We start from the raw sequence: 144179 nt of genomic DNA on the forward strand, positions 1-144179 counted from the left end.
CACCCAGCAGAAAAATCAGGACGATCAGAAATAGCATCGAAAAGGAAATTACACGGGAACGGAACAGCGATGTTATCATGCATGGTGAAGAGAACCGGACTTTCCTTGTACAAAAATAAAATGGAAGAGGAGGGGGAAATGGCACAATCACAGCAGGATCACAGCAGGATGGGTACGCTGTCATGCGAGTGCCACGCTGCAAAACCGGACACCAGGCATGTCGAGAGTGCATTGAAACACTGGTGTGATGGAGCTCAAAGAAACAAGAAGGCTGAGTGTTTTCTCCCACTACACTATATTTTCAAGGCTATTTTTTTCCCCAGAAATAAAAAAGGAAATGTATATTCTGATATTTTTCTTGAAATATGGGCATCAAGGTTAACCCCAATGTGTAAAAACAAGGTCGAGGGAGATGTGTTCAATGCTCTACACAGCATAAAAATAATTTTATTTCCAAAGAATGTAAGTTTCTGAGCCTGGGTTTGTTTGTTGTTTTTTAGTCAAGGAAAAATACTTCATAAATGTGTTTGTTGGTTTTGAAAACACACATTCTCTTTTAGGCCAATGGCTAATTGGAATTTGTGGCACACCCTTCCTGTCTAGGGATTGATAGGAAATAATTTTCTGCTGTCTTGAAATTGGCCAGAGTGAGATAGAGAGAGAGATTGAGGTTTAAAGTTTAGAGCAGACTTCTAGGTTGAATATGTGGTTTCTAAGATACTGGGGTGCTGGATTGATATTGGTGTCCCTGACTTCATGAGTGCTTCTCATCTGTTTGACCTATATAAATATATATCTATGATAGACAACACCATAAGATCATCAGAGACCCTTCTCTGGGTACCCCTGTCTTCTGAAATTAGCTGAGTGGCAACCAGTGAAAAGGCCTTCTTGACAGTGGCAATGGGGTGGGTGGGGTGAAGCCACTCTGGGTTTTAGGCAGAACCAGTCAGAACTCTAAAGGAACGATCCGAGGGGCTTTGCTGATTCACCACTCCACTGACATTGGAGTCACCAGCCTCCACTGGATAGTTGTGCCCCATGGAGCTCTCTTGTCACGGAAAATGGCCTGGTCCCCACACTCGTGACTTTTCGGCACTAGGCAATGTCCTTGTTATTTCCCTAGTCCTTTTAGGACATCAGCTGACATTTTACTCTGTCGGTTATGCCTATCAGTTCCTCTCCCCTCCCTCCTTGTGGTTTCAATGCTGCTGCTTTAATTATGTTGTTGTGTTATTGTATCAGTTGTTTAATAATAATAAATTTATTTCTTACCTGCCTCTCTGTTTGGATCGAGGCGGGGAACAACAATACGTATAAAATACACAAAACTGAAATAAAACCTTTTTATTCTCCCAGTTTTTTAACAGTCTATAAATTAATTTTAACTTTGCTGTTTTAAATTTGTATTTTAAATTTGTATTTTTGCATTGCTGCCGTTTTTATCTTGGTTGTGCTTTTATATTGTATTTTATATCATGGTTTTATACTATTGTTTTGTTTTGAATGGTTTTAAATTTGTAAACCGCCCAGAGAGCTTTGGCTATTGGGCGGTATAGAAATGCAATAAATAAATGAATAAATAAATAATAAAAACATAGTATACATTATTAAAACATCCTTTTATGCTTGTTTTCTAATTAACCATTCTAATAAAGTTTTTTTAAAAATTCAAAGTGCTTAATCTGTAGTAATCCTCACAACCACCCTGACTCTGACTCTTGGAGGGACGACAGCTTTAGCTGACGTTTTCTTGGCAGGCCTTATAGCGGGGTGGTTTGCTGTTGCCTTCCCCGGCCATTATTACCTTTCCCCCAGCTAACTGGGTACTCATTTTACCGACCTCGGGAGGATGGAAGGCTGAGCCAACCTGAGTCGGCTGCCTGAAACCAGCTTCCGCTGGGATCGAACTCAGGCTGTGGGGAGAGTTTCAGCTGCAGAAACTGCTGCTTTACCGCTCTGCACCACACGAGGCTGTAAAGTCAGACAGTATTTATTATCATCTCCGTATTACAGATGCCAGGGAAAGTGGGGGACTGATGCTAAAGCTCAGCTAGATGCAAGATATCCTTGATTGGGAACTCCCACATGGGGGAAAACAGCAGCTTTGGAAGGAGGTTGGTTTTAATTGAGAAAATGGTGCAGGCAAAAGTGAAGTCCTCACCACCCCCCACCCACTCTCAATCCTTCTCATGGCTGATATATTAACATCTCTTGCATCATGAGAAACCATACTATGCTCCTAGCTACTACATTACGTCAGCTCTCTCCAATGTTGACGCTATGATGGAATTACAAATGTAAGCTGCCACCTCATGGGTATATTCTTGACTTCTTGAAATATTTGACTGTGGACAAATAACAGTCGCTCCAGATGATGTTTAATCAGTTAGATAACCAGTATGCAAGTTCTTTTCTTCCAAATTGATTTGTTCAGGATTGAAACGTAAGTGTAGTTTTTAAAGTAGTTACTTTGTGAACCGCCCAGAGAGCTCCGGCTTTTCGGCAGTATAGAAATGTAATAAATAAATAAAATTATGTACCTTAAACTCTTCCGTTGTTCTAACCCTTTTCCTAGGGAACTGGACATGCATTAACCTAAAAATTGGAGGGTAGAATAAAATATTTCTAAACGCATTTTGACATGGCCATGTACAAAATAAAAATAGGTCATTTCTACTGGCATCCCTGTAAGCCTGGCTCGGTACAGATAACATCATCAGTTCATGAGCATGCCAGAGACCAGTCTGTAATCTGACATTTCAGGAGATGTAATGTTTTGAAAGGAATTTTTGAATTTGCCATCATGGCTTATTTATGTTCCCTTCCGCCCGCTTCTCCTCCCCCACCACCCAAATGAGGCCCATGTGTTTTCCTTTGAGCTCCATGGATATAATGTGAAACATCAGTAAATAAATCTTCTCACTTGGGGAATGCACAAGTACGACCCTTACAAACATGTAATGGTCATATGGAATTGCCCACCTACCCTAATTGAGATCAGGCAGACTTCTAGTATGGAATGTTTCTGCCAGCAACTTAAGATACATTTATTTCCCAAGACATTTCCTGGCTGCTAGCATTGCCAGGTACTCCTAGTTATTTTAGTGGTTATTTTAGAGTTTATTGTTTTATCACTGTTTTATTGTTTTATTGATTGGTTTTATGGTATTTTATTATGTTTTTATCTTGAGAACAGCTTTGGGATTATTATTATTATTATTTAATGAAAAGCAGTATGGAAATTTTCTGAGATAAATAAAATAATGAGTAGATTTTATATCTCCAAAGCTGCTCTTGCTGTGTGACAACTGTATGTTGAAATTCCAGAATTATGGAAAAGAACATAAGAGTAATGCTGGATCAGACCAAAGGACCCTCTAGTCCAGCATTCTGTTCACACAGTGCCCAGCCCATGACCAACTATTCTAGGGCACAGTTGTTTAGGGCATCGAGAAATTTAACCGCTTTGTTGTGACTGGAACATGCATTCATCCAATTGATGTGGGGGTAACTGAAGTCACCCATTATTACAATGATTCCTCTTTTGGATGCCTGATTTCATTTTCCGTTTCAAGATCACCCTGAGCATTCTGGACTGGGGGACAGTAGCATGTTCCTAGTATTAAATTACTTTTGGATCCTGGTATTATCACTCCTAACACTTCTGTGGAGGAGTCTGCTCCTTTTAGGTTGTCTGGATTGCTTGACACTATGCCCTCTTTGACATACAGAGCAACAACCTCCTTCAGTATGGCCTTCTCTGTCCTTCCAATAGAGTTTTCAATCTTGTTTGTTGTTTATTCGTTCAGTCGCTTCCGACTCTTCGTGACTTCATGGACCAGCCCACGCCAGAGCTTTCTGTCGGCTGTCGCCACCCCTAGCTCCCCCAAGATCAAGTCTGTCACCTCCAGAATATCATCCATCCATCTTGTCCTTGGTCGGCCCCTCTTCCTTTTGCCTTCCACTTTGTTGATCTTTAGAACATCGGATTCGTCGTTTACCACCAGCACCGTCAGCCGCTAGCCGTCCTTTCGGCTTTGAGCTAGCTGCGTCATCACATCTGGGGCTAGTTGAACTTATCCTCTGTTCCTCCCCAGTAGCAGTTTGACCATCTTCCGACCTGGGAGTCCTATCTTCCGAAGGTATACTGACATATCTCTGGTTGTACTGATCCATGTAGTTTTCACGGCAAATCTAGATATGACTATATCCCACTGGTTTTCTCCATTCCACCAGGTTTACATTATGCCCACTATATCTAGGATTTCCCATTTTGGTTCAGAGGCTTCTAGCATTAGCATAAAAATACCTATACATGGTGTCCCTCCCCAGATGTCTCTGGTGTGTACATCTTCTTCTATGGCACTTATGTCTCTTTGACTAGCTATCACGTTTCACCATATGATCATGGCCTGATTCCTCCCCAACTGGGCAATCAGAAACATTTTCATCTTCATCCCCTAGGGATGATTGGGGGCTTTGCTAGACCTACCGGGTGTTCCGTCGTTGAGGAGCGGTGAAAGCGGATTTTCCCGTTCAGCCGTGACGCCTCATGATCCACACCTTCCTTAGATTTGTGGCGGAAGTTTGCGCTGGTTGTGCTGCTGGCGCCTCGAGCACGGCTGCGCAGCCACACCGGCCTGATTTCCGTGGGGTTTTTTTTCGCTCGCCGCATGGTTTGCGCAAGTCCGAAAGACCACAAACAGCGTAGATCGCTTGCGCAGCTGTCAGCGATGCTGCCGCGGCACCGGCAGCAGCAGTGGCAGTGCCAGCTGAAGTGCTGCTGCTGCTGCTGGTGCTGCTGTGTACCAGCCCCCTCAGGCACCAGCGAGTGCCGGTGTTGAGGGTCAACATTGATGCGGTCACTTCCTGATGGGGGTCGTGGCAGGTGTAATATGATCCGAGGTCAGTCGTCTGCATGGGCACTCTGTGCCTACATCTCCCATCATGCCTCTGAAGTGTTGGTGGCGATGACCGTCTCTGTGCCCTCCCCCCCATCCCACGGACCCAACCCACATCTGGGCGTAGGCATGGCAGCAGCCCAGAAACAGCTGTGCCCTCTTCCAGCCGCGTACCCACACCAACAGGCACACAGCCCTTCATGCCTGGACCGTCCCCCTCAGTCCCCGCTAGCCTTTACATCTTCGGCGCAGCGTACAGCACCGCCATTATGTGGCCGCTGTGGCTGCCCACCCGAGGAGTCACCAACTTCCCATGACTGTGGGATGCCGGCCTTTCCGAAAAGTGACCCACGCAGAGGTTGAAGTAGAAAAAACAGGCGCACATCCCCCACCCATCCCCCACACACCCCCAGCAGCACACCAGCCACTTTTCCGTTCCTCCGTTCCTGCGCAAACTGCCACTGTGGGAATAATAATAAAAAAAGCCGCTCAGCTGCGCTGCCCCAGCTGGCGGACTGGGCGCAAATGGCGGAGGCGGCTTGACCGAAGCCGCTGGCCACTCCCCTTAGCACGCCTTTTCCTGACCAGTGCAGACCGCAGTGACCTCACATCCTCCCACACCTACTCCGAATTACCGCGGGCCGGCAGGAAAAGGCGCACTAGAACTCACTTTTTTAAAGTCGGGAGAAAGAGGCTTCACCGCAAGATAATGACGGATCCTCGTGAACGTCATCTGGAAGCCTCAACACGACTGCGGAAGGTAACACGCGCTACAGCCTCGTCTAGTAACGCCCTCAGTCTAAACTGGATGATTCTCAGCTCCTATTAGCTTTCTCCCAGGGTTCAGTTTAAAAGCTACTCTGCCACTTTTTTTATGTCAAGTGCCAGCAGTCGGTTTCCATTCTGGTTCAAGAGGAGCACCTCCCTCTTGTACAGGCCCAACTTGTCCCAAAATATTACCCAATGGCTAACAAATCTGAACCCCTCTTCACTGCATCACTATCATATCCACACATTGAGACTTTTCAGCTTTGCTTATCTAGCTGTCCCTGCACATGGAACAAGTAGCATGTCAAAGAAAGCTGCCTTTCAACCTCCTACCTAGCAGCCTAAATTTGGCTTTCAGGACCTCACAACTACATTTTTCCATGTCACTGGTACCAACATGGACCATGACCACACTGACTCCATCCCAGTACTATCTACAAAGTTATCTAGACAGCATGTGATGTCCTCAACATCCATACCAGGCAGGCAATTCACCATGTGGTCTACATGCCTATCAGAAGCTCAGCTACGTGTCTAATGGACAAATCTCCCACTACCACAAGCCCCCACACCCTGGCGGCACATCCTTGGCACTAGAGAATGTTTGTCTTCCTGAGACCTCCATTTTTCTTAACAGCAGAACAACTGTCACCCGGGGATTGGGACACCAACCTTTCTGCCTCTCTCAGATTCGCCTGGACATTAACGTTGGCTTCAAGGGAATGTCCTTATTCCCTGACAGCCAGGAGCTCATTTCACTGAGCACACATCCATGACTTCTGTTGTGCTAGAAGATATACAAGGACAGAAAGAGAGTGGACAGCAATCCTTTTCCTCATCTGACCCTCTGCAAACTTACCCTTTTGCTCTTGCATAGCCTTAGTGCAGCATTCCCAAACCTGGTGCCCTCTAGATATTTTGGACTACAACTCCCAGCTGTATTTGGTTGCTCTGCAAGTGCCTGCTGTGCACTGGCTTCTGAAGCAAGGTGTGTGTAGTAAATTGACTGCAACAGATTTTACTTTTTTAAGGAAGGTATTTAATAGTTATGAAGGAAGTTATGAAATGCTAGTCTTAAAGTTTTTTTTATAAGATGATGTATAGATGGTATATATGTATCCTTCAAAACTGGCAAAAATATATAAAGGTGCTTCAGGAAATTGTTGGAAATATGAAGAACTAGAAGGGATGTTTTTGTCATGTCTAACCCTACTGCCCCTGTTTTGGGAGAAGATGTTTCAGGTAATCAATCAAAATCAGATTCAGAACTAGAAGACGCAACGCCAGACACCAGCCAGCCTGTACCAGTGGGGGAGGAAGCTCTCACGGGTGATTCCCCAGCTGGGAGTCAGCCCTCTCCAGAACTTATCTCCTCAAGGCCAAATCCTACACACTCAGTGGAAAGTGAGGTTTCTTCTGGAGGTGAGCATTCCGACAAGCTAGCTCAGTAGTTCCCAAACTTTTTCAGGTCACCGCCCCCTTGGTTCCACAAACTCATGCCCAGTGCTCCCTACCCTACACTATAAAAATCATTATTCAGAATAGCGGTTTTCAACGATCCACTAAGGAAGATAATAACAATAAAATTCAAAACAGTAACAATTAATTAAATATTTTTTCAAAATCTAATTACATTTTTTTAGTTTATTCAATTAAACATAATTGATGAACTTGATCCAGTGATATCATCTTTTCAAATTCTGATAGTCATTTAGCAAGAATATTAGATATCACATTTAGTAACTAGGGCAGAGTACCTCACTATTCTGTAAATTCTTAATGTGATGAATGGGCTTGATGAAGGGATACCAGTTTCCCAATGTCTGGTTTAAAGTCACTTAACATGAGTCTTAAATCAACATGTTTAGTAATCTGGAGTCGATTTCTTTGCTTGGAGAGAAGTAGGCAGACCACACTAAAACCACATTCCACCAAATATGATGTTGGAAATGCAACCAGGAGTTTCTGAACCACTCTCCATAGTGCAGGATAGTGATCAGAAATTTCCTTCTGTAACCAAAACTCTTGGTATGGAAAAGATCACCTTGAGTGCCCCCCTGCTACCCTTTTGCCTCTTAGCGCCCCCCTATGCAATCCCACCGCCCCCAAGGGGGCGGTACCGCCCACTTTGGGAACCACTGAGCTAGCTGATGCTAGGGTCCACCAGAAGTTCAAACGCACAGCGCAGAAGGAAAGCGTGAGAAAGTTGGTTCTATTACGCCAGAACCTGCCTCTGCACCAGGCGCTCTGAAGTTACATGCTGAGAAACACGACAGTTTTATCATATGTGGTGCACTTGTAAAAAAAAAAAAGGAAAAAAACTTTTGGACACAAATTCATGCTTTAATTCAGAAGATTCTGAAAAACTAATGTACAACCGAAACCGGAATACTTCCTGTTGTGTCAGATGGATAATCAGATGAAAAAGAACTATGGGACGTTATTTTTATATATGATAATGGTGGCGAGATTATTAAATGCACAAAAATGGAAAGGATTAATAGTACCTATATTGGAGGACTGGTTATTGAAGATGGTGGAGTTGGCAGAGATGGAAAAACATACGTCAATAATTAGAGAAAAGTCAAGATCTATGTTTTTAGTGGAATAGAAACCGTTCATAGACTTTTTATAAGAACAAGAAAAAAATGAGTTATTCATCTGTGGATTCAATGATTGAGAAGAAAAAGCTAAGATAAAAGAAAGAAAGAAGGGAATGGGGATTTTTGTAATGGTAAATTAAGAAAAAATAGGGTTATACATGTGGGCTGTGGAGAAAATCGGAAGTCAATTTTACGTTTTAAGTGTTATGTGTTTTTTAACTTTGTATGTTTTTTTCCTTTTTTTCTTTTTCCTGCATTGTGTTTGTTTAAGTTGTTTTTGATATATATATATAGAGAGAGATATGATAATGATAATAATAATAATAATAATAATAATAATAATAATAATAATAATAATAAAATTTATTTATTTCTTACCTGCCTCTCCCTTTGGATCCTTATGAAGGATGGAAGGACAGTCATGAACCAGAATTTTATAACCATGAGAACTCTTGTCCAGCCCCTTGGAATGGAAAGGCTGAAAACTGAAGAACTCTGCTGAATATTGCAAGCTGCCTTATCCCAAGTGAGGCCTTTGGTCCATCTCAGTCAGTATTACCTATGCTGGCAGGCAGTGGCTCTCCAGGATGTCAAAACAGGAGCCTTTCCCAGGCATACCTGGAGATGCAAGGGGTGGAACCTGGAACCTTCTGCACACAATGCATGCACTCTACCATGAAGCTGCAGCACTTTCCAAACCAAAAACAAGCAGCTGGGCAAGCAGCCTGAATCAACATCCTTTTCCAAAAGGCAAAATAGTGACAAAATTCTACCAGAAAATTGGTAAGAAGGGATGGTTGGAGTATATTCTGTGTGCACTCCACTTCCAAGTGGTGAGAAGAGCAGGGGGTTGGACTCGATGGCCTTATAGGCCCCTTCCAACTCTACTATTCTATGCTTCTATGATTCTATTAAAATTCAGGAGTTCCAGCACTCACCCAGGGTTCAGTTTTCTTAGAAGATCACAGGAGGCTTGTGGCATTTCTGTGAAAGATGGTTTATTTATGTATATATGCAGGCTGAGCATAAGGTAAGGGGTTCATGGCATCAACACATCAGCAGATTCCTGTTCTCCATCAGATAGGCATTAGATAGGGTTTCGTGCAGAAAGTAAAGTCTGCTTTCAGTCTCTATTTCAGGCTCCGTTCCAGCACAAACTCATGAAACAACAGACTTGGCTAGCCCCCTCCACAAGCAGGACAGAAGGGTGAGTCATCTGCAATTCAAGTAACTCTCAGAGATATATCCAGGCAGGTCTGGCCATATCACATTCCTTACCCCTGAAGAGAGAGAGGCCTCCCATTCAAGAACAGCCTTCCCCAACCAGGTGCCCTCCAGATGTTTTGGACCTCAACTCTCATCAGTCCCAGCAAGCATGGTCAATGGTAAGGAATGCTGGGAGAATTAGTCCAAAACATCTGTAGAGTGCTAGTTTGGGGGATGCTGGTCTATAGCCATCTCTGAGGGCAGCCACCACTCAGCTAATCTCTAGAATCAGAACAATAGAAGAGCCATGGTAGATCAGACCAAGGGTCCATCTAGTCCAGCACTCTGTTCACACAGTGGCCAACCAGCTGTCAACCAGGGACACACAAGCAGGACATGGTGCAACAGCACCCTTCTACCCATGTTCCCCAGCAACTAGTCTATACAGGCTTACTGACTCTGATACTGGAGGTTGCACTTAGCCATTAGGACCCATAGCCATTGATAGCCTTCTCCTCCAGGAATTCATCCAAACCCCTCTTAGAGCCATCCAGATTGGTGGCTATCACCACATATTGTGGTAGTGAATTCCATAATTTAACTATGCACTGTGTGAAGAAGTACTTCATTTTATCTGTCCTGAATCTCTCACAAATTAGCTTCATGGGATGACCCCGGGTTCTAGTATTATGGGTGAAGAAGAAAAATGTCTCCCTATCCACATTCTCCATACCATGCGTAATTTTGTACACCTCTATCAGGTCTCCCCTTAGCCTCCTTTCCCCCCAAGCTGGACAATCCCTACTAATATGGAATCAGCCAGGCTAAACTTGCCCTACAGGTTAGATCTGGTCTAGCAGCCTGTATGTATGCACTTTCCTGTCCAGTCTCCACTGTTACCACTTTGGAAGGGACCTTGTGAGGGCATTTAGATCAATATTCCCAACTTATAAACAATATGATAGGGGACATGTTATACACATACAGTTACACTAAAGGAGCACTCTCTCATAAAATATTCTGGACTTAACCTTGTTGGGGCTGATGACCAGAGTTGTAGCATATGCATATTCTGAATGACATTCTGCATCTTTAACCCATTTGGGTGACAGATTAAGATGTATACATAAGTAATGAATTAAAACGATTAACATTGTATATTCATCTCACCTCAATTTCACTGCGAGTCCCACACTGATCTCCCCCCTTTAGGATTCACTTCACATATTTGTTTGGGGGCTTTGTCAAACATTGTCTTTTGATGTAAAAAAAATCTTAAAATTGTACATGTTCAGCATGCTGTGAAAAATCACAGTAAACAACAAACCTCTGGAAGCCTGTGATCCCTTATCACAGCAGGGCTACTCAAGTTATTTAGCAGGAAAAAAAATCTTAACAGCGTGTTCTGTCTCTAATGTTGCCCGAAATATAGACAATGCCATACAATTCTACAATTCAGACCCATAAAATGACACCTCCCCTCACGTTTAAGGAAGCAGATATGGGAACCTGATATTATACACCATATGCTGAGTTACAATCCCATGGCAAAATGTCTTCCAGGCCTCAAACTTGGAAAGGAAATGGATTATGGGACTAATCAAACCCAGAAAGACCTAGGTGAGTCTGTCCTGAATGGGTAGTAATGAGTTACTGCTATTTATTTCATCCGTGAATATATTTATTTTATTTTATTTATTTTATTTATTACATTTTTATACCGCCCAATAGCTGAAGCTCTCTGGGTGGTTCACAAAAATTAAAATATCATATATGTATACGAGTTGCTACAACAGTAGTTACATTCATACCTTGGCTAGTTTTTGTTGTTGTTTATTCATTCAGTCGCTTTCGACTCTTCGTGACTTCATGGACCAGCCCACACCAGAGCTTTCTGTGGGCTGTCGCCACCCCTAGCTCCTTCAAGGTCAAGTCTGTCACCTCCAGAATATCATCCATCCATCTGGCCCTTGGTCGGCCCCTCTTCCTTTTGCCTTCCACTTTCCCTAGCATCAGCCTCTTCTCCAGGGTATCCTGTCTTCTCATTATGTGGCCAAAGTACTTCAGTTTTGCCTTTAATACCATTCCCTCAAGTGAGCAGTCTGGCTTTATTTCCTGGAGTATGGACTGGTTTGATCTTCTTGCAGTCCGAGGCACTCTCAGAATTCTCCTCCAACACCACAGTTCAAAAGCATCTATCTTCCTTCGCTCAGCTTTCTTTATGGTCCAGCTCTCGCAGCCATAGGTTACTAGTATCTCTCGGTAAATGGTTGTCTGTAGTCACCAAAATGCACTGGGAAACAAAGCAAAATAATGGATTATACTAAAATCAGCAAAATAAAATAAAATAAATAAAAATGAAATAAATAAATAAATAAATAAATAAATAGGACTTCTGCTAAGAAAGTTATCCTATCCAGTGAGAAGATTATTACTGTGTACAATTATTTTCTAGGGCTGTATAAGAATATGAGATACCTATCTTAAAGAATTGATATTTCAATTAGATTAGTAATAAAAAGTTGAAGAAGTCATTGTGTTCAGCAATGACTGACAGAAAACTATTTCTTGGGGCTTCATCAGACGGGGGAAAATCACAGTTCCCTACTGTCGCTTCTCCGTCCCTGCTTCTGTCACACAATACTTCCTCCCTCTCACAGAGAAGAAAGAGGAAGTAAACAACCACCACGTGGGCCATTCAGTCGGCGTTTTTTATCACGCAGCTTCTCCAGCACACAGCAAGAGATTGTGGCAAGTTCCGATTCTAAAAATAAATCAGGCTTGCTGGGGTCTTTTTTTGTCACGGGAAGAATGCCAGAAAGAGCAGGAGAAGGCATTCTGAATAGGACCTGTGAAAATTCGTGAGTGCCCAGTAACGAGTGTGCTATAAAATGCTCATCTGATGATCTAGTTAGTGCTGCTTCTGGTGCTGCTTCTATCTATATGTCGGATGTCGACGTCATTTCCCCTTTATTTTCAGTCCCATGCCTTTCTACCTTTCTCTGCCAGGAACTTCAAAGAGTTCATTATTTATGTCTATCATTTTTTTATTCTTTTCAAGGGCACCCTCTTAATATTTGTATGCCCCCTTATAACGTTCAGGTTATGTTTTGTACTGCTCATTTATAACACACTCACGTATTTCTTTCCCAAGATGGACCTTAAATTGCATATGCTTTCCCTGCACACTCAGATTTGTGTTAGATTTACAGACCCAGCTAAAACTACCTCTATGAACATGATACAAGGAAGGCTGATTTCTCCATATAGCTTTAAGCCACCACTCAAATTGATTTGGTATCTCAGTCTTCATTATATTTTAAACTTTCATATAATCAGCTAACTGAATTTTAGCAGCAGTTATATAAAACCCTACACAGCACAATACTTCGGCCACGTTGTGAATGGCTGTGCCATCATCCATCAATGCCACTGCCTGCTAGTAGTAAAGTGATCCACCATCTTCTAGTGCATTACAGTGAACGTTTATATATATAACTATTATGCTCTGCAGGGCTTCAGTATTTTTCTCTTTAAGAGGTCTGTCATTTATATAAAGTAGAGTTGATTGTCAAGTGACTCCTCTGGTTGTCAGGAAGATGCCCAGCGAAAACCCAGCAAAACTCAGACTTCTGCATCTTGATGTTAATAGTGGAAAATTTAATAGCAACATTTATAAGGAAGAAGATTGCAATTCAGTTAAGGTTATGATTTAGTAAGGGGCTAGTCAGCATGGACCAGTTAAAGGAAGATCATATGTGACAAATGTCTTAAGGTGATTTCAGCACATTATTGAATGGATAAAGATGAAACCATCAATATAATCCATCCAGATTTCAAGAAAGCATTTGTTAAAATGACTACACCAGGAGATGGATTTACAAGGTCAGGCAGCAGAAGATAGGGGGCAACATCTGAAATGGAATACAAATTGGTTTAGGCACAAGAAGCAGATGGTGTCAGTAAGACGTAACAATTCATGGCGCAGAAAGGTAGGATATGCATGAATAAAAATACTGAGCGTTGCATGATTCATCTGTTGTGCTGGGAAGGTAGAAACAGACAGAGCACCGCATCAGTTGAACCAGGCAGTTTGTGAGCATTTTACAGGGTGACTGATCGAAAACTGTTGTGGCAATGCAAATTTGTCATACAGGAATCCCATGTACTCAACATACTCACTTCTTTAACAGGCAAGAGGAAATTGCCTAAACTTCACAGGTTATTAACCACGTCTACCTGATCTTTAGCACCATCTGTGCACCTGATTAAATACCAAATGGAAATAAATGCATCGTAAATGTGGATCAAAATTAGAACATAGAGCCATATCATAAGTACAGAGAACAATACACTTTTCCACAGATAGTATTCATTGGCTATGAGAAATCTAGTTTTAATTATAACAATATTTACTATTAATATACCACAACCAATATTCAAGGCACTTCACATTCAAGAATGCAATAGTCTTTACAACAGCTCTGTAAGGTAGGCCAGTATTAGTGTAGTGGCCAGTATAATGAAAAAAGAAAGAAAAAGAAAGTAAGTCTTGGGTATCCTCTGTTATTTAAGAATTAAGTTTCAAGAAGAGCTCTTTTTCAGGGCCAGAATCTAGCTGAGAGTTATCTCAAATTTTGTTAAGATATGAGAGAGTGAGTATAAAGAGATGTCTAGGGTGACCATATGACCGGATTTGCCCAGATTTGTCTGGGTTTTTGATGACAAATCCGGGAGGGGAAATCCGGATTTTTCCAAAGAACAGCTCTAATGGAAATTAACAAAAATGCTTATAATTCTGTCATTTTTTAAGATAAAGACATGAAACTTGGCATGATGGTAGCTCTTATGAAGGGCTTTAGTCATACCAAATTTGAAACAGATCCGTTCATCTATTGATTTTTTAGGATTTTTTTTTTAAATTGAGGTTTTAAAATTATTTTTTAAATCGTCATTTTTAAAGATAAAGAGATGAAACTTCACACCATGATAGGATTTAGGTAGAGCTTTAGCCACAACAAATTTGAAACAGATCTGTTCATCCATTGTTTTTTTAGGAATTTTTTTAAAATTGAGGTTTTTAAATTATTATTTTTAAACCATTTTTAAAGATAAAAGAAGAAAGTTGGCACTATGATAGTTTTTAGGTAGAGCTTTAGCCATACCAAATTTGAAACAGATCTGTTCATCTATTGAGTTTTAGGATTTTTAAAAAAAGTTTGAGGTTTTAAAATTATTTTTTAAAAATGACATTTTTAAAAGATAAAGGGCTGAAAGTTGGCACCATGATAGCTCTTAAGGAGAGATTTAGCCATGCCAGGTTTGAATCAGATCTGTTCATCCATTGTTTTTTTAGGATTTTTTTAAAAGTTCAAAGTTTTAAAATTATTGTGTTTTAAAACTGCTGGAGCCATATCCTTCAAACTCAGGTTGTCAAACCTCCTCTTTGGGGTTTTGCATATTGAGCAGTTTCAGCCCTTGGCATTAAGGGGCTCTCCAGTCTTTAGGTAAACTGCCACAACACCCACCCCAATGTTAGAGTAGAGAAACTTGTGACAATTATACACAAGCTTTTTTAAAAAATTGAAATTAAAAAAAGCCAGCCATCTGGCTGGCCAGTAGCAAACCCTGTTAACAACAACAGCAGCTTGCAATGAGTGAAGATACAATCAGAAAAGATATTTGAGGGAAGGGGAGACTGTATCACACAAAGCATAGCAAAAGCTTCAAAGTACAGCATAACCTACAAAAGCAGGAGTGAGTGAAGTTAATTTCAGATACATTGAATCTCTCACTTGTTCTTTATTTCAGTGATTTTAACATTAAGATACTATGTAGAACAGATTTGTCTTAAATGTGTGCTGTAAAATCAGACATGGGACCAAGGCTATGTTCAGGTGGGCACGCCCCCCTGGTGCTGGACAAGCCCCCTTGGGGGCTGACCATGTTGTCCTCCTTTTGGGTTTCCAAAATATGGTCACCCTAGTTATACTAAATGTGCAGATTCTGCTCAAAATGGCAGCCATGTGTTTTGCTCCCTGCTGCCACTCCGTAATGTCTAGTAGAAATGAGCTCCACCCCGCTGTCATACTATTCCTGCATTTTCCAGTTCTTTCCACCAGTAGTTCCAATGATGGGGAGCAGGGATTTTGGTTTTAGTGTTATAAATGTATCAAGGACGACAAAAGTCACCCAGAATTAAACTGGACATTTCCCCAAGAATGTGTGTATAAGACTGCAGCCTTAGTTGATCAATCATTTATAGGAAATGTTAAGCAAGGAAGACAAGAATTAAGGACACACTTGTCTCTTCAGTTTTTTTACCTTCTTCAGTTCTGATGTATTACTATAATAGCAAAAATATTGAAGATGGCCTTTCCTTCGAACAATAAGGCCGTTTCTACATCTGCCTTTCCCCCCAGGATCATCCTGGGATCATCCCTGTGCATCCAAATGCCACACAGGGGATCCCGGGAGCAGGCAGAGACGATCCCTCCATTTTCCTGGGATAATCCTTAGGTGTAGAAAGGGCCTAAGGGGCTAGTTTCTCGGGTTAAATTTAAAGTTATCTCACTTATTTCCCTCAATATCTTAAAAAGGGCCCTATACTGAAATTTTGGTAATATGCAAATTTATTTAAATTCCATTTGTTAAAAGGCAAATGACCTACTGAACCAAACTTAATTGGTTAGAAACCCTAATTTGCATCTAACCCCATTATCCAAGGAAATCAGAGCAGTATTTTATCAGAGTGAGGTAAGGTAGGCTGAGAGATAGTGATGGCTCAAAGCACCTTTTGTCAGCTTAGGGCCCAGGGTTAAGTAACCTGATGCCCTTCAGATGTTTTGAACTACAATTTCCATCAGCCCCAGTCAGCATGGCCAATGCTCATGGTTGAGTGTTGTAGTCTGAAGCATCTGGAGGGCACCAAGTTGACTGCATATGGCTTAGGACTGATACATCCCTGGATGGAGGTAGCATAGCCACAGGTTACTATGGTAACCTCCATTTATATTACTGCAACACATGTTTAGTGGAGCTGCCTTTGAGATTGGTCCAGAAACTGTAGTTGGTCCAAAACAGGGCTGCAAGATTCTCAACTGGGGGCATTTTTACATTACAGGGAAATCATGTTGCTTCCCTGGGGCGTTTGTACTTCTTGCTTTTTGACATGATTGTTGTGGGTTTAATTACATGGACAGAGAATACTTACTCTCAATTGAATTGAACTGAGACAGTGTTATCTGTTGGCGGAAGATCCAGCTTTTTAAAGATGTTACCACTTAAAAGTGGTTCTTTTCATGGCGGAATTTGCAATGGTTGCTGCAGGAGACATCCTAATTATTCACAATGTCACCTACAAACTTTTGTGAGTGGCCAGTCATGAGTATTCTATAAATCGCTCGTTTAGAGAAGCCCTCAAACCCAGTGATTTGATTTTATCATACCACTGCTTTGTCAGCCATACTGGCTGCCAGTGTATTTCTGGACCCAATTCAGTGTGAAAGAACAAGTGCTTTGCATGCAGAAGGTCCCATGTTCAAACCCTGGTATCTCCAGGGAGGGCTAGAAAGGAATCCTGCCTGACACCCTGGACAGTTGCTGCCAGACAGTGTTGGCAGTACTAGGTTTGAATTCCTACCTATAACAATTACTATTTCCATGTAGGAACAAGATGGTCACGCCCCCTTTCCCCCAACCACCATTTGTTTGATAGTTTCCTAACTGCAGTTTTTCCCCTATTCTAAAAGGTTGAATGGCTCTTCTAAAGCTTAGTTACCGGCAGCAAGAGCTTTAACCTACAATATGGTGGCATTTTGGGCCTCACCACTTTTGCCTTTGGTCTCATCCACTACTGGAATGCAGCCCCTGAGAGCTTCTCCAAAATGGAATTACAACCTTAGGCTAAAAGAGGTTTCCCATCCCTGCATGAGCTAGAAGATGTCTATACAGCTTCTTTACCCCAGTGTAAATGCGCAGATTTGTGTTTCAGGACACATGACGCAGCCGCCCATTCGCTGCAGCACCGGATTTTTAATGCGATAGTGCGCATATTCGTAGTTACAACTTTTGGATCAACATTTGAGTTTGCACCGCATTACATTGCATTTTGAAATGTGGGCATAGCTTTGAGGGCAGGACAAAGTGATTGGCTGATTTCCCGCCCTCCCACCTATCACGTCCTCCTCTGGCTCCCTCGTTCCTTCCTGCCATTTTCATTTTGAATTATATGATTCTGTGGAGCTCCACAGATACAGCTTACAATATTAAAACAAAGAGGGGGGAACAGGCAGCCAGAGGGAGGAGACGTGTTCAGTCCCCCTCTCGCATTCTCCTCTGCTGCCTCATTCCTCAACCCCCCGGTTTTTCTCTTGCATGAATCTGCAGATAAAATTTATATCTTTGCTCCTCTGTACTCCGTAGCATTGTATGTGCGCATTAATAAATGCACTACAAAAAAATAATAATTCAGGAGATAAATCGCTGTTGCAGTGTGACGCTCTTTGCCTAGATTCCAATAAATGAAAATTCGGGTTTATATTCAATGAGGAGCAATCCCATTGTCATACAGATGGGGGCCTATTTGTGCATGTGATGAATACCCAGCCAAATAATTTGCCCTGGTGTAGACAGACCTTGCACAGCTCTCATCCATTCCAATTGGGCTGATGCAGGACAGAAATATTGATGGAAACCATGTCCCAGCCAGAACCTCCCTGGAGTCCTGGTGTGAAAGACAACCATGCCATCCACTCATTCAGCAATGGATCTGAAGATCATTGCTTGGGTTCTCTAGATTAGATTTTGGCCAGAACCTTCCAGGCACCCCTAGATGCTGGAGAACCCTCACCCGTAGAGGAGGCCCTCACTCTTGTGATGGAAGGGAGGCACCTGTGGAAACATGCCCACGTGACCTATGAACGTCTCCTTTAGTGGATCAGGGCAATTGTCAATGCATACAAGAAGTCACTTCTAAATTGTCATATCAGCTTCTCTTGGAGATGATCACATCGCTTTCAAAACATCTGGGATATTCCCATTGAAAAATGGGGGCCAAAACAGACATTACTTTAAATCTCTATCTAGCAACTCTGTCTCTCCTCCTCCTTGAGTAAGTACAGGAGTTCTTCTTCTCCTCCTCCTCTCTAGAGTAGGTACAGGAGGCCCAATCTAGATTGGGATGCTGGCATGACAGGTTGAGGGGCTTTTAAGATCCGGATCAGGCACCCTGCTCTTATTCAAGACTAAAACCGGGGAACCCTCCCCCCCTCAAAAAAACCACACATGGCTGCTAAATACAGATTTAAAGTAATGTTTACTTTGAATTTATTTGTGGGGGAAAGTAGACATACTTAATACCTACTTCTAGTACCTGATATCTTTAATAAATTATGGCAGAGAACAACATAATCTGATAAAAACAAATTCCATTTCCCCCCCTACTAAATACGTTTGTATGAAATCTGCTCTATTGTTGCTGTTTTCATCCCTCTGGCATACATTAGTATCTAAATGCAGAGCACTTTCTGCCCTCACTATGTATTCCACTTGTGTCTGCCTTCGCCTCAGAACAGAAACCTTCTTCTAATCTCCTATTTTATTCTTTTTGGCTGCATTGATGAAATAAGACGTTGTGTAGGAAAACAATATAGAAGGAGCTGGTGAGGAACAAGACAATCATCTTGACAAGAGAAACCTGGTGCCTCTAGGAAAAGAAACCCCACAGAATTTATTTATACCAAGTCTATGTTAAGATACAATTACGTGATTCTCTTAAAAGAGGCAAGGCTGACTACTGTGTAATGGGCAATCCTGTTGCTGGGCCTTGAATTTTCTTAATCCTTCGCTAGTAATAAAGCCAGAGAAGGGAATGGACCATTAAGGTTTGCTTTCCCTGGCCTATACAAATAGCAGGAGAGGTAATAAAACTCTTTCTGGACTGTATCACTACAGATTATGGTTATAGGTGTTCAATTATTGAATATTCCCTAGGGTGGCCATGTATCCTATTTTACAGATCACAGTCCTGTTTGAAAGCATCCTCTGTTTGAAGGGGTGCCCAGTCAAAGTCCATTTTGAAGGGAAAGCAGGGGCACTTGACCAACAGGCTAAGCAGGTACACAGTCTCCTGATCACAGTCTTCTCATTATTGCATGTATTGTATTTCTATTTAAATTATGGCAATTATTACTAAATTTGCATCTCTCTATAAATTAGCATATGCCGTTTAATGCAAATCTGTACCCTCTTTTGTCCTCTTTCTTGGTGATGCATCACCTCTTTTTTGCCAATGCACTAGTGGTCACTTTACTCCCTAGAGGAGACATATAGGTCGTTTGTCCATGGCTCCTGTTACCCAGGAAGAGACAGTTAGACACAGATGTTGTCAGAACAGGGATGGTGTGGTCCAAACTAAATATCATGGGTGGTGATGCAGTCTGAAGGATGGGCACAAAAGGGTGAAAAGGGGGCAGACAAGGATGGGAGCATCTCTGGGCCAGGAATGGTTGTTCACCAGAAGGTGCTGAGGAAAAGAGGCATTTGGAGCCCTAGGCCTGCAAATTAAGGAGTGGCTGCCGTATAAGAGCTAGAAGAAAACCCAAGGGAGTGAGGAAGTATATGAGAGTTAGAAGGGAGAAGGTTAAGGAGGCTGAAAAAGGGGGTCAGCTAACCACTGTGCTCCATCTGGAACATGCAAATAAACAACTCACTTACCTGCAGTACCCACACAAATCTGGCTCCTTTAGGCTTCCTGGTATGAAGGCTGCTTTCATTGTACATTTGCACTGTGTACAATGAAACATTGCATTCCTCCACAAAAGGAATTTGTTACCCATGAAAAGCTAGCAATCAGGGGAAAGGCCAAGTGTGAGATAGCCCTTGAACCTGGAGAAAGGCAGTGGTTACAGTTTGGTGGGTCACTTATCAACTTCTTGCCCTTCCAATAGGTAAAACAAGGAATGCAAGCAGGTGCTACTTGGCACACAGAGTTGAGAAAAGCTGCACTTGTTGAAACATGTCTCTTCTACAACTCTTAAAGGTACAGGGGTCCTTTCTTCTTTGCAGCTGGTCATTGTCAGGTCCGGGGAGTGGGCAGCAAGGCCACAGTGCAGGAACACCGGGGCCCGGATGGATGGTGGTGGAACTGGCAAACAGAGTCCAGGCAGGGCCGGAGGCAAAAGGCAAGGTCCAGAGGCAAGCAAGGTTCGGAGTCCAGAGGCAAACAGAGTTCCGGCAGGGCCAGAGGCAAAAGGCATGGTCAGGAGAAACAGAAGGTCAGACACAGGAAGGCAAGGTCCAGGATTACAGGTAGTTGGGAACAGGCTGCAGCAGGCACAGGAGACCATGTTGCTGTGGCAAAGCTAGAGTGGAGATGCAGTTTTTATATAGCCCTTTCCTGGCTGCTCCCAGCTGGTCTGCATCAGCCCACCTGTGAGTGCAACTACTCTGCGGCCGGCAAGGTGCACTGAAGCCACCAGGTGGTGCTGCAGGACAGAACTTGACAGTCATCTTAAATGTATGGGAGTTCTCATTGACCAGTATAGTTTTTATCTCAGGACAAAAACTGGTTTTTGTCTTAAGAGCAATCTCATTACTTGGAATATAGGAGGCATCCTCTGTCTGGATTCTTGCCTTTTCTATACAGTCTGAAATGCAGATTCTTCCTTTCTCTAATGCTATACAAGGAAGGCCCACAGGGGATGCTGGTTCCATTAGGGAATTTCATGCCAATAGTGACTCCATTTATCATTTTATGGTTAAAAAGAAGCTTCTTATGTAATGCTGAAGCCAGCAGTACCCATGTACAAATTTCTGGTTTGCTAGTAATCAGTCATTGGGCTATCAAATAATCAAATCAATTAAAGAGAAACGTTGTAACAACTGCAAAAAAAAAAGTTTGTTTCAATTATACTAATGGGTTTCAACTGGAATGAATTGATGGGGGCCCACTGAAATCAATGGAGCTTAGGATTGCAGGAGCAGCCTTAAGAACTCTGGAAAGCAATTTGGGAACTGTGGCAAAGCTGGTGCTCTAACTACTACCTGCAGCACTCTTCTCAAAAGCATCCTTTTAAAGAACCTAAGAATTGCATTGCTGGAGCAGGTCAAAGGTCTAGAGAGTTCAACATCCCATTTCTAAGAGCAGCCAGATGGGATTTCTAAGTGTTCACAAACACAAGAGGAGCCATGGTGGATCAAACCAAGGGTCCATCTAGTCCAGCATTCTGTTCACACAGTGGCCAACCAGCTGTCAAGCAGGACCCACAAGCAGGTCATGGTGCAACAGCACCCTCCCACCCATGTTCCCCAGCAACTGATGTATATAGGCTTACTGTTTATATACACCAGTTGCTATTTAAATTTATAGGCAGTTCTTCAACACAAGATCAGAGTGAAAATGTCATAAAAGCATCAGACAATGAAAGCAAACCACACAGGCACTATTAGCAGCATCTCATAGGATACCTAGCAGATCTCCTAAACATCACAATGGAGTAAGCCTGAGGATCTTCCCTAGCTAGGGAGTTCTAAAATATGAATTCCACCAGCGAAGAACCTCTTTTTCTAGCAAATAGAGCTTAATGTTGAGCCTTAGGTTCAGGAAGCAGCGGCATTCAAAGTAACGTATCTCCACAGACTTATGGCAGGTTGTGTGTGTGTGTGAAGGCCTCTAGCCCCAGGAGGAAGAAAGCTGAGAAACTGCCATTCTGGACCAATAATAATAATAATAATAATAATAATAATAATAATAATAATAATAATAATTTATTTCTTACCCACCTCTCCATTTTGATCGAGGCGGGGAACAACAATAAACGATAAAATACATAATACTCAATTAAAACATAATATACATTGTTAAAAACATCCTTAAAAATATCCTAAAAACATTTTTAAAACATCTTAAAATTCCACTAGATAGGCTTGTTGGAAGAGATCAGTCTTTATAGCTTTCTTGAATGCTAGTAGATTATTAAGTTGACGAGTCTCCTCCGGCAGGTCATTCCACAGTCTGGGAACAGCAGAAGAGAAGGTCCTCTGGGTAACAGTTGTTAATCTAGTTTTTGCTAGCTGAAGTAGATTTTTCCCAGAGGACCTGAGTGTGCGGGGCAGATTGTACGCGAGAAGGCGATCTCGCAGAATATGTCTGAAGCACAATAGTTTCTGACATTTTCCTACTTTGGCTCCTGTGATATTAAATATTTGTAGCTCCTGAAGGAAAAGGGCTGAAAACATATGATCCAGGCTACTACCGTTCCAAACATAATTAACGTGCTTGAAATAGAGCAAAGCTGATTATTTGGATCCATTCTTATCCTATTTCCAGCCCACTGAAACTGCCTTGGTTGATGACTGTGCCAGAGATGGATAGAAAGAACCCAATGGATTCTTTTGATGTTTCAACAGGCTTTAGATACCATCAGCCATGATATCCTTCTAGGCTGTTGGTTGAGATGGATATATAAGGAATTATTATTGCAGTGGTTCTGCTCAGAGGCTCCATGCCCTTTGGCCTGTGGGATGCCATAAGGTTCCATCTTGTTTTCCATGCTTTTTAAACATCTACATGAAACTGTTGGATGAGGTCATTTGGGGGTTTGGACTAATATCACGCCAGTATGTGGATAACCCACGGCTCTTTCTCTTGTTCCAGTTAACCAACCCAGCAGAAGTGACAAACTTTCATGGAAAATTGGATGAATTGGAAAAGAAAGGTTGAGTAGATATGACTTAAGGCTTTGCATGGCTATTCTGAATTCTATACTGTACTTCTGTGCAGTATGATGAATCCTTCTAATTATTTTGTAGAATGTGTGTTCTCTGGATCTTTGTATCTAGCTCTGTATTAGTATTCTGATTTGAATATGTTAGCTTAGATATTTTGATATGCCCTATCAGTTCTGTAAAGTATTTTTAAACTTAAAAAAAAAATGGAATACAGACTGAGAGATCTCATGCATAATGTGCATGTCCCCTTTTGGGGACTTGAAAAGTGTTATGTAGCATATCGTCAAGTTTACACCTGTTTATCCTAAATTAAATAACTTGGCATAAAGCTTCTGCTTTATTTATTTATGCGGTTTTATTTTTAAGATGATCAGAGGGAATACAGTTTTTACCCCTTTGCTGGAATCTTTCTATTGAAATGCACGTTGTTGTTGTTAGTTTCAATCTGGAAGCACTCTCGTATTACTTTCCTACCATTTAAATCTACCCACATTGTTCAATTGGAGAGGGTCTTCTCAGTGGTGCCCCCCCCCCCCAATTGTTGAATATCCCCGACGAGGCTCGCCTGGCACCAACATTATCTTTTCGGTGCCAGGTTAAGACTTTTCTCTTCTCTCAGGCAGTTAACAACATATGCTGAATTTTTAATTAACCCCAGAATAGTTTTTTTAAATCGACATTGTTTTTATGCTTTTGATGGTTTAACATTTTTGTATATCCGTTTTTAATGTTCATAGTTTTTAACTTTTGTAAACCGCCCAGAGAGCTTCGGTTATGGGGTGGTATATAAATGTAATAAACAAATAAATAAATGTTAGAGGAGGGCCTGTTTCATGGCTCACCATCTGAGGTTGAGTGAGTGGGTTCACAGGTTAGGGACAACTTGCTATAGATGCCCATACTGTGAAATTCCTTGACCTAGGAGACTCTGCATACCATGTCCCACAGCTTTGGGTACCAGGTGGAGACAGCACTGCTCAGCCATGGGTTCATTTCTGATAATATGTCACTATATTGTGTCAATATATTGATGTTTCTATTTCCATACTTGTTTTATTGCTACACTTTACTGAGATTTCTTTGGATATGTTTGGTTAGCTATCTTTGGACCCATTTCAGAGCAGAAAGATGTACCTATACTTTGAATAAGTTAAAACAGAAATATTTTAATGAACAAATGTTCCAGTTCTATTATTTTCAATGGCTTTTCCAACATCCATTTTAAATGTTTTCCCTGTGTGCTGTTTTGTCGCTAGCTCTACCATTGTTTTATACGTCGTTGTCACAGAGTATGTTAACAGTGACGTACAAATATTTTAAATGGTATTAAATAAAAAATTTAAGTGCATGCTCCATTTTATGGAAATGCCCAGGGGAAAGGCATAACCACTTAGTTGACTTATTTGTCTTATAAATAACTTTTATTTGTGTTGTATAAAAACACTTTACTTTGTATACAGTTGTGTGCTTTTGGGCATTGTTTGTTCTGTGCTCTGTTCAACTGCTGCCCTTTTGGTTTGTTATCCTGAGGGAAAAGGCATTTTTCACATGCTCAAGATTCCCTTTGCCATATTTTTCCTTTACAGAAATGGCAACACTCTAGAGCAGTGGTTCCCAATTAGCTAAGTACTGTGAACCCCTTGTTTTTCAAATGCCAAGCCATGGACCACCTACTTTTGAAAAAAATGTTATCTCTATGGTAGTTACCTGTGTGAAGCAATTTTTTGGAGAAAATAAGGGGTAGCCCCTAAGAAGCAAAGGATTTTAGGTATACTAAAAACAGACCATAAAATTTGTGATATTTGTGATATTACCACGCAAAAATGACAATGATTTAGTTAGGAATATAAAGACGAATTTAATTTTACTAACGTCGAGTTTACAATTGAACAAATTATGACATGTCGAGCAGCTACTAAACCTAAATGTGATGGGAGAAATCATGCCTCTTGTTGTCCCGAACAATCCCTTCCACATCCGGTTCAATATTTCCTACTTTTAATCTCAAATCTGGATCAACATCGAGCCGATTTCTAGGCTTGTTCTTCATATAACAAAATGTCAAAAATGTTTGTTCACAAAGATATGTGGAACAAAAGGGAGCTAGATGTTTCAAAGCTTTTTCACCTGACTTCTTATAATCAGGAAAAACCTTCACCCAGAATTGGTCCAGTCTATATTCTTTGAAAAATGATTTCAATGAACCACAAGTCACGTCAACAAGTGCATCTTGCTCTTCCGCAGAGTTGTTAGTTGTACATCACCACATCCAAAAGGATTCCTTCTCCGTGAGTTTTCAGGATTAGGTGCAGGGAAGGAATCTCTGAAGCTAGTCGCTAAATCACGCAGGTGCTCAGTGCTGTTATATTTTACTTCTGGTAGGTATTCGTCATCAGAAATGAATGGTGAAGATGTGAATGGTGCCACGGAACCCCTGGGAACCCCTGTTCTAGAGCAGCCTTAGCATCCACTGGATGCGTGCAGGGCCGGTGCTACCATAGAGGCCACTCAGGCGGCCGCCTAAGGTGCCAAGCTAAGAGGGGCGCCGGGCACAGCACAGCACTCACGCACGTTGGCTGTGAGCTGGCCCGGCCCGAAGATTCAGCTGGGCCTGGGATGGCGCCCCACGCCCGCCCAGCGGAAGCGAAGCCAGGAACGCTGGGGTGGGGCAGCTCCACGTTCGGCCTTCTGGAATGCGCCCGGAAGAGAGAGAGAGAATGTATGGGTGAATGGGGTGCATGGGGTCTTTGAGTGAAAGCATGTGTTCATGCGTGTGTTTGTTTGGAATGAGTGATGCTGAGTGTGTGTGTGTGCGCGCGTGCATGAGTTGGGGGGGGATGACTTGGAGGTGATATTCCTATTAAATAATGCATTTTAGACCCATAGACGTTCCTTTCCAATTTGTTTGCTATAATTGGCATGACGTATTTCTTGAACTTTAAATTTAGCAGTTTCAAGTTTTGTGCTCCTTATTTTTTCCAGGAAACATATGTTCTTAAAAATCAAAGTTGGCCTTTTTTTGTGGGGGGTGGTGGTGGTGAAGGTAGCTCACCTTGCCTAGGGCGCAAGATAGTCCGGCCCCGGCCCTGGATGCGTGGCACCACAACCCCCGGCAGCCGCAGCCATGCGGAGGAGCTGGTTGGCGAAGGCTGCTCTAGGGCCCAAAGCGAAGCCTGGCTGATGGCGCGTCTTCGCAAAGGGCCATTCCGGCGGAGGCCCGCTGGCCGGCCTGGGGGGAGGACCCGGAGCAGCAGCGGCGGCAACAGCCTAGGTGACGGGCGAGGCTCCGGCTCGGGCCCCGCCTCCACGCCAGCTCGGCAGCGGGCTACTCTCCTGCGAAGCCTACGTCGCGTAAAAGCAGCCGGAGGAGGAGGAGGAGCAGCAGCCGCAGCAGCGGTGGTAGCAGCCGCCGCCTCGGCCGCTTGCAGGGAGCCCAGGCCCCCCAAGGCAACCGCCATGAACCCCAACCGCACCGAGAGCGACTGGCAGGGACTGGTGAGCGAGGTGAGAGGGGAAGATCCCGGGGCAGGAGGCGGCGGAGTGGCCTTGCCCCGCCGCCCCCTCCGAGGAACAGGACGCGCCCCTTGCGCGCCCCAGAAACACCTGCCGGGAGGGAGGAGGAGGAGGAGGAGGCCGGCAGCCCTGCAGGCAAGGCTCCGAACCCACGCGGCCTGCCCGAAGGCATGGGGGCTCGGGGGGGGGGGCTGGGCAGCAGCAGCTCCCTCCCCCCGGCCTCCGAGCCACCGGCATCCGGGTGCCTGCGCTTTCTCCAACCTTGCAAGGGATGCTGGCGCTTCCGGGAGCAATGCGTCCTAGCCTGGATCGATTTGGCTGCTTGCGTGCAAGCAGCCCACTCTAATGCTACACGTGTTTACATTGAAGTACGTCATCGGCGTGTTCTCGGAGGTTTCCTCTCGGGGAAGCGTGCGTCGGTTGAGGCAGCTGATCCAGTGGGTCCTCTCTGGCCCGTCAGACCTCTTGCCACAGGAAGCCTCCCTGGGTCAGGGTGGAAGCAAACACAAGCCTCCCTGTTAGGATGAAATCAAGTACACTTAGAGTAGATCCATTGGGATGAATGGGGTTGAGTTAGTGATCATTAGCCTAAGCCCCATTCATTTCAGTGGGTCTACTCTAAAGTTGGCTTTTACCCATATTCTTGTAAGGTGCTGCAAGACTTTGGATTTGCTGCTGAAGGCAGAGCTGCCCCTCTGGAATGAATTGCGTCTGGGCACACAAGTATGTGGGAAAGGACAGGCACCCGTTGTCTATGTGTTGCTTATTCAACATTTGGGGCTGTAAAATTGTGTTTCCGTGTTACACAGTCCAACGGCTCAAACATTTACTGACTAAAAGAGTTTACTTTTGCCTTAGTAAACAATCTTGTGAGGCTGGGATTCCCAATACTTCACTTGTGAGGGTTGCCAGAACTTGGAATTTGATCTGAAGCGTCTGGAGTTCTATTCACACAACATAAACTTGGAAGGGCTAAATGCGCTCAGCTGAATGTCTGAATGGTCTACCCACAAAGACTCATTACAGACACTCAACGGTCTAGGTTGGTGGTGACTTTCCACCACGATCCTGGGTGGCTCCAATGTTTTCACTGTCATATAGTAGGTGATGTCCCCTACTGTACACTACTGACATCTTCCCTTCTTTATTTATTGTATTTCTGTATCGCCTTTCTGAAACCAACCAGGGCAGTTTACAATCTTTTTAGGTCCCACAGTTACCCAGTCCCTAAGCCATTTCTGCCACAATCCTATGCAAGTTTAGACAGAAAAATTGTAGGACTTTTTTATGTCTAAACATACATAAGATTGCACTCTTAGAGCTTTAAAAGTTAGAATCAATATCTTGAATTGAGCCTGGAAATCAGTTGGCAAACCAGTGCAGATCTTTCAGTACTGGGATAATGTAACCGTGATGGTGTGCACCAGCTAGCAGCCTAGCTGCCACTTTTTGTACCCATTGAAGCTTCTAGATCAGTGGTTCCCAATTAACTAATTAATGCGGAATCCTTGTTTTTCAAATGCCAAGCCATAGACAACCTACTTTGGATTTTTTTAAAATCTCTATGTGCGAAGCAATTTTTTGGAGAAAATAAGGGGTAGCCCCTCAGAAGCAAAGGATTTTAGGTATACTAAAAAACAGACCATAAAATTTGTGATATCTGTGATATTACCACGCAAAAATGATAATGATTTAGTTAGGAATATAAAGACGAATTTAATTTTACTAACATCGAGTTTACAATTGAACAAATTATGACATGTTGTGCAGTTACTAAACCTAAATGTGATGGGAGAAATCATGCCTCTTGTTGTCCCGAACAATCCCTTCCACATCCGGTTCAATATTTCCTACTTTTAATCTCAAATCTGGATCAACATCAAGCCGATTTCTAGGCTTGTTCTTCATATAACAAAATGTCGAAAATGTTTGTTCACAAGGATATGTAGAACAAAAGGGAACTAGATGTTTCAAAGCTTTTTCACCTAACGTCTTATAATCAGGAAAAACCTTCACCCAGAATTGGTCCAGTCTATATTCTTTGAAAAATGATTTCAATGAACCATCACAAGTCACGTCAACAAGTGCACCTTGCTGTTCCGCAGATAGAGTTGTTAGTTGTACATCATCACATTCAAAAGGATTCCTTCTCCATGAGTTTTCAGGATTAGGTGTAGGGAAGTAATCTCTGAAGCTAGTCGCTAAATCACGCAGATGCTTTCACGCATGACGTCACCATCGAAGCAAACAGAGCGCAGGAGACAGTGTATTTTCTTTTTTTAAAATGCAGACGTTGCAGAGCTAATAGATGAATGGTGCCACGGACCCCCTGGGTGGGTTATGCGGACCACCAATTGGGAACCACTGTTCTAGATGGTCTTTAAGGGTAGCTGCATATATAGACTGCATTGCAATAGTCTAACCATGCTGTAATTAAGGCATGAATTGCTATTTCCAGATCCGACCCTACCAAGCTCTGCTCTCGGAGTTTCACCCTCAGGAGACATGGGCAACGCTGATCCAAACTAAACTTGATGTTAATTGTGTGAATGCAATTAATGTGCAGGTTCAAAAAAAAAAAAAAAAAACGAAAATAAGAGTAAATAGCAACTGAAGGGGGTGAGGAAAGCAGCAGTGGAACCACAAGAGGTGGAGAGAGAATTTCACTGTTTTTCCACCTGCAATGGTACTAAGGAAAAACTTCTCTCCAAACCCTGCTATTTTCATAGGAAAGGAAGCCTCCCTTGATGCCAGTGGAGGCTTCTTTCTTGATGCAAATAGCAGCTTCGGGGGCAGCTTTCAAGGTATTCATGGTTAAACTCTTCCTTTACACCTCCTGTGGACCCACAACTGTCTCCACCCTCTGTGTTTTAAAACAAAAAGTGTAAGTTAATCTGGAGTCTAGTTTGTCTCTCTTGTCTCTTGCCAAGTCATCTAGGCCAGGGCATCATGTGGTCCTCCAAATGTTGTTGGACTGCAACTCCCATAATTCCTCACCATTACCTGTGCTGACTAGGTCTGATGGAAACGGTAAGCCAAAACATCTGGAGAACCGCAGGTTGCTCAGCTCTGCTTTCAAGTGCATTTCTCTCGCCACTATTTAGGGATGTCAACTTCCATTTTCTTTGTGGTTAGGTTCCTGTATATCTTTTAATAGCTGCATGATAGGAGCTTCACCTGCTGATTTTGCCTTCCCAGTAGCTTTTAAAAAGACAAGAATCTTGCCAAAAGGAGAAAATGTAATATTTGCTGCTGCAAACATATAAAATGTTGTTAGGGGAAACTGAACTGTTGAACAAATAAATTTTAGTAAATGCTGTGCAATGCAAATACTACTCAAAATGGCTGCTGGGTTTGCTTGGTTTCCACTTCCCAGAACACCTTCCATCTGTACTCCCACTCATGGAACACATTGATTCCCACAACTGAATCACATAGCCAGCTTCCAGGATTATAAGAAAGGGTGCCACAAAAAGCAAAGGTAACCATGTTGGCCGTAAGCAAAATTCTTTAAATCCGTATTAGTGTAATAACTTTATTAGGCCAACCGCAACATCGCAACAAAATTTGCAAGCTTAGGAAATCTTTAGATCGCCTTATCAGACAAAATGTTACAAAAGCAGCTTGTTGCAGCAGTGTGTGTGTGTGTGTGTGTGTGTGTGTAGAATCTTGACTTCATGTTGAAGTCACCATGAAGACACCAAGACTTCAGCATCAAAGTATTTTTCTTCCCATTTATTCCGCCACACGTCCCCTGCAATCTTTGTGACATTTTGTTTGACTAAGGCCATAGCTAGACCTAAGGTTTATCCCAGGATCATCCCGGGTTCATCCCTGCCTGAGCGCTGGATGCCCTGTGTGGCACTTAGATGAACAGGTTTGACCCCTGGACAATCCAGGGATAAACCTTAGGTCTAGCTATTTATTTATTTATTTATTTATTTATTTATTACATTTCTATACCGCCCAATAGCCAGAGCTCTCTGGGTGGTTCACAAAAATTAAAAATGTTTTTACAGCCTAAGAGATCTGGAGATCTCAAAAGTGTGTATATTTGGATTAATAATAAGTAATACGGATTTCAGAAAGAGTGTGTAGATCAGAGACTAAGGTCTCTAAGCAGCCTTTAGCCCAATGAAACTTAAGAAAGTTGGCATTGCCTACCATCACTCTCTTCACTTCCCAACATGTCATATTATTTTTGCCAAGGTCTAGGGCCCTCAAGATATGTCAGGCAGTGGCACTTTCTCACAACCCCCGTTTTATTTCCTGCACAGCCATTAGAAGTCCTCATGCTCTGTTCTGACTATTCTGATAATTGTTTTCCTCAGAAATGATGGAGAATCCTGGTGCAAATAGTTGTTGGCAGTGATGAAACTGTGTCATGTATGGAGTGCCAGTATACCACTAGTAGACTGCACATTCCATACGTTAATGGAACAAGTGTATTGTTGTAAGCTTTAAACGTTTCTCTTTCTGACTTCCTCTCTTGGCAGACTATTGTCAGAATGCTGTCAAAAGAGTTGCAAGGCAGGGCTTAATAATGGTCTAAAACAGGGATGGCAGCTCTTCAGATGTTATTGGTCTGCAACTCCCCTCACTACTCATCACTGCCAATGCTGACTAGGGCTGATGGTAGTTGCAGTTCAACAGCATCTGGAGGGCCACACATCCCCCCCCACTTCTACCTACATGGCCGCCATATTGTTTGCCTTTAAACTGTTTCTTAATTCTGAAGGTGTGGGCACAGGCTGTGCTTGCTCAGTGGAAAGGGGAAAGCACTCTGTGTATGGTTAGAGGTGCTTTCTTTCATTATAATACTTCATACTTATTTCTTTAATAAAGGGGCGCAGTCAAGGATGGTGTAGGTGTTAAATATACACATAGGAGCAAAGCAGGATATTCCACTATGAAAGCAGTTAATTTTTGTGAACCGCCCAGAGAGCTCTGGCTATTGGGCGGTATAGAAATATAATAAATAAATAAATAAATAAAAAGCAGGAGCCACACAACTGCTTGATAGCGGTATTGAAGTGCACTGACAACTGTTGGGGCCCATTGACACAGACCATAGACCGCTTTCATAGTGTTATAACAATTTCATAGTGTTATTTCCTGCTTGGTGTAGATGTGTCATGGGCCCCAACAATTGTCGGTGCACTTCAGTACCACTATAAAGCAGTAGTGTAGATCCTATAGTGCACTTCAATACACCTATAAAGCAGTAGTGTGGCTCCTGCTTTTTATATACTGCTTGCATACTGCTTCCATAGTGAACTATTCTGCTTGGTGTAGCTGAGCCCCAAGACTAAAGTATCTACAAGCCAGTGATGATTGCTGTCCTGCAGTAAAAAGAGCTTCAAGGAACAGCATGTCACATCCTGGGTTATTGTTTAGGGAGGTCTGGGGTATATGTGCTGGGCCCATATAGGGAATGGGATAGCTCTAGTAGAGTTCAGTGGTAGAGCACATGTATCGCTTGCATAAGGTCCCAGGTTTGATCTGGGATATCCAGATAGGGCAGGAAAAACGCTGGCCTGAAACTCGAGAGCTACCACCGATCAGGATTGACAATACTGGCTAGATGGACCAATGGTCTAACTCCCTATAAAGCAGCTTCTGATGTTTCTAGGATGAGTTAGGAAAGAGGACCTTATATGTAAGTAGGCCAGGTGAAAGCCCATGTTTTTAAACACACACCCCTGGAAAAAACAAAAACAAAAAAGAAGCAGCTAAAATAACTTCCTCAACTGTTTTTGGTGTGTGTGTAGTTGTTGTTGTTTAAATATGGGGGAAGTATTCAAAAAGAGTATTTCTCACCTGCAGCCTGAAGTGGTTCAGCCTATTGCCTCTGAATCATGTCACACGTATAGACCAAGGCCTTAGCTAGACCTAAGGTTTATCTCGGGGTTGTCCCTGCCTGCTCCCGGGATCCCCTGTGTGTCGTTTACATGAACAGGGATGACCCTGGGACGATCCTGGGATAAACCTTAGGTCTAGCTAAGGCCCAAGGCCGCTTCTACACCTCCCTTTTTTCCAGGGATCATCCCGGGATCATCCCTGTGCATGCAAATGACACACAGGGGATCCCAGGAGCAGGCAAGGACGATCCCTCCATTTTCCTGGCATAATCCTTAGGTGCAGAAAGGGCCCAAGTGTCTTGGCGCCATACACAATTTGCAGGAGTAACCACCAGCTGTGATTTTTAGGGATACCTGTGGAAATAACTTCTATGTCCCTTGGGGGTCTTTTTTTGTGTGGAGTGAGGTTAATATGCTACCTGTCAGCTTGTGATCCACAAAATGGTTTACAAAATGGCTGGTTCCAGAAAGTGGTGTCTGTTTTGAACGCTGCCTTAACTAAACTTCAGATTTCAACTTGGCTTTGTCTTAGTATTTGCACGCACTTTAATTATTTTTGAATTATTAATCCGGGGAAGGGGCAGTGATTGCCAAGCAGAGGCAAAGCTACAAGTTGTGTAGCTGCTATTAGAAGCAACCTTGGTTTTTTTCTTTAAACTATTTACATTTTTACTAAATGGAGCCATTGTTCCTCATGATAAAGTCCTGTAGCCTTAGGCTTTGTTTGCATAAGGTGCTCTTTGTCAAATGACTCCAAAGTTCTTTAAATCTTAAAATTGTGCAAAACTGGTCCTGATACCTGTTTGAGCTGCATATTTGGTTACATAAGTTGAGGGTGAGGGCTGGAAAGTAAGGAAGGACAAATTGTTGGGATCTGGATGAGATGGTGGGAGGGGAGAAGCCATCTTTTCCTTTTGCCTCCCTCCTGCTTCCCCCCCCTGTAGTATTAAATTATATGCATATGTGGGTGTAGCACATAATCCAGTTTATGACCTTACTACCATTACTTGAAAAAAGTAATACCTGTAAGGTTCATAGTTTGGCTTATATGGAACTGTCTTCTTTTTCTTTTTATGTGGAAAAATATACTCAAGTGAAAATTATTTGAGAAAAAAGAATAAGAGAAGGATTTAGGATGGAAAGGAGGAACTGGACCCTTTTATTGGTTTTCTTAGCCCATACATATTTGTTACTTGAAAGATCAGAATATAAAGACTTTATCCCTATTTACTCAGAAGTAAGTGTCTATGAGTTCAGTAGAACTTACTCCTAAATAATTGTGCATAGGATTACCTGGAAAATAGTTGAACTCACGGGGATGGTTATGCATGTTGAGTAAGCATGTATAAGATCAAGCTGCCAGTTGCTTTCCACTACTTGCATTCTTCTGTATTATTTGTTCTGCTTGTCCAAAGACCTGGCACTTGATGTCACTGTAATAAAGCAAACTTCTGGAAACCAGCTTTGAAACTTGTTTTGTACTGGATGATTGAACTTTATGAGCTTTTTGAAGAAATAGCTCTTGTTTAAAGCTCAGAAGTGCAGCTGCCTCTTAAGAAAGTGCCACACAAGGTTTCAAATTCACTGAACTGATCGCAGGGTTAGAGCCAATGGTCCAAATGATTAAATATAGGAAAAGTTACAACCCCCTCTGCTTACACAGTATATGTATGATGCAGGCATCTCCTGAGCACTGTTTCACACATTATACAGCGATTAATCTGGGTTTGCCAAATGTCCTCTGCCTTTCTCATAAATATGCCTGCATGAGAAATGTGTGTCACATTCATTTTTAGATGAACATTTAAAAAAATATAATGTGTTATACAGAACTTATATGGGGTGGGTGGGTAAGAAAGGGTAGTTTTACAGATGGTCGACACTGAACTCTAGTTCTTAGCTATAGCACAAATATCTGTACATGTCCATTGTGGTTTTTAAAGGACTGCTGGTGTGGGAAGAATTGGTCCTGGAGGTCACATGTGCTTTCAGGCCAATTCATGCCCCCAACACACACAACTTCAGCTTTGTTTCCCACCCACCCCATGCTGGTATCATCAAATGTCAACACGTACAATACCTTTTAGTGTTGAGTGACCATTTGTTGAGTGCATGTATGAAACAGTCCTGATATTATTATTATTTTTCGAAAGCACTGCATTTGTTTTACTATTTAGGATTATTATTGCATTTGAACCAAGCTGCAGGCATCAGGACCTGAGATGGACTAAGAAGCCAAGGAAAATTGAAGTCTATATGAAGCAAAAGAATGGGCTAAAGCTGATTAGTGACTCCATTGTCCCAATTTAAAATGATGTGAATGGGTGTTTCACTTCTTAGAGGGAAAAATCAAGAATCTTAACAAATGTCCTGGCTTCATCAGATTGTGAGGTCATTTCTGTACAGGAGTTAATGAGATCTAAGCAGATTTGTCACTAAAAATAGCTAAAGACAAATAGTGGACGTTTGATGTAGAGGAGAACTGTTTCACCTTCCTATAATGTCAGTCTTTCTCATTCTGTTTTGTTCAAAGCCGTTAGCAGGTTGTGAGACAGTTCAGGCAGTAAGGTAATATCTCTCTCTTTACTTTTGATGACCCTGTGGCAATTATAGTCTGCTTGTGATGGTAAATTAGTGGTAGAAAGAAAGCTATGAAAAAATATTATTTTGGAGGTTTAGATGAGAGAAAAGCAGATGAGCCACTGTTAATATCCATTTTTATTAAAATAAAAACATGATAAAGAAATTTGTTTAAAAGCTATTTAGTGAAAGGATTCAAAAGATTAACTTTTGCAAAAATACATAGAAATTGTACATGAATAAGTAATAGCCACCTACATTAAACGATGGCTCTTTTTAATTAATTAAAAGTGGTTATTTACAGCAAGTATTTAGAAGTTTAATGCACTGCATAACAAAATAAAACATTGTGGGGCTGTTCACGTGTAATGGCAACAAATCTTGGATTATTATTATTATTATTATTATTATTATTTATTTATATAGCACCATCAATGTACATGGTGCTGTACAGAGTAAAACAGTAAATAGCAAGACCCTGCCGCATAGGCTTACAATCTAATAAAATCATAGTAAAACAATAAGGAGGGGAAGAGAATGCAAACAGGTACAGGGTAGGGTAAGCAAGCACAGGGTAGGGAAAAACTAACAGTAGAAAGTCCACGGTTTGCTGGGTGCATTCTGCAGCCTTTTTGAATATTCAACCCCTAGTCAGACCAATCTGGGATTGCTAGGTCATGTTCAGACCCAGACATTACAGCTTAATGTGGATTAAACAACTCCTAACCTAAGTACTAGTTGATCTAGTTCACATGAACACCACAGTCAGCTTTTGAATATTCAAGCCACAACCGCAGCTTGTCATATTGTCCAAAGCTGGTGGGGGTGGGTTATGAGAGGGTTAAACAACCTCCACATAACCCTAAAACAAGCCACTGGGTATGCAAAGGTTGCTTAACCCTCATACAATCTACCCTTGCCAGGTAGCAATAACAACAAGCCACAGTTGCAGCTTCAATATTCAAAATAGCTGCCTGCATGCAGGCAGAAAGAGAAAGAATTATACCTTTCTTTTCTTATGCTCTGTCCAAAGCAAAGGTAGGAGGAACAGGGATTCTTAGCATCAGGGTAAACCCATAAAGGAACTAGAAAAAGCAGGCTGCAACAAAGTTTAACTGGGCAGAGGTCATGAGATGGAATGCAGAAAATGGCACCCAAAGGCCAATGCACAGGATTTGTCAAGCTCCACTTAACCTAGCAAGGCCTTTTCTAGAATCTTCTACAAAGATTCTGCAAAGAAGAGGCACCCTGGAAGGAACTTCAAAAGCTGATCAGGCAGAGTATCTGTCAGCAGGATAGCCCTTGGGAATCACATTAGGAAAATCCTGAAAGACTTGTGGAGATCTGGAAATTTAAGACAGTTATAGTTTTTAAAAACAAAGCTCACAGAGGAGTGAGGTGATCCTGGAATGGAAGTTTCCAGTTAAACAAAAGAAAGTTGCTTGATAGTCTTTTTATCAGAAGGAGGGGGATCTAGGCTCTAAAGGGATGTATCACAGAACTTCTTGTGAAGTCACTCAAAATCTCTGGGTTCTCAATAGCTAATCAATATGTGACACAGTGTTGCCTTGATGGAATTATGAAATGGAAGGAGTCAGGCATTAACAAGTTTAAAAGAACATTAATTATTGGGCAGATTAGAAATATACTGAATAAACATGGGTGGGAGGGTGCTGTTGCACCATGTCTGTTCATCCCTGGCCGATGGCTGGTTGGCCACTGTGTGAACAGAGTGCTGGACTAGAAGGACCCTGGGTCTGATCCAGCATCAGGGCACTTCTTATGTTCTTGTGTTCTTAAATAAGAGTAACAAAAATAATAAATAAAAAGCCAAACACCAGTGTAGACGGTTTTGATGGAAAATTTCAAGTGCATTTTGTGCTAGCTTGCTAGATCTTGCTAGCTTAACCTTTCCAGACAAAATTGAGACTTTTGAACCAAATGACTATGAAGAAACTTAAAATGGAGTTAAAATGGTGCTTGGTGGCAACACTCTTCTTTTTCCATTATACAATTGCTCAATTCAGGTGATCCTCCAAATTAGGATTTGGAGGTTTGGAACAATTTATTTATTTATTTATTTATTTATCACATTTCTATACCGCCCAATAGGCGGTTCACAAGCCATGGGTTCCCTCTTCCTTCTTGCACTTTCCTTTCTGTTTCCTCTTTAGCCTCATTATAGTTAGCTGTGATATCCAGATGAGTAAACTATGGTTAGTGCTTGCCTTCCAAACTGAAATCCGAAACCATGATTTGAAATAGGTTTCTGATTCTGGTTTGGAGGTTAAGCACTAATTGTAGATTGTGAATCCGAACTAATTGTGGCTAGGGCTAAAAAGAAGTGGGGCGCAAGCTAACTCCCAGCTAACTTTTAATCCTCTAAACAATGCCTTGGAAGATTTTCTTAATTGATCTATTATGTATATCACTTCCCTTTTTCATATTTCAGATAACAGCTTATATCCACTAGTGCAAATAATGTTGGCTAGCACTGGGTATTCCAGCCTTTTTGGGTCCATGGGCACACCTGGCATTTTGAAAAAGTGCCCTCGACACCACCATAAATTACCCGCTCTAGTGGGGTGGACTTGTTGCCCCAAGAATTCGTCATGGGGAGTTGACTTCGCCCATGTTTTTAGATTTTTCTGATCCATGTGCACAAAGACCTGTCTGGGTGAACAGCATTAAGGCAGTACTATATGTGGAAGTGGGTAAACATTTCAGGACATACCTGACATGTACATACTTCCCACTTTATAGATAGAACTAGTGTCGAGGCATCATAACCTAGAAAGTTTGTGGTAGGCATTCAACCTTGCATCTGCCATTAATAAAATTAGTCCTAAGATGGAGATGTCCTAGAAGTTCATTTTCTTAAAATTATTTTTTCATTCCCTTAATGGGGTCCTTAAAAGGAAGTGTTTTGCTACTTTTGGATAACAATGTATTAACATTTTTTTACATGATTATTAGGAATAAGGAATATAGGGTTCAAAGAAGCCCCTCTTTACATTTTATTCAATCTGGAAAAATCTTCGAGAAGGGAATAATTCAAAAGGGATCTTTTGGTTTGTAGTACATGAGTGAACTGGAATAAACTATGCCGTGCGAGTTTTCCTAACAGTGGGAAATTATCTATGGCCTCTCTACACATTAAATATCTTGCTGTATGCTAAGTTTGTTTTATTTTTAAGGGTGTGCCTCAAAATGTAATGTATGAGTGAAACAAAGATGAATTTGAAAACATATATACAATACAATACAACTTTCATGAGAAAGTGGGATTAGCTGCAGTTCTTTGTCAAGTGTGCACTCAATTGCAAATTCAGGTTTGCTCCTAGTTCAAGCCATCTTGACGTGTGCTCTCATCTACACCAAACAGGATATTCCACTATGAAAGTGGTATATAAAAGGCAGGAGCCACACGACTGCTTTATAGCGGTATTGAAGTACACCGACAACCGTTGGGGCCCATTGACACATACTATGTACCACTTTCATACTGCCAAATCCTGCTTGGTGTGCCTCCTGCCTTTTATATACCACTTTCATAGTGGAATATCCTGCTTGGTGTAGATGAGCCCTAAGTTTCGGAGTGGAGTGCTGTGCTCCCAATGTGCCAGTCTTACCAGGGTCAATCCATTGACAAGGCCATGTGTAAAGGAACAGCTAGATGAGAGGAGAGCTAATGTTTGGAGTAAAAAAATGGATAGATGGATGGATGAATTAATGAAGAAATCCACGGAGTGCAAAGAGTGATCTGCACAAGAAAATATTTAAAAATTAAAAATTCATGTGCCAAACTCTTGCACTCCTTGTTCTTCTTCTTGGCTTGTTTGGAGAAAACCTATCAATTAAGCATTGTGACTTATGTGGACTATAATACTAATCATTAACTATGTATCATTAAAAAGTTAAGACCTTGTTCCTTGATAAATATGCATAGGATTGTAGCCTGACAGAGCAAACCTAAATGTATCTATTCAGAAATAAGTCCCATTGAATTAATTTGATCTTACTCCCATATGCGTGGGTATAGAGTTGCAGCCTAAATGTTCTATTTGTAACCCAGAAACTGACCCAGCCCATAGGCAACATGGGGGGACACAGGCACCAATGTACCCCTGGACATCTTTCTTGACACTTCAAGGTGTCCTACGTCCCTCACTTCTTTAAATTAACACATTTTCTTGCTGGCAGCTGGGATTGCCATGTAATAGGTTTCTCCTGGTGCTGAAAACTGGGGGTTCAAAGGAGTCGTTTAGTATGTTGGGGCTCAGTCCCCACCTCTGCCTTGTGTTCAGTCCTTTGGACAAGTTACTTGTTCTTTATTAGATTGTAAGCCTATGCGGCAGAGTCTTGCTATTTACTGTTTTACTCTGTACAGCACCATGTACATTGATGGTGCTATATAAATAAATAATAATAATAATAATAATAATAATCTTTGCCACACCTCCCATGGCAGCCATTTTGTGGTGCTGCCCAGGGCTGTTTCTGCCAAATGTGCCCACAGCCACAAAAAAGTTGCTTACTCCTGCCATATACTTCTTTTGAAGCAATTTAAATGCATTTCCCCTTCTTAAAGTAGGTGTTTTTTTTAGACAATGCAGCTTTCTGATTTTTTTTTTTGCTTTGTTTTCAAATGGTGTGTACATACGTTTTGCTTTTACTTTCTTGCAGTATCTGGTGTGTAAAAGGAAGCTAGAAAGTAAGAAGGAAGCCCTACTAATTCTTTCCAAGGAGTTGGATACATGTCAACAGGAAAGGGACCAGTACAAGCTTATGGCTAATCAACTACGGGAAAAGCACCAGTCGTTGAAAAAGAAATACCGGGAACTCATCGTATGTAGCTGCTGGCTTGAGAACTTTCCATTAATATTTGCTACTATAAAACCCTCTCTGTGTTATAATGCAGTGTGCGTTGTTAAACCTTTCCTCCTAATTCTTTCAGTTCTGTATTCATGATACTGTTCTTGTTCATTTTTATTAAGTAGTAATTATGCCATCAGTATTATTTAAGCTGAAAATAGGAACAGCTTCTAACTTTGAATAAACTTGCAGCCTAAACATCTAAATACATTGAAAGTTTGTTTATGGATTTATTGTAGTATTTATTATTAGATATTTTTTTCATATTGTATCTTAATTAGATGCTGTTCTGTTTGGGCTTCCTTTTGGAGGGAAAAGCAAGATACAAATTGATGATGATGATGATGATACATTGATTGCAATGTTGTAATGCTTAACTAGTCCTCTGAATGTGTTCAAATTTCTAATAGTGGAGGGAAGACTCTCCAGCTTCGCCCTCTCTGCACTCATCCTCCTCATCTTGACTGAGACAAATTGAACGTATGCTTTAACCACGGTCAACTGAATATGGTTACAGTCCTCCACATGCTTGGCAGCCATGACAGTCTGTTCATATCTTCTGGAAGGTCAGGAGGTGGGGAGCCATGTACCCTCTACAATTTGAATTTTGAACACCTGAAAAGAGCTCCTAAATTACTTCTTAATGCAAACAAGGGCCTGATCTACACCAAGTAGGATATAGCACTATGAAAGTGGTATGAAAGTGGTATATGGAGGCAGGATCTACACTACTGGTTTATAGCGGTATTGAAGTGCACTGACAGCTGTTGGGGCCCATAACACATGCCATATACCGCTTTCATACCGCTTTCAAAGTGTTATATCCTGTTTGGTGTAGATGTGTCATGAACCCTAACAGTTGTCAGTGCACTTCAATACCACTATAAAGCAGTAGTGTCGATCCTGCCTGAATTACTGTTATTTTCCCCAATGACACATAAATTGTCCCTTCTTGTAGGATGGTGACCCATCTCTTCCTCCTGAGAAAAGAAAACAGGTAGGCTTTATTTTTGTCTGCATGTGCATTGTTATATGACATAAGTTCTTTTAAAGTGATAATATTAAAATGATCTGTTTTGATTGCAACATTGCACACAGTTTATTTATTCATTCTATAAATTCAAATTGTGTTTTTCATAGATATGCCCCCACAAAGTAACTTACAGACAATAAGTACGTATAAATATACCAAAACAGCACCATCAAAATTGAGGAAGCTATTTTATTTATTTATTCATTTATTATATTTCTATACTGCCCTTTAACTGAAACTCTCTTTGCTGTTTACAAGGCAAAGCTTAAAACCATAAAATACAACAACATAGTTCAACATAATATTAAACCGTAAGTTTAAAACAGAATAAAACGGAAGTAGTAACCAAGATAAAAGCCAGAAACAGTGAAAAGATTTTAAAATGTACTAATGCAATTTTTAAAGCCCGATGGCTAAAAAGCCTGGGAAAGTAAAAAGTTTTTCACCTGTTCCTCAAAAGAACCCAATACAAGTGCCAGGTGAGCCTTTCTGGGGAGGACATTCCACAACTGGGGTGCCACCACTGAAGAGGCCCCTCTTTAGTAATGACCCATCTCACTTCATTTGGCCTGGAGAAAGGCCTCTGACGATGATCTTATGGTCGGGTAGGTATATATGAAAGGAGACAGTCCTTGCCCCAAGCAGTTAAGTTAACACCAGCACTTTGGATTTGGCCACGCTGAAATTAAGTCAAGTTTAATTGTTGAGAATGGAACATGTGTATTAACAACTTCCACAGAAAAAGCCAGTTTGGAAAAATACATTCTTAAACATGTAAGGGACAAAGCAGCAACGAGTTACAATTGAGGGGTAACCACTGAGAAAGCCCTGCCTCTCGTATGTGCCAGTCTAGATGTTCTGACCGGCAGGCACATGAGCAGAGCCTCTGATGATGATTAGGTAACTTGGCCCCAGGCCATCTTACTTTAAAGATAATAACCAGCACTTTGAATTGTTCTAGAAATGAATTCTTGACCAATGTAACTGGTCGAAAATCTTGAGGGTTATATTATTTATAAACCCTTTTGTTCACTATGCCAGTGAATTAGCAGAATAGCAGCGGTTCTTAACTATGAAAGTCAGCAAAGACCAAATTAACTTCAAGACAGAGTCTGTTTTGTTTGGTACAAAAATAAAGTATTTTACTGATAGAAAATAACACAGTTTATGGCAATACAAATTTACACCAACATACTCACACACTTGGTCATACACGTTACAGCAGGGCTCACAGCAGCAGAGAGGGAATATTTTAATCTGGTTACAAAGCTCCAAAACTCTCTTTATATACACTTCCCTGAACAAATGATGAAACCACTAATTGGCAATGGCAAGACAATTAGACTTTTGCATCATCCCAATAATTCAATAAAGTCCACCTGCAAACTTGACCTTTAAGCTGATTGACTGATGCTGAGTCTTCAGTTTCTTCCAGGTTTTGCAGGCTTGTACAAAAATATGGAAATCACAAAAACCAGTCCTAATTCAGGACTCCAACAGAAAAGTGGTATCATATACTCAGATTTTCTGGCTCCTCTCTGCATTCTGTTGGCCACATCATGGGTCCATTAGAGTTTCCAAGCTACTCAAAGGCAGCCCAAAATAAAACACATTACAGTAACCTAGTTTAGAAATAACTATGGAGTGTGTTAGTGTGTCTAGGTCCAAGAGTATAATATCTTTATCGGAAGGGAATGAATTATGATTAGTTGCCCATAGGTTAATGGCAGGTAGGGACACATGAATATGTGCCACTAAAAATTATAGATATAGATATAGATATGTGATCATTCTCTTCAAGCAAAAGCTGAAGGGCTTTCATAAGTACGTGAAATGAATGCTTGCAAAAAAAAATTTTTTTGCTCCCCTCACAGTTAGAGGGATATTGTTGGGAAAACTGCTCCAGGGTGGAAGCCCACCCATTAAGAGGGACCCGCAAAGGAGGCGCTTTTGCCCCACTGGCTGCAGTTTTCCAAGGAGAATTCCTTCAAATCCCCTCGTATCCAAACTGATCCAGATGTTTTCCTCACTCAGTTTGCATTGGAGTTGATTTGAAAGGCTTCCTCTGGGGAAATGGTAGCTGAGAATCAACAGCCACTACTTCTGGGGAAACTCTCATACTCCGGGGTCCCCAGGGACAGGGGGGCTATTTTCCCTTTCTCCATCCATTTTCTCATTGGATGACTGTCTATATGCTGTGGTGTGCAGCTTTTTCCCTTCTATAAGCCAGATGGTTTAGTAGGTTGAGGGCCACGCCACATGCACACACTCACTCACTCACTGATGTGCACCCACCCACCTCCATCTCAGCATGCGAGGATGGAGTAGTTTATTTATTTATTTCTATATCGCCCAGTAGCCACAGCTCTCTGGGCAATTCACAAAAGTTTAAACCTCCTCTCCCTGCGCATTGAGAGGACTTTGCATCTCCCCCTGCCAGTCATCTGGGTGGGACGGAGGCAGCGCAATTTTAATGGAGAAGACAGGGTGCTTCACTATCTTGCCTTTTTTAACTTGTGTTCCCAAGAGTCTGCCAATTAGTTGCTCGGAGCTCGATTGTACTGGGGAAGACAGTGTGAGGAAAGTCATTCCTGTGCATCCTCACCCCGGTTTGGAAATATGCCCTCACAGTAGGCTGCACAGGGGGCTTCTGAGAACTGCATGTGACCTGAGAGTTGCCCACATGTTCCTTATGCGAACCAATCCAGTTGCCTTCTGAGGCAGGGAGCCTGCTTAAGGTGAGCTGTGTCCGCCTCAAATTCTGCTTGCAACAGTTCTAGCAAGAATGCTCGTACTATTGAGTGTTGTCAAGTTTCAGATGTTCACTCCATCTCTAATAGCAGGTAGAATGGTACATTTGAGAAAGAAAATGTGGTTCAATAAGTTCTGAATCAGATTTTTCACCATAAATTATGCAGTCGAGTTCCCCGCCTTTGGGGAAATCGTAGGGGTCAGCATTCCCTGAGTGCAGTGGATGAGCCTCAGCCTGGGAATGCATCAGTGACCTGGTTTGCACAACATGACAACCACCCATGACTTATTAGCCATAGTGGGTTGTTGTATTGTGTGAACTTGGCATGGTTTCTGCAGGTGGCTTAATTTTCATGAACAAGTCACCCTGAGAACCCATGGTTTGTTTTAATGTTGTTCATACCCATGGTGGCTTTTTGTGTCGACTGTGGATTTAATCATCCTATGGGCCCCTGTGTTTTAGATGGCCACATGTATTCCTTCAGCAGTGAAACACACAACTAACATTTATTTTCTCCCCTCCCCACCACACATTCCATGTTTTACAACTGCTTCTACATTTCTGATACATTAGAACAATCCAACTGTTACCAATCCTGATTAAAAAAACAAGAAGATGTTTAGTATTAAATGAATTGGGTGAGCATGACCCCATATCAGTAAGACACCCAACAGATGATGCTAGTACAACTAGACAGCCACCTTTGAGAAACGGGGCAGTGTTTGTTGATGAATGAGGAGAAGTAGCTCAGATCTATAAGGCTGACTGACAACCTAAGGCTCGGGGAAAGCAGAGTAGGGTTTCTAAATTGTCCGGACCCAACTTTGCTCCTTAGCCCTAGATAATCCAGAATTGTTCCCCTGAATAATTTCTGTCTTAAAATTCTTTTGTGGAATATAGTTGGCTGGAATCCAGGGATGCTGATTTCTTTAGGAAGCTTGACATTATTCTCCTTCAAGAGACCTGGTGTACTGTAAAATTAGATCTTTAATGGCTATTTCATTAATGGTATAACAGCTGTTGCCCCAATGGGAAGAGGAGGACCAAGAGAAGGGTTAGTCATTTTGAACTTTCCCTCTCTTCAGGCTACCATTGATTGTCTTCCATACTGTAGTCATATAGCAGAAGCTTGTGCAATTAGCTTTGGTTTATTGAGCTTCCTATTTGTTAATATTTATATTCCTCCTATTTCTACAGTAAATTCACTCAAACAAGAATGGGAGAACTTAGAAAACTGCGTAATAGATTTACAGTTGCAATTTCCCTCAGTTTATGTAATTGTGATGGGGGACTTCAGTGCATGAATTGGTCCTAACAACGATATTTTGTTTTCATCCTGGTTTGGGGGTTTGACTGAACTGGAGGTTTGCATATTTAACAACAATAGGTGCTTCAAAGGTCAATTTTGCTGGTATATGCTTAGCTCAGATGGCTGGCTGACTTGCTCTTAGAATTCTTAATGGGAATCCCCTTTTTGAGAAATGTGGTAAATATACATCTATGGGAAGGGAAGTAGTACAGTTGATAATGCAAGAGTCTCTGATGCTCTTCTTGACTGTATTAATAGCTTTTCTGTGGCTGATAGACTTGAAAGTGACCATTTGCCTCTCTCTCTCTCAGATGAGCAGGCTGGCTTTAGAAGAGGCAGAGCAACACTCGACTGTTGTCTGGTTTTAAACCTTTTATCGGAAAAATATACAAGATCTCCCAGTAAGGGTCTATATGCAGCTTTTATAGATCTAAAATCTGCTTTCAATTCAGTTCCAAGGGATAAGTTATGAGCTGAGCTCTGTTCCTCTTCCATCGATAAAAGTTTACTTAATTATGTGTTTGTATCAGAATACTGCTGTACAACTGGAATGTGGCATGGAGGGCACCCTTACTAATCCTATCCCTGCCACTAATGGAGTACATCAGGTTGTATACTTGCACCCAGACTATTTAATCTGTATCTTAATGACCTATCTAAAATTGATTCTTCTCTGGATTTTCATGCCCCCAAATTGGTTACAGTTAGCATCCTTGTACTTTTATATGCAAATGATGCTATTCTCCTCTCTTTCACTAAAGTTGGTTTGAAACAAATTCAAAGAATTTGCAAAGTTCTATTGCAAAGAAAATGTGCTAAGTATTAATTTTAGTAAAACCAAGGTTATGGTTTTCAACAAGAACCTTAGGGCATGGCTAGACAGGGCGATATCCCGGTGATGGCCCCAGGATCATCACTGTGCATCCACATGACGCACAGGGCATCCCGGAAGCAGCCCGGGATATAGCCCTACAGTTTAATTCTGATATTGTCCTACGTGTGGCCCGCCATCGCTGTTTTGTCCCAGCTCCGGGGAGCTCCTCAGGCGAGGTGTTTTTTTCTTTAAAAAAACTTACCTGTCGTTTGAGCGCTCATGCGCTCCTTTTCCTTTAAAAAAAAACCAAAATGGCGGCCGCGATGTCGCGCGCCGCATGTAGACGAAGGCAATGATCTCACAGTCATAAAATCATGAGATCGTCGCCCTCCACCCCTCTCGTCTAGCCATGCCCTTACTTTGAATAAATGGGTTATAGGTGGTCAGACCAAAGTCAGCTCAAGTATTTGAGGATTGTTTTTCAATCTTCTGGTTCTTGGGTGGTAAATCCAACTTCTGCTATACAATTAGTATTGAATAATGCCAAAGCTGTAGTTCATATATTTTTTTATACTAGAGGATGACAGCTCATCCTTGCTGCACTCCAAGTTTTTAAGGCCAAGGTGTTGCCATGATTATTGTGTGGAGTTCCAGTGTCGATTTCTCCTGTTCTAAAACAGTTTTTCTCCTGTTTTAGAACAAATACTTCCTTTTTTCTTTTTCTTTATTTTTGCGCCAACTCTTTCATGTATCTAGCTGTGTGCCATCAGCAGTTCTATGGCCGGAGGCTGGGCTTTCATCGGTGGAATGTACTGCTTGGTGTTGGGCATTCAGATATTAGCTAAAATTTGTTCATGCAAACTCTAAATCAGGATATGTCCCCCTCCTTTCTAAAGCCATTGGTCTAAAGCATCAGAGATAAACTACAGATGTTGGGCTTCTCTGATAAATTTCTTCGCACGCAAGATACTTCTCAAGTAAAATCTATTCTTGCATGCCGGATCAAAGATATTGGTACTCAATATTCATTATCTGCTGCCCACACTACCTGTTCCCCAACTTACTTAGATTTGACATTAATATTAAGAGTTGAGCAAAATACCTTGAAATTTTTACTATACCTAAATATCGGATAACTTTTTCTAAAGCCAGGTTCAACTCAATACCCTCTGCTGTAATGAATGATCACTTCCAAGGAATTCCTTATACAAATCATCTCTGCCCATGTGGAGATGAAGCGATATTTTCTCATATATTGCTTTTTTGTAACTTTTATAGAGATGAAAGAACAAGACATATTATGCCTATCTTAAATAAATTCCCTGGAAGGTCCCTGACTAGTATATAACTTACTTGCTGGCCGACACTAATAAATACATAATAGAGGCTGTTGCCAAATTTTTGTTCTCCATTGTTAAAACTCACAAGGCTATTGTTCAGACTCATAAGTAATAATTGGCTGATGATTTTTAGGTTTTAAATATTTGAAGTAGTTGCTGTATTGTTAGTTGGTTGTTTTGGTATTATGTGTTCTGTTTTGTGGATTATCCTGTGTTCTAAATGGTCTGTGACCGTATAATAAAGATTGATTGAACAACTCTGAGCATATGCAGTTTTGTATTTTAAACTCACTTAAATCATAGTATCTTTCATTCATTCATTACATTTCTATACCACACAATAGCTGAAGCTCTCTGGGCAGTTTACAAAGATTAAAAATCATTGAAAATACATTATACATAGTATAAAAAAACATTTGTTTATAAACGTATAAACAGACAACAAACGCAGAGACACACATATATCTCAACAATTTTAAACAATTAACAATAAGAAAAACCCAGGACCTGATTAAAATTTTATCATAAGCTGCCAAATGCCTGAGAGAAGATGAAGGTCTTAGCCTGGCATTGAAAAGATAACAATATTGGCGCAAGGTGGGCCTTGCTGAGGGGGATTGTTCCATAATTGGGGGGCGGCACCAAGAAGGCCCTCTCCTTTATTGCTGATATTTGAGCCTCCCTTGGAGGACACACCTGGAGGAGGGCGTTAGGTGAGGAATGAAGGATCTGGGTAACATCATGACATAAAGTATAAAACAGAGTTTGCTTCTTATGCCTTCATCTTCTGCCACCTGAGTTGTCATTTGCCTCCCTACTGGGGGTCCTGGACTTTGGATGTAAGGTCCTGTCCTTGCTGCACCACTGCCTCGGGGCAAGCTGTGTTCTCATGTTCCCTTCAACTGTTAAAGATACAGGAGGCCTGTCCTCCTTTTCATATGGTCACCCTAACTAAACCCTTCAGTGTTATCCCTGGGACTTCCCACTTCTGTAGGAAGTGTGGAACATTCCTTTTTGAGTTGCAGTCTTTAAACATTCTTAGTGGTGGGAAACTTAGGCAGGCTTTGTTTTGTAAACCCTTGTCTGGTTCTTACTGTGCACCCCCCCCCCCCCACAGCTGTTAAGTTCAGGAACCTTATTAAACAAAGTTTAGTATTTCTTTGCCGAATTGCATTCTTTATAAAATCTGATGATTGCTGGTGAACTTACTTTCCCCTCCAGCATGCATCAGTTTGATTATGTATTTTGTTGGAAATATCTATGCCAGAGCCTCAAAAGCATTCCATTTGCGTGGAAAGATTGTGACAGGAACTTTCATCACTTGAAAATTAATGGGTGAAAGTTTGTTTCTACAACAAAAATGTAGTGCTGGCAGATATCATCAATTTGTGTGGTTGGTGTTGAGCGTAAGGGACTCTTACTAAGCAAAGCAGGTTTTACTGTATTAAGTTGGGTGACACAATCATACAAAACCATTGAAGTAGAAATTGCAATAAAAATTGCTATCAATCACACTTCTGAAGTGTACTTGATGTTTCATCAGATTTTCCTACCTGTTCTCCTTTATTCCAGTTGTCTAACTTGAGATGTGGGCTTAACAGTGGAAAATAATTTAAGCTTCTAAGAGATCGGAGCATGATTTGAACATATCTATCTTAAATAGTTTCCATTCTGTTGTCTCTCACCTTTGCCCCTCTTTGTCCCCCCTTTCCCCTGGTTTACAGGATAGGGCTGTGGGGATGAGATGACAGCTTGTGTGTACCAGCTAAGATTTATGTGCAGAGGACTGAAGGGTGCATTATGTTTGGGTTACTATCCATCATGCTCACAGTAGGCCGAAGCAAAATAACATTTGCGGCAGGATTTCAGAAACCGCGTTAAAGGAATTGAATCTTAGGGCGGTTTGTGGTTTAGGGAAAATATAACTTGGGATACTGGTTTTCTCCTCACTGGTTAAGATTCTACTCTGGTGGATCATGAGAGAATGAATCAAATTGCCATATGGCAAGCGTATGTTGGCTTATATCAGTTTTGCTTGAACTCCCTCTGCCCAAGAGACGTCTGATTATTGTGTTTACCAGATGAACCTGCTTTTGATACCAGTTGAAGCCCTTGGTGAGAACTTGCAGGGCAACCCACAAAATACTGCACAGGTTGAGGCAGCCTTCTGCCAATGTACATCAGTTTTCGAGGAACAGAAATAAACTGCGTGTATTGCATATGGCTCCATATATCGTTTTTGTTTGTTTTTAGCTGCTTTAGCTTGAGGGGAGGCACGCTGCACACATCCCAGCAGCTAATCTGACAGCCAGAACCCAAAGACCTATCTCAGGTGAACCCCTGAGCTTGTGTACCTAGTGGAATAGCAGCTCCTTATTTCATATCACAAACGGGTTTTTAAAAACTCCTCTTAGGGTGCAATCTTATGCATGCTTAGACAGAAAAGTAGTCCTACAATTCCCAGAATGCTCCAGTCAACAGTGCTGTTAAGTTCAGGAACCTTATTAAACGTTTAGTATTTCTTTGCTGAATTGCATTTTTTATAAAATCTGATGATTGCTGGTGAACTTACTTTCCCCTCCAGTCAACAGGGCTGGCTGAAGCATGCTGGGAATTGCCAGACTTTTTTTCTGTCTAAACATGCGTAGAATTGCACCTTTAGTTTCAAAAGGGGGTTACTATGCAGTATTTTGCAGTAGGGCAGCTCTTTGAAAAACAAATTGCATGGTTCTTTAGAAGCTGAACTATATCTGTAGCTGTATAAAATATGGAAATATTTTTAAAATGATCATCATTACTACTACAGGGACATTACTACAAAAGATAATGAAAATAGATTAAAATGGATAATAATACTTATGTATTGAGATATCAAAACTCCCCCAATGACATCCATTTTAATTTAGCAAATGTGTTTTACTTATATGGTCTTCCTTGCCAGTATATATTTACTAAAACAAAAATAATCCCATGTCTTTAAATGAAGCCTTCTAAAAAAGACCTGTCAAGTAATCTTTATGGTGGATTCCTGCATTGAGCCGGGGTTTGAGCCTTATAGGCCCCTACAGCTCTACTATTCTATGATTCTGTGTACTTGTAGTAGCTGATAAAGTAATGAGATTATAAACTAGTTGGTTGAAGATACTGTTCTACCTTCCTGGTGGTTCGCAAGTCATCATACATTGGCCTGGCATGTATCTACAGAGCCTTCCCTATAAACATATCTATATCACATACCTTTATGCTTATAGTGTTTTCATGTAAAGTGTTCCATAAAAGTGGTATTCTATAAAATATTACTTCCCATAGAAAAGGATGACAATTCCTAATATTGAATTTTGCTTCCTCTTTTTTTTTTGCCAAATATACAAAGTTTTGTATACAAACATTTTTTAAAAATTGTATATAAAATATACAGACTTTCCCAAAACTTCCATGATGTCAGAGGGAAAGCAACAGCTATGTAAATATGATGGTTTTTGAACTATAAGAGAGAACTATTCTAAATAACAGTTTTGTAACTTGCAAAGTTAAAAATAATCCTTCATACCTACTGCCAAAAATTCTTTATAAATAATATTGAGTGATTTAGACCATAGAACTGTGACTGGAAGGAAAATAGCCACAAACGCTTCTGGAAGTATTTGCATAAGATAGGGCGCAATCTTATGCATGATTAGACAGAAACATGTCATACAACTCTGCAGCATGTCCCAGCTGGACATTGTAGGATTTGTTTCTGTCTAAACATGCATAGGATTGCATCTTAAAATACTATAATAGGGAGAATTTATAGTTTTCTTTCTTCTACTTATTTATTTATTATTTATTTACTGCATTTCTATACCACCCAATAGCCAAAGCTCTCTGGGCGGTTCACAAAAATTAAAACCATACAGTTTAAAGTATAAAACTTAAACCACAATATAAAGGCTGCACATGCAGGAAAATATTACAGATTCAGTTGCATTCTTTTTGTATAGTAGTTTATACGAATAAGGGAACTGCCTTATATCGGCTCCTGTGAAACGGTTCCAAATGGGCACCCACATTTTTATTTTTAATTTCTTCCATTTTTAAAAATATGAGTACGTGTATTTGCATGAAGTCATACAGTTTTCTAGCAATTATACATAGGCTTTAACAAAAGCAGACCAAATATCTAAATCAGTATTCATTTGAAGGTGGTATCTACATGCCAGTCCTTCAAATACTGAAAGTATTCTAGAGTCCTCAATCCATTACATTGTGGGAGTTGAGTTTTTATCCTTCCATTGTTGTAACATCAGTCTTTTAGTTGTCAAGGGGGCACAGAGAATCCATTTTCACTGACCATTTGTTAATTTCTGCGAAGCAAGTAAATAATTTTAAAAAGCATGTGAATATTAACATCTGTGAATATTAAAGACTGTTCCAGTACAAAGTTTATCCATGTAATAATCTCCCCACAAAAAGAGGCAACTACTGGATATTGTCAAAACATATGTTTTAAAGAAGCATTAGCTGTATTGCATCACCAGCGATTAGATGAATTAGGAAATCCCTTATTAAAAAGACATTGTGGTGACCAATAGACACAAAGAAAACATTTTTGCTGAACAAGATGCAGCCTAAGATCCATAGGCGAGACGGGTAGATGGCAAAGCAGTGATCTACTGATTAAGCATTTTGTGGTGGTGCCCACAGCTGTTTCTCAAATTCCCAAATATACCACAGGTCCAAAAGGTTTTGGGATCCTGCCTTATACGATGTCAGACCATTGGTCCCTCTTACCTAGTATTGTCAAAACCGGAAGCATTCTTTCCTTGCCATACCTGGACATGGCACGAGTTGAACTTGGGGCCTTCTGCATGCAAAGCATTTGCTCTACCACTGAGCTTTGGCCCTTCACCTAAAAACAATATCATGGGATGGACGATTTCTTTTGCATGTGGAAAGACACCTTTGGATCGAACCCCACGAATGGGAGCTTGATTGTTTAATTGTAGAATCATAGAATAGCTGAGTTGGAAGGGGCCTACAAGGCCATCGAGTCCAACCCCTGCTCAATGCAGGAATCCACCCTAAAGCATCCCTGACAGATGATTGTCCAGCTGCCTCTTGAAGGCCTCTAGTGTGGGAGAGCCCACTACCTCCCTAGGTAACTGATTCCATTGTCGTACTGCTCTAACAGTCAGAAATTTTTTCCTGATGTCCAGCTGGAATCTGGCTTCCTTTAACTTGAGCCCGTTATTCCGTGTCCTGCACTCTGGGAGGATCGAGAAGAGAGGCCCTCCTTTGTGTGACAACCTTTTAAGTATTTGAAGAGTGCTATCATGTCTCCCCTTCAATCTTCTCTTCTCCAGGCTAAACATGCCCAGTTCTTTCCATCTCTCTTCATAGGGCTTTGTTTCCAGACCCCTGATCATCCTGGTTGCCCTCCTCTGAACACGCTCCAGCTTGTCTGCATCCTTCTTGAATTGTGGAGCCCAGAACTGGACACAATACTCTAGATGAGGCCTAACCAGGGCCGAATAGAGAGGAACCAGTACCTCACGTGATTTGGAAGCGATACTTCTATTAATGCAGCCCAAAATAGCATTTGCCATTCTTGCAGCATTGTCCATTCATTTCAGTGAATATTGCAGATGAGAACATTCCAGTATGTACTGATTGTGCATTTGTACCTACTGATAAGGTGAACTTCACACATTATAAGCGAGTGATGAAGTAAACAATATATTTTTCAAAAACTTTGCATCTTAATTATAGACGTACGATATTTAACTATTGGTCTCAATCGTTCACAGTAAATAAAGTGTGGCAGGATTTTCCCCCTGTGGTATCTACTAGTATTTGTGTTGCCATCTGTCTTTGTTTATGTACAGTCTTCAAGCTTTATATGCACACATGGTTGATTTATTTTATTTTTGCAGTAATTTTAGTTATAGGAATGGTGCTTTTTGGCCTAATGAAGCATTTGGATACCCTCACCACCAGTCAAACTAAATACAAATTCAGGACGGAATAAAGCAGAATGGTTTTCTCATTTGTAACTTCATAATCCATCTTTAGCACACTCTTGCTTGATGAAACTTTGCTGTTTTTCTAGGCTAATCTTGCCCAACTCCTGAGTGATTCTCGGGATCGAAATAAGCACCTGGGAGAAGAAATCAAAGAACTTCAGCAGAGGCTGGGAGAAGTGCAAGGGGACAATAAGGTACTGTACAAATTACATCCAAAAGAAAATCAGTTATAACTTTTGAAGTGTTCAATTTGCCAAGCTGTAACTAAAGAAGACCTGTCGTTTTACAGATTGTGGTCTATCTTGATTTAGATACCCATAAAGAACCCACAATATCGGTGCAACGGTTGTTCTGTGTCTTGAAAAGTTATTGTACTGTGTTTGTCGCAGATCCCAAATATTTAAAACTTGTAAATTCTAATTCCCTGAATAAAGATTGCATCCCCCTATTATAGATTGATTGATCGATCGATCGATCGACAGGGGTCTCTAACATGGTGCCGTGTGGCCACTGGCGGGCCTTCCAGTCTTCCTTTCCCTCCTGAAGTTATTTTATATATATTTTAAAAACTGAGATTTTGGTGTGTGCAAAGATAAAGCTGCCCTCCAGCATTTTTATTTTGAGTTCCAAATCATTATTTTTTTTTGGTTCGGACCCCAATCTCTGCCTCGTAATTAGGTTCTTGGTTTTTAGGTGTTTTTATTTTAGCCCCAGAAATTTGCGTTCTAGAAAATGAGTGTTTTGTGACCAGCAAGTGAATGGGAAAACCCCCTATGACAGCTATTTTGTGAGAGTGGCCATGACACACTCTCAACATTTCAAATGTGCCCAATGATCCAAAAAGTTTGGGGACTCCATTATAAGGTTTAATAATAATAATAATAATAATAATAATAATAATAATAATAATAATAATATATTTTTTTATATTCTTGGATTGTGATTCTTTAAGGTATACCGCATTCAAATTTAGATTAGGGTGCGGTTAATTACGTCCAAAAGTCTAAGAAGGTAATTGTATGTTTTCCAGAGTTTAGTCCGTTGACTCGATTGGCAGTTTAGAAACTCTTTCTCTTCAAAGTAGAGATATTTCCCTTTGTTGAATGCCATTTTGACTTTAGATAATTTAGACATTAGAGCTTCTATTTATTTTTTTTTGTATACCATTTTGATACTGTTTCAAAGATTAAAGAAGGAAAATATTAAAATATGATTTATTTGGAATGTCACAAACATCTCTGATGAAACACCTGGGAAAGTGTTAGTAGGTTCCCCCTACATACTTCTCGTTTGTTTTTCTTCCTCTCTCTCTCTCAAGCTAATCCTAGAATCCTAAGGTGGGTGAGGGGTAGGAAAAGCTGGTTGCTGGCTGTGGCTTACGACGTTTGTAAAATGATCTCAGCTCAGGAACAAGTTAGCTACGTAGTTCCCACATTAATTCCCATGTTCATTGTTGAGGGCTAGTTCCTGTGTTTGTTACTGAGGCATTGAACAGTGACTTCCCTGTCTCCCTCAAGGGATGTGTGTGTCATTTTGTTTTACATATGCCTGGTTTATTGACAGTTATCTTTATTGATTTTTATAACCTATCGTGATGACCTAGGGTTAAACAATACAGTTTCATCCTTGACATTATGTGTGAATGAACCATCAGCACAGATAAAACTTCCATACCTTCGCACATCATTCAGTTGGAGAACTGGTGTAATACAGTAGCTACAAGCTTCAAGAGGTCTCTGGCTGAAGCATCTCATTGGCCACAGACTCCTAGGGCCCTTTAAGTAAATCATTATTCTCTTTTAGCCTTAGTCGTCATCCCAATCCCACATATTCAATGTGAATACTGGTCTAACTTATTTGGCTGTTGTAAGAATGATTGAAGTGAATTCAAAGCATTTGGAGCACATTCTGCACACTCTGATAATACTAGAACCCAGTCTGATGGCCATTCTTGTGTTTTCCAAATTTGCTGGCATATGGCATGAATCACCTTGACAGCATCATCTTGCAATATTTTAAACAGTTCAGCTGGGATACTGTCGTCTCCTGCTGCCTTGTTATTAGCAATGCTTCTTAAGGCCCATTCAACCTCACTCTTCAGAATGTCTGGCTCTAACTCACTGACCACACCATCTGAGCTATCCCCGATATTATTATCCTTCCTATACAGATCTTCCGTATATTCTTGCCACCTTTTCTCGATCTCTTCTGTTTCTGTTAGGTCCTTGCCATCTTTGTTTTTGATCATACCCATTTTTGCCTGGAATTTACCTCTGATGTTTCTACAACATGTCTTAATCTATTTGCTACGTAGTATAATTTTATGTTTGGGAGACCCATTCCCCCCTTTTTTTTGGCTTAGGTACCAATTATTTTTATTCACTCTTGCTCTCTTTTCTCCATTACAATATTTATTAATAATATTTTGCCAACTTTTTATCTCGGTTTCTGATATTTTTATAGGTAACATCCTAAATACAAAATTAATTTTAGCTAATATCTTCATTTTTATCAAAGCTATTCTCCCAAACCAAGATAAATTTAATCTTTTATATTTTTCCAATTTCTCTAGTACCTCCTTCTTTAACCTCGTTAAATTTTCCCTTTCTAAATTCTCTAGATTTTTTGTAATTTTAATTCCCAAATATTTAATCTCGTTCTTAACTTTCAATTCCATTCCCTTAACTTCCCAATCCTTTTCTTCCCTCTTAGTATAGTTAAACAACATCATCTCTGATTTAGACCAATTTATTTTTAACCCTGTAATTTCCTCAAATTCCCTCAACTGATATTTAATTCTTTCTAATTTTCTTAATGGATTCTTAATGGTCAATAAAGTATCATCCGCAAACATGTTTAGCTTTATTTCCCTTACCTCTCCAATTCCTTCTAATTCTTTATCCTCCCTTAGTGCCTTCGCCAAAACTTCCATAACCATTACAAAAAGGACCGGCGAGAGCGGACATCCTTGTCTTGTTCCTCTGGCTAGTCGTATCTTTTCAGTAAGTCCGTCATTTACCACCACTACCGCCGTATTTTGGGAATATAGCTGTTCTATTACATTTTTAAATTTATTTCCAAATCCCAATTTATCTATAATACTCTTTAGTGCCTGCCAGCTCACACAATCAAAAGCTTTAAAAATATCTAATGCCATAATACCTGCCTTAATATTTGCTTTTTTTATTACATTTATTATATTTAAAACTCTACCCACTAAATTATGCATATGTCTTCCTACCACAAACCCACATTGATCTGCTCCTATATATTCTGCCAAGAATTTATTTAATCGTTTGGCCATAATAGATGTAAAAATTTTTGCATCCTGATTTATTAAAGAAATAGGTCTATAAGAATCGGGATTAGTCAAATCTTTATCTGGTTTTGGGATCAGAATTATCACTGAATGTTCCCATGATTCAGGTATCTTCTCTCCTGATAATATCCTATTATAAAGTTCCATTAATTTTGGAACTAGACAATCTTTGAAGACCTTATAATATTCTGGACCCAAACCATCTGCTCCTGGTGATTTACCCACTTTTAACTTATCAATAACCTCTTCAACTTCTCTTTGAGTTATTACTGACTCCATTAACTCCTTATATTCTGATTTTATTTCCTTCTTTATAAACCTTCCAATATACTCCTCCACCTTTTCTTGTTGAATTTCTTTACCCTTGTACAATTCCTGATAAAATTCCTGAAAAATTTTTATTTTAGCTTTCATTGCATGACAATAATTCCCTCGGCTATCTTTCAACGTTTCTATCCCATTCCTCCCTTTTTCTTTTTGTGTGAGCTTGGCAAGCAACCTCGAGTTCTTATCACTATTTTCAAAATATTCCCTTTTCATATACATTAAATTCTTTTGAATCTCTTCTATATTTAAATTTTCTAATTGTTTCTTCTTAGCTTGTATTTCCACTAATTTATATTTATCTTTACTTCGCCAATATCTTTCCTCCAAGTTTTTAATTTCTATCTCTAACTTTTCCTGTTCTGCACGTTGTTGTCTTTTTAAACTACATGTTTCTCTAATACAGATTCCTCTTGCTACAGCCTTCATGGTGTCCCAAATGACTGACCCAGCTGTTCCTCCTTTTTCATTAATTTCCCATGACTCCGACAGTTCCTTCCGAATTTTATCTACTATTTTATTGTATTTCAATATCTTTGTGTTCAACTTCCATCTATATGCCTCTTTATAATCTTTCTTAACTGTAAATTCTAAACTTAACAAGGCATGATCAGTTACTTTTATTACCCCCATTTCCATTTTACAAATCCTCGTTGCAAAGTCTTTTGAAACAAATATATGATCTATCCTGGAGTATGTATGATGAACTGGGGAAAAATATGAGAATCCAGGCCTATTCCCGTTAAGTAAGCGCCACGAATCTAAATAATCATTTTCTTTTATTAATTTATTCAATATAGTCATATTGTTTCTCTTTTCAACATTAGTGGGATTTGACCTGTCTCTTTTATTATCCATAACCATATTAAAATCCCCCGCTAATATAACATACCCCTCCTTAAATTCTTCTATTTCTTTAAACAACTTTATAAAAAACTCTCTATGCCTCTCATTTGGGGCATAAACATTAATCAAAGTATAGACCTTTCCCTCAATTTTACCTTTTAACATAAGATATCTACCCTTATCATCCTTTTTTACCTCTTCTAATGTAAACCCACTTTTTTTTGAAATCAAAGTGGCCACTCCATTTTTTTTTGATGTCCCTAATGACTTTTCATAATAGGCTAGCCACTTTAATTTTATCATATTCGAATTCTCGGAGCCTTGGTGTGTCTCTTGGATCATTATAATATCTGATCCCTCTTTATTAAGCATTTGTTCTATTCTCTTCCTTTTCACGACTGCCCCTAAACCTTTAACATTGAGTGTTGATACCTTTATCTTTTTATCCATAATCACCCTTTTGAAATCTCTTCCGATCCCTTGTGCTCAGCAGTTCAAACTTGCTTACATAAAAACACAAACTCCATACATAAAACCCCCACCCTCCTACCCCAATCCCTCCTCCCCTACCTTCCCCCCCTCCCCACCCCCCCACTCTAATCCCCCCCCCATATCCCCGTGAGTCTAGTACTCCAGCCATCTACTTTAAAGGGGGAGGGGGGAGGCAGTGCTGTGCCTGGCCGGCAGATTTCTATATTAGCATTTTTATTTGCAATTATCTCCAAACATAATTAACAATTCTCTTACTCTCCAGATGTCCCAGCCTCATTCCCTCCCCCACCCACTCCAGCCCCATCTGCTTCCCCATCCAGACCCAGCCTCTTCAGCAAATCTTTACCTTGATCCAATGAGGTTACTCTGTGTTCCCTCCTCCCATATGTAAATCTTAAAAAAAACCGGGTAACCCCATGCATAAGGAATTTCATTCTTCATTAATGTTTCCATTATTAGTTTAAGACTACTTCTCCAATTTAATGTACGTTGAGAAAGATCATTGTAAATTTACACTGGTTTGCCTTTATATTATATCTGATTCTTAAATCTCAATTCTTTCATAATTTGCTCTTTTTTATAATAATTACCAAATTTCACCAAAATGTCTCTTGCCCCTTTGTGGTTTTGCCCCCCCACACGATGGACTCGATCCGGATCCAATCCGTCTATTGATATATCGGCATCAGCTCCTTGAACCAGTTCACGATGATTTCTCTAAGATCTTCTCCCTGCGACTCCTTTAGCTGCTTTATTCAAAAAGTAGATCTACTAGATTAATCTTCCGAGGCAATCGATCACAGTACCCATTCTTTAAATTGTATATTAGTTGATTTCTCAAAAGCCTCTTATTCCTTCTGGTCCAAGTCCGCTTTAGCCTCTATCTTTTTGATCTTATCCGAATTTTCCACCTTTTTTATCCGCTAAATACACAATTAATGTCTAAATTCACTCATATGCTGATCCATTTTTTTTAAAATATAACAATGTTATTTTCAGCTATAATGGGCCTGATCTCCATCAACGAGGGAGGGTTACTACCACTTTCTCCTCCTTCAGTCATATTTTTTCTTTATTTGGTATTGTATCCAAAGGGACTGGGTCTTTATCTTCCTCCTCTTGCTCAACTCCAGGGGCTGTCCTTTCCAGGAGGGAGAGGCATGCCGAATTATGATTTGAAAGTTCCTTTTTTTTTTTATAATTTGAAGGTTTCTTATTTTTTTTCTTCTTTTTTTCTTTTTTCTTTTTTTTTTTTCTTTTTCTTTTTTTGTATATTAAGCTTTGCCCAACTTTTGATCTTTCTTTTAATGTTAGGCATGGGACTCTTCTGGGTAGGGCATAAATCTTAGAGTGTAACTCGCTTCCTTAGCAACTTATGCTGGCTTCTCTGTTATATATCAAACACTTTTTCTTTCTTCATGAGGGGGGGGAATATCCAGTTCACAACAGCATTCACTAGAGGGGATCAGTTTAATCATTCGCAGCCTCTCAGCTTCCCACATCTCCCTCACCGAATGCCGAATGCAGCTTCTTCCACCTTCTCTCCCCCCCTTCTCACCACGCCAATAAATCCAATCAACAACTTCCACCTTACAAAGCCAGCATTTCAATCTTTCCCATGTGAGATAAGAATGAAAGGTTATAACACAAATCAATGTCCAGCAAGCATAAATTCCTTCTTTTTAAACTGCGTCAGTGTTACTTTCGGTTTCGATCGTGTTGCCGTTTATACAGACATTGTATTAAATATCAATCATCTCACCTCCCTTCTTCAAATCTCTCAGCTTTTCCAGCTCCTGTGACTTTTATAATCATTTTCTGTCGTTTGCTCAAAGATTTATGCCCATTAGAAGAGAGATAATTGCTTTTTCCGGCAAACGCCGCTTAGAGCCTCAGAAGAAACCCGCCATTGCTCAGGCGGCCAGCTCCGCCCCCCCTACTATAAAGTAGGAGATTTATATTGGATGGAAGAAAAAATTATAAGTAAGGTAGAGATGAATCTGGAGAATGTTTTTTTTAAAGATGGAGGAAGAAAGTGGGTTGGAAGTATAGATAATCCACTCCTGAGGACTCAATGGGAAATTTGGAGTAAATTTAAAGGGAAGCTGCTTCCGAGCAACTCTCCCTTAGCACCGATAATAATGTTAAAGAATTTCCCAGAGGATCTAAAGGGTAGATTATGTAAAATATTAAAAGAGAAAAATAAAATAAAATTAAAGGATTGGGTAAGAGATATTAAAACAAGAGAAGATATGGAAAATTTGTTAAAGGAGAAGAAGCTATCTTGGCTAGAATATGGTCAATTAGAGCAATGGAATAAAAAGTGGATTAAAGATAATAGAATGTGCAGAAAGATGACGAGGTTTGAAGAATTAGTAGTAAGTAAGGAGAAAGGAAAAGGAAGTAGTATAGTTTCAAAAGGATTAATGAGTGAAATATATAAAATATTGTTAGAGAAGGAGTTTAGAGAGAATACAGAGAAAATGATTTGGGAATCAGATTTGAAGATACAAATAGGGCGACAGAGCTGGGAGGGACTATGGAAACAAAGAGTGTTGAGAAGTTTATCAGTAAGAATAAAGGAGAATTATTTTAAAATTTTATGGAGGTGGTACCTAACCCCGGTTAGATTGAATAAGATAAGTGATCAACATTCAGCAAATTGTTGGAGAGGATGTGGGGAAAAAGGAACGTATTTACATATGTGGTGGCAATGCAAATATGTACAAAGATTATGGAAGATGGTGTTTTCAGAAATTGAAGAAATAGTGGGAATGAAAATAGAACAAACACCAAAAATAGCATTGCTGTCACTATTTGAAGATATAAAGTGTGGAAAAGGAACTATAGAGCTGATATCGAGTTTGTTGGTTGCAGCACGATTGATGATAGCTAGGAACTGGAAGATCCAAGGGGAATATTCTATTGAGGAATGGTATAAAGTAGTATGGGACATAGCCATTAATGATAAACTGACATGTAATATTAAGTGGAGAAAAGGCGTAACTAAAATAAATGAGTTCGAAGGAATCTGGAAACAGTTCCTAGTGTTCGTGTTTACTAAGGGAAGTGGGAAACCACCAGCAGAAGAAATGATTAGATTTTGGACTCAAGAATGATCCCGAGGTGGGGGGTGCACATTTATGTTAAGAATGAAGATGTTGTAGAGTGATAAGGCATATGTAATAGTTTTTGATATTTGTACTCAACAATTATTCAATATGTATGCAGCAGATATTTGATGTATTTTTTTTCTTATTGTGTTAGTTTCAGTTATATTTTGGAAATGTTTATCTATGTTTATATAGTGTTGAAAATGAATAAAAATTAAAAAAAAAAAAAAAAAAAAAAAAAAAACCTCTGATGTTTCTAATTTTCTGGAAGAGGTCTCTTGTCCTTCCTATTCTATTGTCTTCTTCAACTTCGGCACATTGCATGTTTAAAAATAATTCCTTATCTCTTCTGGCTAACCTCTGGAATTTTGCATTTAATTGGGCATATCTCCCCCTATCACTGTTGCCTTTTGCTTTCCTTCTTTCTTGGGCTACTTCCAGTGTCTCAGCAGACAGCCATCTTGCCTTCTTGGTTTTCTTTTTCTTTGGGACGTTTTTTGTTGCCACCTCTTTGACAATGTTGCGAACTTCTGTCCATAGTTCTTCCGGGACCCTATCTTCTAAATCTAGTCCCTTAAATCTATTCTTCACTTCCACTGCATTTTCATTAGGAATATTAGTGAGCTCATATCTAACTGATCTGTGGGTCTTCCCTATTCTCTTTAGTTTGATTCTAAATTGTGCAATAAGAAGTTCGTGATCTGAACTACAATCAGCTCCAGGTCTTGTTTTTACCGTCTGTATAGATGTCCGCCACCTTTGGTTGCAAAGGATGTAGTCAATCTGATTTCGGTGTCGGCCATCTGGTGAAGTCCATGTATAAAGCCGTCTTTTCAGTTGTTGGAAGAGAGTGTTTGTTATGCACAGTGAGTTGTCCTGGCAGAATTCTATCAGCCTATGTCCCGCTTCATTTTGTTCTCCTAGACCATGCTTGCCTGTAATTCCAGACGTCATTTGACTGCCCACCTTAGCGTTCCAGTCTCCTGTAACGAAAATAACATCTCTTTTTGGTGTATTATCCAGTAGGTGCTGCAGATCCTCATAGAACTGATCTACTTCTGCTTCTTCAGCATCTGTGGTTGGGGCATATATTTGGATCACTGTGATGTTAAATGGCTTACCCTGAATTCAAATTGAGATCATTCTATCATTTTTTGGATTGTATCCAAGCACTGCTTTAGCCACTTTATTATTAATTATGAAGGCTACTCCATTTCTTCTGTGATCCTCTTGTCCACAGTAGTAGATCTGGTGGTGATCTGATGTGAAGTGGCCCATTCCAGTCCATTTCAGTTCACTGACACCCAATATATCTATATTTAATCTTGACATCTCACCAGTAACCACATCCAATTTGCCCTGGCTCATAGATCTTACATTCCAGGTTCCTATGGTGTGTTGATCTTTAGAACATCGGATTCGTCGTTCACCACCAGCACCGTCGGCCGCTAGCCGTCCTTTCGGCTTTGAGCTAGCTGCGTCATCACATCTGGGGCTAGTTGAACTTATCCTCTGTTCCTCCCCAGTAGCATTTTGACCATCTTCCGACCTGGGGGTCCCATCTTCCGATGATATACCGACATATCTCTGGTTATTTATTTATTTATCATATTTATACCCCGCTCTCATCCAAAAAAGGCTCTCAGAGCGGCCGACAGAAAGCTCTGGCGTGGGCTGGTCCATGAAGTCACGAAGAGTCGGGAACGACTGAACAAATAAACAACAAAGCATCTTTTTACATAACGCATAGTTAAACTTTGGAATTAGATATCAGAACATGTAGTGATGGCCCCTGCGTTTGACACACACACCTCCTTCAGGCTAAGCACCATCACTTAAATACCTGAGGAAAGGTAAAAAGAAAAATATAACCTTTCACTTATAGCAGAGGGAAAAGGTAAGGAGATTTAGAAAAGGCTTTTCTGTGAATATAGCAGGCTGAAGGTTTAATGTAATGTGTTTATTTATGAACTAATAGAGCAGGAGACACAGCCAAACTGACACGTGGTTTTATGGTTGCAAAATAAAGAAAATGTTTATTGTTGTTTACAGTTCTTAGCTCCTTCAAATTCTATTCAAATACTGCCTATTCTTAAGAATACTGGTAGAAAAAATCTAATAATAACAATCCTTAGTCCTTATGATCTTATTTTCACTCACTCCTCACACAACTCCTGACAAGAAATCACACAGCTAAAGACATCTACCCTCTAAACCCAATCACTGACTGAACCCCTCAGACCACTCTGCTCCCCCATATATATATACTCCCCCCCCCTTTCCAAGCCTCGTGTGGTGCAGAGCGGTAAAGCAGCAGTTTCTGCAGCTGAAACTCTCCCCACGGCCTGAGTTCGATCCCAGCGGAAGCTGGTTTCAGGCAGCCGGCTCGGGTCGACTCAGCCTTCCATATTCCCGGGGTTGGTAAAATGAGTACCCAGTTAGCTGGGGGAAAGGTAATGTTGTCCCTTAACCAGGGATTTAAAGGCCCGCTTCCCCGGCGCGTTAATAGCCAATCAAACACACGAGGCTGGAGAATAAACTTAATCCATTTACTTCCGATACTGCAGTATGGGGGTGCTCTCCTGTTCCACAAGATGGAGGCACCCCGAACAAAGGAATCTCACAGTATATATAGGCCCTGACTACAAGAGGGTGTTAGTCTCTTTCTAACCCTTCTATTGGTCAGTTCTGGATTAGCAAATTAAGTTACATTCAATTTTCAAGTTAAGGTGCACAATCTCAACGAGTCATAGGTTACATTGGATGCTCTATTGGTCGAAAATTTTTCCCTTTGTCTGCTAGGACATGATGTCCACCATTGGCAGAGAAACCATCTTTAACTCTTGGCACATTACATTCATTAGAGAGATGAAACCTCTCCCTGGGGCCATCAGTAATAACGGCCAGGGAAGGCAACGGCAAACCACCCTGCTATAAGGCCTGCCAAGAAAACGTCAGCGAAAGCTGGCGTTCCTCCAAGAGTCAGTAATGACTCTGGTTGCACGAGAGGTTCCTTTCCTTCCTTTCCTTCCCTTTCCACAGCACCACCAGCTGCACACACTCAGCCCTATTAGAAACTCTCTCTCTCTATATAACTCTGTTAGGAGTTATATGTGACATATAGAATGATAGCAGCAAAGGAATATACTTGACCAGAGGATATATATTAAACTGTTTCTTTATGTTGAGCTTGAAGAAAGTAGTAACAACAAATAATGAGCGCCTACAAAACAGTCTGTCCTTTCCTTAATACAGACAACACGCAACAACCACAGAAGAGCAGTTAACTGCCTTTTTCAACTGCAACGGAACAGAGCAGAAAACCTCCTCCCACTTTATACTGTTAGAATGTCTAGAATCAGACTATGCTTAACGTAATATTTCTAACAAGCTCAACATTCCGCACTCTCTAGACATACTCACTCAGACATACCTAAGAGAATAGAAATGTGAGTAACGTCACAGGCCACAATTTGGATGGCTTTAAAAGGGGATTAGATAAATTCATAGAGGAGAAGGGTGTCAGTGGATACTAGTTATGATGGCTTTATGCTGCCTCCAGGATCAGAGGCATTATTGCCTTGCATACTAGTTGCTGAGGAACATGAGCAGGATGGTGCAATTGCACTCATGTCCTAGTTGCGGACTTCCCACAGGTAGGGTGACCATATGAAAAGGAGGACTGTTGTGATGAAGAGGAAATTTCCCCAGGTTCCCCATATATACAAATGACACCTGTTGAAATTCCCTTTTCAATACAACTGTTAAAGATACAGGAGCCCTGTCCTCCTTTTCATATGGTCACCCTACCCACAGGTGGCTGGATGTAGGTTGACCATATGAAAAGGAGGCAGGGCTCCTGTATCTTTAACAGTTGTATTGAAAAGGAAATTTCAGCAGGTGTCATTGGTATATATGGGGAACCTGGTGAAATTTCCACTTCATCACAACCGTTAAAGCTGCAGGAGCCCTGTCCTCCTTTTCATATGGTCACCCTATTGGATGGCCACTGTGTAAACAGAATGCTGGACTAGACAGACCCGCAGTCTGATCCAGCATGACTGCTTTTATGTTCTGAAGTTGGCAAACATCTTCCTCCATCTCGACCCTTTCCTTGAAGAATAGCCTCCTACCTGCTCCTTTTAATCCCCTCTTGAGGTTTGCACCAGAAATTTCTATATGTAATGATTTAAAAACCAAATCTTAAGAAGCTTCACATATTCATGTTCTCTTTTTTCCCCTTTCTTTTTTTCCATTAATCATCTCTGGCTTTCATAATTTTAATTAGTGGTTTGTAATAAATCTGTCACTGGAAATAGAGGCAGATAGCTTTCTGTTGTGATTTAGTATTTTGTTTTCCTAGTAAATTAGGATTTTCAGTAAGTGCAAACATCATTTAAATAGGTCCATTGTATCAGAAATATTCCCATTTTGCTATTTAAAAATGACAGATGGGGGGTGGGTGGGTTCAAACATATATGTTTTTTTAAAAATTTTAAAAATATTGCCTAATCAACACTTCATAAATTTATTCCTATATTTAGCAGTTTATATGGAACATTACTCTAACAGTTTATATGGAACATTTCTCTAACATTTAGTATTAAACAAATGCCAGTCATTTTTGTTAACTGGCATCTATGAACTCCAAAGTATTTAATAACTGTAGCTGAGCCATGCGCACTAAGTTTTGTAAGCCAGTATTTGAGAACACCAATCAGAATGTGCTGGGGTTAAAGAAATGGAAGATTTTAAAAGAGCAGATGGGTTGGGTTGGGGCTTCTGCAGTGAAGGCAGTTTAATGTACATGGGTTATAAAATCAGTGGCCAGGGAGCACAACCTGGCCTGTAGAGGTTTCTTGGGTAGCCTCATCACATACTCCAAACCCCCTTCTTAATTACATATATCAGCCCCCACCCCAACCCAGACTGACCCTCGGTACCTTAAATACCAGGAACAGAGACTATGGGCATGTCTAGACGGGGCAATATCCCAGGGATCGACCTGGGATCATCCCTGTGCATCCACATGATGCACAGGGGATCCCAGTGGCAGGGAAGGAAGATCCCTCCTTTGCCCCGGGATAACCAGGACAGCTTTAATCTCTACTTTTCGCACGGTCTTGGGATCATCCTGAGACTGCGGGACATGTGGGCAGCCATCCCGGTTTCGTCCCAGCTCCTCGCGATGAACCGGGCATGGGGCACAGAGCTCTTCAGGAGCTCCGTGCCCATTGGGGGTGGGGTGGGGGGGAACAGGAGGTTTTTGGTTGTTTGTTTGTTTGTTTTAAAAAAATTACCTTTTCGCTGGAGTGCTCAAGCACTCATCTTAAAAAAAATGGCGGGCGTGACGTCCTATGTCCTCCCGGGATGTCGCACACCGTGTGTAGACTGAGGGGGAGGATCTCACGATCATCATATCCCCCCTCCGTTGGTAGGTCTAGCCATGCCCTATGGTAAAGTTCTCAGGTGCTGACTCCTTGTAGAAGAAGCCAATACTAGGGAAAAGGGAGGGGTGAGTTACTGAGGCACGTAGGGAAAAAGATCTGCCTAAACAGATACTTGTATTCATGCTGATGAACAATTCAAAGAGTCCTTCACGCCCCCAAGTCACGCAGGAGAGATTCCGTATTGCTGTTGTCTCTTCAGCCCTTGCTGAGTTCAAAAATATGTCCTGTTAAAGATTAATTGCTGACCCAAGATATGTAGTTGCATACGTTCACAACAATATAAGGGAAAATTAAAGCCATTGGCCCAGCTAAGGTATAATGCTGCATGCAAGCCTAAGGGTCACCATGGTGTATTTTTTTAAACTGGAAACCATAGGTTCCCCATTACGCATGAACTGGGGTGGTGTCTTGGCTTATGTCTGTCAAATTAATTGCCATTGTGTTATGCAGAATGCTTATAAAAGAAAAGAAATGTATAATGGTCAGCAATACATTGTTTTCTGTAATGGTGGTATATATTGGCCAGTATCTTAGGTGTACAACATCCATGTGCATTTGAGTTTTTTTTCATGGCCCTCTCTTTAAAATACCTCTGAAACGGGAACTCCCAGCATGTTAAATAAATCCTAGAATGCACACGCACAAGCAAGCTGGCATTAATCCTCAGGTTGAGACGCCATGAAGCGCCATTTGCATTCTCGCTTCCCTGAAGTTCAGTGACTTCAGGGTCAGGGTCAAGGTACTTCAGAGGCAAAGAACATGAGTTCTTGATGCAAATCTTTTTATTTATTTACATGTTTATAGACGGGGTAACAAATAGATGAGAAGCAGCTGTCAACATTGGCAATGCTAGCCCAAGGCAGAATCCATGGAGCATTTAGACTTCAACCATCTCTGTACACTTGAGTGCTGCTAACTTGTATAAAACTGCCTGTTTTATTTTAACCTTTAGCTTTTGCCATCTAATTTTAATTCATTTATTTGAGCCTTGACAGAAGAAAAAGAATCAGGTTTCATTCTTAGTGCTTTAATCTAAATGTCAGTGGTGTGACATTAGAGGCGTAGCTTTTGTGTGTGTTTCGGGGGGGGGGAATAGTCTTTCACCTAGTCTTTGTTAAAAAAAATAAGAAGCGAGCTTGTGCTCCTGTTCTGGATCTGGTGTTGGATAATAGGAAGTGGAGGGCGATAGAGAACATAGAGAACATGTTGTATCAACAGCCACTTGTCTTGTTCACCCCACAACCTTGTTATCCTATAACTTCATTGGTTCCTTTCTCTTACTCCTTCTCCTTCTCCTCTGCAACAGGCAAAATATGCTCTGTCCTTGAGCATACATCATACCTTTGCTTACTTACACTCACACATCCAGCTTTAGAGTGTGCTTGTCGTTGATCAGCGTTAGCTAGCCTTCTTCAACAATGTGTTTTGTTGTTTATTCGTTCATTTGCTTCCGACTCTTTGTGACTTCATGGACCAGCCCACGCCAGAGCTTTCTGTCGGCTGTCGCCACCCCCAGCTCCCCCAAGGTTGAGTCCGTCACCTCCAGAATATCATCCATCCATCTTGGCCTTGGTCGGCCCCTCTTCCTTTTGCCTTCCACTTTCCCCAGCATCAGCCTCTTCTCCAGGGTATCCTGTCTTCTCATTATGTGGCCAAAGTACTTCAGTTTTGCCTTTAATATCATTCCCTCAAGTGAGCAGTCTGGCTTTATTTCCTGGAGTATGGACTGGTTTGATCTTCTTGCAGTCCAAGGCACTCTCAGAATTTTTCTCCAACACCACAGTTCAAAAGCATCTATCTTCCTTCGCTCAGCTTTCCTTACGGTCCAGCTCTCGCAGACATAGGTTACTACGGGGAATACCATTGCTTTAACTATGCGGACCTTTGTTGTCAGTGTGGTGTCTCTGCTCTTAACTATTTTATCAAGATTTGTCATTGCTCTCCTCCCAAGAAGTAAACGTCTTCTGATTTCCTGGCTGCAGTCAGCACCTGCAGTAATCTTTGCGCCCAGAAATACAAAGTCTGTCACTGCCTCCACGTTTTCTCCCTCTATTTGCCAGTTATCAATCAAGCTGGTTGCCATAATCTTGGTTTTTTTATGTTTAACTGCAACCCAGCTTTTTGATTTGACCTTCTTCTTTGAACTAGCCTGCGTTTATTCCCTCTAATATTAGATGCTGTGTTACCATGCTTACAACTCTGCTGTAAGACGCACTACACTTTCCAACAACAGGTTCCCAAAACTAAATGAAAAGCAAAGAAAAATATGAACAAGAAAAGAAAAGAAAGTTAACAAAATGGCATTGCTGTAGGCAGAGGATTCATTTTTACTGATACTATTCAGGTTTTAATCTTATGCGGAACACAGTGGCTGTGTTTGGACAACACAATAGTCTATAGTGGGGTAATAACCAACTCAACAGTTGTTTATCTAGGGGTTATTCCCCACACAACATGATAATAATCAACCATGGTGTGGATTAGGATCAGTGTTGAGTTGACTATTAGTCCACGCTGACTGTTCCCCACCCTCTCTCCCCCTCTCAGTCCTCCCACTAGTATCCCATCAGCCATTGCTGACAAAAATCTATCCTACTGACTCGACTAGAGCAGCAGACGTTGCATGGACCGCTCTTGCCTTGCGACTCTGTGGATGACGAAATAACAAATGGTGGCCGAGGAAATAATCAATTGTGCCCTCCACACAACATGATAACCAACTCAATAGCCAACTCTTCACAGCGTTGGTTATTTGTGTTGGTTGTTTGGACTAAATAACCAACTGTTGGTTAAAAAACTCCTGCCACGCTGCGCAATAACCCATGGTGGATTAAATAACCAACCATTGACTATTTAAACCACTGTTGGTTATCGTGTTGTCTGAATCCAGTCAGTGTGGGTCAAATAAAAGCAAACTCGATTGATTTTCAGTTGAACAATCAACCAGTCACATGGTTTGTTCTGTTGGTGCATTACAGAATTTGATTTTCTGGATTGCAGAAAGTTCTGAGCAGTATCCAACATGGCAGTCTGCCAGTGCAAATCACATTGTGCTAGCAGGAACTAGGCAGCTTAACAACAACAGTAAAATGTTTGCTTCTTCCTCCCCACCCCCCGTTTTTTAAAGCCAGCCTATACAAAGAGCTAATTGCATAGTTCTTTGGATTGGGACCATAGTATTCAGTTGGAAGTTGTTCCTGAGAGCAGCACTTGGGGAGTGGTAGGCAGTTGCCAGAGACTGTGTGTATAATTGCACAGAGAAAGGAAATGCCCTAGTGCCAGCAATAAGTGAGCCACTGCAACAACACATATCAAAAAAGTAGGCATGCTAGAGACCGTGGCACAGTTCAAGACGTTAATCTTTGATGTACATCTGGCCTTATTTTCCTAAGCAACAGCACATCAGTTACCTTGGAACAGCTATTAACTTCAGCCAACAAATGTCTGGAGCTGTTTGCTTGGCTGGCCAGATATATTTTATTTTCACTTAGTTTGGGTAGCACACATTGTAGAATTGGTTCCTTGAACCATTGGGTTCAGTAAACCAAGTCCTGCTGTGCTAGCAGATTGTTAATTTTGTTGCCGTTGCAGATAAAGCGCTGTAATAATAATTAAAACACACACACGCATGCACACCCAAGAATAATTTCTGCATCCTTTTGAAAGCTGCGTTTCTCTCTCTTCCAAAAGTGGAGGCTCTGAATGCCCAGATGGTCCCTGCCAGTGTCACCTCTGGCAAGAGATGAACAGGCAGCTGCTTTTGCAGCCTGAGAAGATGCTTTATGGATGAACTTTGCCTGGATGTGTGTGATTCATACAGTTGTTTTTCCCTGAGCAAATTGGGCCATAGTGGGGAGGAGGGGAAATTCTTCAGTAGACATATCTATCAAAAGGAACAGAGCCTTTTTTTTTTTAACAGGGATTTTTTTAGTTGCACAGATGCTTTTTACTTGCTCATGACTAACTGGGAATTGGGAGAGAAATGCGTTTCAGCTGATGATCCCTATGTTGGTTGCTGAAACACAAGTTCACGCGATTAGGTACAAATGCAAATTAATTATAATTTTTTTTCTTTTAAAAACTGAACTAGGGTTTCCTCTTATTGAGCTGCATCTCTAATGTTCCAAAGTAACCCAAAATGCTTTCCGGGCAACCTCTTTGAACAATCTGTAACTGCAGCCGATAGAGTTCAATTGACAAATACATTGCAGCCAGCAAGCAAGTAGAGTTCTAAGGCTGTTTATTTTTTTATGACTGATCACAATCTCTTATCAAGTCTGACACACGCCGCCAGAAGTGCTCCTGGATGCAGCTTGCCTGAGGTTTAAAGGTGTTTTTTTGTTTTCATGCTGCCACTGAGAAAACATACTTCTTGGACAATAAATGCCAAATAGTAAAGAAACCAAAGGGCTTGCAGTACGGCCTTTAAAAAGAAGAAGAAGAAAAAAGCTTGGGGTAAAAGATAGAAAAATCTGGAGTCTTTTGGAAGAACTTCTAGGTAGTTTTGAGTTACCAGCAGAGAAATATTCTGGAAACAGGAGTGGTAGATTGAATTTAACGGGTCTAGTGTTCCTTGGATAATGTAGCAATGCTGGAAACTGTTGTGTGTTAGGGACAAACTATTGCACTGGTCTGATACAGCAGGGCTTTGAATTGAACCTGTAGCCAGTTCAGTTTGTCTAACCATGGAAAAACATGTTCCCCAAAGGTCAGATTGCTCCCCAGACCAAGTTCAGTGGGCCGGAAGACGTCAAGGGGGCAGGTTCCCACCCCCAAAGGCCCGCCCACTCCCATGATGCCATTGGTGTCATCCCACTTTTTTCCCCATGAGGAAAAAGACATGATGCTCTGTGCATGGAAAGCGACTCGCATCACGCTTGCAGGTGTCCATTCCTGGAAATGCTGGCTGATTCAGGTGCCCGATGCTTGCCCTGTTCACATCCTAATTGAGGTATGAGATGGGTGGGAAGGGACCTGGCTGATGTTTACAGGACCTGGTCCTGCAAGCCCCAGCCAGGTGCAGGAGCATCCTCTTGTTATCTCTAATTGGAGATAACAAATGGATTCTTCTCCCCGGGCCAGAGAGTGGGGCTTGGTGAGAGAAGGGGCCGGGGCCGTGGTGGGTGCCCAAGCTTCCGCAGCCTGAATTAGAGCCGTGTGGTGGAGGTTGCTCTACCCTGAACTAAGGCAAGTTCTCTGCTCTCCTCTCTCTTCTCACCTTTTCTACACTAGCCTTAGATGAGCAAAGTCTCTCCATGCCACAGCTGCCACCTAGGAATCCAGGAGCAATACTGGATCCAAGAGTCATGGTCATAGACATTTCATTAGTCACAAATATAGATGTAGATAATGAAATAGCATCACTATGAAATGTTAACACCATTCATTGATGATTCATTTCCAGGTATTAACAGGAGCAGAGTGCAATGCCCCCTGGCCTAGAGGGTGAATGGCCACTAACAGGGCATTCTTTTTCTGACGATGGTGACTGGAGCAGCCACTGCCACATAGTGACCTATTTTGAGGAGCTCTAAGGGAGGGAGGCCAGTCTTCATTCCCAGGTACTGGCAGGAGTAAATTGAAAGGACATAGGTTGGGAACCTTCGGCTCCTGGTCTAATATGGCCCATGGGAGTTCCCCATCTGGTCCAGCAGCTGCTTCGCCTGACGCCACTGCCGTGGAAGGAAAAGCTCTTCTATCCAGTTAGCTGCTGATTGGGGATAAGATCTTTTGCCTGTGGGGAAGAGTGGGTGGGGCCAGGGGAGGAAGCTGCTGTGCTGAGTGATTCACTCTCACTTCCTTCTGGGCCTTGTCCTGCAGAGGCTTGTCCTGCTTACTTCTGAGTAGACATGCATACACTTGCATGCAGAGGCTTGGCCTGCTTACTTTTGAGTACTCATGCATACACTTGCATGCAGAAGCTTATCCTGCTTACTTCTGAGTACTCATGCATACATTTGCATGCAGAAGCTTGGCCTGCTTACTTCTGAGTACTCATGCATACACTTGCATGCAGAAGCTTGGCCTGCTTACTTCTGAGTACTCATGCATACACTGAGTAGACATGCCCACTTGCACCTTTGGCCCTACCTACCACTGGAATGTGGCCCCCGAGAGATTCTCTGATATTAAATTTTGGTCTCAGGCTTAAAATGTTTCATAACCCCTAGCATAGGTGGTGAATGGAAGCTAGAAGAGTCCACTCCTGTGGTGATGGTGCAGCAGCAGAGTGAGTGCTCTAGTGTGCTTCCAAATAAGATGGCTATATCTGCTTGCCAAATAAGACAAAATACATATCTAACAGAGAGGGGGGAAAGTCTAGATTTGCATAAAGTTTGCATGTGCTAATCCATATGTATCATTGCAAATATAGAAATAATGAAATAATCTTACTGTAGTGGGGAAGGCCGTGACCAGGTGTCGTGCTTAGTCTGCTGTTCAGGCGCTGATTGTTGGTGGGCAACTTCATAAAGTCTTAAGCTTTGGTCTGATGTACCCACACATTCCCTTGGACACTGTCTGGATCTTGTTCTCACTCGGAATTGCTCTGTCTTGGACTTTTCTACTGCTGACTTTCCTTTGTCAGATCATCATCTAGTTTCTTTCAATATTACTCACAATCCTCCTTCTTCACATCCCGCTTCTCGCTGTTGTAGTGACTTGCAATCTATGAATTATGAGGCTTTTTCTCAGTCTCTAGCCTCCTCTCTTCCTTCTGTCTTTTCAGCTGTCTCCTTGGACTCAGCTGTCTCCTCCTTTAATTCCTCCTTATCTTCAACTCTTGATAATCTTGCTCCATCCACAACTCGGATAGTTCGCCCTTCTCAACCCTAACCGTGGCTCACCTCTTTCCTCCACTACCTTCGCTCTTGTTCCCGGGCAGCTGAACGCCTTTGGCGTAAGACCAGGGACTGGGCAGACTTTGTCCATTACAAATTTGTACTCTCCTCTTTCTCTTCTGCCATTTCACTGGCCAAACAGCAGTACTACTCAACGTTGATCCAGTCAAATGCTAGGCATCCTCAGCGGCTCTTTGCATCCTTCAATTCTCTTCTGAAGCCTAATCCACCATCTCTCCCCGCCTCTCTGTCTGCTAATAACTTTGCCTCTTTTTTCAATGCTAAAATCCAAACTATTCGCTCTGATCTGGCCAGCTTTGCTCCTCTTCCAGTTCCTGTTCCTCATCTGTCAGTTCCTCCTTCAAATTTCTCTGCGTTTCCTTCGGTCTCAGCTGATGAACTGTCTACAGTACTGCGCTCTTCGAAGCCTTCCACTTGTTCTCGTGATCCGATTCCTTCTCGCGTCTTTATAAATCTTATTCCCGCTACCCTCCCTTCCTTGCTTCATATTATTATTTTTTCTCTGTCCTCTGGTTCATTTCCTTCTGCTTTTAAACATGCTACAGTCTCTCCCATTCTCAAGAAACCTACTCTTGATAGGCTATCTCTGTCTAACTACCGACCTGTCTCTTTGTTGCCTTTTGTTTCAAAGATCCTGGAGCGTGTGGTCTATTCTCGTTGTCTTGACTTTCTTTCTAGTAACTCTGCTCTGGATCCTTTTCAATCTGGATTCCGTCCTTTGCATTCCACTGAAACAGCCCTTACTAAGATCACCAATGATCTCCTTACTGCCAAGTCTAAAGGCCTTTATTCCGTTCTTATTCTCCTTGATCTAACTGCAGCCTTTGACACGGTTGATCATGATCTTCTCTTAGATTCCCTTCATGACCTTGGACTTTGTGGCTCTGTCTATAACTGGTTTGCCTCCTATCTAGCGGGTCGCTCTTTCAGCGTGTTGGCTAATGGCAGCTCGTCTTCCTCCTTTCCCCTCTCAGTAGGGGTTCCGCAAGGCTCGGTGCTTGGCCCGTTGTTGTTTTCTTTATACATGTTGCCCTTGGGTAAGCTTATTCAATCTCATGGCCTCCAATATCATCTGTATGCCGATGATACACAATTATATCTCTCATCTCCGGAACTTTCTCCTGACGTTCACGATCGTATCTCGGCATGTCTTTCAGATATCTCAGCTTGGCTGCTTCATCGTCGTTTGAAACTTAATATGGCAAAGACTGAACTGCTTGTTTTTCCTCCTAAACCTTCTCCTCATCTCTCATTCTCTCTTACTGTCAATGATGTTATGCTTACTCCAGTCAAGGAAGCTCGTAGTCTTGGCTTTATATTTGATTCCTCGCTCTCCTTTATTCCTCCTATTGAGGCAGTAGCTAAATCCTGTCGTTTTTTCCTGTATAATATTGCCAGGATTCGATCATTTTTGTCTGTCTCTTCTGCCAAGATGCTTGTTCATGCTCTGGTTATTTCTCGGTTGGACTACTGCAACCTTCTTCTCTCTGGCCTTCCTTCTTCTCACATCAGTCCGTTGGTTTCTGTCCACCACTTTGCCGCTAAGATCATCTTCTTGGCTCGCCGCTCTGACCATGTTACTCCACTTCTGAAATCTCTTCATTGTATTATTATTATTATTTATTTATTTATATAGCACCATCAATGTACATGGTGCTGTACAGATGGCTTCCAATTCACTTCAGAATCCAATATAAACTTCTCCTGTTGACCTTCAAAGCTTTTCACGGTCTAGCTCCTTCCTATCTCTCCTCTCTCATCTCACACTATTGCCCCGCTCGTGCTCTTCGCTCCTCTGATGTCATGTTTCTCGCCTGCCCAAGGGTCTCTACTTCCCTTGCTCGGCTTCGTCCATTTTCTTCTGCTGCCCCTTATGCCTGGAATGCTCTTCCAGAACATCTGAGATCCACAAGTTCAATCGCAGCTTTTAAAGCTCAACTAAAAACTTTTCTTTTTCCTAAAGCTTTTAAAACTTGATGCTGTTTGGACTTTATACTGTTAGTTTTACCCTACCCTGTGCCTGTTTACCCTACCCAGTGCCTGTTTGCATTCTCTCCTGTCCTTATCCCTTTATTATGATTTTAATAGAATGTAAGCCTATGCCGCAGGGTCTTGCTGTTTACTGTTTTACTCTGTACAGCACCATGTACATAGACGGTGCTATATAAATAATAATAATAATAATAATAATAATAATAATAATAATAATAATATTCTTGATCTTTAAACTGGACTTGAACAGTCCTTCAAACAGAAGACACTGTCAAGTAGAGGACTCTCCTCTGTAAAGTAGGATTCATTACCACCCTACTCCCAAGTGTATCCCTGTTGAAAAAAGATTAAGCCCTTATTACTGGATCACAAGCCTTACCACCCCAGAATTCGCTCTTGTGTGTTTTTGGATGACTAGACACAGTGGGTAAAATTGAGCTACTTATAAATCAATAGAAAAGCTTATCAAACCCATCTGGGGGGGAAAATGTGGGGAAAGGGCTGTAAAGGGGTAGGCGGAAGGAGGATTAAATAGCCAGTGTTAATGATAGTAGACCAAGGCGTGGGCTAAAAGACTGGGTGCTTCGTCCATCCCAACCTCTTCTTGTCTCCCCTCTGAGGCATCACCTCTGCCCTTTCCACAACAGCTAAGTGTCGTATTGGCATTGGCACTAGGTACAAAGGTGTCCTTCATACATTGCTGCAGCAGTATGGCACCTGCCTCCCAGTGGTCCCTTCCACTCTACTTTGCTAACATTTGAAAATTAGCAAAGTAGAGTGGGCAGAAGCAATCACATGGGTTCCCTTCCACCTTGTCACATGGCTGGGAGTGCAGGAAATTCTGCCCTGGTGTTGCCAAGGTAGAATGAGACGAAGCATTTGGAAGTGTCTCCCAGCCTGCTGTGGTAGTGACTGAAGGAGCCCTCATTAGCCCTCAGGCTAAGGTGGCTGCTGATAGGGAGACATTTTTCTCCCTCTCTCATAATTCCAGAACCTGGGTCATCTCATGAAGCTGATTGGTGGAAAATTCAGGACAGATAAAAGGAAGCACTTCTTCACAAAGCGCATAGTTCAGCAATGGAATTCACTTCAGCAGCGGGGTTGGACAAATTCACGGAGCATAAGGCTATCAATGGCTAGTCCCGAGGCTATATGCTCCCTTCAGTATCAGGCAGTATGCCTGTGCACACACGTTGTTGGGGAACATGGGCGGGAGGGTGCTGTTGTACTCACGTCCTGCTTGTGGGTTTCCCATGGGCAGCTGGTTGGCCATTGTGTGAACAGAATGCTGGACTAGATGAAGCCTTGGTCTGATGCAGCAGGGCTATTCAGGTGTTCTTATGAGGCGATATTTAAGCATGACAAAGACTGAACTTATAAAGAGATGGGTAAGGAGGAGCCACTTCCAAACTTGTAAGTGTGCTGAGGGGAACACCAGCACTACATCTCTAACAGCAGTTTATCAGATTAAAACTCAGGGGCTTGTTCCTCTTTCTCACCACCACCCTATTTCTCTGGGACACCTTCCCCAACCCTTTTCCATTCATATCTTCAGTAGTAGTATTTTAAAAAATAAAATTCTGTATTCACACTCACACACACTAATTGTGCTTTTTTGCTTTCTCCCCCCTTTTTTTTGCTGGCTGGGTATGTAAAAATAACCCAATTTGCCAAAATGAAAGCAACATGGGGGTCAGTGCCTCATTCAGGCCTGCAAGTCAGTCACCCTGTGGAGCTTGTCAAATGAAGAATAGCAGCTACAGCATCATGGGCTTAATGGGGCTGAAGCAGAGGATCGCGGGTCATTTGCATCAGCAATATTTTAATTGGCCCATAGGTACTCCAGTGATTGGCATGCTGAAATTGCTTTAGGTAGCCTTAATACGCAATGCTCAATTTCAGAAGAGTGATCTCCTAATTCATGAAATATAATGATGTGCATTAATTCTGTAGTGCAGCTGCAAAATGTTAAGTCATGGGAGTTTTCACTGCAGATTTCTCATGCCTCTGCGTCAGTTCTACAAATTGGACCACTGAGATGTAATTCTCTTTTTCTCCAAGCTATGCAAAGTAGGGAGAAAAATTAAATAGTTGCATCTGCTATGGCCTCATCATTCTGTAGGCTCCTTACGTGCTTTATTTTCAAGCCTCAGAACATTTTTTGACAGTAGGTTGGGGAAAGGTTGGCTCCTAATTGAGTTCATGCTACTGTGCACACTTGCTATCAAAGATCACATCAGCAGTGGCAAAATATTTGGGTTTTTCACATTGGGCACATCTCTCTTGGTAGAGGCATCGAGCAACTTTTTAAATTGCAGTGGTATCTAGGAGCTTTAATCATAAACACATTTTTATGTTTGAAGCATGGAACCATTTGCTACAAAAGGCAATTCCAGCTTTGAGGACTTCATGGCCTAAGGGTGCGTTCCTGTGTATGCTTCCTCGAGAGTAGACCCTACAGAACTCAGTGGAATAGTAAATAGGCATAGGATTGCACAGTAGATATTGGTAAGAAATACAGAAAATGTCCATATGGATGGAAAATTGCTACTAGTGACAGGGAAGCTCAAGGATCGGTGATATCCTGTGATGTTGTGTTTAAGCGTTAAGTTCATGATAAAATTGTCCTCCATATGAAAAGAAATGAAGGCTAAACTAGACAAAATAGTCGCAGATCCATATGCTTAATCCTGGAGCTTTCATAATTAGATATAATGCAGGTGGGTATAGGGGGGGGAGTGGGCACAGGTGAGGAATGCCAGGCACTCTGATGGAAGTCCCTCTCCCAAGTGCTTTTCATGTAGTCAGCCTTGCTTCTGGTATTGGAACCTGCCTGATGGGAAAGAGTCATGGGAGTTGGGGGGATGAAGGAGAGGCTATAAATAGGTAAAATGCAAATGCTGAGAAGATTTAGTCCATTCACTGATGTCCCCTTTTGCTATAAAAAGGGCTCATGGACACATACACACACACACACACACACCTTCATCTATTTCTATCCCATTCTTCTACTGATGTATTTAGGGTACTAATAGCATAGATAAAAAAAACGACTGATCGTAAGAGGCCTGTTGCCACCACATCTCGTTAGCATCTTGTGTCTCTTCAGTTATTTTGGCCTACAACTCCCATCATCCCTCACCACTGGCTCTGCTGGCTAACGCTGATGGGAGTAGTGGGCCAAAAAAATCTAGAGCCTTCCCCTGTCCTAAGTATATGTAACTTTGCTCACATCCGTTCCTTCTTAGATTTGCTTCTCTCTTTCCTTACTTCAAGCGAGAAGGATCTTGGAATTGTTGCACATCACAAGCTGACAGTGTGATGTGGCTGCAAAAAACCCCAAATGCTATTTTGGGCGGCATTAATAGAAGTACAGGTTCCAAATTGCGGGAGGTACTGGTTCCCCTCTATTTGGCACTGGTTAGGCCAAATAGTATTGAGTATTGTGTGCAGTTCTGGGACCACACTTCAAGAAGGATGCAGGCAAGTTGGAAGGGGGTTCAGAGGAGGGCAATGAGGATGATCAGGTGTCTGGAAAAAAAGCCCTATGAGGAGAGACTGAAAGAACTGGGCATGTGTGGGCAGGAGAAAAGAAGGCTGAGGGGAGACATGATAGCACTCTTCAAATACTTGAAAGGTTGTCACACAGTGGAGGGCCAGGATCTTTTCTCGATCATCCTAGAGTGCAGGACACGGAATAATGGGCTTAAGTTTCAGGAAGCCAGATTCTGGCTGGACAACAGGAAAAACTTCCTGACTGTTTGAGCAGTACAACAATTAAGCCAATTACCTAGGCAATCGAGAAGCAGCTGGACAGCCATCTGTCAGGGATGCTTTAGGGTGGATTCCTGAATTGAGCAGGGGGTTGGACTCAATGGCCTCATAGGCCCCTTCCAACTCTACTATTCTATGATTCTATGATATGATTCTTGTAATTGTGTAGTTGTGTAATCTGAATAGATCCATGCACGTTGACACCTGAGTATGTCACAGCTGAGCATCACGCACACTGTCACCATGAAAAAAATAGCTTGCTTGAGGCGGTATGAAAGCTTTGTTGTTCACTCTGTAATAAATATTTCACACATGGAAGACATGAATATTTCACACATGGAAGTCATCACTTAAAGTTGTAGAGTTTATGTGAACTCACCTTTATAGTCCAATTGACAAACCTGACCAGCCTGCAGTCAACTTTGCCTGGTAGAGGAACAGGCGCGCACACCTTTGCAGTGCACATAATGATAACGTGTGAAGTCTCTGATTTGTTCTTCCCCTTTAAGGGTGAGATCTGGGCACACAGGACTCCACATATTACCTTAAAGGAAAGGAAAGGAATCTCTCGTGCAAAGCACTTGAGTCATTACTGACTCCTAGAGGGATGCCTGCTTTCGCTGACGTTTTCTTGGCAGACTTTGTAGTGGGGTGGTTTGCCATTGCCTTCCCCAGTCATGGTTACCTCTCCCCCAGCTAGCTGGGTACTCACTTTACTGACCTCGGAAGGATGGAAGGCTGAGTCGACCTGGGCGAGCTGCCTGAGAACCAGCTTTGGCTGGGATTGAACTCAGGCCTTGGGGAGAGTTCCGGCTGCAGTAACTGCCGCTTACCACTCTGTGACACACGAGGCTCTACATATTACCTTAGGTGTGCGGTATAGAGCTGTACAATGCACACCTGCTCCTCTATCAATCTAAGAGGATAACGGGTCAGGTAAATGTGTCTTCTGGCAAGCATGTGTATCATGCAGGTGAAAAACCCAGGATTGAACCTGTGAATGGTTGCAGCTACCTGTTAAATGTATACTTGGTGACGAATTTGGGCATACCTGTGTGAAATGGCCTTTCTGCTGCTTTCTTTAGTCCTCCTGGAACTGGCTTTATTCAGGTGCTAACAGAACTGTCTCTGGTGTTGCTTTCAGCTCCTTCGGATGACAATAGCAAAACAAAGACTTGGCGACGAGGAAGTTGGGGCACGCCACTTTGCGCCCCATGAGCGTGAAGACCTTGTCCAGCAGTTGGAGAAAGCACGAGAACAAGTAATTAAACAGGGCACGTGGCTTGTGATGGTGCATCGTGATACTTTCCAGTGCAGATTAGTCTTTTTGGAGCACTTTGTAGGGCAGATCTCAGAAGGAAGAATGTAAGAAGACCTCTGCGCTGTCAGACCACTTGGTCCAAGTATCCTGTTTCCCGTAGTGCAGTTAGACAATTTTTGACTCTGGACTTCGTGGTCTTATGAAGGCCTCCCTCTTTAGATGGCAATGGGCATTGATCCACTTGCTTCAAAGTGTGATAATGTTGGCAGCCCTCCTGTTCATTTTGCTGAGAGAGTCCCTGGGTCAGTGGTCAATCCGTTGCCACCAGAAAGCCCATAAGCATGGCATGGATGCAGGATCCTGCCGCCGCCACCCCGCTGCCGCCACCATTGCTTTTCAGCAACTGGCATTCGGTGGCATATACTGCTTGTGAACAAAGAGGTTCCATATAGCTACCGTTACTAGTAGCCACTTATATCCTTATCTAAGCTTACTAGATTATCTGTCTAAGCTAGTAGCTATCATTGCATCTTGAGGCAGCAAGTGCCATAAATTAATGAATTGTGTTGTGAAAAGAAGTACTTCCTCTTGGGCTGGCATCTAATTTTAATAGGAAAAGGGGTGTGTAGGTGAGATGCACTGAGTTCTCCCTGCATCTGCAAATTACCAGCCTATTCCTCTCACCTCAGCCAGGCTCCATTACTAGAACTGATAGATGTTCCAGTAATGGCTGGTAGAAAGTGCTTTGCACAGGTGGTTATAGGAAATTGGTTGGAGAACGTGTTCTGAACTTCTCTCCTATGTACCCCTTTTTTCTCAAATTGGGTTCCCCCATCGCACTTTTGATGCAATTGCAAGAGATCTGTTTTTAAATGCCTGGCTTTGCCGCTCCTGTGTCTAGTTTGGTACTAAATTGCAATGCAATCTATGGGTCATGTTTGAGCAACTTTATTTAAAAAAAAAAAAAAAAAAACTTTGTCTGCAGAAGTAAATTTGTCCATAGGTTAATATAATCTTCAGTAGAATAGAGTATTGTTTTTGAGTTTGGCTTTCTTGTCAGATTGAGACTCTGCAACATGATCTTCAAGCAGTGTTGGATGAGCTCCAAGATGTAAAAGAGGAGCGCACTTTTTACCAAGATAAGACTGACAGATTAAACCAAGAGCTTAACCATGTCCTCGGGGGACACGTAAACCGCATTATTGATGTTGATGCGCTTTGTATGGAGAACAGGTGAGTTCGTTTAGAAATGATCTTCATGATTTTAATTTTTGTGAACCGCCCAGAGAGCTTCAGCTATTGGGCGGTATAAAAATGTAATAAATAAATAAATAAAATTACTTCTCATGAGAATGGGCTGCATATAATGGTCTCCACTAACATTACACAGTTCAACATTGGCCCCATTCAGAAGACACCTTAAACCATGGCTTTAATCATGGTGGTTAAGCCAGAAAGCCGGGCTGTGTTCAGAAGACACCTTAAACCATAGCTTTAAACATACTGAATAAAGCAAAAAGCCTTATTCACTGTGGTTAAAGCCATGGCTTAAGGTGTCTTCTGAACACAGCCTGGCTTTCTGGCTTAACCACCATGGTTAAAGCCATGGTTTAAGGTGTCTTCTGAACGGGCCCATTGTAGTTAAAAAAAACCCCAGTAAAATACTCTCAGGGACTTTGAGGCCACATCTTTGCTACAAATATAGACTAGCTTGGTGTCTATATTCAATGATAAAAAAACAAACAAACATCGTCAGTTTAAGACCAAAGTTAGGGCTATCTCATGTTGACTCAAGCTCCACAAAGCCAGGAAATTGGAAGCTAAAACTGATGCCTTAACAGACATGCCCCATGGTCATTGATGATGTGCCATGTCACAAATTGTGCTTGTTTACAACTTGTTTAGAAGAATGGCCATCAGACTGGAAAAAATCAACTTATATCCCCATACCAAAAAAGGGAAACACTAAAGAATGTTCCAACTATCGTACAGTGGCACTTATTTCACATGCCAGCAAGGTAATGCTCAAGATCCTGCAAGGTAGACGCCAGCAATTCATGGAGCGAGAATTGCCAGATGTACAAGCTGGGTTTAGAAAAGGCAGAGGAACTAAAGACCAAATTGCCAATATCCGCTGGATAATGGAGAAAGCCAGGGAGTTCCAGAAAAACATCTATTTCTGTTTTATTGACTATTCTAAAGCTTTTGACTGTGTGGATCATAACAAACTGTGGCAAGTTCTTGGTGGTATGGGGATACCAAGTCATCTTGTCTGCCTCCTGAGGAATCTGTATAACGAACAAGTAGCAACGGTAAGAACAGACCACGGAACAACGGACTGGTTTAAGATTGGGAAAGGAGTACGGCAGGGTTGTATACTCTCACCTTATCTATTCAACATGTATGCAGAACACATCATGTGACGTGCTGGGCTTGACGAATTCAAGGCTGGAGTTAAAATCGCAGGAAGAAACATTAACAATCTCAGATATGCGGATGACACCACTTTGATGGCTGAAAGCGAGGAGGAGCTGAGGAGCCTTATGACGAAGGTGAAAGAAGAAAGTGCAAAAGCCGGGTTGCAGTTAAACCTCAAAAAAACCAAGATTATGGCAACCAGCTTGATTGATAACTGGCAAATAGAGGGAGAAAACGTGGAGGCAGTGACAGACTTTGTATTTCTGGGCGCAAAGATTACTGCAGACGCTGACTGCAGCCAGGAAATCAGAAGACGTTTACTTCTTGGGAGGAGAGCAATGACAAATCTCGATAAAATAGTTAAGAGCAGAGACACCACACTGACCACAAAGGTCCGCATAGTTAAAGCAATGGTATTCCCCGTAGTAACCTATGGCTGCGAGAGCTGGACCATAAGGAAAGCTGAGCGAAGGAAGATAGATGCTTTTGAACTGTGGTGTTGGAGGAAAATTCTGAGAGTGCCGTGGACTGCAAGAAGATCAAACCAGTCCATACTCCAGGAAATAAAGCCAGACTGCTCACTTGAGGGAATGGTATTAAAGGCAAAACTGAAGTACTTTGGCCACATAATGAGAAGACAGGATACCCTGGAGAAGAGGCTGATGCTAGGGAAAGTGGAAGGCAAAAGGAAGAGGGGCCGACCAAGGGCAAGATGGATGGATGATATCCTGCAGGTGACAGACTTGACCTTGGGGGAGCTAGAGGTGGCAACGGCCGACAGAAAGCTCTGGCGTGGGCTGGTCCATGAAGTCACGAAGAGTCGGAAACGACTGAACGAATAAACAACAACAACAACTTGTCCTCCACGCACCCACACAGATGGAAAGGATGGAGTACCTCAGACCAGCAAAGATGCCCCCTATTGTTTTTGATCCTGTATTGCGTTATGAGGCATCTGAGCCTTAGAGGAGTCCTATTTGTTGCTCACATCAGTAGTTGGCAGGAGGGGTTCAACAGTGGAAATGGGGCATTCTCCTTTCATCCTTCACCATCCTTTTTCTGGCTCAACACAGGAGGTTTTTGTATGACGCCACACTAAGTTTGAATGACAGGAGAGTTCAAGTTCCATATTCTGGATTTGGATCGTAATTAACAGGAGAAATTTTTTTCATTCACTACCACATCGAGATTTCCACCAACAAGTGCTTAAGCCAACATGAGATAAACCAGCAAGTTTTTTGATCGTTGAATCTACCCGCTGTGCTTATGGTTTTTGAACCCCTGAATAGGGCTAGATTCTCACAACCATCTAAAAGAGTGCACATGGTGTGAACACATGTTCAGTGCTATGTGTGAATAGCCCTAGTGTGAAGCCTGATACCTACACTTCTTTTCCCCACCACAAAAATGAATAGCAGGGCAGGGATCAGGGCCCCATTAATGTCTTCAGAAAGGTAGCAGAACAGTCCCAATACCCACATTTCTGTTTTCCATTAAATAGAAAGGAAGAAATATGTTGCATTTCTTCTTCTTCTTCTTCTTCTTCTTCTTCTTCTTCTTCTTCTTATTATTATTATTATTATTATTATTATTTATTTATTTATATAGCACCATCAAGGTACATGGTGCTGTACAGAGTAAAACAGTAAATAAATACCACCAATACCTTCTGAAAAAGGTAGTGTGAAACCCTGATCCTTCTGCTTCCCCTACTTATTTTTATTTATTTATTATTGCATTTATATCCAGCCTTTTTTCCTCCAAGGAACCCAAGGCAGCGTACATAATCCTCCTCCTCCTCTCCATGTTATCCTCACAATGACAACCCTGTGAGGTAGGTTGGGCTGAGAGTCTGTGACTGGCCCAAAGTCACCCAGTGGGTTTCCATGGCCGAGTGGGGATTAGAACCCAGATCTCCTGACTCCCAGTCCGACACTTTAGCCACTACACCACACTGCTTATCTACCTTCCAAATACTTGTTCAATCGGTGCTCACCCACCTAATTTCCTGAGGGTCAAACTACATTTTGCTTTAAAAATATAAATCTGACTAGATTAAATTCATGAGGAGGGGGGGCACGCTGGTCTCTCTCCCCTTTGTTGACTTTCTGAAGAGGAGAGCCTTCTGTATCCCTGGGCTAGAATATTGGGCAAAGGAATTAGGCTTTTCTTTCCGAGTTTTCTCTGAAACTCTTGGAAACTTTTAGGTGTTTTACTGAGGATTTTATGTGTTTATGGCATTTATATCTCACCTTTCCTCACAATAACCTCTTGAGGCAGGGCAGGCTGAGGGATGGGAATTGGCCTAAGGTTGCCTAGTGTGCTTCGTGGCGGAATGGGATTATGAATCCAGTCTTCCTCAGTTCTAGTCCAACACTCGTCCAATCAGGACACCCCATTATTTCTCCAAGAAAATTCAGAATGTTAGTGAGATGTCTGCTTATCTATCTTCGAAATACACACCATTTCCAAGCAAACTTAATATTTGCAAGTGGGGAGGAGAGAACTTGGGGCAACGGACACACTGTGGCATGCTCAGGAGCATCCATGCCTTAAGGATCAAGCATGCAAGGGCTCTGCCAGACAGCTCTCCCTCCGGCCTCTTCCCCTTGCAAGAGTACGATTCCTTAAGTGGGTGGCAAACTCACGATGAGTTTTGTGGACTTAATTCCTTGTGGGCTTAGGGTGGGGTTGGGGGGCTGAATTCCTGAATTCGCCATTACAATTCGAGGCCACTCATTCCAAACATTGGGTGCACGCTCTCTGCGTGACACTCCGTTGTGAAAATTTATAACGCTTTTTGTAATGCTTTCATGGATAATAAATGGCATGAGAGTAATATATTGCAATCTGTTTTCTGATTTTCCAGATACCTTCATGAGCGATTAAAGCAAATTCAGGAAGAGGTCAACATTCTCAAATCGAATATTGTGAAGTATAAAGTAAATTTCGTTTTTGAATGTAATATCCTATGGGTTGGGTCCAGATTTGTGCTGGATCGACTGTGCTGACAGAAGCGCTTTCCCGCCCTTTCCTTCCCATGCCAGTCCCTCCAGCCCCCTGAAAATACTACACAGATAGTCAGAAGACAGTGCTAAATGGGATGAGCTACTAACAGTTTCAGGGGGCAGAGGAACCTTCTTTGAGTGGAGCCCTACCTCTCACGGAGGGTCCTTTTCTCTTGCAAAGGCAGAGTCTGGATACAAACTTGTATGTGTCATACTTAGACTTGCAATGTAGATTTGCGTTTGTTTCCCACCTTGCTACTCATACAAAGATTTGATTTGAAGGTAGATTAATTCTTTCACAAAAATAGTGAAGGACTGCTACTCCTCCTCCATGGTTGTAAAGTGTAATTGGGTTATTTTAGCACCTGTGTAATTGATCTGTTTTATTTTACATAATCATTTTGGCAGTTTTTGAACATCATATGTCCTGCTAGCTTTGGAAGAATTACTCAATTACTTATAACTTAATTATGCATGTTCTTGGTAGAAAAGATAGGTTTCAGCTAGCATTGCCCCTGTGCTAGTGCATTTGTTGCAGAAGACATTACTGTAAATGATTCCTATGTACCTCTTGAGTGAGCTCAATCATAGAATTATGGAACTGGAAGAGGCTTTTGTGGTTATGTAGTTCAGCCTCCTGTTCCAGGCAGGATCTGCACTGCAAGATGCAGCTGCAACATCCCCGACAGATACCCTTCTAGCCTCTTCTTAAATACCTGCCATGAAGGAGAACCCACCACCTCTTGAGGCATATAGAGCCAGTGTGGTGTAGTGGCTAAATGTTGGACTGGGAGTTGGGAGATCCAGGTTCTAGTCCCCACTTGGCCATGGAAACCCACTGGGTGACTTTGGGCCAGTCATAGACTCTCAGCCCAACCTACCTCTCAGGGTTGTTGTTGTGAGGATAAAATGGAGAGGAGGAAGAGGATTATGTATGCCACCTTGGGTTCCTTGGAGAAAAAAAAGGCGGGATATAAATGTAATAAATAAATAAATTATGTCCCCCCAACAATAAAGTGATTTATCTGCCACGTTTCATAGAAAGGAACCCTTCATATTGATTATGTATTCTAAAAATGACACCTTTATTGTCATATACTGTGACATTTTTATTTTAAAACACAGTCATAATTAGGGGTACCATGAGTGCCCGACTGGGTCTGGGAGTCAGGCGGACCCCGCTGCGTCCGGACACAGTCGGGCACTCTCGGCACAAGCGTGGATCTCCGCCAGAGCTCTTGCAAGGCCTTCCTGTGTCAATGCATTCGCGCCTTTACTCTTGCATCAGTGGGGTCTTTAAGGCAACCATTGGGGTGGGGGAGGCGGGAGTGTGCAACTTATGGAGGCTCCCAAAATCTCGCAGTTCCCCCTGTAGTGTCAATGGCAGCCACCATTGACACAGGAAGGGGTAGTGCACGATTTCAGCACATGGGCGGGTGGCGGTCAAGGGCTCGCCGGACTAAGCTGAGCCTCAGAAGAAGCTCGCATGGCCTGGCGAGAAGGAGTGGGCAGTGGCGGGGTGAGCACCTGCCAAGGTGAATGCTTGCCCATCCCAAGTCATAATGTTGGGAGATTTTGCACAAACTCCATTTAAATGAACAGGACCTTTATAAGTGTACTATTATTCACAGCTGTGGTTCAGTGTGTGTTAAAATAGGTGTCTATGGCCTTAGCTAGACCTAAGGTTTATCACGGGATCATCCTGGGGTGATCCCTGTTCATGTAAATGACACACAGGGGATCCTGGGAGCAGGCAGGGACGACCCCGGGATAAACCTTAGGCCTAGCTAAGGCCTGAGTTGACAGTTTGTAATGTTCTGCCAAATGGTGAGCAAACTTTACCGCTTCTCTGCTTTGATGGATTTCCGAATTCCCCCCCTGCTTGACCTTTTTTCTCCTTAAATCCTCTGGTGAAATTCTTTTCCATTTGGCAAACGTTTCCTGACAACAGACATACTGTGACACATTACTTCCTATTCACTCAAGTTGTTTATACAGATTTAGGCACTTAGACAAACTGGGGGACCGAACATCCCAATTTCTCAGTCTAATCAAAAGTTTTGTGAACATTTTCTTCCCCAAAACTTTTTTTTTTAAAAAAAATAATTCACTATTTCTTGATTGGTTTCTGTTTATTTGTTTAGAATGCTCTAGAAAGAAGGAAAAATTCCAAGACTCATAGTAAATCAAATAGCAGTGCACTAACTGGAGTCCTTTCTGCAAAGCAAGGTACTGCACAGATTTTTGTCGTAAGGTTTCCGTCCTGAAACTGACAATTGCAATACTTTTTCAATAAAACAGCAAAGATGTTGTTCCCAGAAGGACTATTAAAACAATCCCTTCATTAGGCCCACAAATCAGGGTGCAACTGGACATTACAAAAGACTGCAGAATTGCTGCTCTTTCATGTCTCTTTCTTCCCCTTCCCTAGTAATGGCCAGTGTAAGACAACATGTGATATGAAGTCCTCAAGCTGTTCATTTCCCCATGCCTGCATCATATCATGGAATGAGAACATGTTGTCTCATATTGACCTGGTTTGCATGTAGCGAGAATCTGGAGTACGTTTTTGAGTATTGGTTGCCACAGAATTGTGGGTTATTGTTGAATCGTTAGTTATCATTATCTGCGAACTCTGCGCTATTGTTTAACTCTGGGTTGTTAACAACCCAGGAAGGGAACACGTGATTTGTTCTTGCATTGAGAACTCTGGGTTGTTTGTGGTTATTGATAATTAAACCATAGTATAGGGTCTGCATGTAAAAAGAAACCACAATTCAATGACAATCCGTACTCAACCCGTTCTCAACCCATACAACGTCTATTTCAACATTACCAGGAAAAGACTGAGGCCGTGGCTAGACCTAAGGTTTATCCCAGGATCATCCTGGGTTCATCCTTGCCTGAGCGCTGGATGCCCTGTGTGGCACTTAGACGAACAGGTTTGACCCCAGGACAATCCTGGGATAAACCTTAGCTCTAGCTACGGCCTGAGTCAATGGAACTTGTAACATGTGAATAAAGTAACTATTGTAATACTGAAATATGACAGTACAATTGTTACATTAATGTGGAAAACCTGTAAAATGCCGTATACTGCAGCCAAGTGTATTTTGCTGCAATATATGTAATTTTACATGTTTTTCCATGCATTACTGTAACATTTGTATTCTTATTTTTCAATATTACAATACTTTATTCACATGTTATTGGTTTCATTGACTTGGTCTGTGTTTTTTCTCTTCTGTATTTTAGAGTCAGCACCAAGCTTGACGTAATTTTGGGGTTCTGAAATAATATATAATATAACCTTGCCCTAATAATGTCTTATGTTGACAAAGAAGTGGTTGGGAAACTAATTATTCATGCGTGTCCAAAATATTGCAATAATTCACTTGTGAGATAACATTTATGCTTACTCTGTTAGTTTTGTTTTTTAATGGAGTACGCCTAGATGTTATTTTAGCATGTTGTTTGTGTTGACTAAATCTTTATTTTGTGTGTTAAGTATTAATATTTATTTTTGTATTATTGCTGGTTTCATCCTTTTAAAAATATAAATACAAATAACTATAAATATAATTACAACCCCAAACTAGTTGGTTTATGCTCCTGTTTGCTTTGAAAATAAACTTGCATGCATACGTGTACGCCACTCCCCAGAATAACCTTATGAACACTTGTCTGGTTAAGAGGTCTTACTTACAATGCGGTCTGCCCTGATCACATGGGCCAAAAATGCAACTTACCCAAAGCAACATGGGAACATCCATGGAGACAGCAGCAACTGTGTAAATGAGACTCTGGAGTCTCTCCCTTCCAAGGCTGTAAAACTATTTACATTCCACAAAGCTGTTCTTCCCATAGTACAGGGGCCAAAGATGGCCTCACCAGCCCTTGCACAGAAACTACATGTTTAGGAAACAGTGATGAACCTAAAGAGTCACGATTTTTATGGGAGAGTCTCTGATTTTGGTGGATTCCTGGGATAGCAGTAATAATAAACGTGATTTGATTCCCCCCCCCGGCAGATATCTATTAATTGATCAGTTCCAAACATGAATCTAAGTTTGTTTTTATTTTGCTTCAAATGTTTCTAGTCCAAGAGCTCTTATCAGAAGATCATGGATGTAGCCTACCAGCCACACCACAGTCCATTTCTGATCTTAAATCTTTGGCCACTGCTTTACTAGAGACAATCCATGAGAAAAACATGGTCATTCAGCATCAAAGGCAAACCAACAAGTAGGTACTTTCATTAGCAGTTAGACAAAGCACTCGGCTTGGAAATCTGTTTTATGTTTCATTTTAAGTGGAAGCTTTAAATAGAGAAAAAAAAACCATGCAGTGTGTCCAGCCTATTTCTGGATCGTGTCACTTTTGCATGTGTTTTCATGTCCATCCCATCCCATTTCTGCATTAACCTGCATTTTTATTTCCCCCAAAAAAGTTTTTAAATAGTAGTTTAAATGCATTTAAAATAGTTTAAGTGCATTTAAAATAGTATATTAATACTATTTCCTCTTGAAATATGTATTTCTGAACAATCTCTCTCTCAAAATATATGTATTGTTAAACACATTTTATACATGTTTTGAGTCAAGAACTGCATCAGAACTAAGTTCCTATCGGGCCATTAATGTGGGAGGTGTCAGTTATGTCTGTTCATATTGGAATTTGCAGAGACCGAATTCCTAGGGTATGCCCAATAACAGCGACTAGCAAATGCATTTTGAAATAAACATTGCTGAATCCTCATTGGGTGTATTCACAGGACATGCTAGCCTGTTGTGGGTGACAAGCTATACACTGTGGATTGTTCCATGAACAACCAACAGTGCATAATTTATGCATTGCATAGATGATTGCTGCACTTGTATCCCCCTTCCTTCACCCTCCTTCCATCTCAGTCCTCTACGCAGTATCCCAGGGTCCTGCACGGCAGAACCCATTTTGTCTGTCTGTCCCAACCCCCTTCCCCCATTGATCACTAACCCTTTTTGGTCACTACCTTTTCTTTTCTTTAAAATTTTTTGTCAGTCTTTCAAAATAGTGCTATAGCACCATGAAGATTTTTTTAAAAAAACAACAACAGTGGGGCAAAGTAGCCCACAAAAGGAGGGATGAAACTGACCAAGACATTGACAGAATGGCAAAAGTAGTGAAAACATCAGATGGGGTAGCACAATGCAGAGGGAATTGAACAGGTACACAGTGTGCATGTCTAGATGAGGGCTTATCCCAGGGATCACCCTGGGATCATCCCTGTGCGTCCACATGATGCACAGGGGATCTCAGGGGCAAGGAGGGATGATCCTTCCCTTTCCCCGGGAAAACCGGGACGGCTTTAATCCTGACTTTTCCCGCAGTCTTGGGATCGTTCCAAGACCATGTGACGTGTGGGCATCTGTCCCTGTTTCATCCCAGCTCCTCGCAAGTAAACGCAAGGAACTGGGAGCTCAGTGCCCATCGGGAGGGGGAGGGGGAGCGGGATCTTTTTTAAAAACACACACAAAAAAACTACCTGTATCGCTGGAGCATTTGTGTGCTCATTTTCAAGAAAAAAAAATCAAAATGGCGGGCGTGACATCCCCTTCCTCCCAGGATGTTGTGCACTGCATGAGGACTGAGGAGGAGGATCTCACGATCACCATATCCCAAGATCCCCCCCCCCTCCCTAGGTCTAGACATGCCCCAGTGTCCATGGCAGCTGTCACTTGTTCCATCAGCATAGCATTATAAAGAAATTTTTTTAAAAGGGAAAGGCACTTCACATTAATAACTTTGCAAGGGAATGCCCAGGATTTAAAGGGTGTACCTGACCGGGGGAGGGGGCGTGTTCTTCTCGTAGACCACACCTCTCCGAGTCACCATCTCCTCTTTGTCATAGAAAAGTGCACACCATCCCACTTTTCCCTCTCGATGAACCTTGCCTCTTGTGTGTTTTCTTCTTTTTAAGTTCTCTCTCACGAAATAGTGTGTCCTTATTGCAGAATCCTAGGCAATCGTGTCGCAGAGTTGGAGAAAAAGTTGAGAACTTTAGAAGTCTCTGGTTTGTGGAGCCTTCCAGGTTAGTAAAAATTCACAGTAGTTCTTAATGTTGGGGCGCCTGAACTCAATGAGTTGGATCTAGACTTGGTCATACATACAGTAGACCCATTAAATTCAATGAGACAAATTAGTCTAAGTTTGAATAGGTCTGGATCCAATCCAATGAGAATTTTAAGAGTACATTTCATAAGAAACTTGAGATTTACATTAGAAATACATTGGTTTTCATTGTTTATTGTAAGCCTTTTTGAGTCCCTATAAGAAAAGCAGTATGAAATTCTTTTTAATTAAAAATCATACTTTACTATTGTTTTGCATGTAACAAACAACTAGATTTGTCTGGAACAGAACCATTCTCAAAGGTGATTTGACCGCATAATTGGAGAGCTAGTGTATAGTTTTTAGAGTATTGGACTAGGACATGGGAGATCCGGGTTCTAGTCTCTTTTTGTCCATGAAGCTCACTGGGTGACTTTGAGCCAGTCACTGCCTCTCAGCCTGACCTACCTTGCAGGGCTGTTGTTGTGAGGATAAAAATGGAGAAGAGGAGAACCATGTAAGCTGCCATGGGTTACTTGTAAGAGGAAAAAAGGCAGGACATAAATGTGTGTTGTTTGGTTTGGTTTTTTTTTTTTTAAACATAAGTCACTTTTGAAAACAATGTGAAAAGGCATGTATCAGCACTTGTCTACTTGTTCAAAAAAATCATTTGATAAGACTTCAGGATCTATAGCACTTTCAAATGCCACTAGGAGACTGCATTTTGGAATGCCACCCATGATTTTTTTTGTGGCTAGGATAAACCTTTGCCCTGACATGCTAACTTTCTGATGGTAGGAGTATTTTTTAACATAGAAGCATTCAAATTTGCAACCCCCTACTTATATTCTGTAGACTTTGGTTGCAAGTGTCATGGGATTGTTCTGACCATCTCTAGTTGAGTTTTAATAGGCATGAAACATGGGGGGACGAAAATTAAAGTGACACTAAATCTATTATAAAAATATATTTTTCCATGACTGAAAACCACAATTGGTTTCATTAATAAAAAGTGCTTTTCCTCTGTGCAGTATTTTTATTCAGCTTAAATATACTCCTGAAATTGGGGGCAAATTCACTTTCTAAAATATGTCTTCTTGTTAGAACAGTGTATTTGCTAAACACAGCTCAAACCTTTTATTGTAATTCTATTGCATCCAATTGTACTGCCGTGAGCTCATTTCACATGTTATTTCTTAAAGACCAGAACATGTTCTTTTGAATGACATATTTGTCTGAAGATTTGTAAAAATATACTGAGAGAATCAAAATACATATATCTTCCTTTTGCAAGGTTCTGAAAGTGGCTCTAGAATTCACAATATGCCCCCCTGACAAACAGAAAAAGAATGTTGTAGTGGCAAGTATTTGATATTTAGCAGTCATTCAAATGCAGATGGAGCTATTCAGTTGCTCCTTAACCCAGGCCAAACCTCTTCCACCATACCAGTCCTTCCCCCAGTGTCTGCGGGAACATTCATACAAGGGCTGAGCCAATGGTTGGTGTCGTGGCTGGATTGTTGAACTGGGAGTCTGGATATCTGGGTTCTAGTCAGCCATGGAAGTTCACTGGATGACTTTGGGCCAGTCAGACTTTCAGCCCAACCTACCTCACATGATAAAATGGAGAGGAGGATTATGTACGCCGCCTTGGGCTCCTTAAGGAGGAAAAAAAGGCAGGATATAAATGTAATAAATAAATAAATGGTGCAGTCTCTCTTTTCTCAATAATAATAATAATAATAATTATAATAATTATATTTCTTACCCGCCTCTCCCTTTGGATCGAGGCGGCGAACAACATTAGTACAGAATCAATGCATCGTAAAAATTCTTGATTTTACATTGATGTGGATCGGCCTGCCGGAAAAGGCTAGTCTTTAAAGCTGCCTTAAAATCACACAGAGAGTTAATTTTACGAATCTCCTCTGGCAGGCCATTCCACAATCTGGGGGCGACAGAAGAAAAGGTCCTCTGGGAAACTGATGTCAGCCTAGTTTTAGCTGACTGAAGTAAGTTCACCCCAGAGGACCTGAGTGTGCAGGGCGGACTGTATGGGAGAAGGCGATCCCGCAGGTAACCTGGACCCAAACCATTTAGGGCTTTAAAGGTAATGACCAACACTTTGTACTTTGCCCGGAAACTAATTGGCAGCCAGTGGAGTGACTTTAATGTTGGGGTAATATGCTCACCCCTAGATGTACTGGTGACCAACCTGGCTGCCATATTTTGAACTAGTTGAAGTTTCCCAACTAGGTACAAAGGTAGAGTGCATTGCAGAAGTCAAGCCTTGAGGTTACCAGCGCGTGCACTAATGTCTTTAGGTCTTCTGACTCTAAGAAGGGGTGCAGCTGGTGTATCAGCCGAAGCTGATGGTAGGCACTCTTGGCCATCGCATCTATCTGGGCTGTCATTTGGAGCGACGGATCCAGGAGCTCCATGCATTAAGTATACACATGGAGGCTAAGATAAGAACAGGGTCCCACTCTTTTGACTTTCTGTAGTTCAGGTTATGGAACATTTTTTCACCCACCTGTAGTCTTGCCCTGACAGTTCCAACTAACCTAGTGCCCAAACCTTTTGCCTCCAGTATAGCCATTTGCTTTGGCTCTCTTGTCTCTTGAAATGACATTAGCCAGGGGTCAGGATGTGAGGAAGGAGCTTACAGTGATCCCTGGTTCTCCAGGTCTCGGAAAACCTAAACTTTGCAAAAGCTTAAATGCTGTGCAGCTTACTGCTTCTGCCTAACTCTTGACCATTCTCTTCATTAAGGCTCAGTTCACATGAACAACGATCAACAGAGATGCAGTGCAAAGCTCTGAATGTTTACTCATATGGTGTGTGTGTGAACTCGGTTCAGTGGGGCTTACTGGGCAGAATCCTTACACGCGTACCCACTGCCTAGCCTTGCCAATTCCATTCTGCAAGTGGCTCTTACCTCTTGTGGAAATGCAATTTAGTCCTTCTGGGGCAACCCAAAACAAGTGGAAATGCTCGTTTCTGGAAGTGGGCAGGTTGACCTAGCTCACATAAGCACTAAATTGCCATTCTGCCAGCAGCAAGGGCCACTTCCGGAACAAAATATACAAGGCAGGCTGTGTGCAGACCAGAATTAGTGGCCAGGTCTTCTAACAGATGGGTAGCATTGGGTTCTGCCCAATCCCAGGTATCACAGCCATAGCTGTGTTCCAATTTTGATGCATTTGCTGTCTTTTGTTTTGTGGAGTGGGGGACTGTTCCCTCTATATGAATACATAAATACCCCTGATGTCCCTTCATGGAATATCAAGCTTAATGTTATCAAATAGATATATCTCAGAGTTGCCCTTCACTGGACTTCCTAGAAAAGAAATAATCAAGGCTGTGTGCAAAAGTGTGGAATCCAGGAGCTGTGTTCAGCACCTTGGTTTTTAAAAACCAAACTTTGATCTCTTATGGTTGCAGGGATTAATAAAATCCCACCATTTGTAGAAGAAGCTGGATAGAATTTCTTGCAGTCAGAGGTAGGGCTTCAGAACCCACAAGGCTGTTTACCGTTACTATCAGAAATTTTTTTTTATGTAACATAAGGAAAAATATGGGTAGCAAGGTTTATATTTCCCTTGGTTCAGAATTTTGATATTTCCCCCCGTATTCCTTGGGAATAGTAGCAGTGTCTTGAGAAGGGACGGAATGAGACTGTACATAGTTCACATTATTTGTTTGAAAAATATATTTAAAATATTTCTAGGCTGTCTTTTGGGGTAGAAGCAGTTGAACAATTGTAAAGAAATATGCATATGGGTGTGCTGAATGTTTGGCTGTTTCAGTGTTCAGCACAAAATCAGTGTTGGTTGTGTGCGTGCAATTTTTTCTTTTCTTTTCTTTTTAAAAAAGTCAATTAATCATCTTTTGTGAGTTCCACACCACCCTCATCAGGTTTTCCACATTAATGTAAAATTTGTACTGTCACATTACATCAGCTTCATCGGCTTCACTGTTTTGAAACATAAGCAATGAATTCCATACCTGGTATAGGCATTTGCTTATACCAGCTCATAAGGATTTGCTTATACCAGACTTCAGAATTAGGAGTCTTGCTGTATTTGCCTACTAGTTGAATATGTGTGAACACTCCCATTGGTGTAACAGTATATATAGTGCAGATATAATATGGTGCAGAAAATAGTGTCAGTGTGGAAACTATTGAATTTTTCATCCTGGAATCTATTGAAGCTTAGAAATTTAGCCCTAAGAAATACTTCTGATAAACTATGGTCTTTCCCCCTCCCATCATAATTCCAAAATATTTTGCCCTGGCTTTAATGACGTTTAATATCAAAAGCTCAGTTCCTTTCTTTTGTGTCCAGGCTATCAAGAATATCCATAAATCTCTTCTGCCACTTGTTTTCATGAATCGAAAAATGATTATGTAGATAAGGCTCAGAAATATAGATCCAGTAAATTAATTCCTTTTACTGGACCGACTAGTAGTTATCAGTTTTGAACTATACGCTTACTTATTTAGACATAAATGTTAAAGCAATAGTAAGATAAAATGAGATGTTGTTATGCTCCCCATCGTTAGAATAATGTGTCTTCAGTTGTTTAGAAGAAAGAAAGGATGAGGCTGTAATAGTTTCATGGCTGCCATTTAAGCGAACTTTTCCTGAAACTCAGTGGTAGAAATAGCAGCAACACACGTCTTCAGGTAGCTACTGCGACACAAGCACCTGACTGATATAGTGTCACTCCAGGGCATTGTAGAAACTGAAAATGCACACTTATGGCTGGAAGACTAAGGCCCTTTCATCACCTAAGGATTATCCCAGGAAAGTGGAGGGATCGTCTCTGCCTGCTCCTGGGATCCCCTGTGTGTCATATAGATGCACAGGGATGATCCCGGGGGAAAAGGCAGGTGTAGAAATGGCCTAAGTGAGCAGTGGGCCTAGGAGGGAACATACCACAGGGTTTGTTGCTAAGGCCACCTCTAATCTGGTGTTGACCCCACTCATTGGGACTCAGGCCATAGCTAGACCTAAGGTTTATCCCTGGATCATCCAGGGGTCAAACCTGTTCATCTAGGTGACACACAGGGGATCCAGTGCTCAGGCAGGGGCGAACCCTGGATGATCCCAGGATAAACCTTAGTTCTAGCTGTGGCCTTAGCTTCCAAACAATCATGCTATATGTTAATGATGTTAGAAATAGGTGTAACTCCAATTACACAGGCTTTGGAGAAATACAGCAGTAAATGAAAATATGCTAGAACTGGAAATAAAATAACATTTCCTGATACCTGGCAAAGATGTCGGAGTATGTGTGTGAAACATGCCTTTGGGCATCTGTTCTGTATTCTCTTTCTCTCCACTACTTGGAGCCAAAACACATGATCACTGCAATCACAAGGTGATAAAGGTTTATTGGGCTATTCCATGGTGGACTGTAAGTGAGAAATACCATGATTAAATGCTCCCCGCATTTTTTAAAAAACAAAAACCTCTACATAAATACATAACTATTGACCTGGTTCACACAATCATTTTCAGCCCTGGTGGCTTAAATAAGCCACTGTGGTTTGTGGCATGAGCTGGGCACCTGCCTGCGGCTATTCCATAATCAAACTCCCACTCATAGGTTGACATGGTGTCCAAACACGGTGAGGGTTGATTGTTGGCGTGGTTAATAAACTTCCTACAACCAAAAAACAGCTCATAGGTTATAAGTGGCTTCTTGTGCGAGACTGATAGGAAATAGGGTTCATGCTTAGGCTTCTCCCTAGAATGATAGTCTTTGGTATACAGCCAAGCTTCCCCTTACTTAAAAAACAAGAACCATCAAATCTGTCATCTCCCTGCTGCAAACTGAAATTTACAGAGCAGGGAAGGTACAGCTCAACAAATGCTCTCCTACCACGACTGTACTGAGTGTATGTTTCTGCTCTTTTAGGCTGCTCTTTATTTTGCTGTTTCAAACACAACTGTTCTCTCTTTTCTAGTGCTATCTTCCATTGGGCCAATTGGATATTTCTTGTAATAGATTGCAAGTGGAATAACCACCTTTTAGTAAATCAGAGTGTAACTTCCTTGGCTATATAGACCCCATGTTTCCATATGCGCATGTTTCAACCCAGGCCCCCTTGATGTGAGCTGACACTGAAACCAGATGGGCTTGGTACGACCGGAGCTCCTAGTAGTTGGGCTTTGATACCTTATATCCTACACCATCAGCACTAGTATTTCCTGTACTTTGTGTGTACCAAGCCTGTACTTTGTGTGTACCAAGCCTGTACTTTGTGTGTACCAACCAGGCTAGGGGGTTGTGCTCACTTGTGAGCGCTCCTTCCCAAACGCTTGCAAGTAAGATCAGCGTGAAAACAGTCCTTCAAGCAGGGCTGTACTCATCTCAGCCCTGCAAACCATCACACATCTTGTCCCATGGCCATGAGCAGGGGAAGTCAGAGACTCTGATAGGCGTTCCCCCAAACCCAGTGGAGCATCTTTTCCTGTTGAGGACTGGGGCTTTGTCCCAGAATCTATAGGAAAAAAGGACTCTATTCACATTACCTTCACCAAGAAAATAACCCCTTGTAGTGTTTGCTTTGGTGGAACTAGCACACATACCCGAAGTTTCTCCCTGGGAATTTTGGGACTTGTAGTTTAAGGCTTCGTTCCGGGAGAGCCCTCCATAGCCTCTGCCTTTTGCCCCGTGATAACTTTCTCTTGGGGCAAGCAAAGCAAAGACAGCACTTGGAATTTACACAGAAAAATTGACTCTTTTTGGGTTGAACTGGGGGACAATTGCCCATTCATTCCTAATCTAGGCTGCTCTTCCAGCTTGCCTAGCTGACTAGCCAACTTCTGTAAAAGCCTAGCCTTGGAACTTGCTTGTCAGAGTCTTGTTAAGTGAGGGCCTAGGCTCTGCTCTCAGCCCCCAGCTTGGTGTTGACTATGCATCTCCTCTGCCCCTTCTGATTCTTGATTGCTGCCTTGAGCTTGACCCCTGCCTGTTGTGACACATGCACCTGGCCCGCTTGGTCTGAAAGCCAACGCAGAATCTACCTGCCTAAAGCCTGATCTTTGCCAAGGCCTGATAACATGATTTGTTGACTTAACCTTGTATAAGATCCCAAACTGCAAAACCAAGGTTGAGTTTGTCACCTTCCAGTCAGAGAGGCAGAGAAAACGCCTTTACCATGGTTTGCTGGGTGCAGATGTAGTGCTTAACCCTGGGGGATGCAATGCAGGATTTGCAAACCCACTTCAGAACTGTGTTTTTGCATCCTTGGTTGCAGTCAGTTCTTAACCTGGTTGGGGCATGATGCTTGTGATACTCTTGATTTGGTCTGCTCTCCCAAACATTTCACTGAACAGAGTAATTTGGCTTTTTTAAAACTGAACAATGGTAAAAGACAATGATCTCAGAATAACTTGCTCTATTATTTCTGTTTAGATGTCAAATTAATATTTATATAATAACTGTTTTCTTTCCTTCCTTTTTTTTCTTGCTGCCTGAAGGCCTGAGCTACAATATCTCAGTGGGATTTGGGAGTAGGTTCTGCTTGACATATGTATTTTTAGTAACTAATCTTAGCGGTGCATTAAGTATTGTCACTGCATGTAAATAAATGGAAATGTTATCTGAATGTGGTTTTTTCTCCCCCTATATCTGTCAGATTAAGATGTTCAATTGAGTAAGTTAGACGGCCACAAGAGAATAAAGATTACTGTGTAAAAATATTTTTAATTGGGGGAAATGATAATAAAGGAGAATATGAAATTGTTCTGAATTTAAAGATTGCAAGTTGTGCAGAAAGATGTGGTTTGTAACATTATTTTTTAAAAAAAATAAACAACCATGATAAGCAGTAAGTCAAAATATATTTTGTTTCTCTTTACCTTGGGCATTATGAGTATGGACAGCATCTTACATTTTACTTCTAAAGTATTGCTATCTGGGTTATGCCTTCCAAATTCAAGTACCATGGAGCCTATAAATGTTGACTATGGCCTTATCTACAGCACAAACTTAAGCTGGTTCAATACTGTGTAGTGTAGCTCGTCCCTTAGAGCTGTTGCACATGTTTTCCTCACCTCAAGGATATTGCTGTGAATAACATCACTGTGGGCAATTTACTCCCACAGCTATCTGCTGTATTGGTCACATGGATTGTCGTCATCGCACTGCAAGTAGTCACATCTTTGTTCCATATTCCTGCCAACGGCTGATGGAACAAGGCTGCAGTCAGTGCAGTTCGTAGTAACAGGGCCCCATAACTTTGTCATAAAGAACAAGCTTTGCAAGCAGAAGGACTCAGGTTCAGGTTTGAAGTAAAGGATCTTCAGTAAAATGATCAGAGTAGGAAGATCAACGGTATGCCTTACTCAATGTAAGGCATATTTTTAAAGTATGCATTTGTTCTGTAGGACACCCAAGCTTTAGTGGCCTATAGTGGAGGGTTGTCAGTCCCATGGCAATGCCATTTTTGTCAGCATCCCTGTAGCAAGGATATAGCGTACAGCAGAGTTAGCAAAATAGAAGTGCCAATTTTAATTAATTCTGCAGTTAAAGTATTACTTAATGTACAACATAAGTGGTAGTCCAAACACTGATTCAGACATTGGAGTGTGATGCATGCAGGACAAATACATAGATGAAGGGGGCCACATGTTACCCATTCCTGATGTAGACAGGAACAAAAGTCACCCTTCTGTCCAGTTGATTTGATGGAGCTAATTTGTTCCAGCTTTTCTCTTTTATTTGTTACACCTTTCATCTTCCATCTTAATTAGTATTAGATTATTGCATATTCCTCCATCCAGTCTTACAAAGGAAAGGTGTTATATAGAAAGGCTAAACATCTCCTCAGCCTTTTGGGGACCAGAGCTAGCAGCCTTTTTTTCATTATATTTGCCCCTATGTGTATAAGTATTTCCCTCTAAATTTCTGATGATATTATCAAAATATATTTTCATGTATTAACAAACACACAAAAGGCACCAAAAGGTGATCAGTGCCACAACGCAACCATGAAGTTTAGCTGCTCAGCCTTTTCCTAGAAGTGCCTCTCATTTTGCGGTGAGAAGTTTCTATGACTGTATCCCACAGCAGCGTGGTCCCACTTTCTGGGAGGCGTGACCCTAGCTTAGGGGAGAACCGTCGCACGTGCCGTGGCACTGCAGGAAACCTTTGCCCTCTGCCAGCTCCCTCTCCACACAAATAAGTAAACCGTGTGGGACAAAGAAGGCATACTTCCTTGTGTATGTGTGTGGGGTTGGTGGTCAAGTAGCTCTCACTGGAATACTTTTGTAGTCACTATGTAGATACAGAAACTGCACTGCAGCTTTCCTCAGAGGCTAGCTTCATGTTACAAGCAAACACATGTAACAGACCAGATTTTTATTTTCTTAAAAAGACATGCCGCTTAAGGAGGGGCCGTTTTGAGCAGAGAAAGAACAGGGTATGGAAGACGATGCTTTATCCATTCCTTGCTGCCTCCTCCTCTGCCCAAAGCCTCCTCCCCTCAGGTGTTTTCTCTCTGCAGGGTTTCTAAGGTGTGTTACCTTTCCAAGTACAAGGCTCTGTCGCATGTGTTTGTGTGAGTAAGCCCTCAACCGGGCAAAACAGGGTTCTCAAGAAGATTGTGGTTCCCAAGAAGATTCTCCCACACCTCAGATACACTTTTTAAAAAGAAAATTCCATCTTGCCCCTGCTTTGATAACCAGAGTTCCCTATGTCAAGGGAAATTTCCCTCAATCAATGAACAGTGTTTGGGGGAGGCCTTTAATTCTTCTCTGTTATGAAATCCCCATGGAACCCCCTCTCTTACCCTGGGCGTGGCTTTAATTTGACTCTGTTGATGTCTGCAGCAAGAGGGGAGGTATTTGATCTGGGCTAAGAATAGGCTGCGATTTTAATATGAACATTGCCAGAAATCCATTAGCATCAGCGTTCCTGACTTCTCTTAAGCCAGTGCCTACAGGGCCATTTTCATAAACACTCTATAGACACATAATTGTTTCTCTACCAGAAGGCTTATGGCTGTGTTTTCAAAAGTGACTCATGATCGGGGGGGGGGGGGGGGGGGGTTGCTTTCAGAATGAGACAAGGAGGAGTGAGGCTCAGAGAACAAGTGTCAATACATGCTAAAGGGCTCCTTCAGGGTGTTTCAGGCTAGAAGCAGAACAATTCTAATTTTGTGTTAAGAAATCTTGGCCATCTAAAACAACAGCCAAAGGAATATCTGATAGAAATGAGGAACGAAACAGGTTTAAGTAGTTCTTGGGGTATTTCTCATTTATTGGAGACTAGATCTAAAATAATGGGTTGCAGCAGTAATGTAATAATAATCAACATTTATAGACTGCTTTTCCTGGAGTCCATTATCTCAGTAATTTCTGCAGCCCTGGTAGTAGTATTATCCTTACATTGCAGATGGGACAAGGTTAAGCTCACTGAGTTCATGGATGATGTGAGATTTGTATTTGCAAGCCATAGGTTACATTCTTATCCATCTACACTGCACCAGTAGTTTGAACTTGCTAGTCCATCTTGCGGTAGTTAGATGTCCATGGTCCATCGAAGTGATTTTTGTAAATTTTGATAATACCTAGGATCTTATATCTAAAATCTTTGTCTTGAGTGGCTGCTGTGGTGGAAGTTTTCCAACACTGACTGTTCTTACAAGGGGTTCTGACTTATTTTAACCTTCTGCAAACTTATTCGAATCTTCTGCATATCAGGTTCTTAAGGCCTCTTCTGAAGTTAACAGGTTGTGCTCATTGGTTTGTTTTTCAAAGTTGCTTGTGAGTATATTCACATGGATGTGCCTTTAAGAAAAATACACGCTTTTTTAAAAAAAATCAAATCTCCAGACTAGAATTCACACATGCAGATACACAAATATCTACAATACATCTTTTCCATCCATGCTGGAAAGGCTGCATGGACAATATTCGAGGGACAGTTTAAAAAGGAAACTGGGAAACAATTAGGACGAAAGAAGATCTGGGTTGCTGAATATGAAATCAAACTTTATTCCCTTTACTGTTAAAGATCTTGGATATATGTTTGGTCCTATCTTAGTCTGTGACTTACACCTACGTGTAATTCATATGAGAAAAAATACTGTACAACAATGTGGCCTTATGGGATAGGGCTCAGCTGTAAAGGCAAAATGATCATAGAATAGTAGAGTTGGAAGGGGCCTGTAAGGCCATCAAGACCAACCCCCTGCTCAATGCAGGAGTCCATACCTGACAGATGGCTGTCCAGCTGCATCTTGAATGCCTCTAGTCACGTGTGTGAGAGCCCACTACTTCCCTAGATAATTGGTTCCATTGTCATACTGATCTAACAGTCAGGAAGTTTTTCCTGATATCCAGCCGAAATCTGGATTCTTGTAACTTGAGCCCATTATTCCACGTACTGCATTCTGGGATGATTGAGGAGAGATCCTGGCCCTCCTCTGTGTGACAACCTTTCAAGTAATTGAAGAGTGCTGTCATGTCTCCCCTCAGCCTTCTCTTCTCAAGGCTAAACATGCCAAGTTCTTTCAGTCTCTCCTCGTGGGGGGTTGATTCCAGACCCCTGATAATTCTCGTTGCCCTCCTCTGAACCCCCTCCAGCTTGTCTGCATCCTTCTTGAAGTGTGGTACACACTTTCCCTTTCTATTCCTCTTCCAAGATGTGGGAGGGTGGATAAGAAAACTTTCTGGGCCCCAAGGTTCTTGAGTTTCCTTCCCAAAGCTTCAAAGTCTGATGTGATTTCTTTGTAGCTCCACTTGGCAGTATCACTTGTTCCCACATGGATGAGAAGAAAAGGTTATGTGTCAGTGGCAAGCTGTAGTGGCAAGCCTCTCTCCTCTTTGCCTTGGTCTCCTCTTCCACTACACTCACCCTGACAAACTCGTGTTTGCTTGCCCTGATTGCTCGCTCTTTGAGAGCTGGCTTCCTTATGTACCTTGAAGTCCAGCTGGGGCAGCTTCTTCTTCTCTTCTATGCTCAGCTAGGAGTCAGGAAACCGAATGATTCTCCCCGCCTACTCAGTTGTTATGAGCAATCAGGCAATGATGACAGTGAAGAGCCAATTCAGTGTTTTTCAAATCTAAATTATATTATTTCTATTAGTATTAAGCTTTAGTCTATGCTTGCACTATTTCTCATATGGCTTGATTAAAGTTTACTACATCTAGCTGCATTTTTTCTCACTTGTCAAATAATAAAACTGTCTTTTAACCACATGTGGTGACACAAAATGTACTTGTTTGTCTTAAAACAGTTGAACTGCTGTATATTTTTTGGCGCATAGCATAATTTTGGTTCTGCTGTAGAGCTGAGCCACTGAAACATGACTTTTGAAACTTCCATTTTGGCTAATACAAGATAAGATTATCATTTAATGTGGTCTCACTGTTTAAAACAATGCATTCAAAAACTTTTCAGTTTTATTGGTCAGTTCATTCTTCCATGTCCTCTAAATTGCAGGTGGCAAGGATACCATAACCTTCAATGACCCCACTCTTCCTGTTATTCAGAGGTCTCGATCACCGTTGCTAACTCTCACTGATGAGCTGGAGCAGAAGACAGAAGGTAAACATCTGGGATCCTAGGGAAAACATAGCATCAGCTGCTTTGTCTCTTTTGCTGTAGGGTACAATGTATACCAGATGTTGCTACGAGAGCAAGTTCCACCACAGTGAGTGTTTCCCTGGCACCCTGATTCCAAAAGTTTCCATTTTGCCTTAACGGTCAGCTATTATAGAATTACTCACATTGGATTGAATGGGTTGCAGGCATCCACTAACTTTCCTTTATCGGCATGGCCAAAAGGAAAGGTTTCCAAACTCTGTTTAGCAGGCATCGGACTTCCAAGAAATATAAAAGCCATGCCATCCCTATCCGGTTCAGATCTAATCCATTCTTACTATATGCTTATTGATTAGCTACTCAGAGACCCCAGAGGGCAAAGGGCACCTTACAGGAAGTACTGTGTAGGGCTCTGTCAAAATAATACTATGAACACTCAACCATCCATCGCTAAGCTCCAGAATGTGTACACCCAAAATATGGTTATGACCCCCTCCTGTTCCCTGTGGTTCTTTGGTATGCAATACCCAGAGCTGGAAAATCAAACCCCATTATTGTGCTATACGTACCTTTGCTTTTAATTTTGTACTAGGGGAAAAATCCTTCGTCAGAACTGAATCTTTCAGAAGGAATTCTTAATGGACTGGATGAGAGCCAATAAACTGAGACACAATCCAGACAAGATGGAGGTACTGTTAGCAGGTGGTTCGCCTGTCTGGCTAGGTGATGTTCACCCTGTTCTGGAGGGGGTTGCACTCCCCCTAAAGGATTGGGTTCGTAGTTTGGGGGTGCTCTTGGATCCAGAACTGTCACTTGAGGCACAGGTGAACTCAGTGGCAAAGAGCACCTTTTATCAGCTTAGGCTGATATACCAACTGCACCCTTTCTGGATAGAGATAGCCTAGCTACAGTTATCCATGCTCTGATAACCTCTCGTTTGGATTACTACAATGTGTTATACGTGGGGCTGCCATTGAAAATGGTCTGGAAACTTCAACTGGTACAAAACAGGGCAGCACGTTTACTAACAGGGACTGGCCGATGAGACCACATCACACCAGTCCTTTTCCAGCTTCATTGGCTGCCAGTCTAGGTCCAGGCCTGATCCAAAGTGCTGGTATTAACATTTAAAGCCCTAAACGGCTTGGGGCCAGGCTATCTGAAGGAACGCCTCCTCCCGTATGTACCTGCATGGACTCTATGGCCATCCTCAGGAATCCTTCTCTGTGAGCCCCTGCCAAAGGAAGTGAGGCAGGTGGCTACTAGGAGGAGAGACTTTTCTGCTGTGGCACCCCGGCTGTGGAATGAGCTCCCCAGAGAGGTCCGTCTGGCGCCTACATTATATTCTTTCAGATGCCAGGTGAAGACCTTTTTATTCTCTCAGTATTTTAACAGTACATAAATTAATTTTGCTGTTTAAAATTTGTATTTTAAAATTGTATTTCTGCACTGCTGCTGATTTTATCCTGGTTGTGTTTTTATATTGTATTTTATATCATGTTTTATACTGTTTGTTTTATATTTGGAATGGTTTTTAATTTGTGTGAACTGCCCAGAGATCTTCGGCTATTGGCCTGTATAAAAATGAAATAGATAAAATAATAAATAAATAAAATCTTTAAGACAAGCTTTTGCCTCTGTTTCCCCGTCACAGCCTTATTCCTGGATGTTTATTTATTTATTTATTTGTTACATTTATATACCACTCCGGGCGGTTTACAAAATAGATGTTTATAGATAACAAGCCAAGTTTATCATCTTATCATTGACTAGATACAAAAGAGGGCAGGGCTCCTGCAACTGGTCAGTTTGCCAGAAGACAGGGTTCTTGATTTACAACAAGGACAAAAGGTTCTTGAGAAGGTCCACAACTTTCCTAACAGTATTAGCAAAAGTCTGCAGCAGACGTAATAAGGCAGAAGAAATAGGTTGCATCAGAGAAAAATGGTCATTTTAAAATTTAATCATAATGTTATAATGTTTTATTTTGATTTAGTCAACAGAACTTCTATAGTAATTGAAAATTAGTATCAAGGACTTTTTATCATTAATTTTAATTCGTTAGCTCTGAATTATTAGTCATTTTCTTTGTTCTGTGTTTAATTTGTCTGTTTTTACTTTTGTAATATTCTGGATGTTTTCTTTCTATTATATTGTGATAACCTAGGGTTATAAACAATGAATGAATGAATATATTTTATTATATTACTTAATAAATAAACTTAGCTTATTTTTTTTCTGTACACTTGGTCAACTGATTTTCTTTTGTCCTGTAGTAGAAATTAAGCATAATTTGAAATAGTGTAGTAAACGTTCCATCATAAAATATTGCAAGCAGACTAACCCCAATTATCTAACAGGCTCTGGGGACAATCATTCTGTCAAATTAGCAAGTAAGCAAACTCCTATCTCTACACCTTCCTGCTATCTCTGAGACTGTTCTGAAGGTCCCCTGTGGGTCTTAATGCATTTGGATCAGCTATAATCAAGGCTGCTCATACATGACACACACATTTTTCATTGTTAAAAATTCAGCATTTAAAAATACGAAGATGTTGTTTTTTTTTGCATAAAGCTATTCAATTTGCACAGTTCATTCTGAACCCAGTGTTAGAATTTGGAATGGAGTGGTGGGAGAGATTATGGGTTAGTAAAGGGCAATAGGAGATATACAGAAAGGGAAAGTGAGGATCCATGATTCACTGGTTAATTGAATACTTCATGTGCAGGAGGTCCCAGGTTCAATTCTTGCTAACTAACAAGAACTGTTCAAAGTTGAGTTTTTTAAATTTCAGTGGAAGAGTTGAACTTGGATCATTAAAGTGGTTAAGCTTGGCTGGTTCTTGTAGGAACTAACTGTGTAGCAAAAAGCTTGAAAGAGTGTGTGTGTGTGAGAGAGAGAGAGACAGAGAGAGGTCATATAGGAAAACCAGCTTGTGCATAAATTAAGTTCAGAAATATTCCCATTTCCATGATCCCCTCAGCCCAGTTCGTGGAACCAAATCAACCTTTCAATCAGATTTTATCCAACTCTGTTAATTACCCATGAACTTTACATGAACAAACAGAACTCTTTGTGTGTTGTCACTTTGCATGGATGCACAAAAAGTACTGAATACAGAACTATGCTGTATTTTGTGATTTTATCTGTTGTGAACCGCCCAGAGAGCTTCCACTATTGGGTGGTATAGAAGTGTAATAAATAAATAAAAACATTCAACTTCATGAGAACCTCAGAGCTTCAGGCATCGGAACTTGCTAAGGGAACAGGAAACCTGAAGAAAATTTATTATTTATTTATTTATTTATTTAATTACATTTATATACCGCCCCACAGCCGAAGCTCTCTGGGCGGTTTACAACATTTAAAAATAGTAAACATTAAAAGTATACAATTTAAAAACACACACACACACATAAAAACAGTATAAAAACAACAGTATCCATTTAAAAACAACAATTGTGGGGTCCATTAAAAACAAACTTAACGTTGTTAAATGCTGTTAAAAAGCTGTTAAAAATGCCTGTGAGAAGAGAAAAGTCTTGACCTGGCGCCGAAAAGATAACAATGTTGGCGCCAGGCGAGCCTCATCGGGGAGATCATTCCACAGTTGGGGGGCCACCACTGAAAAGGCCCTCTCCCTTGTTGCCATCCTCCGAGCTTCCCTTGGAGTAGGCACTCGGAGGAGGACCTTGGATGTTGAGCGCAGTGTACGGGTAGGTTCATGTCGGGAGAGGCGTTCCATCAGGTATTGTGGTCCCAAGCCATGTAGGGCTTTATAGGTTAAGACCAGCACCTTGAATTGGGCTCGGAAACATATAGGCAGCCAATGCAAGCGGGCCAGAATCAGTGTTACATGCTCAAACCTCCCTGTTCCAGCTATCAATCTGGCTGCCGCATTTTGCACAAGCTGCAGCTTCCGGACCGTCTTCAAAGGCAGCCCCATGTAGAGGGCATTGCAGTAATCTAATTTGGAAGTTACCAGAGTATGGACAACTGAAGCTAGGTTATCCCTGTCCAGATAGGGGCGTAGCTGGGCCACCAACTGAAGTTGGTAGAAAGCACTCCGTGCCACCGAGGCCACCTGAGCCTCAAGTGACAAAGATGGTTCTAGGAGAACCCCCAAGCTACGAACCTGCTCCTTCAGGGGGAGTGCAACCCCATCCAGAACTGGTTGAACACCCCCCATCCGATCAGAGGAACCACCCACCAGCAGCATCTCAGTCTTGTCTGGATTGAGCTTCAATTTATTAGCCCTCATCCAGTCCATTGTCGCAGCCAAGCACCGGTTCAGCACATCCACAGCCACAGCCACAAAATCATGTGCCAAATCAGAGATTTAAATAAAAACACATTTCTTATAGGACTGCTCCGCCTTAGAATGTAAGTGAGGATCAAATGTTAAGATTTCCCAGCTCAAATGATCCTGCATATGGGAAAATAGAACTCTTTTCTCTGATTTGTTAGCTTTCCACACACGCAGAAAGTTAATGTGGGGGAAAGAGTCAAACATACAAATCCCACACCTGCTCTATGAGGTGGTGCAATCTGTGAGTTGGTACTCCATGTTCTTAAGTAAAATGTGATGGCACTAATCTTCTGATGAGCAATTGACAAGAGGTAGTTGCAGAAATAGAACACTTCATAAAGGGAGGTCATATTCAAAAATAAGTTTTTACGAACAACTCATTACATTGTCATTTTCTTTGCTATCCTTTTACTTATTATTTATTAAGTCGCTCTGTATTGCAAGCATATCTAGTGGGAAATAAAACATCCTTCTCTTCTTCCTTAATATCGTGTCTTCTTTCTATGCTTTTATTTGGGTTTGGGTTTTTTCTTTCTCATTTTTCCCCTGCCTGTTGCCCTGTTCATCTGCCCCCAAATATTAGAATACAAGTTAACAGTGGTCGTACTAATTAATACTCAAGAGGTTTCAGACATCTTAGCTGTTACTTCAGGCTGTCTCCAGAGTAAATGTCATTGGGGTTTGTTTTTTAAAACTGTATCATAAGTAAGCCAGAATCCACGCAGCTTTTGTTTTTCTGCTTAACCTTACCACCACCCTGCCCCAATTTAAGGGCTAGTTCTTACTTAACGGCTGTGTTGTGAGATCCACTTCTTTGTCATGTCTTCCCATGCTTGTTTTATTAATGTTTGGATCTGGGATACACATTGGCAAGGTTAATTTATACTTGCTCACCATCCGTTTGGTGCCCAGACAAGGCAGAGATAATAATTAAGTGGAGTCAAGAACTACATTAATAATAATAATAATAATAATAATAATAATAATAATAATAATAATAATTTATTTATTTCTTACCCGCCTCTTCCTTTGGATCATTAGCCCCGGCATAGAAGCTCCTCTGCCACTGCAAATAATTGTCATGTATTTTAAATGTTTAAATGTTTTAACATAGGAATATATTTTAAACTTTTGTATATTTCTATTCATAGGTTTAAAATGTATATGTTTTAAATTTTGTAAGGCCGCCTTGAGGCCCAGAATTGGGCAAAAGGCGGGATACAAATAAATATAATAATAATAATAATAATAATAATAATAATAATAATAATAATAATGTACAGATTGTATCTAAATAGTAGGCTTAAACACTGAATAGGAAACAATTCCCATACAATCTGCCCTGCACACTCAGGTCCTCTGGGAAGAATTTACTCCTGCTAACAAACGCAGGGCTGACAACTATTACCCAGAGGACCTTTTTTTCTGCCGCACCCAGTTTGTGGAATGGCTTTCTGGGAGAGATTCGTCAACTTAACAGTCTTCCAGGATTTAAGAAAGCAGTAAAGACTGATCTCTTCTGGCAGGCCTACCAAGCTGAATTTTAAGATGCCCTTTTTTAATGGTGTGCTGCTTTTAATGATGCACTGGTTTTAAACGTTTGAATTAGTTTTATGTATTTTATGGTGTTTTTATTTGTGTTGTGCCCTGCCTCGATCCAGAGGGAGAGGCGGGTAACAAATAAATAAATTTATTATTATTATTAAATATCATTGTAGCATGTGATCCATTGAGCCAAGTCAGACATAATGATACTGGTCTAATAAACCATAATTGATTAGACTGAATATTGTATGCCTATCCACTCCTACCTCCTCTTCCTTCCTCCCTTCTCTTGCATGCCACAACTGAAAATGTCGTGGTTTGTTAAAGCACACTTTTCCATTACATTCACACTGGGAACGTGTGTTTTAATCTCAGGCCTCACCTACACCAAGCAGGATATTGCACTATGAAAGCGGTATATAAAAGGCAGGAGCCACACCAAGCAGGATATAGTGGTTTGAAAGCGGTCTATGGTCTGTGTCAATGGGCCCCAAGAGTTGTCAGTGCACTTCAATACCGCTATAAAGCAGTCGTGTGGCTCCTGCCTTTTATATACCGCTTTCATACCACTTTCATAGTGCAATATCCTGCTTGGTGTAGATAAGGCCTCAGGCTATATACACCTGGCTAGGAACACAGATTCTGATTCAAGATGAAGGAACATACAGACACAACACTCGTTCTAGGTCTAATAAACCATGATTCAATAAAGTGAGATTGTAACATCTGTCCTGATTTGCTTAGAAAGACTCTCTTCACAGGTAAGAGAGGACATTTGAATTCAAAGGTGAGAAAGGAAGTATGAATAACTTGTCATCGTCCTCCTCCTCCTCCTCCTCCTCATGCAGGGTGATCTGCATATAGGGAAATGCACGTCTGGGTCCCTGCATCTCTTTGTGGGTAAGACGCTTCCCACCACTTCTCTCCCTGAAGGCGTACCACAACATTCATTATGTACATGCAGATTTCTTGCTCATCACCAAGAGCCTGAAACTGTGAATTTATATTCACCAAAACATGACACTTCCCCATTTTTCTTTTCTAGGAGAACAAACCAAGGAACTGGAGGAAATGTCTACTGTTAAAAGAGAATTGATATTTCCAGAGGAAACAGCTGCAGTTCCTGAAGATTCCCACACAAACCAAAACAACGGTAACAAAACCAATCATTTTCACCCCTCATTACCCCAGTTTCCTTGTGAGGAAGAGGATGTAAATGGCTTTGGGAATGAGATCATAAAGCTGACAGAAGAGCAGACGGCTGCGGAACTGGAAGGGAGCAGAGCAGAACGTCTGACAGAGAGCCAGACAGCGGGTCAGCCAGACCTCAGCAGCTTATCTGAAGGCGAATCCCCCTTGCCCAGCCCTCATCCCTCTGACTACACAGAACCATCCATCCTAGAGAATGGACATGCGAACGACAGCCAGGCTGTGGAAGGCGAGAGAGACGCCTCAGAAGGCGACGCTGAGAACACTGGTGAGGAAAAGGACGTGCGTGGCGGCACACTGGACGTGACAGAGAATGAAAAACGAACGCTTTCAACCCCAGACTTAAGTAACATTCCAGATGATAACCCTGACGTGGCGAAGGTGAGAGACCACCGTCCTGATCTCGACTCACTGTGAACATTTTGACCATGGCCTTGCTTGCTGGAGGAATGTTTGCTTACCCGAGTTGCCTCCTTGTTTGTCTGTTGAAAAGATTTCCACCCACCCACCCCCGTTCACCATTTTGGTATGTAAAAAACAAACAATATAAATATAAAATATAAAAAGGGAGCAGGAGTCAAATGATGTCTTTCAAAATTCTGGCCTCTGCTATTTGCTGCGATTAAACGTTACCAGAGAGCGACATAATTGAGAATAATGGGATTCGGCACCCCGTCATTATTTTTTTATCATGTCTGTTATATCTCCTGTCTCTTTAGAATGTATATTTTTGGCACAGTGCCTGGGCGAATGTATCTTAAGAGCCTGACATGTCAGGAGGAGGGGAGAGGGTGTTGGGGGTTTGGTAAGCAGGCAGAATCAGAAATGATCAAACGTAAAGGCCCCAATGAGCTCGTTATTTTGTTTCTCTAGTTTTTCTTCCATACAGGTTAATAATGCTAAATAGCAAATTGTCTTGACTATAACTGGTTGCTCCTCATGCACAATCTCTTGCTGCATGTCGTAGGGTTTTCTCCCCTCACCCACACACTCCGTTGCTATTCTTGAATAAGCTTTCCCCAATAACTACAATGTGACTTGGAGGACGCTGGAAAGGGGTGCCCTGGTGCTCTTGGCCATGTATGGGCTCACGTCGTCTCCCTTCCCTCTCTGTGATCTCCTCTTTCCCCTATGCCCACATTCTTGGTGTTGTTGTTTTTTGCAAATTGTCTGTCTGTCCCTCCCTCTCTCCTCCATCGTTCTACTTCTATATGCTACATAATGTTTGCTATGGCAACTTCAAATCTTGACTTTCTTTAGCACGTTGGTTCCTCTAGTCTTGGCTTGCGTTTTGGATGGTATCCGTTCATACTGACTTGAAGCGGGAGCTGAGATCCTTCCATGTTAGAATAACCTCCTTTGAGTCTACAACATTGAGAGTTGGAAGCTCGGTGCCTACTCTGCGTTTGTTTGAGCAGCATTAAACTTGAAGCGTACACTTGTGAAGAAGGAAAGTTATTCCGCCCCCCCTTCGAATCCATTAGCCTTGCGGATAGTAGTTGAAATTACCTGTTTCCTAGCCATTTCCGCTCTTAAATTCTTCCTGTGGTGGCAATCAATTAACTTTCACTGAGAGAGAATCTTACGGGCTTCCTGTGCCCCTTGCATAGCCTAGTTCCAATGATACTGAAATGTTTTTCTGTGGTTCCTGGTAGGACAATGGCTGTGGAATATTTATTGTGGATATTTTACAGCTGTTGAACTGAAGGGGGGGTCTGGTTTCTGCTGGTTTGTGGTTTTTTGCTTCTTTTTCTTCTTCTTTTTTACAGAATAGGAAGCAATCTCAGCAGCTGTAGAGCTTGCCTGGGCCTCCAGCCGTAGAGGCAATTTTCCTGCTGGCTTGGGAACCTAATTGTCTGTAAATGTTCATTTCTCACTCCTAGAACTTAAAACCAATTGGAGAGAGGATTAATCCAAATTTAACAATGCCACTCATAAGAAAGGAGGAAATCCTTCCTGTATTGAGCCCTTATTTGGCAAAACAAATATCTGGCAGCTGCACATTGTTACAGTCTGTCTATTAGCAAGTTCATGTTGGAAACAGTGGCAGAGCCAACCTTTGTAAGCAAACTGGGCTAGCCAGCCAGTGTTGCTTCCATCAGAGGACTCCAAAGTGCGCAAGCAGGTTGTACCCTGCAGAAGGTCTCACAGGAACCCTAAAAAGAGCCTCCATATGGTCAGAATCCTCTGCTGGTCATATGTTATTGCAACTATCCACAGCCTGATGCCCTACAGATGTTTTGGACTACAACTCCCATAAAGAATGGGCAAAGGTCACAGATAGTGGCAGTTGCTGCCCAAAAGATCTGGAGGGTAGCAAGTTGGAGAAGGCTGAGTTACTGATTTTGAAAAGTGACTTGACAGCCAGTGAGCCCCTGTTGCAACGTGCTCTTCATACCATTTTATTAGTCTTCTGGCAAAGCAACAAGGATGTCATAGTGAGGAGAAGAGAAGAACTTCTTCAGCTGACGGCTGCACCTGTCAGAGCCACAAGCTGTTAAGCAAGCAGGGAGGCTCCTAACTTCATGCAGCCTCTTTTTAGGCCAAAGATGGTGAAATCTTTAAACAGGATCAAATGATAATATTTTCAAACCAGAAAAGTTGCATTTTACTTTTCCCATCTGTTCCAGCACTTTATGTATGCAAGCAAATATTTTTTTTTAAAAAAAAATCCTCTGAAATGTCCTTTTAATGCTCCCTTGGTCTTGAGCATTGCATCATACTGCTATTTCCATCCCACTCTGGTTGAGCAACACTGGTTTATTCTAAATTAAATGCTTTTGTCTCCTACATTAATAATAAAAAAAGTTCAACCATTTATTAGTTTGCATAATTTCATTCCTCATACTGCAATGGGAGAGTAGGGGGAGGATTACGTTATCTCTTGAATTTGTGGTACAGTTGCTTTTATTGATAGAGTAGCTGACAATGTTATCGACTCAGCACAGCGTTTGTGCTTTTATTGGTAAAATAACAGATAGCCTATTGTCTCGATTTGTTGTTATAGGAATGACAAAGTTGATACAGTGGGAAGAGTAATGAATATGCACCAAACTCATGAATATGAATTTCTGGAATTTTGCTCATCATAAATAAGACATTCCACATCCCAATGTTCATTCAAGATATATATTTCGTTCTAGTTTTGTCACAGCGTGATAAGGACTACAGCTAATGCCAATGAAGTCCTAGAGCAGAAAAGTAGTCAAGGAGGGAAGGCAGCTGGCGGCTTTATGGAAGAAAGACGACACCATGAGTGGCCAAGGTTTTGCACTGCTTTAAAAGATGGGGTTGGGGCTACCATTTTCATATTTATGTAGTGCCTTGTTTGGAGCCCAGCAGTACCAAAAGAAATGTTGGCATTTGGGCTCAGGGAGGTTCTGTTAAGTTGGAAAGATGCTATTATCAGAAGAAACTCCGTTAAGGCCCCATATGTATAAAAGCAAATTCAAGTCAGATCTAAGGCAGGTCTAAAATGGTGCATCTAGCTATTAAAATAATAAGGGTAGGTGTGCCATTCTTTAAAAATGGTACTGAGCCTCCATGATCTAAGCTTCAGTAATCCAACGAGCAGGGAGTGATGCGGTGACCAATTACTCAATCACAAAGGAAGTCTGTGGACTCAGCATGGTGGTCACTTACTTCCACAGCTATTATCTAGACCCACCAAATAGCTTTTCCCCTCTTTTCCTCTCTTCCACTGTAGTCACATATCACTTACATATGATACTAATACATAACGATATGTAAGCATCATCCTCATATAGCTACACTTTTGCCACACCCAATTTTCTTTTGCATTCATTCCTTAAAGCCATATGTTGGCATCTTTTTTGACCTGCTGGCTTCCTTAAGCATCTTAAGGTCAAACAAGAGATTATAAGAGACAGTGAAGTACCATGTCTTCCTCCCACTTTCCCCTGTTATGGATAACGCAAACCGTATGTTTGTGTCATCACACTGTATGTTTCCCCAACAACATTACTAGCCAATGATATGAGAAGGAGGAAAGAGACACAGTAGAATGACTTCAGGTCACATGTGTTGTGGTTCACCTTACAAAGAAGAAAAGGCAGAGAGATGTAACAGAGGTACCTCTATGCATTTTGTCCAATGCGTTGTATCCAATGTTAGTTTAACATTTCAAGGAGTCTACTCTTAGTAGGACTAACTTGGACACAACCCCATGTCTCCAGTAACATCTAGTTTGGACCTAACTTTCAGCACAATCATATGAATACTTACTTGAAAGTAACTCCCATTGTCCTCAATGAGACTTACTCCCTAGTACATGTGTTTAGAATCAACAACGTTGCATTAAGCATAAACAACATTGGAATATTTATCTGAGAACAATACATAATATTCTCTTTCCTGCGGAGGCTGTAATGAATATAAATCCTGCTTCCTTGCTTGGGTCTTGATCTTTTGGTGTCTTTTTCTCCTTTCTGATTGGCGCTTGTTCAGATTATAACGTTACAGTTATATTCATTCAGCTCCTAATTGAAACCAGTGCAAGGCTCCATTCTCTGTGCGTGGAATGATCAAAGGCAGACACACGCCCTCCTGGTGTTGCTAAGTAAACCCCTTTATTTCTCCCAATGAATGGGTGCCATTCACTTCATTATTATTTATTTATTTATATAGCACTATCAATGTACATGGTGCTGTACATAGTAAAAGAATGAAACAGCAACACCCTGCCACATAGGCTTACATTCTAATAAAATCATAATAAAACAATAAGAAAGGGAAGAGAATGCACCAAATAGGCACAGGGGACAATAAAACTAACAGTGTGAAAGTAAGGACAAAGTCAAGTTCTAAAAGTTGTAGAAAAAAATAAGTTTTCAAGAAGAGAAGATTGAGGGGAGACATGACAGCACTCTTCCAATGCTTGAAAAGCTGTCACACAGAGGAGGGCCCGGATCTCTTCTCGATCATCCCAGAGTACAGGACACGGAATAAGGGGCTCAAGTTACAGGAAGCCAGATTCCAGCTGGACATTAGGAAAAACTTCCTGACTGTCAGAGCAGTACGACAATGGAACCACACTTAAAGAAGGATGCAGACAAGCTGGAGCGTGTTCAGAGGATGGCAACGAGGATGATCAGGGGTCTAGAAACAAGCCCTATGAGGAGATACTGTAAGAACTGGGCATGCTTAGCCTGGAGAAGGGAAGACTGAGGGGACATGATAGCACTCTTCAAATACTTGAAAGGTTGTCACACAGAGGAGGGCCAGGATCTCTTCTCGATCATCCCAGAGTACAGGACACGGAATAATGGGCTCAAGTTACAGGAAGCCAGATTCCAGCTGGACATCAGGAAAAACTTCCTGACTGTCAGAGCAGTACGACAATGGAACCAATTACCTAGGGAGGTAGTGGGCTCTCCCACACTGTCAGGGATGCTTTAAGTTAGATTCCTGCAATGAGCAGGGGGTTGGGCTCGATGGCCTTATAGGCTCCTTCCAACTGTACTATTCTATGATTCTATGATTCAATTGAGCTTTAAAAACAGTAATTGAACTTCTATGGAGGATGCTATAATGAGGGCCAACCCCACCTCCACTGTCCATTGTCCCTCATCACCTCCCTCCCCCATTCTGCTGATAGAAGCCTCTGCTGGATCCAAGAGCCTTCCATAAGTGGAGGGGCACCATTAGAACTGACCCATTGTAACTTACAGACCCCACCCCTCATAATGTTATGAAGTTACAACATCGAAATGACAAGAATTTCACTTGTGACTGCTAACAATTCCTTCTACACTTAGTCAGTGAGAGAAATTCATGTTGGTGAGGGATACGCAAATAGTTCTACCCTACCCTGTGCCTGTTTACCCTACCCAGTGCTTGTTTGCATTCTCTTCCCCTCCTCATTGCTTTACTATGATTTTATTAGATTGTAAGCCTATGCGGCAGGGTCTTGCGATTTACTGTTTTACTCTGTACAGCACCATGTACATTGATGGTGCTATATAAATAAATAATAATAATAATAATAATAATAATAATAATAATAATAATTTGAGTTAAATCAACTGGAGAGGAAAAAAAGTCTTGTTTTATGTGCCTAAATAGGGGTCGGGGTAGGAAACCAACCATGGCATATAAAATCCTTTCTTGTTTATGTGTTTTCTTGTCTCTCTCCCAACCCATTCTTAGACTTTAAAACACCTTGTGGATGGCACTCCTAGTTTTTTTTAATTTTATCAGTTTTGGAGGGTGGAGAACTTCCAGAAATTCAGAAGTATCTCACATGCTCAGATTTTTCTTTAAAGCTTTTTCTTTGGTATAATTATTTTATAGGTTCCCTTGCATGCTTCTGCAAAAGTCAATGAACACTATAAAGTGGAAAAACCAAATACTATATTTTAAGGATCTTGTGTTTAAAGATGTGTTTAATGAATCCTTCAATTGTGCAAATGTTAGATGGTTATAAAGAAACACCTGTATTTGTAGAAAAAAGCTAATCCTGTGGTAATTTTTATCTATAGGGACATTATATAATTTACCAAAAGTTCTTTAACCGCTGATCTCTCAGGAATGTATTTTAAGAAATTAGGTGGGGAACATGTTAAAAAAATCATTAAACATTTCTGCTGCTGATTAATAGTTTCTTTTAAATGTATGTTGTATTTATTTGCAGGCCTTGCTCTTGTTGCAATCCTGTCGTCAAGTAATATCTTCTATATTTTGTTAGTTGTAATAAAGAAATTTCTTTATATATTTATCTATATTTTGGGTAGTCTTTAGTTTTTTTCATAAGACTTCTATTAAACTGTGGCTCAGAGAACACTGGCGATCCCTGATGTACTTTCAAGGTGTCCCCATAACCTCAGGAAAATTAGGGTCTGTCCAAGACATTTGGCTTCCTGAGGCAAAGCCGCAAACAGCCGCCATGCCGCCACCACTCAAATCAAGCTGCATAATATCCTAGAACAGTGAAGTTATTTTGCCATCTGAGGCAGAACATCTCACAAGCATTTTTCCCTCCCTTCCTGGCAGCAAAAATACAACCATAATAAATCAAATAATAATTTTGTGCCCTTCGTGACACTTGAATTCAGGTTCTTGAGGTGGCCGCCTATCCCTGCCTAATGGTAGGGCTTGCCCTGTGAACCGTTAATGAACTGGGGTGGAGATCCTTTTTGATATTCAACCCTATGCTGAAGAGACAACCCACTTTTCATTTGTCTTCCTCGCTCCCCTGCATGGTATATAGCTTGACTTCATATGCACATATTCACCATTGCTGGATTGTGGCCACAGAGGACACAGGCAGCAGGTGGGGTTTAATTCAGAAGCTTCTTATGAGGCAATGTAAGAAAATGTAATTGCTCAATAAAAAACCCAGAAGTCAAAATCCTCACTCGCAAGAGTGATCTAGGGGAGGAGGGAAGCGTCTTCTCCAGGAGGAGAATTCGGCAGCAATGGAGGACCAGCACACCTTGGGGGAAGGGCTGCATTGAGGCCATGGGGTGTCACATGTGATCCCTAGGCGCTGTTTAAAAGTGGACAAGAATATAAAGCATCTGCTGCATAAACTTTTTTTCCTAAACTATTCTGATTTGCTTGGGTTTATCACTGGCAAAACTCCAGGTGATTTTTTTCTTTTTTATGGAACTAAATTCTACCGTTTGGAGATTTGGCAAGGGCTTGAGTAAGGGGGTATTAACTTTTCAGAAACTTGTTTTGTTCAGAATTGTAAAAGCAAAACGACATTGCTTTAAGCTACACTGCTGTACTTGACTATGTTCATGGCATGTGTTTCACTCTTCAAAGCATGGAGAAACAGCCCAGCCTGAACTTATCTACATTGTGCAAACGGCATTACACAATTTGACCAGATGTATCAAATCACAAGCTTTTCCAAATATTTCTCGACTTACTAAGACAAATTCAGGAGCATCCTCATAAACGGTCTGGTTTCAAATGTAAACAGTGTGACAGCGCTACAGGATTGAGGATAACTCAGCCCAGTTAAGAAGCTTAAGAGCGTTAGGAAGGAAAAACCTGCAAATATAAGCAGAATAAAATAATGGATCTGAAGTTTTAAAATAGAAATAACATGCAACCTCCTACCTGAGCTCTGAGGGGGAAAGCTGTTATCACTGTCTGCCAGCCCATCCTCAAACAGTGGAAAAGTTGGGGGAAATATCTTTATGAATTTCAGATATGTAGGAAAACAGAGCACATCATCTGAGTTGAAGACATTTATTTTTTACCTTTTGTTCCTCCAGCTTTCTTGTTCTTGAGATTTTTCCAAGAGATATGACACACAATAAGTAGGATGGCTCAAGATTTCGGTAGCAAAGCACACAGCCCTTCTTCCCATGCGGAGACTAAACTTGGGAGTTAAATAAAAGCCTGAATATGAACTTTGAAAGGATATGCTGCTACTTTTTTATTATTATTAATCTGCTTACAGAATGGAGGGCTACGATAGAGCAATAGGCGTATCTTCCACATTCTCAAGGGAACTACAAACCTTTCCCTTTTGTTTAGCAGCCAGCTTGGCAGATGCAAAATCTATTGGGAGCTACTGTTGTTTCTTTGGTCTTCACCTAGGCCTGGCTGTTCTGCGCTCGTTTTGTGAGCCTTTTCTTTCGCTTTTCAATAATCTCCGGAAACTTCTTCTCCCACAGGTTTTTGTTGCATGTTCCAATGACACAGCAAGCCAAACGTTTCCCAGCATTTCCGTTCTCTAGACTGGCCTTGTTGTTCCCTTTGCCCAGGTCATCATCCTGTTCATGGACAACAACAGATCGCCCTATTATGGTGTATGGGCCAAAGAGAGTGGCCATGAGATTGGATTTATATTTTCTAATTTTGCCTTCTTTAGAGTTGAAGTTGCCAAAATCCCCAGGATGGCGAGGGTGGTTTACTTTAAAAGGATTGTAGTGTCCTCCAGCAGAGTCGCAGCTGTCACTGAGGTCTCCATATTGGTGGACGTGAATAGCTCTGCCAGATAGGTTGCTCTCGGTAGGAAACCCATCCAAGTAGAAAATCGCCTCCAATTTTCCATAGGGGTAGGCCTGCCTGAAGAGAACGTGCCCCGTCACCTGCAGCTTGCCTGAATCTAGTTTGGCGTTGGGTTTCACTGCACAGGTGGCGTAAGTGGTACGGTTGGCTGCAAACACCTCCTCATAATGCTGTGGGTAGAGCAAACTCAGCCACAGGTCATTGATTTTTTTCTGCATGTCATGAAGTGGGCTCTCTTCGGTAGGCTGGGCATCGCCTTCTGCTCCCGTGACATCACATTCACACAGAATCAAGCCAACGGCGAGAAACAGCAATAGACAGCGGAAATATGCAGAGGTAAGTGGCATTGTCTAGTCTGGATAAAAGAAACAGATAAAGCTCAAGCACCAAGGTAGTATCCATCAATTTTAATCAAAGTAATTTTATGTACAATTTATTTATTATTATTCTTTTAGCCTATCATAGCTAAAGATATCTCTTACCTCAATAATCTTTACAAGAACTCTGTAAGGTAGGTCCTTAACCTGTTTATTGCAGGGGACTGAGACTTGCTTAAAGGCACTGGAAAGTTCATGGCTGAGATGAGATTTGAACTGGCTGAAATGAGATTTTCCGGTTCACAACTTGGCCTTTTGGAGCCAACCCAGATTGTATGTGGGGTTTCTCAATGTTCTAATTTTTATATAAGGGTGAGGTGGGCCCAGAATTGATCAGAGCAGTAGGGCAGTATGACGGATTTCTCTGTTACCATTTCTCCAGTCCAGATCCCTCAACCCCGTAGCAGACACCATACGAGATCCAGTTATAAATCTCCCTGCATCTCATTCAATTTGGTTCTTAGCCAAGATACTACTCCAGCTAGTTATGGAACACATTATTTGTTTTAAAATCCTTCACCTTTTGATGGTAATAGATTTAACATTCTGTGATAAACATAAACTCTTAACTAGGCTGGGGAAAGATGACAATATTGGGTCTGTCTGTTTTCTCATCCTTCCCCAAAACTGGCATTACGGAATGGCAAAGGAAAGTCTGTGGGCCAAAGCAAACGTTACTTTAAATCTGTGTCTAGCAGCTATGTCTTTTTTCATTTTTACTCTAGAGTAGGCACAGAAGGTCCAACCTAGATTGGGATCCTACTGTGGGGAGCGGGAGTTGGGTACTTTTAAGATGCAGACCCTGTGCCTTCTATAAAGTAAAAATGAAAAGAAAGAAAGAACTCCTCAACACAGATTTAAAGTATTTTCTGTTTTGGCCCTGTATCTCAAGGTAGAGAAAGACAGACCTTCTGAATGCAGTGGAAGGAGCTTGAACATATATTTGCTGCGTCTTTGCTGCAAAAAAAGATGTGTTCAGCCCACTTCTACCCGAGTGAATGTCAGTTTTCACCCTAAACAGAATTGCGATTTTCCTACCTTCAGCGCAGGTTCCTTCAGCAAAGTTTTCTTTTCCAGAAGCCCTTTCCAGTTGGTTACGATCTCTTCATGCACGCGATAGCAAGCAATTGAGTCCAGATTCCAGAGCTCTCTGGAGCTGATGTGTATGAGCTCTGCTTGTTTATGTAAAAGTTAGGTAATTCTAGCTTGTGGGAGTGGTTAGCCAGAAGACTGAGGAAGCATAGGGAAAGTGTTAACTGTTAGTTGAAAGCAAATTTAGAACCAAATCCTTACAGGTTTTTCAAATAAAACAAAAAATGGCTTTAATTACTCTTTCCTTTCATTATTTCAGGTGCTGAAGCAGATGACCTTCGGGTTGAAGGGAGAGGGGGAAAATATTTGTATATGGTTACAATGCTTACTTGTTCAGTTAGTTTTTCCATGCTAATTTCCTGATGAGTTCATACAAAATTGATGAACTGGGTGGCAATGCTTTTTCTGTGATTAAGTCTTCTTGGAAGCTGTTTCTAAGACCGGTCTTCACCATGAAGCATGGTTTACATTACATTGTAATTATAATGCTATAATTATAAACATCCAACTGTAGTAACCACGTCTTGAAAACTTCATTTGACAAATGCAATGTGTGTGTGTTTTTTGTTGCTTTCTTGTCATTTTGTACATTCCACAATTGTATACATTGGGATGGTTTGTCTGGAAACCAAAATCTCTCTCTCTCTGTTCTGGGTTTTGGGGAAGGCTGTCTCATTGCCTGGATAGTCAACACATATCCCAAATGTAGCCTATTAATGAGCGTCGAAATTTCTGGCGATTGGCTCGTCTGCTCAGACAGTGTGGGCAGTCATAACAGCCTTTGCAGCCATCGGCCGAATTCCTTTTTTCTTTTCTTTTTTTAATTTTAACAATTTTATTATTTCCTACAGAAAGCAAAGCACAGGGGGAAAGGGGAAAAGGAGAATTTTTTTTTTACATAACATCACATACTTAATAATATAGTACACTACATCTAATAAAAACACATCTACAAAACACATAAGGCCATATTCCATTTGAGGCACTCTTCATGTCAGACATAGGCTGTCAATTTCTACCCTTTAGCCAGCCCAGTGTCATGTAAAAACCACAGATTATATATAAAATCCACACACAAATAGATCATTCTTTTGCAACTCTTGTATATACTCTATCAGAGGTTTCCAATCCAGTACAAATGAGGTTGTTGATTTTTCTCTTACTAATGCCGTGAGTTTCGCCATCTCCGCCAACTCCAAAACCTTGAGCAGCCATTCCTCTGTTGATGGTACTTGAGTCTTTTTCCAGTATTGCACGTATAGTAGTCTGGCAGCTGTTGTCATGTACAGAAATAACAGCCCTCCTTTTTCTTTAACTCGATCCTCCCAGAGGGCAGGACACGGAATAACGGGCTTAAGTTAAAGGAAGCCAGATTCCGGCTGGACATCAGGAAAAACTTCCTGACTGTTAGAGCAGTACGACAATGGAATCAGTTACCTAGGGAGGTGGTGGGCTCTCCCACAGTAGAGGCATTCAAGAAGCAGCTGGACAACCATCTGTCAGGGATGCTTTAGGGTGGATTCCTGCATTGAGCAGGGGGTTGGACTTGATGGCCTTGTAGGCCCCTTCCAACTCTGCTATTCTATGATTCTATGATCTGTAAGTCCCAGTAAAAAATGCTTCTGGTTTCATTTGTATATTTATGTTTAAGATTTTTTGCATTAATAAGTGAATCTTAGTCCAGAAAGCTTTTGCTTTTTTACATGACCACCACATATGGTAAAAGGTTCCTTCTTGTTCTTGCCGAATTCCATTTTTCTGTGGGTCACTGCTTGCCATTGGGTGAGATGCTCTCATCTTAAGAGCTTCTGACTGCCACTGGCTGAGCTGCCTGGATGCTAGAGGATGGCTGGACAGGTAAAAAGGCCTAGGAAACGATGGATAGGTCAAGGCCGAGAAGACATGAGAAAGAAGCAAGCCAAGGGAAACAGGGAATGCTGGGGGAAAGGGATTAGTAAAATAGGATTGGGAGTGTGAGAGAAAGGAAGAGAGAACTGTCAGAGAGGAGAGATTTACAACTCCAAATGCTCAAAAGTAAGGAAGGTTGAAGTTTGTGTGTTAAATAAACCAGGCGTCCGTCAAGTTTCCCGCTTCCTCTGGCATTCACACGTCCTGGCAAACTGACACGGGGGACATCTACGTCAATGAGACTTCTTTTATTGAGGGAAAACTCACGGTGAAAAGCTTAATGGTTACAGACTTCAGAAATACTTAAAGCTGATTGATGGTGAGAAAACGTTAAGCTCCAAGATAATGTACAGTCAAAATGCTTCTCACCACAATAACAACCTGGTTTCCCAGTTGCCATCTCAATGGTTCCAAAAACGGATTCCAAACCTGACCAAGGGAGGGAAATGATTCCTGGTCTGTTCCATCAGTCAATCACAATGGCACACTCTTGAAAGGCTTGAGAAACCATCCCAAGGGAGCCAGTCCAAATGCAGGCCACACATTGGTAGCTCAGAGATCATGGCCAAAGCCTAAACAAGATCACGGGGTGGGTAAAATTCTCAGGCACAAGAAGTGTCGTACTGGTGCTTTAGCACGGGGAATTCCCTGCCACCTGAGATTACAGAGGAAAAGTCCAACACTAAAAATCAACCCCATTCTACCCTTACACTGAGCGGTTGAATGAACAGGCACACACAATTCACAACAAATGAGAGTTCAAGTCTATGATACGTCTCACAGCACTTTTCGTGGCACAGTCCTTAGTAATCCAAAGTCCAAATAGTAGACAGTCCATGTGCAGAGTGCTTCCAAAGTCCCAAACAGTGATGGATACAAACTGGGAGGGATTTTTGGACCATGAATCGAAAGCTGCTCCTCACCTTTGCTCCAGCTTATAAAGGGAGGTGTGGGCTTGTTCAAAGCCACTTGACAGACAGGAGCTCTGGCCCGCTGTCCAAACAGCGTGGCACTGCTCAGCCCACCAAGATGACACTACAATCTGAGTGACTCCTTCAACAAGCCCGCCCCCGCCCCTTTCTAAACACTTTATCCATTTCCCAGAGGAGACTTACAGCCTCAAGGCCAAGCCAGGGAGTGAGTGAAGAACTCTGATAGAGATAAGTTTCCACAGATTCTGACATTCCAAATGAGTTCTAAATAAATCTAACTACAAATGGCAAGGCCTCACGGCCTTGGTGAGACCTACACATGATAGCGTCAAATATTCCTCGTGTACAGCAGAGGAGATCACTTCATCGATCATAGTCTTCTCCAACCTGGTACCCTCCAGATACATTGGACTACAATTCTCATAATCTCCCAGCCAGCATGACATTGGCCATGCTAGCTGGGGTTGATGAGAGTTGTAGTCCAATACGTCTGGAGAGTGCCAGGGTGGTGGAGGCTGATAGACAAGGCGGTGCCATTAGCATATATTCGTAAATAGAACTTTATGCATCCTGTGTAATCTCTCTTTTTGTTAACCAAACAGTCTGCCAGTAAATCACAAGTTCTTCTTCTTCGGGCTCCTCCTATTCCTCTTTCTTCTGGTCCTCCCTACCTTTGTGACAGCTTCCTTCTCTTAAAGTGGCAAATCCATTTTCTAAAGCATAATTCATTCATTCATTTAAAATAATTCTATACTACCACTCGTCATAAGAACATAAGAAGAGCCCAGCTGGATCAGACCAAGGGTCCATCTAGTCCAGGAGGGAATCCGCACGTAGTTCTCAGGGCGCTTCCATCCGCCCCCAGTGCACCCCGAAAACGAGCGTGTAACTTGCCTGTAAAAGAGCTGGGGAAGAAGCATCCTTGCCGGCGCTGGCACCACCCAACTCCCTCCTCGCCGGCTGGGACAGAGAGCTCGGGGGAAGAAGGCGGGGTGGAGAGCTTCTTCCGCTCTCCACCCCGCCGCCTTCTGCCGAGCTCTCCGAGCCGCCTGGCGAGGAGGGAGTTGGGTGGTGCCGGCGGCGCCGGCAAGGACGCTTCTTCCCCGGCTCTTTTACAGGCAAGTTACATGCTCGTTTTCGGGGTGCACAGGGGGCGGATGGAAGTGCCCTGAGAACTACGTGTGGATTCCCCACTGCACTCTGTTCACACAGTGGCCAACCAGCCATCGGCCAGGGGTGAACAAGCAGGACATGGTGCAACAACACCCTCCCACCCATGTTCCCCAGCAACTGGTGCACACAGTCTTATTGCCTCGAATACTGGAGATAGCACACAGCCATCAGGGCTAGTAGCCATTGATAGCCTTCGCCTCCAGGAATTTATCCAACCCCCTTTTAAAGCCATCCAAATTGGTGGCCATCACTACATCTTGTGGTAGTGAGTTCCATAATTTAACTATAAGAACATAGTTTCCAATAGATTCCATGTTCAGTGAAAAGGAAATATACTGTGAAACACTACATTATAATAAAACCACTCCCCCAGTTAAATAAACTCCCTCACCTAAATATCTGTGTGCGTGTGCGCATAACATACACTCAGCAGCTCTTTTGATTTGCCCTTTTACATAAACTACACTTGCATACTTTCACATACTTCAGTGGATGCCTTTCTCTTACAGGATGCTGTCTTTTGTTTTGTACTTGAGTTGCATTAGAGCCTTTCAGGCCTTCCAAAGGTGTAGAGAGAACTGGGATCTCCCCTCCCCACTCCCACTTCAGCTCCCCCCAAGGCCTGTGAAAAGGAACTGTCATGGCCCAAGATGGGATGAAGTGCAGCCTATCCTGGATAATATCGCTTCCCTCTTACAGGCCTTGGGTAGTGGGCCTATACTTGCTCCCAGGCAGGTCCCCAGTTTAAACAACTACTCACTAATAGGATGCAAACACAGGGACAAACCCTGCCACAATCTCTGCTGCCAACTCTGTCCCCTTATCTATTCTGGCAACACAATTACAGGAGTGTATAATGTCACCTACAACATCGGGGGCTCGTCCACTTGCTCATCTTCCAATGTGATATATGGCAACTTCTGTCAGCAATGCCCTTCAACATCCTACAGAGGGCAAACAGGCTAGTCTCCACAGAAAATAGTTTGTTGTTTATTCGTCCAGTTGCTTCCGACTCTTCGTGACTTCATGGACCAGCCCACGCCAGAACTTTCTGTTGGCTATCGCCACCCCCAGCTCCCCCAAGGTCGAGTCCGTCACTTCCAGAATATCATCCATCCATCTTGCCCTTGGTCGGCCCCTCTTCCTTTTGCCTTCCACTTTCCCCAGCATCAGCCTCTTCTCCAGGGTATCCTGTCTTCTCATTATGTGGCCAAAGTACTTCAGTCTTGCCTTTAATACCATTCCCTCAAGTGAGCAGTCTGGCTTTATTTCCTGGAGTATGGACTGGTTTGATCTTCTTGCAGTCCAAAGCACTCTCAGAATTCTCCTCCAACACCACAGTTCAAAAGCATCTATCTTCCTTCGCTCAGCCTTCCTTATGGTCCAGCTCTCGCAGCCATAGGTTACTACGGGGAATACCATTGCTTTAACTATGCGGGCACAAATCTGACATTAGAAGTGGTAATATTTTTTAAAAATGGGGGGGCACCTCAGCCCCCAGGACACGCTGTCACTCACCTTAAAGTGGCCATTGTGAAGCAAAGACATTTCAAAGAGAGATAATGGCCTTGTTACAATCTATCATGAAGTTCAGTAGTATTTCCAGAGGTGTGAATTGGGATAAAGGTTGTATGTGCTTTTAATTGCTCTACATGTGTTAATTGGCTCACATGGTGCCAGGCTGTTTGTGTTATCAGCTACAACTGATTTGTGAATGGCCACTACTAATAATGTGTACATTGCTGTCAATACTTTCTGTGTTTAATTTCCCTCTGACTTCATTGCTTACAATTACTCTAACACCACCATCACCACCACCACCACATGTACTGTAGCTGAAAGCCTGGATATAGCTTCATGCACCTGATGAAGTAGGCTGTAGACCATGAAAGTTGATGCCATAATCTGTTAGTCCTTAAGGCAGCGCAAGACTCATTGCTGTTTTTTCTGCACTGTAACAGCTACCCCTCTGGAACCTGTAAGACAGGTGATATTATCTCAAAATTGCCAATGGAGGGCTGAAACAGAAGCAGCTCTCATGGGAGGTAATATTTGAAGAGGAAACCTCCCAGCTCACAAGTCACATTCTTTTCAAACTGGATTAATATCTGGCCAAAGCTTGCCAGCTACCCAGTTGAAAACATTCTTGAAATTCCTCTGATCTGTTCAGTAGGGATAAGCCTTTTGCCTGGATTAGAAAGGAAGCAGGAGCAATTTTGGGAGAAAATGGGGCAGGGAGCTAACCCATATGACCACAGATCAGCACCAGTTGAGTTCAGTTCAAATTAATACATTGACTGTGACTTCTACCTAAGGAAAGAAGCTGTCACAGGCCCAAATTTATGTTAGAAAAACAGGGATAGTCAGTGAGAGATTTTCTCATACCACACTGCTCTTCTCCTAAAAGGACTATCTCCCTTTCTCCATCTTCTAATGCTAAAGGCTTGATGCATGAACCAGAGAAGCTCCCATTCAGGTTCCCTCTTATAGCCAGATCGTATCCCTATTGACTCTGGGGTAATTCTCATTGATATCAATAGGATTTATTTCCAATGTGTACATAGCACTGCAGAATTCTTAGGATTCCTCCCATATCTGTGAATAGTCATCAGTGTTGTACTACCTTGTTGTGCAAGAGAACGGGGCACCTGATTGCTCAGCATTAATTTTGAACGTGCAGGATAGAAATCATATAAAGGATTTTTTTAAAAAAAGAAAAGTGTATGAGGTAGCCTACATTATCAAATGTAAGTTCCATTTGATAGCCACATGAAATTTTATTCATGTAACAGCCAACTGGACAGTAATGTATGTAGCAGCTACATCATCCCCCCTTATTTTACTTTATAGTAGGCACAGAGGGCCCAATCCAGGTCTTAAAAGCCCCCCTACCCCAGGGTCCCGATCTGGATAAAGCCACCTGCACCTAAAGAAAAAGAAAAAAGAAAAGAAGAATAGCTGCTAGATGCAGCTTTAAAGTACTGTCAGTTTTGGCACTAATTGTCCTTAAGGGTTAAAATTGTCTGGGCCTCTGGTTAAGCAACTTAGAGTGCTACATCATATATTATGTTTTTTTACATGTAAATATCAGATTTGTAAGGGTATGCCCATAGCTACATTTAATTAAAAACATTTTAATTGATTTTATACTAAAAGCTCCATCACACCAGTGGTTAACACGCTCCCTACCTTCGCTTCTTCGCCTGTGTTTTCCTTCCTCAGTTACTTCCTCTTTCAAAAGAGGAAGTACCCAACGAGTACAAGGCCCATTGAGTCCGCTGTTCCAACGGCGCTGCTTCTCCTGCACACAGCAGGAGAGAGCGGCAATTCTGAGTTTTATAAAAACATCGGACTTGAGGGTGTGTGTTTTTTGTGGCACAAGGAAAGCCAGAAGGGGCGTGGGAGGCAGACAACGTCATGTGAGGGACCTGAGCAAACTCTGTGAGTGCCCAATAATGAGTGTGCAATAAAACTCTCGCTGGATGGAGCTTTAAACAGCCAACTCAGGGTCTATGGTGCTTTAGAAGTGGAGGGTTTAACTTCCTCCATTTTCATTCTGAAATTCCACAGGGAGGTGTGTGTGTTTTTAACTTAATTGTTATCAATTTCACCTGTGTGTGTGTGTGTGTGTGTGTGTGTGAGAGAGAGAGAGAGAGAGAGATTTCGGGACAAAACAGGAGGCGGGGAGCTTTAACCCTTCTCTTCCAAAGCACCGAAGTCCCAACCTGAATCACGGCTGTACATACTTGCAGGAGAGTAGGAGAAATTATTACACATAGCTCATCTACTTGTGATTAAAAAAACATTAAGTTTGGTCCTTGGTCCAACATTTTCTAACATCAACAAAAATAGGTTGCCAATCATTATAAATATGTTGACTGTTCTAGAATGGTTTAAATCACTTCCACTGTTGCTCAAACCTAGCATAATCTTGCCCATAGCTACATTTTTAGGGGTAAAGCGAAACGCATGTTTTCAGGCACTTGTGTCAGACAGGTTATACTTGTCAAGAAACTGAGATTGGCTGTGGCTCCCTGTTGGCTGTACAGATGGTAGCAAACCAAAGTAGCAGCTGTGTAATGTCCAGAACAACCTTGAATGCTCATCCAGCTTTTCCTACCTTTTCTTCAGTGATGCACATGGGGGCAAAAAAGAAAAGAAAGAAGAATCCTAATTTAGCACATACACTGATGGATAGGGACTAAACTGGTGGTGGCTAACCAAAAGAGATCTTGGGGATGTGGTAGAGAGAGCATAATGAAAAATAACAACTCATTGGCCTGGTTCAGACAACGCGCTAAACCATGCTGCTTAACCACAAAATAGTTAAGGGAATGCATTCCATTAACCATTTTGTGGTTAAGCTAGGGTGACCATATTTGGGAAACCAAAAAAGAGGACACCTAGTGTGTGTGTGGGGAAGCAGCTTTCTGAGTCCTGCAGAAAGTGCGTTATTCCCCCGCCACCTTAACGAATCCGATTGGAGTGGAGGAGGGGAAAGGATTTCATTCTGCACCACCACCATCCACTCCAATTGGGGCCTTTTCTATAATGTCCACGAATGACCCACTTTCCCCTTTAAGACCTCAATTGGAGCTCAGGGTGGGGGAATGATGTGCCTCAAGAAAGCATGTCACTCCCTCCTGCCATGCTAATGGCAGCCTTAAAGAGGAAGGTGTGTCATTCCAGGACATTATTGAAAATTATAGAAAATCCCCCCTGACACCATGGAAAGAACAAAAACCAGGACAAATCCGGGGAAATCCTGACAGTTGGTCACCCTAGTTAAGCAGCATGGTTTAGCGCATTGTCTGAACCAGGCCAGTGTGTGGCAGCTTTGAAGAAGGCATACCTCTCCAGGAATTTGCATGGAGGGATTGCATTGTAATGCCTTTATACTTGTGGGAAGGGGCATAGTTCAGTGGCAGCACATGGCTTGGGACCACAATACCTGATGTAGGGTGACCCTATGAAAAGGAGGACTGGGCTCCTGTATCTTTAACAGTTGTATTGAAAATGGAATTTCAGCTGGTGTCCTTTGTATATATGGAGAACCTGGTGAAATTCCCTCTTCCTCACAACAGTTAAAGATGCAGGTGCCCTGCCCTCTTTTAAATCTGGTCACTCTAGTATAGCTCCTGCACTTTAACTGCTGTGACGAAGAGATAATTTCGCAGGTGCTGGGTGCATACAAATGACACCTGCTGACATTCCCTTTTCTATGCAACTGTTAAAGATACAGGAACCCTGTCCTCCTTTCCATATGGTCACCCCACCTGATGGAATGCCTCTCCCGACATGAACCTACCTGTACACTGTGCTTAACATCTAAGGTCCTCCTCTGAGTGCCTACTCCAAGGGAAGCTCAGAGGATGGCAATAAGAGAGAGGGTCTTTTAAGTGGTGGCCCCCCAATTTTGGAATGATCTCCCCAATGAGGCTTGCCTGGCACCAACATTGTTATCTTTTCGGTGCCAGGTCAAGACTTTTCTCTTTTCCCAGGCATTTAACAGCATTTAACAACGCTAAGTTTGTTTTTAATGGACCCCAGGATGTTGTTTTTAAATGGATACCATTGTTTTTATACTGTTTATGTATTTGATGGTTTTAAATTTTGTATACTTTTTAATGTTCACTGTTTTTAACTTTTGTAAACCGCCCTGAGAGCTTTGGCTATGGGGCGGTATATAAATGTAATAAATCAAATCAATCAAATGTCCCAGGTTCGATCCTGTGCATCTCCAGGTAGGGCCGGAAAAGTCCCTTCCCCAAAAGCCTGTCAGCATACATAGAACCAAGCTAGATGGACCAAGGGTCTTATCCAGTATAAGGCAACTTCCTAAATCTCTGCTTTAGCTAGGGTGACCATATGAAAAGGAGGACTGGGCTCCTGTATCTTTAACAGTTGTATTGAAAAGGGAATTTCATCAGGTGTCATTGGTATATATGGGGAACCTGGGGAAATTTCCTCTTCATCACAACAGTTAAAGCTGCATGTGCCCTGCCCTCTTTTAAATCTGGTCACTCTAGTATAGCTCCTGCAGCTTTAACTGTTGTGATGAAGAGGGAATTTCACCAGGTTCTCCATATGTACAAATGACACCTGCTGAAATTCCCTTTTCTATGCAACTGTTAAAGATACAGGAGCCCAGTCCTCCTTTTCATATGGTCAGCCTAGATAAAACCAGTCTATGTAAAGGGCCCGTGACTGCAGAGGGAGCAGAAACAGTGGTACAGTTCCAGGAAGAAAAGCTGGGGGGGGGGGACCAGTCTTCTTTCTTGTGCTCAGTTTTCCTGCAAAACTGAGACTATTAGCCCCTACCCTGGTAAATGGACGGTGACACAATGTCCAATGACTTGGAGTAACCATCAACCATCAAATGTCCTTAAGCAAACACCTCCACATTATCAAGCTATTTTTAAAAAAATCCTAGAAAGTGAGTGGAATAGGGAGGCATTTAGCTTAACCAGAAAGCATGATTTCAACAACACTGCTTTATCATCAGGACTGAAAGTCCTTGGGGGATCCAGAGTGCCTCTGCCTTATAGAGTTAGGGTGCTATCCTAAGGGATTGATGCTCTATAGATGGAGGGTCCCAAGATTGGTCCGCTGGTCTATCCTATGCCCTGCTAGAAAATGCCTCCTCACCTGTTTCTCCTCTGAGCTATTTTGGGCTAGATCTCTATTTCCTCCCCTCTCCGCCCAGCAACGTACCCCCTTCTTACTCTTCCCCACCTCCTTCTGAGATCACAACAGGGCCCTCGTCTATATGACTTCAATAATGTTGCGCCCGGCAACACTTTGACGCTCCTTCCCAGCGTCTACATGGGAAGAAGTGCAGTTGAGGGTTTCCAGGTGCTGCCGCTGCACCCACCCACTCGAGCACTCACAAGGCCGGTCTGGTAGTGCCTGGGAGCATCTGTGCCCCCCCTCTTCTCTGGTTAGTGCGGGTTTTAAGGGGGAAATGGGGCTGACATTTTTTGTTTTTTGTTTAGCTGTAACTGCGAAGGATCGCATTTACAGCTAACTGCCGGGGGGGGGGACAAGGGGGAGGAATGGGGTACTCCTTCCCTGGTGGGATTTCCAACTCTCCCTTTAAATTTTATTTATTTTTCCTTAACAAGGCTCCTCAGAGGTGCGGAGCCTTGCTCCAATCTAAAAAAAGTCGGGTTAAATCCCCGACTTCTTTAGTGCGGAGCTTCGGGGCTTTGTCCCTGGACTGCTTCATAGTGGCGGCTGTGTCATGTGGATCACCTGCTGCCACTCTGAAGCAATCCAGGGGCAAAGTGCCAGTGTGGACGAGCCCAGGGATTTCCCCTCCTGAAGCCACAGCAGAGAGCTTCTTCAGACGAGTGCTTTATCGCACGCTCGCGACTGGCTGCTCATGGCTCTTCGAGGGACATTTGGACGACGCAACGATCATCCCACACATCTCCCGCTCCTTCTGCTCGTTTTTCTGTCATAAAATAAGACTCTGAAAATCCTTTTTTTTTTTTTTTTTTTTTTTGCTATAATGAAACTTGCGGTCATTGTGTGCTGGAGAAGCTGCACGATTAAAATGCCCACCACTGAATGGGCCCCGTGTGAAGAAAGAGGAAGCTGCTTGTCCCTATTGTGGAACAGAAGCAGGAGGCAAAGCGACGGTAGGAAAATGCAATTCTCCCCCGTATGATGATCCTCAGAGTCTATGGCCTCAGGAAGGGAAATCTGCCCTATCCTATGGTCCCTGGGATGCTCATCCCGGGATTGTTCTGCCTGTCTGTCACAGCAAGCACAAAAAGGGAGTGTGCAGCACCATAAGTAACAGGTCTGTTGCGGCATAAACATTTGTGGTCTAAAGACCATTTCATCAAACGTGTGAAGCAAAAGTGTGTGTGTGTGTGTGTGTGTGTATAGACACATACACGAGAACAATTGTAAACAGTGGCTTGAAAAGGCTGGATTGCAAGGGCAACAGCCGACAGATGATTAACTCATTCTTGCCCCATGCTTATCGCATTCCTAATCCTTCTGCCTCTTTTGAAGTTTATGTCCCTGCAATTCATACTTTACTCATTAGGGAGATACTGGCATGCGCTGCTCACAAAGTAATCTTTCTGATGCCTCCATTCGTCTTTCTTCCTTTCATCTCCACCCAGCTATGCGTGTGATGTTTCATCATGTAAATTTAGGAGAGTAATAGTAAGGATTACAAATCTCTGCAAAAAAGGGATATCCATCTGGGTAAATATGTTAAGGCCCTCCCTTTTCTAAAGTTGCAGGCCTGGTTCATCCATTTACCTCACCACATGGAAAAAAGCTTGTGCAGCTGGAGTATCCACCAGTTCCAATACAGGCTGTTGGAATGAGATGCCCCAACTAGCATCTTTTTCCTCCTCTCCTCACTCTTTGCTCTGGCCTAGGAGAAAGCCACTGTCACCACCCTATACTTGCTCTTACAGAGCTTTCCCATGTCTTGTCCAAAGGAAACCCGTGTCCCAATTTGCCATTCCTTGAGGGTGCTTCAAATCTATCACATAAGGGTGCTTTATTCTGCCTCCTAATAGGCCCATCCCACTTGAGAATTTGAGGACTGCCAGGGCCGGCCCTACCATTAGGCAGAATGAGGCATATGCCTCAGGCGGGAGATGCTGGGCCTCTTCTGTGCCTCCTAAGCTAGCCTGCTGCCTTGAGGTGGGTGGAGGATGCTGTCCCATTGCTATTGTCAGTCCAGTCAGTTCTGGTTAGGCCTCATCTTGAGTATTGTGTCCTGTTCTGGGCACCACACTTAAAGAAGGATGCAGACAAGCTGGAGCGTGTTCAGAGGATGGCAACGAGGATGATCAGGGGTCTAGAAACAAAGCCCTGTGAGGAGATACTGAAAGAACTGGGCATGTTTAGCCTGGAGAAGGGAAGACTGAGGGGACATTATAGCACTCTTCAAATACTTTAAAGGTTGTCACACAGAGAAGGGCCAGGATCTTTTCTTGATCCTCCCAGAGTGCAAGACATGGAATAATGGGCTCAAGTTACATGAAGTCAGATTCCAGCTGGACAACAGGAAAAGCTTCCTGGCTGTTAGAGCAGTACGACAATGGATCCAGTTACCTAGGGAGGTTGTGGGCTTTCTCACACTAGAGGCCTTCAAGAAGCAGCTGGACAGCCATCTGTCAGGGATGCTTTAAGGTGGATGCCTGCATTGAGCAGGGGGTTGGACTCAATGGCCTTATAGGCCCCTTCCAACTCTACTATTCTATGATTCTATGTACATAGTATGGGAAGGGGCGCCATCTTGTTGTTGGTGGCCCTGAACACTTTGTGCTCCCTTGAAATGGGGTGGAGATGGAGCCTTTAAAGTTAATGTGCACATGTGCATTGTGCTTTCTGCATTTCCCCAAGGGATACAAATTCCAGGAACAGCACTTGCCTGGACTTAGTTTCTTTTAGAAGGCTAGAACACTGGAGTCTTATGCCATATATTTTTTTTAGTGTTTGGTTTAATTACAAATACACAAGTTGATCACAGGGGGATATCAACAGCCTAAGCACTTCTGCAAGTGACAAATCTACTGCTTCATACCTGCTTGAAGATTTGCAGACAGCAACACCGTTATGTCCTCTTGAAAGAGAGGGACGGACTGCATAAGGAGCCTTTAAACCTAGCGTGCAGATCTGCACTAATGGGCATGTTTGAATGGATTCCTTGCTCAAGGCCTCAATTTACATCTGGTCCTCTCCAACATCTTTGTTTAAAAAGCTCCACTTGCCACAGACAATAAAGGTGTGGGTGTTTGGGTCCTTATCTAGTTGCTTTTAATGAACACACAGAGACAAAACCACGTAGCGAAGTGTGTGCATTCATGTCTGAAAAAACTTTCAGTGGGAGTTGTGGTATCAGAATAATATTCACTCAATACATCTTGAAGGCAATTATGCAGCGAGAAAGGGGCATTGTTCCCTGTCTGGAGAAGAAAACAAATTTTCATAGCAAAGTGGCTTCCCACCTTTTTAAACAGTATTCACTCTAATGTGTTGATGTTGCAAGCATAATTTAAACCCTGGGAGACTAATGAAGTTTAGCAGTATGCGTTAATTATTTTTTGTTGTCTTGCTTAACACAAGGTCCTAAATCCTATTTACAGCCTGAAACTTCAGAGGGTCCAGACCTCTCATGCAACTTTAACGTCTTTTGATTTCACGTGGCTTTCACAAGCGTTGGAACGCTTATTTAAATTCCCCTGTTGGGAGGGCTTTTTTTAGATCCACTGTGTGAGGATTCTAAACTAAAGAAATTGCTCTTAGCTCATTTTAACCTTTAAATCAGAAAATCAACCTTCAGAAAGGCATTTACGGATACATTTGATTTTATTGATACTCCAGTCATCACACCTGCATCACACTGTTTCTGTGGGAACAAGGGGGTGAGAACCTACCTCTGTGTCTCCCTCCTCCCTCTTACCTAAGTAAAACCTGCTGGGGTGCAGGGTGGTTCCGGTTCTGGCTCCAGGCCCCCGCCTATACGACAACGGGATTGTTCCTCATTGAATATAAACCTGAATTTTCGTAGATTCGAATCTACGCAAAGAGCGTCACATAGCAGCAGCAACAGGATTTATCTCCTGAATTTTTTTGTAGTGCAGTTATTAATATGCACATGCACACATACGTGCATGCGATGCTATGGCATAGAGATGAGTGAAGCTATAAATTTTATCTGCGGAGCTCCGCAGATTCATAGAAGAGAAAAACCAAGGGCAGAAAGGAACAAGGCAGCAGAGGGATGCTAGAAGGGTACTGAACACATCTCCTCTCTCTCTTGCTGCCCGTTCCCCCCTCTTTGTTTTAATTTCAAAAGCTTTATCTGCCCGTTCCCCATATAGGACCAAAACTGAGTGAGGAAAGAAACAAAGCAGCAGACGAGGATGTAAACAGGGGACTGTACATGTCTCCTCCCGCTCACTGCCCATTCCTCCCTCTTTGTTTTAATTTTAAAGCTCCATCAACATGAAAACAGCGGGAAGGAATGAGGCAGCCAGAGGCGATAAGGCAGGAAATCGGCCAATCACTTTGTCCTGCCCTCAAAGTTACGCCCACATGTCTAAATGCGATTTGACTCCCCCAAGGACACATAACTCTAATGCAGTGCAAACTTGGACGTTGATCCCAAAGTCACAACTATGAATATGCGCATTATCACGTTAAAAACATGACTCTGTGGCGAATGGGTGGCTGCAACATGTGTCCTGAAATGTGAATCTACGCATTTACATTGGGGTAAAGAAGCCGTATAGCCAAGCTCCAGGTCTTTAGAATTCCCTGCCTGAGGTCACATTCCTCCTCACCACCTCACCAACTCACCTTTAGGAAAGAGGAGAAATGTTTCCATTTCAGAAAGCTTATCTATGCAGCTGATTGTGACAATCAGCTGTGCTACTTTATTGTCTTGTTTGTGGATTGTTTTTAAAAAAATATGATTATTTTTCTTTTAGTGTATGGATGTATATATAGATATATTACATTGCAGTTGTATGTTGTCTTGGAAGAAAGGTGACTCAGAATGGGGTTTTAAAGAAACAAATAAAGAAAAACAGTGATGTTACGGTTAGCATGTTGGACTAGGACTGGGGATACCCAAGTCTAAATCCCCATCAAGCCATGAAGCCCAGAAATTGACCATGGGTCAGTTATTACCTGTCAGACTAGGAGGCTTGTTGTGAGGATAACATGGGGAGGGGAGATCCACAAAAGCTACTCTGAGCTCCATAAAGGAATGGTAGGAACTAAATCAGTGGTTCTCAACCTTTTTTGCTCCATTCCCCCCTTTCACCATTGTTCAGTATATAATTCCCCCCTTCCCAAGATAGTCTAACTCAAAAGGTGCATTCCAAATAATATGCATATAATATTGAAAATCTTTTATTTTTTTCTATATTAGTCCCATTTAAAGGGGCAACGCAAAACATGGCTCCTTTTACATTCTCAGCTCCCATGTTTTGTGTTGCCCCTTTAAATGGGAAGCTTGAAACTTCTAGGATTGCGAGGGAGGGAGGGAAAAGAGAGCAAAGGCCTGGCTTTTGCAGATGACATGACACTTTTCTGGGAAGTTTTTAATAACACGTGTAGGAAGACATAATCTACAGGACATCATACTTTGCTGAATAGTGGTCCCAATTCCCCCCCCCCCCCGGAACCCTAAAATTCCCCCCTGGGGAATTTTCCCCTTGTTGAGAACCCATGATCTAAATGCAATAAATAAATAAATAAATAAATAAATAAATAAATAAATAAATAAATAAATAAATAAACAGGCTTCCTGTTCCAGCACCAGCTGACTTCCCCACCCACCTACTCTTGGTGGTAAGATCTTAAAATAGAAATAGTCGCCAGTTAATGGGGCTGGGAAGGAATTTTACCTGCACACCCATTGGCAAAGACCGTGCAGGCTTTTTGACTTCCCCATTGCAAGATTAATTCCATTGTAAATAAGTTGATCTGGGCTATCAGTCAATCCTTTGTCGATGCTTCATTTGATAACATTTGTCACAACTTATGTAGACGTGATAGGCATTGGGCTGGATCCATTGGTGAGGGGGAGCGGGATTGGGCTCCCTGCTCCCCACGCTGAGGATTCCCGTAAGGGATCTCGGGGACGTGGCACCAAGTCCAGACCAGCATGGGGGCTGCGAGCTGGCCATGTCCATGGTGGCGGCAAGAGATTCACTTAGCGGTCTGCGCCATGGTGTGCCCCTGGCCCTTCCAACCACCACCAGCGCTCCTGGCAAGTGGGCCAGGCAGGGGAATCGGTCAGCAGGCAGACAGGCCGCTTACAGGATCCACACCATATGCTGCCAAGCCTATACAAGTGAGTCAATAAAGTTGTGGCCAATTTATTATCCCAGCTATGCCTGTGTGTCTGTTTGTTCTCGTCCCTTCGCCAGCTGGACCCAATTAAGCGCAGCCCACACAATGCAGAAGTACAAAGGATTTGCGGGTATGATGTTGACAAAAAAGGAAGTAAGAATAGAATCAAATGGTTGTAAAGCACGCAAGGTTGGAAGGACCCTGATAGCTGAATTCTTATTCTTATTCTTTTTCATTGGTAGTGTCAAGCTTCAGAAAATGTGTGTATTGCAGGGCCATGGAGAGGAGGAAAGAGTTGTAGCAAATAACTCAGGGCTGAATCTTAGGACTAGGCTGAAACGCAGCTAATGGCCTTGTCTGTCATTGGGAAGGTCGAAAACTTGCCAGATTGAAAGTAGGGTGTACAAGTCCTGTCTGCCTGGTAGGTGCTCTTCCATCCCAATGCAGGGTCTGACCAACTTTTACACTATATCTTCAGCTTCATTTTCATATTCAGCTTTAAATGGCGTGTTAAAACTGTGTGGCCCTATGTCTGTTCTAGGAACGTTCTCTTCACAGAGAGCATTTCAGCCTGGCAGGCACTTGCTGGGATTTCCATGTGACCACCCCTAGTTTCAATGCGCCCCCCCCCCCCACTCCCTCCTCAGTACTGAGCCCTGGCCATCTTGGTAAAGAGAATATCCACAATCGCACATGGCCTTAACAACAACATCCACATTTGAAGTACGTAATCAGTTTAGAGTTCCTGTACTTGCACATCTCATTACAAACACTATCTTCTTAGATACAGTGACACTTGAAGGAATAAAAGACCCCCATGAAAATTGCACATATTAGGAAACTGGGTTACTGCTGTGGTTTCTATAAATGCAGGAATTTTGGGGTAGGGGTTGTTCTTTGCAGTTCTAATTAAGTAGGATAAAATGAACTGTTCTGGAGGGTGCTCAGGAAAAAAAAACTTGGACCATCTGCCGCTTAGGACTTGTTTTTGGAACGCCTGTGACAGGGAAGTCTGTAAAGTGGGAGGGTAGGCAGCAGCATAAAATCACAGGAGAGGATGTTCTAATGATTCTACAGAAGTTAAGGCCTTCGGCTTAGAATGCAGCCTAAAAATAGCAGTGGCGAAGAATAAAAACACTATCTTTTGAAGCTATTCTCTTGGCTGGCAACAAAGCGATATTCCATCTCCAATGCACAACATTCCTTCCTGTGAGCTGTCATCTATTTGTCACTCACTGGTCTGATACCCCAAAGCCTACTGATATGATTAAAACCGAGGATTATAAGGTTATAAAGTGCTCTGTAGAAACCAGATACGGATTGGATGTTTTTATTAGAGGATTATCATCATCTTCTTTTTTAATATTCTTTTTTTGTCAACAAGAACAAGTCTGAATAATTCCTGCTGGAAGTTTTACTTGCGCTAGTTATGTGATATTAAGAAAAAGCATGAACTTGCCTTTTAGAAGATAGGGTTCCCTAGCTGTGCTGCTCAATGGTGACTATGCTCCTGACCTGCTAAGCGGCTACGGTCTGACTTTAAGCAGAAGCCTAGGCCCCCGGCTATATGGAGGCGCTTTGGTGCTGGGAGGCGCCTTGCACCCGCATTTGCCTTCTTCCCAGGGGTTGCACGGGAAGGAAGGCAAGTGTGATTTTTCAGAGGGGGGTTGACCAGTCCTGCCAACTCATCCGTCCCGGTGCCTCTTGAAAACTTTTTTTTAAAAAAGAAACAGGGGGGAGCAAAGGAACAGGGCGCTGTCCCTTCCCTCTTTTTTAATTTAAAGATCCCAATATGCGGAGCTCTACATATTCAGATTGGGGGGGGGGGGTTGACCGGTTCTGCCATTTATATTTATATTTGTTTCTGTGGAGCTCCATAGATTTAGATGATAAAAAGGTGGGGGGGAGACAACCAGCACTGCTCCTCTATTCCCCACCCCTGTTTTTATGGGGTTTTTTAAAATTAGTTTTTAAGAGCCTCAGAGCTGCCTCCGCTGCCAAAAAAAGTCAGGGTAAATGCCTGACTTTTTTGGAGCTGATTTTCCAGGGTTTGCCCTTGAGTGGCTTTGCATTTGCGGCTGTGTCATCTGTCTGAAAATGGAAAGGTGTACATTTACAGCGGTGTAAACCACTGTATGGAGAAGCTGCAGGTGACATGGGGGGAGGGGCTGCAAAGCAAGTCAGGGTTGGATCACCTCAGACAGCTCCAGTGTAGGCTGAGCAGGCAGTTGCAACTTCCCTCAGTCCAAACTGCCCGACCGAGGCTCCATCACCTCCTGAAATTGTGTTTCTAGCAATGTGGAAGGCACAAGGGTCTCGATCCAGGGCCTCAGGCAGCACCTTATTCTCTGAGCCACTGTATTAATTTACCAGACCAGGGTTGAATCTACACTATTGCTTATCACGTTGTGTATTTCCCAAGTTAACGTTTTATTTCCTTGCATTTTAAAATGTAACAGGGCACACTTAGGGATTAAAGCATTACTTGCCTTGCGCATTTACGTTATAAATTCATTAGACTGGAATGCACTGTTTCTAGTATCGCTGTAGCTTGGTGTTATATTTCTTCGGACGTTACATTGTTCCGCCCATTTCCTGTCCTCCAAGCCGAATGGACATGAGGACAAACACAGGAAGTGTAGCTGTTTTTGGCGCCGAATTCAAATAAACACGCCTCCATGTCAATGATTGGATGAACAAGGAGGTTTGAAATTTGGAAGACACATAGCGATAACGAAGGAAGGGGGCACATACTACCTCATGCAACGTCATTACAGCGAAGAAAAAGAAAATAACTAACAATACAAAGAAGAAGAAAATGATGATAGAATGTTATATAATGAGCGTCATGTGTCCCAATGAGGTATCATAACCCTTCTTTAACGTCATTAGTGTAGATCCCCTCCAGGAAACAGCTTGTCTGCTCTCTGCCTCGCTTCTATAATAGCTGAGCAGGAAGTAGCGCTGCAGCAGCTACCAGTGTACAGTGGTTAGGTGACACTAGAGGCCATTGGGGGTTTTCCTGGTCCCATAAAGCTCAGCCGTGAGGCTTCAGTTTGAGGGTGCGCAGCACAATTTCCCCTTCCAGCCTGTCTCCAGCTCATCAGACCTGGCAAAGTTGGTCCCTACCCCAGGCCTGGATTTCCAGGAGTGCTTGACCATCCTGACTTCTGGTGATAACCATGGTAGCACTCAGGATCAAATCAGAGCCTCTTTCTAAGACTAACGTGAAAGCTTTGCCTAAGTGGTGTTAGCCCCAGAACACTTTGGAGATGTTTATTTTTATTCATTTATTTTTTTCATCCTGCCTTTCAGACAACTGTGAAGTTGGATGGAAAAAAACCCAGTAGCTTTTGATTCTGAACTCATGATTTAATCCAGAGGAAGATTCAAAAGAGAGGGTAACAGAAGGAGTAACACATGGGGGAAAGATGTATGGTAGAAGGGAGAGATTGGAGTCAGCATAAATCTAAGGGCGATCTCTTGATCGCTGCACCCTTTCCACTTTCTTTCCTTTTGAATTGCCATGACTGCGAATATGAGTCTGGAATTAGTGTAAAATTTGCACAGAGAAGAAAATAAATCATTGTATTACTAGGTACTATTGAAAACATGCCGACTGGAACAAAATAAGAGTTCACATTAGACATGATCTATCCTTCAGGTACATTCATTACACATTCTCTCATTATCGGCATAAAATATCTTCCAGACAAGCTAAACAATGTGTGTAATGTGTTCTGAATGTTTATCATTTGGTATGTCATTCTCATATTTTGAAAGCTACTATTAGTGGTTTCAGTAAAATATTTTTATAGATTTTTTTTTAAGTCAGAAGAGGCCATTAGAAAAACCTAGCATGACCTGCTGCATTACAAAGCCCATTGACTCTTCTCCAGCAATTCTTGTAGCGAATCCAGAACTTTTGCTGGAGTTGTAATGCATCCTTCTGTGTGGATTGCAGCTGAAATTCTGAAGCAATGGAGATTAATCTTGCTCTTCTTATATTTTATTTATATTTATTTATTTATTTATTTATTACATTTTTATACCGCCCAATAGCCGAAGCTCTCTGGGCGGTAAAACTTGCATCTCATTTTTGACTTGCATTAGCTTAAGAACTTAAGAACTACATTGATGGATTGGACCGAGGTCCATCTAGTCCAGGTTTCTGTCAGCAGCTAAATAAATGCCTATGGAAGCTCATAGAAGTGGTGGTCATCTTCTGTGTTTTATTTCTACCCATCATCAGCTATTCAATAGGATATGCCACCTTACCTTAGTTTCACTTGGTTGTCATGGAAGGTTCACTTAACTTTCATGAGTCAAAGACACATACATCTAGCCTCTATAGATCCTGAATTTGGGTTCTATCCAATGTTAGTCCTACTTAGAGTAGACCCACTGAAATGACTGGGACTAAGTTAGGCTAACATTGGAATCAATCCTTTCTCTAATGCTTATAAAAAGACATCACAGCCAAAGGTAATCATCACAAGTTGTGGTAATGGATTCCATTCAAAAATGTCAAATTCCTGCAACAGAATGCCACGTTTCTCAAATACATACTCATATGCTATAGACAGACTGGTTCCCATGAAGACCTGAACTCCTTCCCAACACACAATCACTCTTAGAGCAATATGGCACATGTCACAAATACTACAGAAATGGAAGTTGTGGCCCCTCTGCCCAGAATCTTCTCCCTGAGGTTCTATACAGAATTAATCCGGCTGTTAACTACTGCTTATGTCTAGAGTGACCATATGAAAAGGAGGACAGGGCTCCTGTATCTTTGAAGTTGTATAGAAAAGGGAATTTCAGCACGTGTTATTTGAATGCATGTCATCATAACAATTAAAGCTGCAGAAGCCCTGCCCTCTTGGCCAGATACAAAAGAGAGGAGGGCTCCTGCAGCTTTAACTATTGTGATGAAGAGGGAATTTCACCAGGTGCTGCATGTATACAAATGAAGCATGCTGAAAATCCCTTTTCTC

The 144179-nt window shown here is 41.9% G+C and overlaps 2 protein-coding genes across 2 annotated transcripts; one reads left to right on the forward strand and one right to left on the reverse strand.

Annotated features, from left to right (window-relative positions):
- The first annotated feature begins 26669 nt into the window (after nt 1-26669).
- Nucleotides 26670-112372, forward strand: CCDC149 (coiled-coil domain containing 149). Its single transcript, XM_063135073.1, has 12 exons — nt 26670-26716; nt 39853-40014; nt 41000-41038; nt 53381-53488; nt 80609-80725; nt 81786-81958; nt 86013-86085; nt 88296-88380; nt 90252-90396; nt 92145-92221; nt 104707-104811; nt 111709-112372. The coding sequence occupies exons 2-12, from the start codon at nt 39955-39957 to the stop codon at nt 112287-112289; spliced, it is 1563 nt and encodes a 520-aa protein (XP_062991143.1). The 5' UTR covers nt 26670-26716; nt 39853-39954; the 3' UTR covers nt 112290-112372.
- Nucleotides 112373-120267: 7895 nt separating this feature from the next.
- Nucleotides 120268-122422, reverse strand: SOD3 (superoxide dismutase 3). The gene is given in 3 exon segments (XM_063135075.1): nt 120268-120480; nt 120482-121210; nt 122276-122422. Coding segments are annotated over 2 exon segments (768 nt in total). The 5' UTR covers nt 121208-121210; nt 122276-122422; the 3' UTR covers nt 120268-120438.
- Between the last annotated feature and the right edge of the window lie 21757 nt (nt 122423-144179).

The sequence above is a fragment of the Elgaria multicarinata genome, chromosome 10 (genome assembly GCF_023053635.1).
Source record: "Elgaria multicarinata webbii isolate HBS135686 ecotype San Diego chromosome 10, rElgMul1.1.pri, whole genome shotgun sequence".
In the NCBI taxonomy this organism is placed as follows: domain Eukaryota; kingdom Metazoa; phylum Chordata; class Lepidosauria; order Squamata; family Anguidae; genus Elgaria; species Elgaria multicarinata.

Bases quoted from the DNA above. Each gene is read 5' to 3' on its own strand.
- CCDC149 (XM_063135073.1), top strand. From the start codon at position 39,955: ATGGCTAATCAACTACGGGAAAAGCACCAGTCGTTGAAAAAGAAATAC. The intron at 53,489-80,608 runs GTACTGTACAAA...TGTTGCTTTCAG, and splicing joins AAGTGCAAGGGGACAATAAG to CTCCTTCGGATGACAATAGC. The intron at 92,222-104,706 runs GTTAGTAAAAAT...TCTAAATTGCAG, and splicing joins TGGTTTGTGGAGCCTTCCAG to GTGGCAAGGATACCATAACC.